Raw genomic sequence first — 144179 nt, forward strand, 5'->3', positions numbered from 1 at the left:
TAAATTGTTACCCCGTAGAATTGAGAACAATTAATATGGTTCTTGTTTTAAACTACTAGCATTTATAGTTGTTCGTTACATAGCGAAAGCCAACTGACTTGTGTAGATGATGAGGATTTGGCTCTTACACTCCTACTATCCTCCCAAAATGCTTAATTACAAATCTTTGTTAATCCAAAGTCAGTAATTGTACTGTTATTACATTTAAATATTGTTTACATCAGAGTCAAATAGTCTATCAGAACAATGCTTTCTTTTGAATATTCCCTAAGGATAATCATTGTGTCTTTAAAATTTACATAGTTTTTTCTATGTACCTTTGTTTTTTTTCCCCAAAATTCTCCTTTAGATCTTTCAACAACAAATGAATATTCTTTTATTAATGATCAAACAAATCATACTACAAAGCTATAGTAATCAAAACGCATGGTACTGGCATAAAAACAGACATATACACAAATGAAACCAAATAGACCAGAAATATATCCACACATTTATAGTCAATTGCTTTTTTGACAAATGGATCAAGAACATACAATGGGAAAACTTAATGTCCATCCACCTCCCGAGGAATAAAATTGGCCCCCTATCTCATACTACGTACAAACATCAGCCACAAATAGATTAAAAACATAAATGTAAAACCTGAAACTTTAGAAACTACTAGAACAAAGTGTAAGGAAAATGTTTGCTTCTTGACATTCATCTGAGCAATGATTTTTTTGATATGAGCTTAAAAGTACAGGCTACAAAATAAAAAATGGACAAATGAATTACATCAAACCAGAAACTTCTGCATAGCAGAAGGAACAAACAACAGAGTGAACAGAAAACCTACAGAATGGGAGAAAATATTTGCAAACCATGCATCTGATGGGGGTAAATATCCAAAATATATAAGGAACACAAATACCTCAACAACAAAAAAACCAAATAACCCAATAAAAAATGACCAAAGATATGAATCAAAATTTCTCAAAAGACATACAAATGACTAACACATATATGCAAAAAATCCTCAATCACCATTCAGAGAAATGCAAATTAAAATCTCAATAAAGGAATGATGGCTTTGAAGATGGCCAATTAGAAGCAGCTCAAGATTGCAGCTCCCAGTGAAAGCATGGAGGGTGAGTGGATGCCACAATAACAGATGGATTTTTATTGCCCACAGACCAGGAGATTCCCAGGCAGAGGAGCTCCACGGGTCGCCAGCATGGCTGTTTTGGCTGGTACCCTGGCGCTGCAGGTCTCTGCACAAAATACATGGGTCCGGGTACAGTTTTAGCTGGCGATTGGAGACCCTGGGAGACAGAGTCGCCCATTCAACTGATAAAAAAAGGGGAATGAAACAGGGAGCCAGGCCAGGAGATTCCTGGACAGAAAAGCACCACAAATCTCAGTGCGGCTGTTTCAGATGGCGTAGTGGGTTGCTGCAGGGGAAAACACACAGATCCTGGCACCTTTTCAACAGGTGACTGGAACACCTGGGAGATGGAGTCACCCTTTCAACTGAAAAAAAACAGGGGGTCTGAGGCAGGGAGCCAGGTGATCAGGGTAGGCTGGTCCCACCCCTACAAACAAACAGCAATCTGAAATGCTCTAGATTGAGAGTTTCACAGCAAGCACAGCTGAACTGAGGATGGTCCAGCTCTGTGGGGAAGGGGTGTCTGCCATTACCAAGGCAGTCCACCACTAAGGAGGTAGTCCACCATTGCTGAGGCAGCCTACCATTACAGAGAGAGTCCTCCATTACAGAGGTGGACTGCCATTGCTGAGGCAGTTCTAACTATACTCCTATAAACAGGACTGCAGGGAAGTTCACATGGCAGCTGGGTGGAGCCCACAGCAGCTCAGCAAAGCCTCTGCAGGCAGACTGTGACTAGGCTACCTCCTCGCTGGCCAGGGCAACCCTGAAGAAAGGCAGCAGCATGACAGAAACTTATAAACAAAGCCCTAACTCCCCAGGACAGAGCACCTGGGGAAAAAAAAGGGGGAGTTTATGAGTTCTGCTGCAGCAGACTTAAACATACCTGCCCAGTAGCTCTGAATGAACAATGGAGCTCAAAGCTCAGCACCTGAGCTCCTATAAAGGACAGACTGTCTCCTCAAGCACCTCCCTGACCCCCATATATCCAGAGTCACCTCATAAAGGAGAGCTCAGACTGACATTGGGCGGGTATCCCTCTGGGACAAAGATAGCAGAAGAAACTGGCAGCAACCCTTACTGTTCTGCAGCTGCTGCAGGTGTTCCCCAGGTAAGCAGGGCCTGGGGTGGACCTCAGCAGTCCTGCAGCAGAGGGGCCTGATTCTTAGAAGGAAAACTAAGAAAAGAAAGAAATAACTTCATCATCAACAAACTGGACGTCCACTCAGAGACCCAATCTGAAAGCCAACAACTACAAAGATGACAGGTGGATAAATCCACAAAGATGAGAAGAAACCAGCACAAAAAGGATGAAAACACCCAAAACCAGAATGCCTCTCCTCCTCCAAGGGATCACAACTCCTCACCAGCAAGAGAACAAGACTGGATGGAGAATGAGTGTGATGAAATGACAGAATCAGGCTTCAGAAGGTGGGTAATAAGAAACTTCTCTGAGCTAAAAGAACATGTTCTAACCCAATGCAAAGAAACTAGGAACCTTGAAAAAAGATTTGATGAAATGCTAATGAGAATAAACAATTTAGAGAGGAATATAAGTGAATTGATGGAGCTGAAAGACAGAACATGAAAACTTCATGAAGCATTCACAAGTTTCAACAGCCAAATTGACCAAGCAGAAGAAAAGACATCAGAGGTCAAAGATAAACTCAATGAAATAAAATGAGAAGGCAAGATTAGAGAAAAAACGGTAAAAAAAAAAATGAACAAAGTCTCTAAGAAATACGGGACTATGTGAAAAGATCTAATCTACATTTGATAGGTGTACTTGAATGTGATGGAGAGAATGAATCCAAGCTGGAAAATACTCTTCAGGATATTATCCAGGAAAACTTCCCCAACCTAGCAAGGCAGGCCAATACTCAAGTCCAGGAAATACAGAGAACACCACAAAGATATTCTTCAAGATGAGCAACCCCAAGGCACATAATCGTCAGATTCACCAGGATTGAAATGAAGGAGAAAATGTTAAGGGCAGTCAGAGAGAAAGGACAGGTTACCCACAAAGGGAAGCCCATCAGACCCTCAGTGGATCTCTCAGCAGAAACTCTGCAAGCCAGAAGAGAGTGGGGACCAATATTCAACAACATTAAAGAAAAGAACTTTCAACCCAGAACTTCATATCCAGCTAAACTAAGCTTCGTAAGTGAAGGAGAAATAAAATCCTTTATGAACAGGCAAGTACTCAGAGATTTCATCACCACCAGGCCTGCTTTACAAGAGCTCCTGAAAGAAGCACTAAACATAGAAAGGAACAACCAGCACCAGCCACTCCTAAAACATACCAAATGGTAAAGAGCATCAACACAATGAAGAAACTGCATCAATGAATGGGCAAAACAGCCAGCTAGCATCAAAATGGCAGGATCAAACTCAAACATAACAATATTAACCCTATATGTAAATGGGCTAAACACCCCAAGCAAAAGACACAGACTGGCAAATTGGATAAAAAGCCAAAACCCATTGGCATGTTGATCCAGGAAACCCATCTCACATGCAAGGATAAACAAAGGCTCAGAATAAAGGGATGGAGGAAGATTTACCAAGCAAATAGAGAGCAAAAAAAAAAAGCAGGAGTTGCAATTCTAGTCTCTGATAAAATAGACTTTAAAACCAACAAAGATCAAAAGAGACAAAGAAAGACATTACATAATGGTAAAAGGATCAATGCAATAAGAAGAGCTAATGATCCTAAATATATATGCACCCAATACAGGAGCACCCAGATACATAAAGCAAGTTCTCAATGACTTTCAAAGAGACTTAGATTCCCACACAATAATAGTGGGAGACTTTAACACCCCATTGTCAATATTAGACAGATCAATGAGACAGAAAACTAACAAGGATATCCAGGACTTGAACTCAGATCTGGACCAAGCAAACCTAATGGACATTTACAGAACTCTCCACCCCAAATCCACAGAATATACATTCTTCTCAGCACCACATCACACCTACTCTAAAACTGACCACATAATTGGAAGTAAATCACTCTTCAGCAAATGCAAAAGAACAGAAATCACAAGAAACAGTATCTCATTCCACAGTGCAATCAAGTTAGAACTCAGAAATTAGAAACTAACTCAGAATGGCACAGCTTCATGGAAACTGAACAACTGGCTCTTGAATGTTGACTGGATAAACAATGAAATGAAGGCAGAAATAAAGATGTTCTTCAAAACAATGTGAATGAAGACACAATGTACCAGAATCTCTGGGACACATTTAAAGCGGTGTCTAGAGGAAAATATATAGCAATAAATGTCCACATGAGAAGCAAGGAAGATCTAAAATTGACACCCTATCATCAAAATTGAAAGAGCTAGAAGAGCAAGATCAAAAAACCTCAAAACCCAGCAGGAGACAAGAAATAACTAAGATCAGAGCAGAACTGAAGGAGATAGAGACACAAAAAACCCTTCAAAAAATCAATAAATCCAGGAGCTGGTTTTTGAAAAGATCAACAAAATAGACAACTAGCCAGATTAATAAAAAAGAAAAGAGAGAATAATGAAACAAATACAATAAAAAATAAAGGGGACATCACCACGGATTCCACAGAAATACAAACCATCATAAGAGATTATTACAAACAACTCTATGCACATAAACTAGTAAACCTGGAAGAAATGGATAAATTCCTGAACACTTGCGTCCTCCCAAGCCAAAACCAGGAAGAAGTGGAAACTCTGAATAGACCAATAACAAGGGCTGAACTTGAGGCAGCAATTAATAGCCTACCACCCAAAAAAAGCCCAAGTCTGGATGGGTTCACAGCCGAATTCTACCAGATATACAAAGAGGAGCTGGTACCATTCCTTCTGAAACTATTCCAAACAATCCAAAAAGAGGGAATCCTTCTGAAATCATTTTATGAGACCAACATAATCATGATACCAAAACCCAGCAGAGACTCAACAAGAAGAGAAAACTTCAGGCCAATATCCATGATGAACATAGATGCAAAAATCTTCAATAAAAACTGGCAAACCGATTGCAACAGCACATGAAAAAGCTTATCCACCATGATCAAGTAGGCTTCATCCCAGGGATGCAAGGCTGGTTCAACATATGCAAGTCTATAAACATAATTCACCACATAAATAGAGCCAAAGACAAAAACCACATGATTATCTCAATTGATGCAGAGAAGGCCTTTGACAAAATTCAACAGCCTTTATGCTAAAAACCCTCAATAAACTAGGTATTGATGGAACGAATCTCAAAATAATAAAAGCTATTTATGACAAACCCACAGCCAATATAATACTGAATGGGCAAAAGCTGGAAGAATTCCCTTTGCAATGTGGCACTAGACAAGGATCCCCTCTCTCACCACTCCTATTCAATATAGTATTGGAAGTTCTAGCCAGAGCAATCAGGAAAGAAAAAGAAATAAAGGGTATTCAAATAGGAAAGGAGAAAGTCAAATTGTCTCTATTTGCAGACGACATGATTGTATATTTACAAGACCCCATTGTCTCAGCCCCAAATCTCCTGAAACTGATAAGCAACATCACCAAAGTCTCAGGATGCAAAATCAATGTGCAAAAATCACAAGCATTCCTATATAGCAATTACAGACTTAGAGCCAAATCAAGAATGAACTGCCATTCACAATTGCTACAAAGAGAATAAAATACCTAGGCATACAACTAACAAGGAACATAAAGGACCTCTTCAAGGAGAACTACAAACCACTGCCCAACAAAATAAGAGAGGACACAAACAGATGGAGAAACATTCCATGCTCATGGTTAGAAAGAGTCAATATTGTGAAAATGGCCATACTGCCCAAAGTAATTTACAGATTCAATGCTATCCCCATCAAGCTACCAAAGACCTTCTTCACAGAAATGGAAAAAACCACTTTAAACTTCATATGGAACCAAAAAAGAGTCTGCATAGCCAAATCAATTCTAAGCAAAAAGAACAAAGCTGAAAGCATCACACTACTGGACTTGAAACTCTACTACAAGGCTACAGTAATCAAAACAGCATGGTACTGGTACCAAAACAGAGATATAGACCAATGGAACAGAACAGAGGCCTCGGAGGCAATACCACACATCTACAACCATCTGATCTTTGACAAACCTGACAAAAACAAGGAATGGGGACAGGATTCCCTGTTTAATAAATGGTGTTGGGAAAACTGGCTAGTCATGTGCAGAAAGCAGAAACTGGACCCCTTCCTGACACCTTACGCTAAAATTAACTCCAGATGGATTAAAGACTTAAATATAAGACCCAACACCATAAAAACCCTAGAAGAAAATCTAGGCAAAACCATTCAGGACATAGGTATATGCAAAGACTTCATGACTAAAACACCAAAAGCATTGGCAACAAAAGCCAAAATAGACACATGGGACCTAATCAAACTCCACAGCTTCTGAACAGCAAAAGAAACAGTCATTAGAGTGAATTGGCAACCAACAGAATGGGAAAACATTTTTGCAATCTACCCATCTGACAAAGGGTTAATATCCAGAATCTACAAACTACTAAAACAGATTTACAAGAAAAAACCAAGCCCATTCAAAAGTGGGCAAAGGATATCAACAAACACTTTACAAAAAAAGACATACATGAGGCCAACAAACATATGAAAAATTCCTCATCATCACTGGTCATTAGAGAAATGCAAATCAAAACTACATTGAGATACTATCTATCTCACACCAATTAGAATGGTGATCATTAAAAAATCTGGAGACAACAGATGCTGGAGAGGATGTGGAGAAATAGGAACACTTTTACACTATTGGTGGGAGTGTAAATTAGTTCAACCATTGTGGAAGACAGTGTGGCGATTCCTCAAGGACCTAGAAATAGAATTCTATTTGACCCAGCAATCCTATTACTGGGTATATATCCAAAGGATTATAAATCATTCTACTATAAGGACACATGCACACGAATGTTCATTTCAGCACAGTTTAGAATAGCAAAGACCTGGAACCAACCCAAATGCCCACTGATGATAGACTGGACAGGGAAAATGTGGCACATATACACCATGGAATGCTATGCAGCCATAAAAATCGATGAGTTTGTGTCCTTTGTAGGGACATGGTTGAACCTGGAAACTATCATTCTCGGCAAACTGACACAAGAACAGAAAATCAAACACTGCGTGTTCTCATTCATAGGTGGGTGTTGAACAATGAGAACACATGGACACAGGGAGGGGAGCATCACACACTAGGGTCTGTTGAGGGGAAATAGGGGAGGGACATCGGTGGGTGGGGAGTTGGGGAGAGATAGCATGGGGAGAAATGCCAGATATAGGTGATGGGAAAGAAGGCAGCAAATCACAATGCCATGTGTTTACCTATGCAACAATCTTGCATGTTCTTCACATGTACCCCAAAACCTATAATGCAATAAAAAAACTCAATAAAATATCACCTCACATCTGTTGCAATGGCTATTATAAAAAGGGAAAAGTAGAGGGTAAGGAAAAAGGGAAGAGTTGGCAAGGATGTGGTAAAAAGTGAACCTTTTTACACTTTTTGTGGGAATGTAAATTAGTATGGCTACCATGGAAAACAGAATGGCAGTTCCTCAAAAAATTAAAAATAGAAAGACCATATGATCCAGCAATCTTACTTCTGAGTTTATAGCCAAAGACAATGAAATCAGTATGTCAAAAAGATAGCTGCACTCCCATGTTCATTGTGGCATTATTTACAATAGCCAAGATATGCAATCAACCTAAGTGTCCATTGATGAATAAATGGATTAAAAAAATGTGATATATATAATGGAATACTCTTCAGTCTTAAAAAGGAAGAAAATCCTGTCATTTGTGACAACATATGTATTAGTCCATTTTCATGCTGCTGATGAAGACATACCCAAGATTGAGAAGAAAAAGAAGTTTAATTGATCTTACAGTTCCACATGTCTAGGGAGGCCTCAGAATCATGGCGGGAGGCAAAAGGCACTTCTTACATAGTGGCAGCAAGAGAAAATGAGGAAGATGCAAAAGTGGAAACTGCTGAATAAAACCATCAGACCTCATAAAACTTACTACCATGAGAACAGTATAGGGAAAACCGTCCCTATAATTCTAATTATCTCCAACCAGGTCCCTCCCACAGTACATTAGGATTATAGGAGTACAATTCAAGATGAGATTTGTGTGGGGACACAGAGCCAAACCATATCAACATAGATGAACCTGGAGGACACTGTGCTGCATGAAAGAAGTCAGGCACAGAAAGACAAATACTGCACAATCTAACCTATATGTGGAATCTTAAGTTGAACGTATAGAAGCAGAGAGAATAGAATGGTGGTTGCCATGGGTTGAGAGGTTGGTCAAAGTGTACAAGTTTTGGTTGGGATAAGCAAGTTCTCAAGATCTATTTTACAGCACAGAGCCTATAGTCTACTTGAAAATTGCTAAGAAAGTGGATCTTAAATATTCTTACCACAAAAAATGACAAGTATGTGAGGAGATAGATATGTTAATTAGCTTGATTTAATAATTTCACATCCTATTATATATCAAAACATCATGTTTATACTGTAAGTAGATATAATTTTTATTTGTCAATTTTAATTTAATAAAGCCCGAAAGAGTAATTTTTAAAAATAAGATAACTTACTTTGGTTTTATTATTTTCTAGGAGTCTTTTTTTCTGGAGTACCCTGTCCTCTTCCTATTGTCTGGTCTGGTTGCTCTCCAGTCTGGCCACATAGCTGACCCTCGGCCACTCTTCAATATTGGATACTCCAGTTCTTGGGTTCTCGTATCTTTCTTTTCTTTGGTTATCTCAAACCAACTCCTCCAAGTACTTTCTGGCTAACCCTGTCCAAGTCACCTTACTTTTCTGATTCATGGCTTCTTTACCAGTAAAGTGACAACAATGACTGGTATGCTTTGTCTTATAAAACTTCTTTGTATAGGACAATGAAATCATGTTTGTATGTATGAAGTTCAATAAAAAATTATATTATCATATGAGGAAATTAGAAGCCTAGATCAGGATGAAAAGTTGTATTAGATTCACATGTGATATTTGTTTTCTGGAATGTTTCTGATGCCTGAGTCAGACTTGTAGGTGAAGAATGGTACAGTGGAGTGCTGGGAGAAATAAACTGATCTGGAGATCTCAGTCTTAGTTCTGGATCTATGACAAATATATAGCGATGTGACTTTGATGAGCCACTTAGCCCTTCCCTGCTTAGATTTGCTCATTTGTAAAATGGGGCTATGAAGTGGGAGGGCTCTATGTGTCCTTCAGTTTTAAAATTCTATGGTTCAGCTACCTCTAATTCAGAAGGAGGCAGTTTTTATTTTAGACTGGACATAGGATACAAATTTTTACCATGGTAGAGAGATGGTTAAATGAATCCGTGACAACAAAGTCAAACTTAACATTCAGTAATGGAATGCTCTGATTTAATTCTCCTCCCCTGAGTCCTCGGCATTGCTGGCCCCTCTGAACATGATGGCAGACTTGCATTGTCACTTCTTGCCTGGCTGCCTCTTAGAAGTGATGTCTAAACATGTTGGCCTCTAGACAGTAAGCTTCCCCAGGTGCCGGAGTTTGGGGCCACCTGCGGCGTGTCTGCCCACTTCATCCCTCCAGTGCACTCACTAAAGCAGGGAAGATTAACTTTCTGAAAATGAAAAGGACAGAGAGAAGACGAGCTGCTTATCAAATATGCACATTTCAGATGGAACTTCACACTCAGTAGAAAGATGTTAGATTGCTGTTAGCTCTCTGGAGCGCTCCTGACAATGTGTTATCAGGTCATGTTTGCATGACAGAGGCAGCCCAAGCAGGAAACATTAAGTCCTATGACTTCTAAGACGGAATCAATCAAGTGAGCAGTGCAGCTCCTGAAAACTAATTTCACCTTCATAAGGCCTGGTTATCTGTGCGGCAGACATGAGGTTTGTCAGCCCCATTTCAGTCTGACCAGGTTCAGCACTGCATCAAGAATTTTAATGAACTGACACTGTAATATGTATGAAAGATGACACTGAGATGAATTCATGAAAAGCCAAGTCCCCATGAAATATGAACAATTACTTGCAGGCTCCTTTGCCTAGTTAACTCATTTGAAATGTCCGTTTCAAAGGCCTTTGTCTTTCTCTGATTCATTTGCAAATTTGTGCACAGATTTTCATCATATTTAACCAGTTTAATAACCAAAGAAGCTATTCACAATTAAACAGTTCAATGAGCTCTGGTTTGATGGGGGCAGAGCCAAGGCCAGTCAGAGCTTAAATCTTCATTTGGTTGCAGATATACAGATTTTCTTGTGTGGACAAGAAAGGACTTGAAAAGACTGGGATATTTATGTTGACTTTGTCCTTGGCATTCAGCGTGGCCCTAAGCAAGCTGCTCATCTTTTTTTTTTGTCCTAATGACATCATTCTCTCTCTGGTAGCAATAATATTTATTTGTTTCTGTCTTCAGAATAGCATTACCACAGTTTAGCCTTCTTCCAACAAGTTTTTCAAGTTGTTAAAAGATTTACGTTGAAACCACAAAGAGCCCTTTCCAGATCTTGCCTTTTTAAAATATGTGGTACCCCGATTTATTCTTCATATCCTGTACCCTTTTTACGTACTCCATCTGTGGTAGGGAGATGCATTTCATATACTGATCTAGATAGCTCAGGATGTTTCATAGATTATTAACCACAATCCTTATCTTGCTCTTAGAGGTTATGGGCCTTGTATTACCATACTCATTTAGTGCCACATCACTTCAAGTTCCTTCTTGCTTAGAACACATTACTCCCCAGTTGACAAAGACACTGTCCAGGCTCAGGGGAAGGCAAAATCCTATTCTTCTGTATCTTTTTCTATTCTTTTATCTTATAAAAAATTAGGAAATATCTTATCTCATATGAAATAGCTTATAAAATGTTTCAAACATATAGAAAATATAAAGATAATTTAAAGAATATTCATGTACTTACTACCCATTTGACTTCAACAAATTTTAACATTTTGTTTGACTCAGACCTTTTATTTAAGAAAACTAAAATAGATCTTTTATTTTAACAAATAAAAATGTCCAGAAAACAACTAACAAGGAACGTATAGGACATCTTCAAGGAGAACTACAAACCACTGCTCAATGAAATCAGAGAGGACACAAACAGATGGAGAAACATTCCATGCTCATGGTTAGGAAGAATCAATATCATGAAAATGGCCATACTGCCCAAAGTAATTTACAGATTCAATGCTATTCCCATCAAGCTACCGATGACCTTCATCAAAGAACTGGAAAAAAACACCTTAAACTTCATATGGAACCAAAAGAGAACCCACATAGCCAAGTCAATTCTAAGCAAAAAATAACAAAGCTGGAGGCATCACACTACCTGACTTCAAACTATACTACAAGGCTACAGTAATCAAAACAGCATGGTACTGGTACCAAAACAGAGATATAGACCAATGAAACAGAACAGAGGCCTCAGAGGTAACACCACACATCTATAACCATCTGATCTTTGACAAACCTGACAAAAACCAGCAATGGGGAAAGGATTCCCTGTTTAATAAATGGTGTTGGGAAAACTGGCTAGCCATGTGCAGAAAGCAGAAACTGGACCCTTTCCGGACACCTTACACTAAAATTAACTCCAGATGGATTAAAGACTTAAACATAAGACCTAACACCATAAAAACCCTAGAAGAAAATCTAGGAAAAACCATTCAGTACATAGGCATAGGCAAGGACTTCATGACTAAAACACCAAAAGCATTGGCAACAAAAGCCAAAATAGACAAATGAGACCTAATAAAACTCCACAGCTTCTGCACAGCAAAAGAAACAGTCATTAGACTGAATTGGCAACCAACAGAATGGGAAAAAATTTTTGCAGTCTACCCATCTGACAAAGGGCTGATATCCAGAATCTACAAAGAACTAAAACAGATTTACAAGAAAAAAGCAAACAAGCCCATTGAAAAGTGGGTGAAGGATATGAATAGACACTTCAAAAAGAAGACATCTATGAGACCAACAAACATATGAAAATATGCTCATCATCACTGGTCATTAGAGAAATGCAAATCAAAACTATATTGTGATACCATCTCATGCCAGTTAGAATGGCAATCATTAAAAAATCTGGAGACAACAGATGCTGGAGAGGATGTGGAGAAATAGGAACACTTTTACACCGTTGGTGGGAGTGTAAATTAGTTCAACCATTGTGGAAGACAGTGTGGCGATTCCTCAAGGACCTAGAAATAGAAATTCTATTTGACCCAGCAATCCCATTACTGGGTATATATCCAAATGATTATAAATTGTTCTAATATAAGGACACATGCACAAAAATGTTCATTGCAGCACTGTTTACAATAGTAAAGACCTGGAACCAACCCAAATGCCCATCGATGATAGACTGGACAGGGAAAATGTGGCACATATACACCATGGAATGCTATGCAGCCATAAAAATCGATGAGTTTGTGTCCTTCGTAGGGACATGGATGAACCTGGAAACCATCATTCTTGGCAAACTGACACAAGAACAGAAAATCTAACACCACATGTTCTCATTCATAGGTGGGTGTTGAACAGTGAGAACACATGGACACAGGGAGGGAACATCACACACTGAGGTCTGTCGGGGGAAATAGGGGAGGGACAGTGGGGGGTGGGGAGTTGGGAGAGACAGCATGGGGAGAAATGCCAGGTATAGGTGATGGGGAGGAAGGCAGCAAATCACACTGCCACGTGTTTACCTATGCAACAATCTTGCATGTTCTTCACATGTACCCCAAAACCTAAAATGCAATTTAAAAAAATCGCACACATAAAAATAGTCCATGACACATACAGTAGAAGAGCTATGTTCACTCCCATCTCTTACTGATGACAAAGGCAGTTAGTATCCTAAACTTGGCAAATAAAATCCCCAAGCATGCTTTAGTACAAAGATTTTATTTGTACTGCTATACTTATGATAATCTATGTTGTTACATAAAGCTTTATTTCATTTATCTTTACTGTTGTGTCCATATGGAAAACATCCATATTATGAATATGTTCTAATTATTTAACCAAATTTTAAAAAGGGATTGAAGGGTTTTTATTTCAAATATTCCATTAGAGACAATGTTGCAGTGATTATTCTTCAACCCATGTGGAAGACTACCTGGGGGCATACACCTAGAAGTGGAAGAGCTGGGTTGAATGGTGTGTACACCTTCCAACTTGATTAGATTATTCTCTAATGTAATTAAATTCTTTTATACTACTTAAAGTAAATGAGAAGTCTGTTTTCCCTATGTTTACCAGTACTGAGTATTTTATCCAATCATTTAATATTTATTGAGTGGTTCCCATGAACCAAATACTGATCTATGTGCTGAAGATGGAACAAGGAAAAATCAAAGATTTTTGCCTTCATGGAGGGGTTTTTATCATATTTAAAAAATTTTGTCATTGTCATGCCATGAAATGGTAGCTCTTAGTTATTTCAGTTTGTATGCCTCAGATTAATTGTGAGGTTACGTATTTTTTCATGTTTTTGTCCATTCTGTGAATTACTTAATGGTATCTTTAATCGCTTCCAATATTGGTAGTAAGTTTCTTATTTATATGTAAATTTTTGTTATTCAATGTTCTAAGCCTTCATCAGTGATACCCTTGCAAATTTTTGCTTCTGGTCAATACATAAAGTTAAACTTTGTTTATGGTGCCATTATTGAAATGAAAAATTTGATATTCATTTACTTGATGTTGTCAGCAGATTCTTAAAGATTTGTGCTTTTTGTGTGTAACAAAATTTTTCAGAGCAAAAACTTTGGGGATATAAATTCTTTTGCATTTTTTGTTTTCTATTTGTATTAATCTCTGTGTTCTTCAATTTTTTCATTCTATATTTAGTTTTTTATTTATATTTTTAATTTACTGGGTTGAGCAATCAACTCATTAATTTTGTCTTTCCAAGTTTTCAAATAAATGTATTTAAGTTTTTTCCAAGTAAACTCTGCTTCAGTTTTATCTTATAAGCTTTGATGGTTGTAAATATTTAGAAATTTTTATTGTAATTTCCTTATTAACTTATGAGTCACTTAATCCATTTTTAATTTCTAAAACATATTGAGTATTTTCAACTATCTTGTTTACTCTTATTTAAATTGCCTGTGACTGATGATCATTTTCACCACAACAGTCAAAGAAAATTATCCACAAGTCCTTTGTCACCTTGTATGTGCTAATTTTTAATACTGTATGTGTATCTGAGAACAATATTTTATTGTAAAGGACAAGTTTTTTGTTCATGTTTCTGTTTACTAAATCTTAGTTTTTGTGTATTTTAAAATCTCTTTATTGTGTCTTTTGTCATAAATGAAATTGTACCTAAGTATAACATTTTAAGCTGTCATTTTTTTTTTCTGTGCACTTAGAAGCAATGGCTTCATTGATTTCAGACATCTATTACTGCTGTTGGTTTGTCAGTTCTTCATTAACAAAATGCATTTTTCCCTAGTAGCTTTTAAAGTATTTCTCTATTCTTCATGATTATGATACAAAATATCTAGGTGTAGAATTATATTTATTTTTTTTATTCTCAGACTATTAATATGAAAACTTTTTTGTTCAAATTGGTTGATCCTAAATTTTTATCTTTCAGTATGACTTCTTGGTCATTTACTTTATATTCCTTTGCTAGAGTTTCTATTAGTTGTATATTTGAGCCTCTTAATCTCTCCTTCATTTTGCTTGCTTTTACTTATATTAAAGTTTTCTTTAGCGTTTTCTTATTAGCTTTGTTATTTTTGTCTTTTCATTTGTTCCTCATGTTCCTCTATTATTTTAACATATTAGTCATAGTTACTTTAAGATCTATGCCTGCTAATCTTAACTACTTTTGGTCTTGATTTTCAGTAGTATGGATTTTCTGTTGGTCTGCGTGTATTTTTTTCCTCTTGGTTATTAATCATATGGTCATGTATTTTTGTATGTCTAGTAATATTTTTATTCTAGGCATTATGTATTAAAAAAAACAGAATCCATATAATGTTTTCTTTCAACAGAGAGGATTTGCCTGTCTTTTATTAGTGCAGGCTGCTCACCTCAATTCAACTAGATATTAAACTGGGTCTGGAATGTGTTGCAGACATATTCTTTGGTAAGACTCAGTCTATCTCTTCCTCTCCCTGTTTCTGGCGCATCACACTCTGGAGTGTGAGCCTCCTGAGACTTTGTCTCCTAGGCCCTTAAAGATGGGGAAGGATGGGGAAGGATAAGAAAAGTCAGATCTGCCCTCCAGAGGATTTCAGTTTAGTGCTTCAGCCTCCTGCCCTATAATGTTTTTGAGGGAGAAACCAGCCATATGTGAGAACCCTGAAGTCACTCATTTTGTCACCTTCATGAATGTCAATCTCACTGCTGGTTTTTCTGTTTCCCAGCAATACCCTTCTGAAGGTGTCAAACCTGAGTTGTGAGAATCTCCCATAATCTCTTTGAAGTGATTTTTTCCCCCTCCAGTTACTAATAATTTTTATCATTATCAAACAATTATTGACACGTTTTAAGAGCTTAGTAGATGTTGTGCTCCATGCTAAACTCTAATCATTTAATTCTCATTTAATCCACACAATTGTTGTGAGCATTAAGTATTATTTCCACTCTATATTTAAGGGAAAACAAATTAAGTAAACTTTTCCATGTCTCAGTGAGAAGGCATAGAACAAATATTTAAAATAAAGAACATCTGACAAGCTCTTAACCACTATTTGTATTGTTTTTATATATCCAGTGCTTATTGTTTTAAGAAGTACTATACATCCTTGACTCTTACTCTGTTTATATTGTTTTATTTCAAGTGTTTCTGGAAAGAGGTGCTTACTTGTGCTATTTACAATTGACTGCTGCCTCATGCCTCATGAGATGACTTCTATGCCGGTCAGTCTATTGAACTAGTCTCAAAAGATTACCCTTTGGCCTCTTTTTTGTCTTGTATTGTATTATATGTTTTAAGGATTTTTAATTGAAATATAATGCACTGAAGTGCACTAAACAAACAGGCACTCAACTCAGTGAATTATTACAAAGTAAACACTCTTGTAAATGCCACTATGTTCAAAAAACATAACATTTTCATCTCCTGAGAGGTCCCCTTCATGTTCTTCCCCAAACTCTGCCTCTCCCTTGCTCCCCAAAGTTTACTATTGTTATAACTCTCAATGCTATAAATTAGTTTAGGCTGCTCTGGAGCTTCATATTAAATGGAATCAGACTCTATGTAATTTTTATTTTCTGGCTTATTTTGCATAACACTTTGAGTCATCTATGTTGCCACATAGAGCTACAGTTTATTTTTTGCTGGTTAGTGTTCCATTGTAAGAATATACACAATTTTATTTTTAACAGCTTTATTTGGGCATTACTGATATACTATGAACTGCAGATGTTTTAAGTGTGCAATTTGTTAGGCTTTAATATATGTCTATGTTCATAAAAATATCACTACAACCAAGATAACATATTGACCGCCTTCCAAAATGTCCTAGTGTGTGTTTTTAATTCTTCCCTTACACGCTGCTCTGCCTCATTCTCAAAGAATTGCTTATTTCCTTTCTATTACTAAAGTTTGTATTTTCAAAAATTTTTGTAAATTATACAGTATGTGCATTTTTTACACCTAGCTTTCATCACAATTACTTTAAAATTCATTCAACAGAAATCTTTATTTCTTTTTATTTCTGAGTAATATTTTATGGATCTATCAGATTTGTGTATCCACTCACATCCTGATATATATTTGAATTATTTTCACTTGTTCACTTTTACAAATAAAGCTGCTATAAACATTTATGTGTAACTTTTTATAAGAACACAAAATTTATTTCTCTGGAGGAAATACCTTGGAAGAGAATAACTAGGGCATAGTGTGGGCATGTGTTTAATTACTTAAGAAACTGAAAACTGCTTTCTAACACTTGAATGGTCAATCTTTTAAATTTTAGATATTCTGACAGGTATACATATTATAATTTTATTCAGTTTTTATAGCTAATGGGTGGTTAATTTCCAGGAATGTTACTGTGAATGTCAAAACAACAATGCTCTTAGAAGTAATATGTGAGAATTTCTTTATGACTTTGGGATATGGAAAGATTTCTTAAATAGAACATATGAGACCCATTAAAAGGAAAAAAGATGGATATATTGAACTACATTAATATTAAAAAATTCTGTTCATAAAAAGAAATACTGTTCATCAAAATTGAAGTACATTAAAAGTAAGAAATATTGTTAATTAAAAAGACACCATTATATGAGAAATCTTTTGGGAGTGGTGGAATTATTCTGTGTCTTGACTGTGGTGGTTTAGAAAGATATACAATGGTCAAAATTTATCAAAATGTACCCTTTAACTAGATCAAGCTTTTGTATGTAAATTATCCCTGAATAACATTGATCAAAGGAAAAAATAAATCAGTAATGGCACCATTAAGATAATGAAAAGGTTTTTTAATTGCTTCATCTACTCATCTTTTCTTGGTCTTCATGCTTCTTGCAGTCTCTGTGGCATTGGACCCCATTCACCATCTTTTTCCTGAGGCTTTTTTGGTTTCTCTGATGCTACTCTGTGATCTTTATTACTTTTCTAATTTTTTTTCAAATGCTCATTAGTTTCCAAATATAACTGAACAATGTGTTTGCCACTGTACCAGGTACTGGGAGTAGAAGAATGAAGAAATAAGGACTTTGTTTAGTGATCTTATTCCTGACTCTGATATAATTGGTAAGGATTGCTTAAGATTTTATAAAGACTTTTTTATTTTGTTTTAAATGCTAACTCTCAGTAATCTTTTCACTCTCAAAAATATAGACTTTGAACTCAGTTGGACAAACGAAAAATCTTGCCTCTACAACTTACTAGATAAATGATTTTGCGTAAGTTAGCTTCGATAACTGAGATAATGAAGACCTAGTTATCTCTCTTTTTTTTTTTTTTGAGACGGAGTTTCGTTCTTGTTACCCAGGCTGGAGTGCAATGGCGCGATCTCGGCTCACCGCAACCTCCGCCTCCTTGGTTCAGGCAATTCTCCTGCCTCAGCCTCCCAAGTAGCTGGGATTACAGGCACGTGCCACTGTGCCCAGCTAATTTTTTGTATTTTTAGTAGAGACGGGGTTTCACCTTGTTGACCAGGATGGTCTCGATCTCTTTTTTTTTTTTTTTGAGATGGAGTTTCGCTCGTTACCCAGGCTGGAGTGCCATGGCGCGATCTCGGCTCACCGCAACCTCCGCCTCCTGGGTTCAGGCAATTCTCCTGCCTCAGCCTCCTGAGTAGCTGGGACTACAGGCACGTGCCACCATGCCCAGCTGATTTTTTGTATTTTTAGTAGAGACGGGGTTTCACCATGTTGACCAGGATGGTCTCGATCTCTTGACCTTGTGATCCACCCGCCTCGGCCTCCCAAAGTGCTGGGATTACAGGCGTCAGCCACCGCACCCAGTCCCGACTTAGTTATCTCAAATGCAAACTAGAGATCATAATAATGTTTCTATTTATATGGCAGCAATTCATGTGGAATGCTTAGTTCAGTGCTTTCTATATAGAATATACTAAAACAATTTTAGTTGCCCTCTCCTCCTTCTCTTCTCATTCCTTCTCCACTGCTCTTCTCCTGTTTATCTTTCATATCCTTTTACTTAGCCTCCTCCTCTTTTTTCCTTCTCCTTTTCTCACTCCCACTTTTCTCAATCCTATTATTTTCTTCCTCCTCCTCATATAAGATTAAATCAGATTATGTAAGGAGATATATACACACACATCTACATCTGTGTGAGAGAGTGAGTGTGTATGTGTGTGTGTGTATCATTTCTATAATGCAGGTCCCATGTCATAATTCTCACTTATCCAAATACTAACCCTACAATCTCAACTTAAATTCAACCACATCTATGAATCTAGCCAGATGTGATCTCTCATTTCCGAAATTGTTTGGCATCTTGTCTGTGGCTTATTCTGTACCAGCCAGCAGCATTACTTTGACAACACAGCTTTCACCATAAAATATAATCCATTTTAGGCAGGGCTATGTCTTAAATAGCACTTGACATAGGTCTTGATACTCCAAGTCCTTACAATATAATTAAATAAGTTAATAAACAATGTGTATGTATATATGATAATTATATTCATGGCAAATATCAGCCTATTACTTTGTTGACTACCTTAATAGATGAAAATCTTCTCAAGGACAAGATGCTTAATAATTATTTTTTCATTTTCAAATAGTAAACATATTATGAGCACAAAAATTGTGAGATCCAAGAAGGCATGAATCTTTGATTTGTTCACTGATGTATCCCTAGCACCTAGAGCAGTGCTTGACCTTGGCACATAAACAATGATCAATAAATGTTTGTTATCTGAAGAATAATGTAGGAAATTAATCTTATAGCTATATTTTTATATAAAAATGTCTCTATTACTTAACAATCAGGAAGTATCTTATCTGAGAAACAAAGATAGGAAGACACAAAATTCCTTGCAAGTGTAACACAACTACTGAAAGAATTTCAAAGAATGTTTTTGTCATGATATAGTGTTCTAGGAATCATCATAGTCATATTGTCCCAAAAACACATTGCTCTGACTAGATCTAGTTGAAAGTCAATAATTTTGGAGGTGGAAGATTACTGAGAGTTTTAAGCAAAATGAAAAATAATATTTTCAAAATTGTAAGCAATCCTTACCAATCATATCAGAGTCAGGGGCCACTGAATGAGATCACCAAGCAAGGCCCTTATTTGCTTTTGAAACTTAAAAATGAGTAAATGAAATTAAGAGAACAATTCCATTTATAATAAAAATAAAAGAATAATTAGAATAAATTTAACAAAAGAAGTGCACAGCTTGTATAGTATAATGAAAACTACAAGAAATCATTCAAAAAATTAAAGATCTAATAAATAGATTCTCATGTTCATGGATTTGAAGAATTATATTGTGAAGATGGTGATACTAATTAAATTGTATGACAGAATTAATGCAGCTTCTATCTAAATCTCAGCAACAGTTTTTGCAAAAATTGAAAAGTTGTTCCTAAAATTCATATGGAAATGCAAGGAACCCAGAATAGCCAAAACAATCTTAAAATAGAACAAAGTTGGAGAACTCACGTTTGCCTATTTCGAAACTTACTACAAAGCTAGTGTAATCAAGATTGTGTGATACAGGCATAAGGTTATACATATTCATCAATGGAATAGAACTGAAAGTCCAGAAATAAGCCCATACATTTATGCTGAACTGACTTTTGATAAGGATGCCAAAACAATTCAATGGTAAGAGAGTAATTTTTTTCAAGAAGTGGTGCTGGGTCAAGTGGATATCCACAGTTAAAAGATTAAAATTGGACTCCTACTTTGTATCACACACACACACACACACACACACACACACACACAAGATTAAAATGAATCATAGACCCAAATGTGGAAACTAAAATTATAAATTGTTACAAGAAAACAGGCAGTAATCTTTATGACCCTGGATTAGTCAATGATTTCTTACATATGACACCAAAAAAAAGGTGACAAAAGATAAAATAGATAAATTGGACATAATTAACATATCAACATATCAAAATTTAAAACTTTTGTATTTTCATAACTCAATGAAATAAGAGAGGACTCAAACAGATGGAAAAACATTCCATGCTCATGGTTAGGAAGAATCAATATCGTGAAAATGGCCATACTACCCTAAGTAATCTACAGATCCAACACTATCCCCATCAAGCTACTAATGACCTTCTTCACAGAACTGGAAAAAACTACTTTAAACTTCATATGGAATCACAAGAGAGCCTGCATAGCCAAGACAATGCTAAGCAAAAAGAACAAAGCCAGAGGCATCACACTGCCAAACTTCAAACTATACTACAAGGCTACAGTAATCAAAACAGCATGGTATTGGTACCAAAACAGAGACATAGACCAATGGAACAGAACAGAGGCCCCAGAAGCAACACCACACATCCACAACCATCTTATCTTTGACAAAACCAACAAAAACGAGCAATGAAGAAAGGACTCCATGTTTAATAAATGGTGTTGGGAAAACTGGCTAGCAGTGTGCAGAAAGTAGAAACTGGACCCCTACTTGTCACCTTACACTAAAATCAACTCCAGATGGATCAAAGATTTAAACATAAAACCTAACATCATAAAAACACTACAAGAAAACCTAGGCAAAACTATCCAGGACATAGGCATAGGCCAGGACTTCATGACTAAAACAGCAAAAGCAATGGCAATAAAAGCCAAGATAGACAAATGGGATATATTTAAACTCCAGAGCTTCTGTACAGCAAAAGAAACCATCATTAGAGTGAATTGGCAACCAACAGAATGGGAAAAATGTTTTGCAATCTACCCATCTGACAAAGGGCTAATATCCAGAATCTACAAAGAACTAAAACAGATATACAAGCAAAAAACAAACAACCCCATTAAAAAGTGGGTGAAGGATATGAACAGACACTTTTCAAAAGAAGACATATATGAGGCCAAGAAACATGAAAAAATGTTCATCATCACTGGTCATTAGAGAAATGCAAATCAAAACCACATTGAGATACCATCTCACACCAGTTAGAATGGTAGTCATTAAAAAAATCTGGAGACAACAGATGCTGGAGAGGATGTGGAGAAATAGGAACACTCTTACATAGTTGGTGGGAGTTTAAATTAGTTCAACCATTGTGGAAGACGATGTGACAATTTCTCAAGGACCTAGAAATAGAAATTCCATTTGACCCAGAAATCCCATTACTGGGTATATACCCAAAGAACTATAAATCGTTCTACTATAAAGACACATGCACACGTATGTTCATTGCAGCCCTGTGTACAATCACAAAAACCTGGAACCAACCCAAATGCCCATCGATGATAGACTGGATAAAGAGAATGTGATACATATACACCATGGAATGAATACTACACAGCCATAAAAAACAGTGAGTTCATGTCCTTTGTAGGGACATGGATGAATCTGGAAACCATCATTCTCAGCAAACTGACACAAGAACAGAAAGCCAAACACGGCATGTTCTCACTCATAGGTTGGTGTTGAACAATGAGAACACGTGGACTCAGGGAGAGGAGCATCATACACTGGGGGCAGTTGGGGGGTTAAGGGAGAGACAGTGGGGGGTGGGGAGGGAGGGGGTGGGGAGGGAGGGGAGGGTGGGGAGGGATAATAACATGGGAAGAAATGGCATATATAGTATGCACCTAAAGTAAAATAAATAAATTTAAAAAAATGAAAAGGTGATCCACAGAATGAAAACATAGATTCAGAATATTTAAAGAACTCTTACAAGTCAACAATAAAAAGACAACCCAATTTAAAAATGGACAAATAATTGGAGTAGACATCCAGTGAAGATATACAAATTAAAAAAAAGATATACAGATGACCAATAAGCACATAGAAAGATGCTCAACATCATTAGTCATTAGGGAAATGTAAATTAAAATTATGAGGTAATACTTCAAACCCTCTAGGATGTCTAAAATAAGGAAGGCAGAATAGTAACAATTGTTAATGAGTATGTGGAGAAATTGTAAACCTTATACATGGTTGGTAAGATTTCAAAATTGGGCAGCTACTTTGGAAAACAATTTGGCAGTTTCTCAAAATGTTAAACATAGAATTAATAGAATTACATATAATCCAACAATTCTATTTCCAGGAGAAGCAAAATCACAGGTGTGTATACAAACGTGCACATGCATGTTCCCAGCAGTATTATTCATCATAGCCAAAAGGCAGAAAATAATCTAAATGTCCATTAACTGATGTATAGTTAAACAAAAAGTGGTATATTCATACAATGGAACATTTTGGTCTTACAATGAAATGATGTACTGATTTATGCTATAATACAGATAAACCTTGGAAATAATATCTCAATAAGTCAGACACAAAAGGTCATGCATGGCATGATTTTATTTGTATAAAATATCCAACATGGTCAAATACATAGAGATAGAAAGAATATTAGAGGTTCCCAGGGTCTGGGAGAGCTGAGGGAGTGACTGATTTCTGATAAAGGAATTCATTATGGGATGATAAAATGATCTAAAATTACACAGTGTTAATGGTTGCACAACTTTGTGAATATGTATACTAAAACCTAATGATTTTTACACTTTAAAAGGGTACATTTTATGGTCTGATAATTATATCTCAAAAAAGCTACATTAAAAATCAGGTGCTGGGCTGGGCGTGGTGGCTCATGCCTGTAATCCCAGCACTTTGAGAGGCCAAAGCAGGCAGATCACAAGGTCAGGAGATTGAGACCATCCTGTCTAACACGGTGAAACCCCATCTCTACTGAAAACACAACAAAATAGCTGGGTGTGGTGGCACGTGCTTGTAGTTCCAGCTACTCGGGAGTCTGAGGCGGGAGAATTGCTTGAACCTGGGAGGCGGAGGTTGCAGTGAGCTGAGATCACACCACTCCAGGCTGGGCGACAGAGCAAGACTTCGTCTCAATCAATCAATCAATCAATCAATAAACAACAAAAAAACCAGGGGCTTTGATGGTAAAACAGAACAAAACAAAACATACGAGTGTTATTTAACAGGGATGAGATATTCAGCTCATATATTAAAACAAAAACAGATTATAGTGGAAAAGCAAGCTCCCCTGACCTCCAATTCTTCCATGAGGCATGACCTGATGGGAAGTGACAGGCAGTGCATAAACACTTAGGAGACAACTCCATTTGGGATTCTCAAGTTGTGTAATAAGGCTTATCTTTAAGGCAATTTAATTGTACTTTTAAATGACAGTCTATCCATGGGCTCAGCTTCACAAAGATTGCTGTAACATCTTTATCTGCGGTAACACTCTTTAAAGGAATACACAATGTTGCATGTCTTTGCACGTTTGCCAACATAGGCTTCCTCTTGGAGTCTCTGTGTGGGCGTCTGTTGGGATATCCCTTTAACAAAGCAGCATCAACTGTGTGAGTTGAAACCTTATCCCTTTTGTAATTTTCACAGATTTGATGTGGGATGATACAAAGCTGGATTTTGTTCCTCCCCACTTTGTCTGTGAATCAAAAATATGAACATTTACACCCCAGCCTAGTGGATGCTTAAAATAAAACCAGACCCTGGTCATGGGTGGCATGAAGTGCTTATTTAAGCTTTTCTTAATAAGAAGTGTCATGGTTTGGATAGAGAGGGGCTTCATTTATGGGAAAACCTAAGTTAACAGAGAGTGTGGATATCCTGAGGGAACCCTGGCTCTATTACCATTTTTTTATTGTTGTTGCCATAAAGTTTGTAAACAGTGGTATGTCCTTTTAATACTGAATCTTGTATCTAAAGCTTTGCCAGCAAAAAAGTAATACGGTGTCAAAATCTCAACAGCAAAGCTCCAAACTGTTCTGGGATGAAAAGTATGAGAGAAAAACTTATACAGAGTCAAACATGAGATCCTCTCTTTCCAATTGTATATTTTTCTCTCTCTGCATAGCAAATTAACACAAACTGAGAGGTATAAAACAACAAATTTTTTATCTTACTTTTTTTTGGAGGTCAAGTGTCCAGTGTCTGTGACTAGATTCTCTGCCCAATGTCTCATCAGATTAAATTAAGATGTCACTAGGTCAGAGGTTCCCATCTGGGCTTGGTCTTCTTCCAAACTCACTGATTGTTATCAGAATTCATTTCCTTGTGGTTTTAGGACCCTGGGTACCTATTTTCTTTCTAGCTATTAGCCAGGGACCTTTCTCAACAATGATAGGATTTTGGAGTTATTTCCCATAGTAGTGGCCCCTATGGATATTCACAGCATGGATATTGGTCTTCTTCTAGGCCAGTGGGAACATCTGTCTAACCTCTTCTGTGACCAGTTGTAGAAAAGTGTCATATTTTAAAGGGGTCAGGTGATTAGGTCATGCCCACCCAGATTGTCTCCCTATTTTAATATAATCTAATTATGGGAGTAAAATCCATCACAGTCCCACTCCTAAGGATTATGCAGGGGATGTCCACCAGCAAGGTGGGAAATCTACAGGCCCATTTTAAAATTCTGCCTTGTATACCTCTGCTTCTTATTTTGAAGAAATGAGTCTTCCTCTAAATCCTTAATGGCACACAAAGGCTTTAGAGTGCTATTTAACTGAATGATTGTGTTTTGTGTATAAATAAAGCCCTAAAAGGTTGGAGCTGGTAAAGGGTGGAAGACAGGCTAGGTGTGAAGAGAAGGGCATAACAGCCCTGATTTATTTAATCACAGGTAAACTTAGATTTAGTTCTGTTTGCATCTGCCTTTAAGAGATCAAAATCTCTCTGGCATTCTTTGTAGCACTTGATTTTCTTGTCTTTAAAAGGATGCATATATATTTTCATGACTGACAGTTGTTGAATTAGGTAAGTACAACTTTAGCAACTTCTCCATTGATGTAAGTTTATTTGCTTACCTCCTTTTGAACAGTCATTAAAAGTATGCACTAATAGGAATATTGGAAACTTGTGTTGGATTCAATTGACATTTTCCAAAGATAACATATCAGCCATGATTCATGAAATCTACATACAAATGTAAATACTGAATACCTGAGAAAACATACATAATTTTCCCCCTAGGTATCTTTTTTTTCCATTGAAGAGGAAGTATTGTGTATTTTAAAGATGTTAGTGAGTTTAGATGCTCTTTGGTGCTCTTTACTCTTATGATTAGAATTTAAATTAAGAACAGCTAGGGAACAGAAGAATTTTCCTGCTAGAAGTAAAAAAGAAGTGAGTTGAATGCTGTTCAGGAAAAAAATAGAAAGGATTGAGAAAAAGAACAGGAATAGGGTATTTTCCCTGGAGAATTTTAAAGCGATTTCAAGAAAAATAACAATTGTGAAAATAAATTATACTAATCTATTCATTAATTTCTTTAATTCAGAGCCCACTAAAACACGTCTCCAAGAAAGCTTGAGATGACCTGTTCTGCCCAATTAATCTTGAAGTATTGAAAATCAATTAGTTACAATAAACAGAACCATTCTCATTATTTTAAGCAGCTCGCAATTAGCTTCATAGAAAGATAAACTTACACAAAGCTTTAAGTAGAAAGACATGCTGCCATTAAAAATATATATAGTGTATTCCTTCTTTCTAATTCTAAATCTCTTTTGCACTACCAGAACCAGCTTCTGATAGTGAATTCAAACTTTTACCAAGTGGTCTGCTTTTTATAGAACTGATTTAAATATTGAAACGCTAGATTTTTCCTTCACAGTATGTGCAACAGAAACTGAAATTTTTCTGTGAATGTACACATAACATGGTACCAGTTTTTGTTTGCTATACTTTCAGCCTGCATGCAATATAGAAGGAAATATGTTTAATCCTTTTCTCATTCCTTCTAGCCACTGGGGGACTTGGCTTGCCAAGGTATCCCTGCCTGGCCGCAGCCAAAAAGGACTCCTTATTCCTCTCTCATTAAATACAGTAGATTTGCTTGATAGAATCTTTTTGCTTGCCTGTCTATCTGGCGTGCTAACTAACTGTTTTGCATCTGCAGTTTCCAAGGTATTCATTTGCTCACCAGAAAAAAAAAAAAAAGACTAGAAAAAAAGCATAATCTGCATATTTCCTACATTAGTACGTTGATTCATTATGTCATTTTCAAAAGAGGGACAATATTATGACTCAGGAGCACGGAGGGAAATAAATGGAACATTTTATTTCTTTGTTGGTTCAATAAGTGTACATGTGATGGTGACATGAACTAATTGCATAGTTACCATGAAATAATATGCTTTATTTTTCTGTAATAATGTAGTAACTACATATTAACTTCTTAGAAAACAATGGTAATTATACAGTAATGTGATCATGGTGCTGTTTTATTTTCCTAAAAACTATGCAATTAACCATACATAAAGTAAAAAATACACTACTTCTCAAGAAATATGTACACTTGCTTAAAGGGTTTCTTCCTTGGTTTTCTGACCCTAACTGCTTTCTCTCATTTCAAGACTAAATTTACACTACTAAAAGTCTAAATCTAAATCCTTTCCACAATCTCTCTTCTTCAAGCCTGAGAACCTGTTCATCCTTTAGAGTTCTATTATGAGGTTTAGAACTGAAGCATAAAACTGAAATACTGTGTAGGGCTTTATGTTAAGTAACCCAGAAGTCACTTAGAATGGCAAAAATAGCAAAGCCAAGAGATGGCTTTAGCAGACTGTCTTTGGGTAAACTGGCTATGCAGAAGCTCTAAGCCCTTCTGGCATGTTTCCCACTGAGTTAAGCTGGGCTGAGTAGCCTGAAAGAAGGGCACACATTTAGCTTCCAGGGTGAAGCAGCGTGGAAAGCACTGGTTGCACTTCCTCTGCTGGATGATCTGTGAAATACACACAGTCTTGGTGAGAGGAGAGCAGAGAAGAAAGGGCTCCTCCGTGTTTCAGTAGGCAGAGGGGGTTTCAGGACTTTCAGAAAATAACTTCTCTATAAAAAAGAAATATTTCAAAATGGAATTGCTCTAGGCACTGTTTAAGTGTGTGTATAGGTGCATGATGGGGGAAAAAAGAGATTCACATAGGAAAAGAGGCTTAGATGCAGGGCCAGGAAAACAAGGCAGATAGGAAGAAAGATGAAGACACAAAAGCATAATGACTGAGAGACAGCAAGAGAATGAGAGAATGGAGAGGATAGAGAGGAACAGAGACAGTGACAAAAAGAACAGAGAAGAAGGCGTAGACAGAGCCGGAGTAACAGAGAAAGACAGAAACACAGTGAGAGAGAGACAGAGACAAAGGGAGTAAGAAGTGGAATAAATGATATCAAGAGATAGAAGAAGCAGAGAGAGAGAAACCCAAAGAAAGAAAGAGAAATCATGGCATAGGGGGATACAGATAGAGAAAGAATTTGTGTGTTTGTGTGAGAATATATGATATACATATGTATATGCATGTATTTTAAGATGAATGTGAAAATGTTCTGAAAATGTTCTGCATAGGGCCTTCCTGGTTTTTGGTCAGACTTGTTCTAACTATTTTTGGAGTTGTATGAAGGCCAGAGGCAATGCTTCTGTTCATTATAAAATTGCATTGCATTTTCAACTTTTGGTTTGGCACCAAGAGATGAATCATAGAGCCTCGGAGGAGTACTGTCATTTTTCTCTGTGGTCTAATTTAAATTCTGTATCAAATACCATTGCAACAGTGACTTTTAACATTTTGCATGATTTATGCTGTTAATGAGCAAAGAACCAGAGCAGGTTGGGATGGTCTCTATAAAGGGAGTGAAGTAAAATAAAATCCTGCACACAAACCTTGCAGAAATATTGCAGCTCCAAACTGATCACCTTAAGCACTTGCTTCTACTTGATGCAAATGAAGTATCATTTTTCCTTGACCTGGGTGACTGGATGACCTGAGTGACTGGATAGAATTCTTGCCCACAGACAGAACTAATTGATTGGAGAAAAAAAATGCCCCAAAGGTAGAAGAAAGCCACAAAGTCACCTGATTGAATCCAAAAGATAAGCATTTTAGTCCAAAGAAACAAGGAAGACATAAAAACCTTGAAATCTGGAGTTACTGAAGTTGAATTCATTGCATTTTGGCCTGGAGGTCTAGGCTTCAAGTTCTAAATTTTCTAAAATGTGACCTGTATGGTTTGAAAATAATATTGCCATGTGTTGATAGAGCACTTTGTAATGAATTAAGAAAGGCATAAAGAACCCAGTCCCTTAAATTTACCAGCAACTTGCCGTATAATCCTGCATAACGCATTTTGGCCTGAGCTATGCCACTCATGACTCTAATCTTCTGTGCATCACCCCATTCCACTTTTCTCTTTTATTTTAAACCTGAAATGTTAATAAAGCAAAATTGATAGTTGATTCAAGAAGAATTTGAAAGGGAATCAGGAGGTGGTTTAAAACCATCCACTCAACCAATATAAATAAAGACTTCTGCACCTCCCTACTTCACGGGCAATGTGCTGTGCTGGTAACTGTGTGCTCACAGCGTTCACCATAGGTTGAAGCTTTATCCATTTTACAGGCTGACTTTTGCCCATTCCAAATTTATATGTTGATGTTCTAATCCCCAGTACTGTACCTCAGAAAATGACTGCATCTGTAGATAGGGCCTTTGAAGCGGTAAATTAAAATGAGGTCAATAGGGTGGGTCCTAATGTAAAATGACTGATGTGTATAAAAAGAGGAAATTACGATGCAGACAGGTACAGAAGAAAGACCATGTGAAGAAACAAGGAGAAGATGGCCACCTACAAGCCAGGGCAAGCAGTTTCAGAATAAGTCAACCCTGCTGATACCTTGATCTCAGACTTCTAGCATCCAGAACTGTGAGAAAATAAATTTCTGGTGTTTAAGCCACCCAGTTTGTAGTACTTTGTTATGGCAGCCCTAGCAAACAAATACGCTATTATTCTCTGTGCCAAGAATCAGGTTCAGAGTGTGAGAACTTCTTAACTAATGAAAGCTGCACTTTATCAATGATGAAATTCTTTTATGATATTTGAGTATAAATTAACTAATCATCTTAAAAATGATACTTAGAGCAATGGTTTACTCTAAAAATATACTTGATAGCCTCCTCAGTAGCCCCATGTTTTATTTACCAATGCATGTGGAAGGTGAAAAAGCCCTTCTTTCTATACTGCACTGTCTCTGTGGGGTAATGTTCAGAAGCCCAGATATTCTTTCTCTTGGCAATAACACCACATCTCTTTCTTCTATCCACATCTTCCCTAGGTGTGCAGAGAGACTATTACTCCTGTCCTCTGTCTCTCCTTCAGTGTCCTTTCTTCACCCCTTTCTCTGAATGACTCACTTCTTTGTAACATCCTTTGGAAGCCACATCTTCTCTCCTGTGATGTTGCTTACTTCCTGCTTTGCTCTCTGTTCTCCCTTTAAAACTTTTGTTAACCATATCTTCTATTTTGAAGTCGAAAGTAGCCTAGCTAATATATGGTCCCAGAACTGTTTGTTACTAGGTTTGTTGCCAGTTCATGGGGAGATAAGAACCTTTCACCAGTCATGTAAGTTAACTTTATTACCAAATTCACTGTTTAGTTTGTCTATTCAGCTATTATTATTATGATTATTTGAACAGTAGCAGTAGCAGATGTAGCCAGCCCTTCTCAAAGAAGGAAAAAGCATGTTGATTTAGTCAGGCTCAAGCTACGTACCTCGTCAAGGTCCAGCACATTGAGTAGAGCTGGTCGATGTCTTCTACTTGCCCCCTTTATTCCACAAAGCTATCTTACCTTTGGAGTGCCAACAATCTTGTTTCTCCAGCTCTATTTTCTTCTTCAGGTTCCTAAATGTAGATGTTTTCCTTTTTTTTCTTATTTTTTTTTAAATTTAACCTTGTCCCTCCTCTACTCCCTTAAGTCTTTTTCCAACTTAGAGTATTGTCCTGCATATTGATAGCTGCCCATGAAAGATACTCTGGTTCTCCCATAATTTATACTGGAAGAAATTTGAGCCTTTTGCTAGATGTAGTTCTTTTCTGTTCATAGAACATATAGTAGATCATCAAGATTTTCTTGCCTTTCAGCAATTCACTTACACATTTTATTCACTGGGCATTGCCTGAACTTGCTCATTGCCTTCACTAGAATGGCAAGTATATTGTACTATGTTACATTATGCCTTTTTATGTTTTCTCTTTTTCAAAAAGGGGAGAAAATGAAAGAGTGCTCAGGTATCAGTATCTCCAATGGAAAAAATTAGAATTCTTTCTGTTTTGTCCTGAACTCCTCGTTATGAGTTCTTTCTAGAATTCATTGTCCAACATCTATCTATGGATTAGGAAGTAGCATTTATGAGTTAGCAGGTGGGTATTTGAGGAAGAACATTCTTGAGCTCACTCCCTACCCACACCTTCATCTACAGGTCAGGTGGCTACTTGTTTCTCCCTGGGAGTGATCTTTTCAGGGAAATGTTCTGTCAAAGGTCTTCTCTTGTTTCTCCTTCCCCCCACCATGACCCATGGTGCAGTAACTCTAGAACATCAGGAGGTCATGCACTTTTTTTCCTTCCTTGCTCTCTTGCTCTTTATTTTTTTTGCAGATTTCCATCATCTTGCTTTAGTTTTTCCGATTTGTCCTGGCAATTCTGCTGCTGCTTCAGAAGGCTTCAACTTTCCCCAAGTTCATCATTATCTGCTACTACTCAGTGACATTTAGTCCAATGCTTCTCTTCTGCTTTTCAGCAGCTGCTCCTGTAATGCAATCTCCATTTCCCCATTGTTTTTGTTTTTCTGTGTAAATTCTTCACCCTAAACATGCCACTCCAGTTTATCTCACTAGGATTCCATGTAGCTCATTGTTTCCTGTTTGCTAGGAGGAAGTATTTTCATAGTTCATATATATTCTAAAAAATAGCATGGTCACTGCAAAAATATAGATTTAAGAATCCAGGGCTCAGATTCTCCTTATGTCTGTTTTTTCTATTGGGTTTAATATAGGTAATCACAAAGTCTTCCAATAAGTGGGACTAGTTGACTAGGTGGAGACTGCAGGAAGGAAGATACTCTTGGCAGTGGATAGGATAGGATTTATGCAATGAAATGTCTAAACTTATTTCTCAGCCAGAGATAACTTGAATGTTTTACCATACATTTAACTTCTTATTGTTTATTCTATTTGAGTTAAAGTAAAATTATGGCTTGTCAATTTTATAATACACCAGTGTTGTTTGGCAATGGCTCTTATTCTGAAGTCTAGAGCAGTAGACCACAGCAACTGAGAATTTGACTGTTGAAGTTAAACCAAATTACATTCTAAACTCTGCTTTACCGCTTACAGGTATGTGGACAAGGGCAAGTTATTCATCTTGTCTGGGACTTAGCTTTCCACTATATCAAGTAGGGATAAGCATACCTTCTTGCAGTGCTATCAGGAATCCAACGATACAAATAAATCTAAAAGTTTTTGTACCTCTTATTAAAAAAAAAATGACTGGGAGGAGGATCCAAGATGGCTGATTAGGAGCAGCTCAGGATTGCAGCTCCCAGCAAAGCACAGAGGGTGAGTGGATGCCACATTTCCAGATGGATTTTTATTGCCCACAGACCAGGAGATTCCCAAGCAGAGGAGCCCCACAGGTCACCAGCGCAGCTGTTTTGGCCAGTGTGGCAGGTCTCCGCACAAAATACACGGGTCCAGGTGCCATTTTAGCTAGCAATTGTAGCTCCTTGGATACAGAGTTGCCCAATCAACTGATAAAAAGGGGACTGAAACAAGGAGCCAGGCCAGGAAATTCCCAGGCAAAAAAGCACCACGAATCTCCAGCACAGAGTTTGAGCTGGCGCAGGGGGTCGCTGCTTGGGAAATCACACAGACCCGGGTACCTTTGCAACAGGCATCTGGAACACCTGGGAGATAGAGTCACCTATTCAACTGAAAAAAAGGGGACTAAAACAGGGAGCCAGGCCAGGAGATTCCTGGGTGAAAAATTTTCATGAGCCTCCAGCAGCTGTTTCAGCTGATGCAGCAGGTCTACACACAAGAAATCACACAAATCCGGGCTCCATTTCAACTGGTGACTGGGATGCCTGGGAGACTGAGTCACCTGTTCAACTGAAAAAAAAAAAAGGGGGTCTGAGGCAGGGAGCCAGGTGATCAGGCTCGGCCAGTCCCACCCTCACAAAGACCAGCAATCTGAAATGCTCTGGATGGAGAGTTTCACAGCAAGCACAGCTGAACCCAGGATGGTCCAGCTCTGTGGGAGAGGGGTGTCCACCATTACCGAGGCAGTCCACCACTACCAAGGTAGTCTGCCATTGCTGAGGCAGCCTGCCATTACCAAGGCAGTCCGCCATTACAGAGACACCATTACAGAAGTGGACCACCATTGCCTAGGCAATTCTAACTATACTCCTAAAAACAGGACTGCAGGGAAGTTCACACGGCAGCTGGGTGGAGCCCACAGCAGCTCAGCAAAGCCATTGCAGGCAGATTGTGACTAGGCTGCTTCCTTGCTGGGCAGGGCAGCCCTAAAAAAAGGCAGCAGCACAACAGAAACTTATAAATAAAGCCCTAACTTCCTGGGACAGAGCACCTGGGGAAAAAAAAGGCGTTTATGAGTTCTGCTGCAGCAGAGTTAAACATACCTGCCCAGCAGCTCTGAATGGAACAACAGAGCTCACAGCTCAGCACTTGAGCTCCTATGAAGGACAGACTTCTCCTCAAGCAGCTCCCTTACCCTGCTATATCCAAAGAGTCACCTCATAAAGGAGAGCTCAGAATGACATCTGACGAGTATCCTTCTGGGACAAAGATAGAAGAAGAAGAAACTAGCAGCAACCCTTACTGTTCTGCAGCCACAGCAGGTGGTCCCCAGGCAAGCAGGGCCTGTAGTGGACCTCAGCAGTCCTACAGCAGAGGGGCCAGACTGTTAGAAGGAAAACTAAGAAACAGAAATAACTTCATCATCAACAAACAGGATGTCCACTCAGAGACCCCATCTGAAAGTCAACAACTACAAAGATGATAGGTAGATAAATCCACAAAGATGGGAAGAAACCAGCACAAAAATGTTGAAAACACTTAAAACCAGAACGCCTCTCCTCCAAGGGATCACAACTCCTCACCAGTAAAGGAACAAGGCTGGATGGAGAATGAGTCTGATGAATTGACAGAAACAGACTTCAGAAGGTGGGTAATAAGAAACTTCTCTGAGCTAAAAGAACATTTCTAACCCAATGCAAAGAAACTAAGAACATTGAAAAAAGGTTTGATGAAATGCTAACGAGAATAAACAGCTTATAAATGAATTGATGGAGCTGAAAAACACAACACGAGAACTTTGAGAAGCATACACAAGTTTCAACAGCCAAATTGACCAAGCAAAAGAAAGGATACAAGAGGTCGAAGATCAACTCAATGAAATAAAATGAGAAGGCAAGATTAGAGAAAAAACGGTAAAAAAAAAAATGAACAAAGTCTCTAAGAAATATGGGTCTATGTGAGAAGATCTCATCTACGTTTGATAGGTGTACCTGAATGTGATGGAGAGAATGAACCCAAGGTGGAAAATACTCTTCAGGATATTATCCAGGAAAACTTCCCCAACCTAGCAAGGCAGGCCAATACTCAAGTCCAGGAAATACAGAGAACACCACCAAGATATTCCTCAAGAAGAGCAACCCCAAGGCACATAATTGTGAGATTCACCAGGGTGGAAATGAAGGAGAAAATGCTAAGGGCAGCCAGAGAGAAAGGTCGGGTGACCCACAAAGGGAAGCCCATCAGACTTACAGCGGATGGACTGTAAGTCCATCTTCTGGCTTCTAGAAACCCTACAAGCCAGAAGAGAGTGGAGAACAATATTCAACATCATTAAAAGAACTTTCAACCCAGAATTTTATATCCAGCCAAACTAAGCTTCATAAGCAAAGGAGAAATAAAATCCTTTATGAAGGAGCAATTACTCAGAGGTTTCATCATCACCAGACCTAGTTTACAAGAGCTCCTGAAAGAAGCACTAAACATAGGAACAACCAGCACCAGCCACTCCAAAAACATACCAAATCGTAAAGAGCATCAACACAATAAAGAAACTGCATCAACTAATGGGCAAAACAGCCAGCTAGCATCAAAATGGCAGGATCAAATTCACACATAACAATATTAACCCTAAATGTAAATGGGCTAAATGCCCCAATCAAAAGACACAGACTGGCAAATTGGATAAAAAGCCAAAACCAGTTGGTGTGCTGTATCCAGGAAACCCATCTCACATGCAAGGATACACAAAGGCTCAAAATAAAGGGATGGAGGAAGATTTACCAAGGAAATGGAGAGCAAAAAAAAAAAAAACAAAAAAAAAAAAAACAGGAGTTGCAATCCTAGTCTCTGATGAAATAGACTTTAAACCAACAAAGATCAAAAGAGACAAAGAAGGACATTACATAATGGTAAAAGGATCAATGCAACAAGAAGAGCTAACTATCCTAAATATATATGCACCCAATACAGGAGCACGCAGATACATAAAGCAAGTTCTTATTGACTTACAAAGAGACTTAGACTCCCGAACAATAATAGTGGGAGACTTTAAAACTCCACTGTCAATATTAGACATATCAATGAGACAGAAAATTAACAAGGATATCCAGGACTTGAACTCAGATCTGGACCAAGCAAACCTAATAGACATTTACACAATTCTCCACCCCAAATCCACAGAATATACATTCTTCTCAGCATATCACACCTACTCTAAAATTGACCACATAATTGGAAGCAAATCACTCCTCAGCAAATGCAAAAGAACAGAAATCATAACAAACAGTCTCTCAGACCACAGTGCAATCAAGTTAGAACTCAGAATCTAGAAACTAACTCAGAACTGCACAGCATCATGGAAACTGAACAACTGGCTCTTGAATGTTGACTGGATAAAGAATGAAATGAAGGCAGAAATAAAGATGTTCTTTGAAACTAACGAGAACAAAGACACAACATACCAGAATCTCTGGGACACATTTAAAGCAGTCTCTAGAGGAAAATATATAGCAATAAGTGCCCACATGAGAAGAAAGGAGAGATCTAAAATCGACACCCTATTATGAAAATTGAAAGAGCTAGAAGAGCAAGATCAAAAAAACTCAAAACCTAGCAGAATGCAAGAAATAACTAAGATCAGAGCAGAACTGCAGGAGATAGAAACACAAAAAACCCTTTAAAAAATCAATAAATCCAGGAGCTGATTTTTTGAAAAGATCATCAAAATAGAAGACTGCTAGCCAGATTAATAAAAAAGAAAAGAGAGAATAGTCAAATAAATGCAATAAAAAATGATAAAGGGGATATCACCACAGAATCCACAGAAATAGAAACCATCATCAGAGATTATTACAAAAAACTCTATGCATATAAACTAGTAAACCTGGAAGAAATGGATAAATTCCTGGACACTTGCATCCTCCCAAGCCTAAACCAGGAAGAAGTCGAAACCCTGAATAAACCAATAACAAGGGCTGAAGTTAAGGCAGCAATTAATAGCCTACCACCCAAAAAAAGCCCAGGTTCAGATGGATTCACAGCCGAATTCTACCAGATATACAAAGAGGAGCTGGTACCATTCCTTCTGATTCCAAACAATCCAAAAAGAGGGATTCCTTCCCAAATCATTTTATGAGACCAACATCATCCTGATACCAAAACCCTCAAAGACTCAACAAGAAAAGAAAACTTCAGGCCAATATCCATGATGAACATAGATGCAAAAATCTTCAATAAAATACTGGCAAACCGATTGCAACAGCCCATCAAAAAGCTTATCCACTATGATTAAGTAGGACTCATCCTGGGGATGCCAGGCTGGTTCAACATACGCAAGTCTACAAATGTAATTCACCACATAAACAGAACCAAAGGCAAAAACCACATGATTATCTCAATTGATGCAGAGAAGACTTTGACAAAATTCAACAGCCCTTTATGCTAAAAACTCTCAGTAAACTAGGTATTGATGGAATGTATCTCAAAATAATAAAAGCTATTTATGACAAACCCACAGCCAATACCATGCTGAATGGGCAAAAACTGGAAGCATTTCCTTTGCAATGTGGCACTAGACAAGGATGCCCTCTCTTACCACTCCTATTCAATACAGGATTGGAAGTTCTAGCTAGAGCAATCAGGCAAGAAAAAGAAATAAAGGGTATTCAATTAGGAATGGAGGAAGTCAAACTGTCTCTATTTACATATGACATGATTGTATATTTAGAAGAGCCCATCATCTCAGCCCAAAATCTCCTGAAACTGATAAGCAACTTCACCAAAGTCACAGGATACAAAATCGATGTCGAAAAATCACAAGCATTCCTATACACCAATAACAGACTTAAAGAGAGCCAAATCAGGAACAAACTGCCATTCACAATTGCTGCAAAGAAAATAAAATACCTAGGAATACAACTAACAACATAAAGGACCTCTTCAAGGAGAACTACAAACCACTGCTCAATGAAATCAGAGAGGACACAAACAGATGGAGAAACATTCCATGCTCATGGTTAGAAAGAGTCAATATTGTGAAAATGGCCATACTGCCCAAAGTAATTTACAGATTCAACGCTATCCCCATCAAGCTACCAAAGACCTTCTTCGCAGAAATGGAAAAAACCACTTTAAACTTCATATGGAACCAAAAAAGAGCCCGCATAGCCAAGTCAATTCTAAGCAAAAAGAACAAAGCTGAAAGCATCACACTACCAGACTTCAAAATATACTACAAGGCTACAGTAATCAAAACAGCATGTTACTGGTACCACAACAGAGATATAGATCAATGGAACAGAACAGAGGCCTTGGAGGCAACTCCGCACACCTACAACCATCCAATCTTTGACAAACCTGACAAAAACAAGCAATGGGGAAAGGATTCCCTGTTTAGTAAATGGTGCTGGGAAAACTGGCTAGCCATGTGCAGAAAGCAGAAACTGGACCCCTTCCGGACACCTTACACTAAAATTAACTCCAGATGGATTAAAGATTTAAACATAAGACCTAACACCATGAAAACCCTAGAAGAAAATCTAGGCAAAACCATTCAGGACATAGGCATAGGCAAGGACTTCATGACCAAAACACAAAAAGCACTGGCAACAAAAGCCAAAATAGACAAATGGGACCTAATCAAACTCCATAGCTTCTGCACAGCAAAAGAAACAGTCATTAGAGTGAATTGGCAACCAACAAAATGGGAAAAAATTTTTGCAGCCTACCCATCTGACAAAAGGCTGATATCCAGAATTTACAACGAACTAAAACAGATTTACAAGAAAAAAACAAACAAGCCCATTCAAAAGTGGGCAAAGGATATGAACAGATACTTTACAAAAGAAGACATATATGAGGCCAACAAACATATGAAAAAATGCTCATTATCACTGGTTATTAGAGAAATGCAAATTAAAACTACATTGAGATACCATCTCACGCCAGTTAGAATGGTGATCATTGAAAAATCTGTAGACAACAGATGCTGGAGGGGATGTTGAGAAATAGGAACACTTTTACACTGTTGGTGGGAGTGTAAATTAGTTCAACCATTGTGGAAGATCATGTGGTGATTCCTCAAGGATCTAGAAATAGAAATTCCATTTGACCCAGCAATCCCATTACTGGGTATATATCCAAAGGATTATAAATCATTCTACTATAAGGACACATGCACACGAATGTTCATTGCAGCACTGTTTACAATAGCAAAGACCTGGAACCAACCCAAATGCCCATCATTGATAGACTGGACAGGGAAAATATGGCACATATATACCATGGAATACTATGCAGCCATACAAAACGATGAGTTCGTGTCCTTTGTAGGGTCATGGTTGAACCTGGAAACCATCATTCTCGGCAAACTGACCCAAGAACACAAAATCAAACACCGCATATTCTCACTCATAGGTGGGTGTTGAACAATGAGAACACATGGACACAGGGAGGGGAGCACTATACACTGGGGTCTGTCGGGGGGAAATAGGGAAGAGACTTCAAGGGGTGGGGAGTTGGGGAGAGATAGCATGGGGAGAAATGCCAGATACAGGTAATGGGGAGGAAGGAAGCAAAGCACACTGCCATGTATGTACCTATGCAACAATCTTGCATGTTCTACACATGTTCCTCAAAACCTAAAATGCAATTAAAAAAATGACTTAAGTAATATACTTGGTATGGTTCAAAGGAAACCTACATTATATGGTAGATGCAGAAATCACTTTAGGGAACCTTGGGAGACATACAGACTTAGCCAGGTTTTCTCTAGAGCAGCTTTTACTGAGATTCAGTGAAAGGGCCTGTTTGACTTCCTATAAAGAGAAACATGTTATATATACTAAGATGCTGGGAGCAATGCAAACAATCAGTAATTTAAAATAGAAGCCCTAAATTAAAGTTACAGTGGCAGGCACTCCTACTTGCAGATGCTTATTTATGCTTGAGCAGCTTGTCACAAGAACAATTTCATGTAACTTCCTCAAGATAAGTGGCCTGGAGTTTTTAATTTAATGAGTCTTCTCAGAAGGGCTGAAGAGGCCAGGCCAGATGGTGTGAGCGCTCTCTAAAGTGTTAACACAATGTCCAGCATATAGAAAATATCCTCCCGCAATTGTAGCTATGATTATTTTTGGATAGTGTAAGGGCTTCAAGGGGTACATGAATACATTGTGAAATTATATGCCAATTATTCCTCATATGTATTTTTCTAAGGGCTGGAACACATGTTTAATCAGATTCTTACATGGTTCTTAATCAGTAACCATAGAGAGATGTTTTAGATTCTGTCCCAAACGTGAAATAAACCCAGAGTTTCTGTTTACCTTTGAAGGTGTCTTGAGGCTAGTGTTAAACTCATGGATCTTCATTTCAGTTTCAGAGTAAAGAAAGGCCAGGTGCATGTAGAAATGAGCTTAGAAATCTGGAAACTGGCCTGAAACTGAAGGATGTTTACAGGTAAAAATGTGATATACCTGCTAGCTTTGGGCCAAGTTAATATACTCCTCTGGTGGATCCAGGCACCAAAAAATCCATTTAGTTGTTCTGTGGATTAACTAAGTCCAGGTTCCTTCCTTCCTTGCTGATCCTTGAAACTATCCCTTTCTAGATGCTGGTAATTGCCAGTGGTTAAATGGTGAGCCTTATAGTCATTTTTGGTGCCCTGCAATACCAAAAACCTTTTCTTTGAGACAGTATCTAATGATTCCAAAAGGTGAAACCTTCCTTATCTTTGAAAACTCAAATTATATTTCTTTCTATCAATGGCCACTCCCACACTACCAGATGGCCCCGTTTCCTCAGACAAATGTATCCAGCACTTCCTACTATCATGCTGACTGTATCTGAACAGTGATTTTTATTTTTACAGAGGTTCAGCATGTTTTTTTTTTCCTTAAAAGTCAGTTAACTTCAGAATTACATTTTCTACTCTACTGAGCACAGACCTCACTAAAGCAGCCAACTGGTTGGGCTTTTGAACAGTGCTGCAATCCAGAAGTTTTGTTTTTCATTCTTTTTGTTTTCATTTTTCTGTAGTAATTTTGTGACATGATACATTTGCTGGCACCTTGGCTAACCACGTTCATGCATTCCTTTACACCTTCTAAAACTGTAAATGTAATCCAACGCACGGCTGTCGGAGGGAGTTCAGGAAGTGGGATACTGCAAATCAGAGGTGTGGTGGGAGAGACAAGTGTGCAGAGCAGATAACTGTACTTGATTAGCTAGATTTAAATAGTGTCAGACGAATTTGCCAGGTGAAAATAAAAATTGTCAGTTCAGTTTAATTTCATGGTGAATCAAACAAGGAAATTAGATTCTGCTACTCTGTCAGTTTGACATCCACCGCAAGTGACAATTAGAGATGATGAGAGAACTTATATTTACTCTGAAACTCTTGATTTTCTGATAGGCATGTAACTTTTATTTACCCTTGCATTGCAAGAGAATATGCATAACAGTGGCATTTGAAGAGGTTGCCAGGACATTCAGGATATAGGCTGAAAAGCTGCAGAAGGGGCAAACGGAGAGGCCAGGGTTCACTTTCACAGCCTGGTGTAATAAGATTGAAAGGTATGCTGGAGAGAGAAAGCCCCACCGTTAGGGCTTTAGAGCTGAAATGCAAATAATAACACAGTGGTCACACATCTTGCTTCAGCAGACAAGATTACATTAGAGCAAGTCAAGGCTGGAAGGCCAGGAATCAAAGTGATTTTGACTTGAGCTGTGGCAGCCAGGCCATTCCAGTTGATTTTAATTTTCTTCATAAAACCAAGACCAAAGCATTGAACAACTTGGAGGACTCACGTTTAAACACAAATGCATTTCCAGGTATTCTCCCCCACTACTCCTAATACAAGCAAATGGAATTTCAATTCCAAATCAGGGTTCAAAAAGCACCAAAAATTCAGTAGAACTGAAGCATGAAATGACCACATGGGAAGTTGCTTCCTTGATTTGCAGCAAAAGTTCTTGGCAAGAGATGGGTCTCAATAGCACGAGGAAATCATTTCCCCTGCTGACTTTGCTTCCAAAGAAAGAGTTTCAGGGTTGACTGACTACCTTTGGATAGCAGAGACAGCATTAAGAGCAATAAACAGAATGAGAGACAAAAGGTGGTTTGATTCTAAGAGAAGGTTGAGACTAAGATATTCTCATCTTTGATTTAATAGATATATGGTTATCCTTAAAGGATCCTATATCTTTGGACTATAATAGTGAAACAGGGTCTGAATAAGTCAACTCACATCTTGTTCCAAACTTTCTTATGGACCTAGACATTCTTAGATCTCATTCCCTGAAAAGCATCTTCTCTCTCTCTGTGTCTGTCTGTCTCTGTCTCTCTCTCCCCCGCCCCTTGGCTAAGGAGGGAAACAATTCTGACTCCGAATATATTTATTTTCTAATAAAAACAATGTATCAGTGTTTAGTACTAGTTTCTTATTTCCCACATTAACTTCAGATATTTTTGTTATAATATAACCAGCACATATCAAGATGATGGTAGGATAGTCCATGCATATGTGAGTATGAATGGATACATTTGTATTCTAATATTTTGGAACCCGGAGACTTGCCTAGGAGGTTTACTAACTGAAAATCTAAATTCTGACTCAGGAAATCTTGGTAGCTACATTGAGCATATCTTTATGGTTACTGGTAATGTTGAGTTTATTTCTGTAATATAGCATGATCAAAGTAAACATAGGCTAAAAAGAGAAAAATAATTTGAAGGTGATGATTTCCACTGCTAATCAAACAGAACCATATGAGATTATATCTTAATTATTTGGAAATGTAATAATTCTTAAAGATCTAAGAGTGAAGAAAGGAAAATGAATTATTTCTTATCTATTTTTCATTTTTCTTGGTACAAATTTAAAACCAGAAATGGGAGCAATGTGCATTGCTTCAGCTCCATAAAATTCTCAATGATTCAATTAGTGCTTATTCCAGAATTCTAGTATAAGTTGAGTACCTTCCTTGTAGGGTACTCATTACATGTAAATTCCAAAAGTATCTGTTTAAAAACTTCTTCAACACTTTAAAAATGAGGTACAATAATGATAAACAACTTGAACTAGAAATGAATTGGCAGCATACAGCTTAACAGCCTTATACGAATCCTCACATCTTTACATCTTGTCTTTTATTGGGAGGCTAATTGATGTTTGAGTATATCATCTGAATCACACATGCAAGATAAATATTTATAAGTAAAAAAACTGTATAATTGAGAAATCCAGGAAGGGACTCCCTCACTTGATTTTAATAGTCACTGTACTCTTTAACCACTAACTGCTACTACCTAGTTATATAACATAAGGTTTATCTTTTATTTTTTGTTATCTCCACTTCTTTTCTTCTCTTTTCCTTTCCTTTCATTTTATTTATTTTTTGCCAAAGTTTCTTTAGGGTTGTTAAAGCTTTAGTAGGCCATAACCTGCAGTTGTAGTTCATAGATGGCAAATATTTGAAACTAAAATTAATCTATATTCTTTAGTTAATATTTTTGAGGGGTTCTTGAAGAAAAAATGCAGGCATATGTGTATATGTGCAATGTTTTTAATAGTTATTTGTCATGTAATGCCAGAGAGCATTTATCTTTGATACTACCCTGTTTCCACCTTGAAATCCTTTGTGAGGCTCTATACTGGCAAAATATGATGTAAATAGGATCTCTCTGTGGTTTATGAAAGTTTTCAAATTATGAATTTAACTTTATAAGAAATACATTTCACTGCTAGCATATTAATTGCCAATTGGAACATTCCCTAGCTCGACCATAACACAATGCCATGGTTCATTACCTGCAGATTCTTGACTCACCAGCCAGTGGTTACATGCAGATATTCCAAATGACTTCATAAACACAGGAGCACATACTGTTAAGCAGTGATTAATTCCTACAAGATCATGTGACTCCTTGTAATTCTTTAATGGTGCCAAAATGATCTATAGCTTGAGCTTCCCTTTGGCTAGATCAGCAAATGCCCAAGGGAAGCATCGGGAACATCTCTCCTTGCAGGCATTTGTGGGGATTTTATTCACCTTGGGAAAGGACCTACAGCTTGCACTGAAAAGATACTTTAAGAAACTTGCACGTGCAGTTGCTCAGGGGGAATAAAAGGACATTTCTTTCCTCTTAAGGATATATTATTCTTTTTTATGGTGCTCATATGATCATTATAACCAACAAAAGGAAGTGGGATGGCTGCCCTTTCTCTGTTTTTCTGGCACGATTGCTAGGAGAGATGGTAAGCCTTTTTCATGTGTTTTTGAGATTCTTTATTCATTATACAAAAAGGTTCTTCTAAGGATACACATCAGTAGCCAGTTCCATCAACAGCAGAGCATGAATAGAATGCATTTAGAAACCAGTGAGGTTACAACAGCAATCAACGTTTTTCAGTGATGTGCTCCAATTTTAAATGAGAATTCTGGTGACTCTGTGATGTCAGACAGAGTATTTTGATTAAAACATTTCTTTATTGAATTTTTTATGGGGCCATTACTGGAATCCCTGGGTACATATATTTTTTCAGGACAATGCAATCCAGCAGAGAGGTGGGACTGGGCCTGGAGTTATAAAATTGGAAACATTAAACCCAATGGCTAGGGAGTGCACAATGTCCTAAACATCAGTGAACCAAATGCTCCCTTGGGTCTAAGCTCCTCTCAGAACTAAATTAGGTGCTTAGGGAAGAATATGAATAACTGTGGAACACTGGAGACATAGTTAGTGCTGGCAGGAGGGTTCTTATTCCTGTACTCCATTTAACATTTTAAGCTATCAAATGTAGACTTGTTTATGTAGAAACAGTGGGCTCTGAAAAGCCCTAGATTAGATACCTGCATCCCAGGTTCTAATCCTGATTTGAACACTTATTCCCTGAAGGATTTTGATAAATTAACAAAAATATCTGAGGTTCAGACGCCTCACTGTAGATGAAGAAATGGTAACACCTGCTGGGGCTGGGCTTCCCCACATGGCCAATCAAATGAGGAGAAATAACGTATCTGGAAAACCCTCTATGAAGCCCACAAGCAAGCAACAAATGGAAATCACTCTTATTTATTTCAAAAGTGGCCTTCAAAATCTTCTTTAAAAAGAAAAATCTAAATTTGAGTTTCTAAAAATATCTCCTTCTAAGCTTTTTTTTTTTTTTTTTCCCTGTATGGTCTGGCCACCCTCTGCTGCTAAGTAAGGTGCTTGTTGGGCCTAGAGTCATGGCTCAGTGGTGAGAGATGAGAGTGTTCTCTGTGCTATTTTTCCAGATTCTAAATTGGGGAAGTTGCTCACAATGAATATAGCTGTAAATGAAGAGTTGCATGCAGTCCACATTTTATTGGAGAGAAAATCATAACTTTCATCTTCTTTTCAGTTTACTGAGATGATTTACATGGTCTTAAAAATGTGGGATGTCAGTAAAGCCAAATAACTCGTGATTTTTGAAGGAATCTCAGCTGTCTTGCTGGAGTAGCTTCTATTTCTGTGTGATTTGTGCATGCATCTGCATGTGTGTGTGTGCAAGTGTGTGCTTTATGGTTTAGATGGAAATCGGTAATTCTGGAACAAGACTACATAAATGATCCAAAATAATGAGAAATCCAAATGATAAAATAGGTGTTTTGCCCTAGTTAGTCACCATGCAGGGGAATATACTTAGCTGATATTAACTCTTCAACATTCAAGGGCGGGATTCTTGCAAATAATGAATAGCTAGATGCCATCTCAGATCATAAAATATTGCTGTAAAATCACCACAATTTCAAAAGTGGGTTAAAGATGATTGAGATTGATGTTGATGTGTTTTGTAGTACTTTATTAAGGTATGGCAGCTAAGTGTAGATCTTTTACATATAGAGAATCACACACATACAAACTGGTAAACATATTTTTTTCCTGAAGTGACTTCTGATTGGAGGAAGTCATAGTTGACCTGATAAACAATCCCATTGGTACCCAGACTCTTTACACCTTAAAGGATTACAAGGTCATCTTGAGTTGATTTTAAAGATAAAAACTTACGATCATGTATTACATCCTTATTTTACTGAATAAGCAAGTATTTTAGATGTTTATTCTAATTCAAAAGCTATATCATAAAACAAGTTGAAAAGTTTGATTTTATTATATAAATTTAGCTAGAATGATTCATTCATTCTCAGGAAGAATCTTGTTCTGAATTTAATTTCAAAGGCCAATAAATTTTAATTAACATTTACCGTAATCCTAGCTAGGTGCCACAAATGAAAGTTGAATGAGATGTAGTTTCACTCTGAGGTTAGAGTGTGAGAAGGAGACTTTTAACTCTACAATTACCAATTTTAGATATCAGTACTTGGAAAGAAGGTAGCTACTGCATTTACATTGAGATCATCCCATATACTCTCGAGGGCAGAACGAGGTGTTTCTTGGTGAAGTATACTTCAATAGTTACAAGACTGGTTATTGAGACAGAAAAGAATAAAGAAAGAATGGGTGACGATAAAGAAAAGTTGGGGCTAGCCAAACAGGGTATTGATAGTACTTAACTTGAAAATATTTAGGGTACACTGCATACTTGATGAATCTAGTTTCTTTAAGCACAGGAAGCTATAATGTTAAGATGATTGTTACTTTTTGCATGTCATTTTTTAACTGTTTAAAAAAATGGAGACTGCTGCTCAAGGAACTTGTCTCCTTTCTGGGGCTCCCATTTATCTCCGTCTTCCATCTTTCATCTCTTTTCTCTAGTGGTAGGCTTCCTTTGCATGCTGGTTTACACTCATCATTTCAGCTTGCACATAGCTTGTCATGGGCACATCTGGCCTGCCTCTGGCCCCTCTTCATCATAACCTTCTTGTTTCAACTCTCATTGTTGGTGAGACACAGCCCTTCTTTGGACATATTCCAGAGACATTGTCTGATTCATCCAGGATAGGAACTGGCCAACTCTCATCCTGCAGTACATTATACAACTGTAGCCCCTCAGCAACAGGTGTATGGGGGCTGCTTTCCTTGGGAGTGTGGCCAGGGCATGCACCATAACAAGATGCTTGTTACTTTCAAAAAATGTTTAATTTTTTATTTTTACTTCCACTCTTGACCTTTCAAATCAGGCAGATAATTTTTTTCACTCAAGATTTGTACTGATATACTTAAATAATATCTTTTCTCAAGTTGAAGACATTTAGTGATAGAATTGATTTGAGACACAGTCTATACTGTATTTAGTTGTTTGGGCTATTTGAAAATAAAATGCATAACATGTCCTTTATTTGTTTTTCTATGTGATTAAGGTAAGGATCTAAAAGTTCTTGAATACTGGCCAGTTACTTACTACATTAGGTGCTGCAGAGGTAGACGCATGCCTTAAGAGGCCGGGTGCGGTGGCTCACACCTGTAATCCCAGCACTTTGGGAGGCTGGGGCCAGTGGATCATCTGAGGTCAGGAGTTCAAGACCAACCTGGCAAACATGGTGCAACCCCATCTTTAAAAAAAAAATAGCTGAGTGTGGTGGTGCATGCCTGTAATCCCAGGGAAGTGGAGGCAGGAGAATCACTGAACCCAGGAGGCAGAGGTTGCAGTGAGCTAAGATTACGCCATTGCACTCCAGCCTGGGTGACGAGAGCAAAATTCCGTCTCAAAAAAAAAAAAAAAAAGAAAGAAAAGTAAAGAAAAAGAAAAGCGCCCAGAGGGCAGAGCAAGAGGTGCAATAGAATCCTACACTGTTCATACTCCCATAGGAACACCAAATTTTAACAACTTTCTGCACACAGAAAAGCACTGTCACAAGAACCAAAAAATTAGATGAGCAATGTGCCTGGTTTTAACCTTATATTGCTGAAACAGGCATTGAGGAGGGCAGGAGACAGTCTTGAGTTGCCAACACCATGCCTCCATCATCCCTGGAAGTGGCCATGTGGCATGTGTGCACTTAGGAGAGGGAGAGTACAGCAACTCTACATTGAACTCAGTGCTGCCCAACAAAGCAGAGAGCAAAGCTGTCCTGAGCTCAGTCAGCACCCACATATGAAGGGAGCATTTGGACCAGACCTAGCCAGAGGAAAACTGCCCATCCTGCAGTGAGAACTGGAGTTTCTTGGCAAGACTTGCTACCATGAGTCAAAGTGCTCTAGGGTCTTAGATAAACTTGAAAGGCATTGTAGGCACAAATATTGCAATTCCTAGACAACTGCTAGTGCTGGGCTGGGCTCAGAACCAGAGGAGTAGGGTGGCAAGTGACCTAGGGAGACACCAGCTGGGGCAGCTAAAGAGTGCTTGTGCCATCCTGGCCAGGTGCAGTGGCTCACACCTCTAATCCCGGCACTCTGGGGGGCTGAGGCAGGTGGATCACCTGAGGTCAGGGGTTCAAGACCAGCCCGACCAACATGGAGAAACCCTGTCTCTACTAAAAATACAAAATTAGCCAGATGTGGTGGTGCATACCTGTAATCCCAGCTACTCGAGAGGCTGAGGCAGGAGAATCTCTTGAACCCAGGAGGCAGAGGTTGCGATGAGCAGAGATCGTGCTATTGCACTCCAGCCTGGGGAACAAGAGTGAAACTCCACCTCAAAAAAAAAAAAAAATTGCTTGTGCTATCCCTCTGCTTAAGGAGAGGAGAGTGAAGACTAAAGGGGAGTTTGTTTTGCATCTCGGATACCAGCTCAGCCATAGTAGGATAGGGTACCTGTCAGAGTTGCAAAGCCCCCATTCCAGGCCCTAGCTCTCCAGAAATTTCTAGACACACCCTGGGCCAAAAGGGAACCTGGTGCTTTGAAGGGAAGAACCAAGTCCTGGAAGGATTATCACCTGCTAACTAAAGAACCCTTAGGCTCCAAATAACCAGCAGTGATATCCCGATAGTACACTGTGGGCCTTGGGCTCTGCCAGCACATTCCCAGCTGCTGCGGCTATGCTGAAAGTCTCCTTCTGTTTGAGAAAAGCAGAGAGAAAAGTAAAGAGAGCTTTGTCTTGTATCTTAGGTACCAATTCAGCCACAGTGGGGTTGAGTGCCAAGTGGACTCTTGGGGTCCCTGTGTCAAGACCTGGGCTCTTGGACTTGAACAGCATTTTTGGACCTTCTCTGGACCAGATAAAAGCCCACTGTCCTGAAGGATGAGTCCCAGGCCTGGCAGCATTCACCATAAACTGAATGAAGCCTTGGGCTTTCAGTGAACATCAGCAGTGGCCTGGCAGAACCCTCCACGGGCCAGTAATGGTGATGCCCACAGGGAGAGGCTCATCTGCCTGTGGAAAGGGGAGGGAAAAGTGAAAGAACTTTGTATTATGGTTTGAATGCCAGCTTAGCCACAGGTGAATAGAATATTAGGTAAATTTCTAAGATTTTTGACTCCAATCTCTAGTTCCCAGACAATATCTCTGGACTTGCCTGGAGCCTGGGGGAACTCACTGCCCTGAAGGGAAATATACAAACCTGGCTGGCTTTACTGCCTGCTTATTGTAGAGCTGTAGGGTTTTGAGTGAACATAGGTGGTAGCCAGGTAGTGGTTACAGCAGGCCTTGGGTGAGACCCAGTACTGTGCTGGCTTCAGTTATGACCCAGCACAGTCCCACTGATAGTGGCCATAGTGGTGCTCACATAACTCCACCAGAAGTTCCAGATGGTTCAACACAGAGAGAGAAAGAATCTGTTTGCTTGGGAGAAAGTAAGGGAAAAGAACAAGAGTCTCTGCCTGGTAATTCAGAGAATTATTTCAGATCTTAACCAGGACTACTAAAGTGATACATCTGTGAGTCTGCAAAAACCACAGTATTGTTAGACTGGGGACCCAAGTCTCTTTGAATAACTAAAATGTCTTCTCAGGAAGGATGGACACAAGCCCAGACTACAATAAATACCTAACTCTTTAATGCCCAGACACCAAACAACATCTATAAGCATCAAGACCATCCAGGCAAACATGACCTCATCAAATGAACTAAATAAGGCACCAGGGACCAAACACAGAGAAACAGATATGTGACCTTTCAGACAGAAAATTCAGAATAGCTGCATTGAAGAAACTCAAAGAAATTTAAGATAACACAAAGAAGGGATTCAGAATTCTATCAGATAAATTTAACTAAGAGATTGAAATAAAAAATGTGAGACTTGAAAAATGCCATTGGCATTTGAAGAATGCTTAAGTCTCTTAATAGCAGAATTGATTAAGCAGAATAAAGAATTAGTTAGTTTGAACACAAGCTATTAGAATATATAGTCAGAGGAGACAAAAGAAAAAAGAATAAAAAAACCCTGAACCCAGGAGGCGGAGGTTGTGGTGAGCCGAGATGGCGCCATTACACTCCAGCCTGGGTAACAAGAGTGAAACTCCGTCTCAAAAAAAAAAAAGCACATCTACAGGATCTAGAAAATAGCATTAAAAGGGCAAATCTAACTCTTATTGGCCTTAAAGAGAGAATAGAGAGAGATAGGAGTAGAAAGTTTATTCAAAGGGATGATATCATAGAACTTCTCAAATCTAGAGAAAGATATCAATATCTAAGTACAAGAAGGTTATACACCAAGCAAATTTAACCCAAAGAAGACTACCTCAAGGGAGTCTTAAATTTAATTAAACTTTAATTAAACTCTTAAGGTGAAGGACAAAGAAAGGATTTTAAAAGCAGCAAGAGAAAAGAAACAATAACATACAATGGAGCTCCAATATATCTGACAGCAGACTTTTCAATGAAAACTTTACAGGCCAGAAAGTGGAATGACAAATTTAACATGCTGAAGGAAAAACAACAACAACAAAAAACTTTTACCCTTTTTATACTATAGTTAACAAAAATATCCTTCAAGCACAAGAGAAAAAAAGACTTTTCCAAACAAACAAAAGATGAGACATTTCACAAATACCAGACATGTCCTACAAGAAATGCTAAATGGAGTTCCTCAATCTGAAAGAAAATGATGTTAGTAAATAAGAAGAAATCATCTGAAAGTACAAAACTCACTGGCAATAGTAAGCATACAGAAAAACTCAGACTATTGTAACACTGTAATTATAGTTTGTAAACTACTCTTAAGTAGAAAGACTAAATGATGCACCAATAAAAAATAATAACTACAACAACTTTTTAATACTTGGTATAATAAGGCATAAAGAGAAAGAACAAAAAGTTAAAAAGCAAGGGGATGAAGTTAAAGTTTGGAATTGTTATTAGTTTTATTTTGTATGTTTTTTGTTTATGTAATCAGTGTTAAGCTGTCATCAGTTTAGAAAAATGGACTATAAGTTGCATTTGCAAACCTCATCATAACCTCAAATAAAAATATACAAGGAATACACAAAAAATAAAAAACAAGAAATTAAATGACACCACCAAAGAAAATCACCTTCACTAAAAGGCAGTAAGGAAGGAAGAAAAGAAGGCAGAGAAGACCACAAAACAAATAACAAAATACAGGAGTAAGTCCCTACTTATCAAGAATAACATTGAAAGTAAATCGATTAAACTATCTAAAAAAAATGCATAGAATGGCTAAATGGATGACAAAATAAGACCTAAGATCTGTTGCCTACAAGAAACACACTTTACCTATAAAGACAAAATAGATTAAAAATAAAGGGATGAAAATAGATAGTCTATGCCAATGGAAACCAAAAAAAAGCAGATGTAGCTATACTTTAGACAAAAAAGACTTCATGACAAAAACTGTAAGAAGTGACAAGTGTTCATTACATAATTTTATCATTATATAATGACATTATATCATTGATATAATGTCATTATATAATGATAAAATATAATGACATTATAATCATTATATAATAACAAAATTATATAATGATATAGGGGTCAATAATGATAAAGGGGTCAATTCAGCAAGAAGATAAATGACTGTAAATGTATGTGCCCCCAACATTGGAGAACCCAGATATATAAAGCAAATATTATTAGAAATACAGAGAGAGATAGAGCTCAACACAATAAAGCTGGACACTTTAAGACCCATGTTCAGCATTAGGCAGATTTCCCAGACAGGACATCAACAAAGAAACATGAGACTTAATTTGCACTATAGAACAAATGGACCTAACATATATTTACAGAACATTTTAACAATGGCTACAGAATGTATTCTTCTCCTCAGCACATGGATTATTCTCAAGGATAGACCACATGTTAGCTCACAGAACATGTCTTAAAACAGTCAAAATATGTTAATAATATCAAGCCTCTTTTCTGATCACAGCAGAATAAAAATAGAAATCAATAACAAGGAATTTTGGAAACTATACAAACATATTGAAATTAAACAATATGCTCCTGAATGACAAGTGGGTCAATGAAGAAATTAAGACAGACATTGAAAAATTTCTTGAAGCAGATGATAATGGAAACACAAAATACCAAAACCTATGGGATACAGCAAAGTACTAAGACAGAAATTTATAACTATAAGCACCTACATCAAAAAAGGAGAAAAACTTCAAATAAATAACCTAACAATGAATGATAAAGAACTGAAAAAGAGCAAACCAAACCTGAAATTATCAGAATAATAGAAATAATAAAAATCACAGCAGAAATAAATGATAATGAAACCAAAAGTTAGTTTTCTGAAGAAATAAACAAAATTGGCAAACCTTTAGCCAGACTAATGATGAAAAAAAAGCGAAGACTCAAATAAATAAAATCAGAGGTGAAAAAGGAGACATTACAACTGATACCACAGAAATTCAACGGATTGTAAGTGGCTGCTATGAGCAACTATATGCTGATAAATTGGAAAATCTAGAGAAAATGAATACATTCCTAGACACATGCAAGCTACCAAGATTGAATTTGAAGAAATTCCAAGCCTGAACAGGCCAATTACAAGTAATGAGATTAAAGCTGTAATAAAAAGTCTCTCAGTAATGAAAAGCCTGGGATTCAGTGGTTTCAATGCTAAATTATACTGAACATTTAAAGAAGACTTAATACCAATCCTACTCAAACTATTCCAAAAAACAGATGAGGAGGGAATAATTCCACACTCATTCTACAAGGCTGTTATGACCTTGATACCAAAACCAAAGACATATCAAAGAAAGAAAACTACAGGTCAATCTCAGAGGACTACTGATGCAAAATCCTTAACAGAATACTATCAAACTGAATTCAATAATACATTAAAAATATGATTGATCCCAAGTGAGATTATTTATGTCAAGTGTGATTTATCCCAGGGATAGCAGGATAGTTCAACCTAAGCAAATTAATCAATGTAATACCTCATATCAACAAAATGAAGAACAAAATCTATATGATCATTTCAATTGGAGCTGAAAATCCATTTGATAAAATTCAACATTACTTCATGATAAAAACCCTCAGAAAACTGGGTATAGAAGGAACATACCTCAACATAATAAAAGTCATATATGAGAGACCCACAGCTACTACCATAGTAAATGTAAAAATACTGAAAACCACTCCTTTAAGATCTGGAACATGACAAGAATGCCCACTTTCAACACTGTTATTCAACATAGTACTGGAAGTCCTACCTAAAGCCATTAGTCAAGAGAAAGAGACAAAGAACATCCAAATTAGAAAGGAGGAAGTCAAATTATCCTTGTTTGCCGATGATATGATCTTATACTTGGAAAATTCTGAAGATTTCTCTAAAAACTAGATAGCTGATAAATTCAGTAACGTTGCAGGATATAAAGTCAGCATACCAAAATCAGTAACATTTTTATATGCTAATAGTAAACAAACTGAAAAAGTGATCTCATTTGAAATAGCCACAAATAAAATTAAATACCTAGGAATTAACCAAAGAAGTAAAAGATATTCTACAATGAAAACTAAAATACACTGGTGAAAGAAATTGAAGAGGAAACAAAAAATGAAAATATATTTCATGTTTATAAATTACAAGTATTGTTAAAATATCCATGCTACCCAAAGCAATCTACAGATTCAATGCAATCCCTTTTCAAAATATCAATGACATTCTTCTCTGAAATAGAAAAAAAATCATAAAATAAATATGGAACCACAAAAGACTCAGAATAGCCAAAGCTATCCCAAACAAAAAGGGAAACACTGAAGGAATCAAATGACCTGACTTCAAATTATACCACAAAGCTATGGTAACCAAAGCAACACAGAAATGGCATAAAAACAAACATACAATATGTATTAGTTTGTTCTCACACTGGTAATAAAGACATATTCAAGACTGTGTAATTTATAGAGAAAAGAGGTTTAATTGACTCACAGTTCAGCATGGCTGGTGAGGAATCCGGAAATTTAAATCATGGTGTAAGGGGAAGCAAACGTCCTTCTTCACATGGTGGCAGCAAGAAGTGCTGAGTGAAAAGAGGAAAAACCCTTTATAAAACCATCAGATTTCATGAGAACTCACTATCACAAGAACAACATGAGGGTAACTGCCCCCATGATTAAATTACCTCCCACCAGTTTCCTCCCATGACACATGGGGATTATGAGAACTAGAATTCAGTATGAGATTTGGGTGGGGACCCAGTCAAACCATTCCATTCTGCCCCTGGCCCCTCCAAATATCATGTCCTCACTTTCAAAACCAATCATACCCTTCCCAGCAGTTCCCTAAAGTCTTCACTCACTTCAGCATTAACCCCAAAGTCTAAGTTCATAGCCTTATCTGAGACAAGGCAAGTCCCTTCCGCCTATGAGCCTGTAAATTAAAAGCAAGTTAGTTACTTCCTAGATATAATGGACATACAGGCATTGGGTAAATACACTCATTCCAAATAGGAGAAATTAGCCAAAAGAAAGAGGCCACAGGCCCCATGTAAATCAGAAATCCAATAGGCAAGTCATTAAACCTTAAAGTTCCAAAATGATCCCATGTCTCCCATTGACTCCATGTCTCACAAAAGGGCATGGTGATGTAAGAGGTGAGCTCCCATGGCCTTGGGTGGCTTTGCCCCTGTGGCTTTGCAGGGTACAGCCCCTTTCCCAGCATATGATGCAAGCTGTCAGTGGTCTATCATTCTGAGGTCTGGAGGATGGTGACCTTTTTCTCACAGCTCTCCTAGGCAGTGCTCCAGTTAGGACTCTGTGTGGGGACTCCAACCCCATACTTCCCTCTGCACTGCCATAGCAGAGATTTTCCATGAGGGGTCCTCCCCTGCAGCAGACTTCTGCCTGGACATCCAGACATTTTCATACATCTTTTGAAAATCTAGGTGGAAATACCCAAGTCTCAATGCTTGTCTTCTGTGCACCCACAGGACCAATACCACATGAAAGGTGCCAAGGCTTGGGGCTTCCACCCTCTGAAGCAGCAGCCTCAGCTGCATGTTTGCCCCTTATAGCCATGGCTGGAATGCAGCACACCAAGTCCTGAGGCTGCACAGAGCAGCAGGGTAGCTCTGGGGCCAGCTCATTAAACCATTTTTCCCTCTTAGGCCTCTGGGCCTGTGATATGAAGGGCTGCCATGAAGGTCTCTGACATGTTCTGGAAACATTTTCTCCATTGTCTCGGTGATTATTTCACTTCTTGTTACTTATGCAAATTTCTGCTGCCAGATTGAGTTTCTCCCCACAAAATCGGTTTTTCTTTTCTACTGCATTGTCAGGCTGAAAATTTTTAAAACTTATGCTTTGCGTCCTCTTGAACACTTTGCCACTTAGAAATTTTTTCTGCTATGTACCCTAAATTATCTCTCTCAAGTTCAAAATTTTACAGATCCTAGGGCAGGGGCAAAATGCCACCAGTCTCTTTGCATAGCAAAAGTGACCTTTATTCCAGTTTTCAACAATTTCTTCATCTCCATCTGAGACCACCTCAGCTTGGATTTCATATCACTATCAGCATTTTGGTCAAAGTCATTCAACAAATATCTAGGAAGTTACAAACTTTCCCACATCATCCTCTCTTCTGGGCCCTCCAAGTCTCTAGGAAGTTCCAAACTTTCCCACATTTTCCTGTCTTCTGAGCCTTCCAAACAGTTCCAACCTCTGCCTGTTACCCAGTTCCAAAGTTCCTTCCATGTTTTCCAGTATCTTTACAGTAGCGCTCCACTCTCTGCTGTACCAATTTAATTGTATTTGTCCATTCTCATGCTGCTAATAAACATATACCCAAGACTGGGTAACTTAAAAGGGAAAAAGGTTTAATTGACTCACACTTTAGCATGATTGGTGAGGACTCAGGAAACTTATAATCATGGCAGAAGGAGAAACAACTACATCCTTTTTCACAAGGCAGCAGCAAGGAGAAGTATGAGTAAGAGGGGGAAAAGCCCCTTATATAACCATCAGATCCCATGAGAACTGAGTATCACAAGAACAGCATGAGGATAACTACTCCCATGATTCAGTTACCTTCCACTGGGTCCCTCCCATGACACATGAGGATTATGGGAGCTACAATTCAAGGTGAGATTTGGGTGAGGACACATCAAATCATATCATAAACCAATAGAACAGAATTGAGAACCCAGAAACAAAACCACACACCTACAATGAATTCATTTTTGACAAAGGTGCCAAGAACAACTGGGGAAAAGACAGTCTTGTCATTAAATGTTGCTGAGAAAACTGGATATGTATATGCAGAAGAATGAAACTAAACCTCTATCTCTTGCCATATACAAAAAACAGATCAAAATAGTTAAAGAATTAAATCTAAGACCTCAAATTATGAAACTACTATTAGAAAGCATTGAGAAAACACTCTAGGACACTGGTCTGCAAAAAATTTCTTGAATAATACCCCATAAGCATAGGACAACCCAATCAAACATGGACAAATGGGATCATGTCAAATTAAAAACCTTCTTCATAGCAAAGGAAACAATTAACGAAATGAAGAGACAACCCACAGAATGGGAGAAAATATTTGCAAACTACTCATTTGACAAGGGATTGATAATTAGAATATAAAAAAAGCTCAAACAGCTCTATAGGGAGAAAACTAATGATCTGATTCAAAAATGGAAAAATATTTTGAATAGACATCCTCAAAAGAAGACATACAAATGGCAGACGAGCATATGAAAAGGTGTTCAACATCATTTATCATCAGAGAGATACAAAACAAAGTTACAATCAGATATTATCTCATCCCAGTTATAATGGCTTATATCCAAAAGACAAGCAATATCTAATGCTGGTGAGGATGTGAAAAAGGAAACCCTGTACACTACTGGGGGGAATGTAAATTAATCCAACCACTATGGATACTAGTTAGGAAATTGCTCAAAAAACTAAAAATAGAGTTACCATACAATCCAGCAATGCCACTGCTGAGTATATAGCAAAGAGAAAGGTAATTAGCATATCGAAGAGATGTCTGCACTCCCATGTTTGTTATAGCACTGTTCCCAATAGCCCAGATTTGGAAGCAACTCAAGTTTCCATCAACAGATTTATGGACAAGGAGAATGTGTAACTTATAAACAATGAAATATTATTCATCCATAAAATAATAATGAGATTCTGTCATTTGCAACAGCATGGATGGAACTGGAGGTCATTATGTTAAGTGAAAGAAGCTAGGAACAGAAAAACAAATATCACATGTTCTCACTTATTTGTGGGATCCAAAAGTCAATGCAATTGAACTCATGGAGACAGAGAGTAGAAGAATGGTTACCAGAGGCTAGGAAGGTTAGTAGGTTGGTAGATGGGAGGTAGGAATTGTTAATGGGTACAAAAAAATAGAAGAACAAATAAGACCTAGTATTTGATAGCCCAACAGAGTGGCTATAGTCAATAATAATTTACTGTACATTTAAAAATAACTAAAAGAGTATAATTGGATTGTTTGTAACACAAAAGATAAATGCTTGAAGGGACAGATACACCATTTTCCATGATGTAAATATTATGCATTGCATACCTATATCGAAATAGCATAAATACATATACCAAGTACCCACAAAGTTAAAAAGTAGGGGGATCCAATCCAAGATGGCCAATTAGAAATAATTCCAGCGCACAACATCCAGTGAGAGAGACGCAGAAATCCAGAGATCTCCTAGCTCCAACCAAGGTACCACGTGCATTTCAGTGGGTCTGGTCCAATGGTGAGCAAAGCCCACTCAGGGCAGACCAAGGCGGGGAGGGGTGCTGCTTCACCCAGAAAGTACAACTGACCAGTGAGTCTGAGGCTCCACCTCTGGTGCTCCAGTCCAGATACAGCGCTTCCCCCAAAGCCTCAGCAATATACAGAACAGGGGATCTTTGCCAGTCAAGCACCAGGAATTACAAGTGCTGAACTGAATAAGAGCCTGCAGATTGAGCTATCACCCCCTCCCCCTGCCCAGAGAGAGAGGGAGCTGTAAGTGGGAGCAGCTGGGTGGGCCCCTACCCCATGACCCCAGAGAGAGGAAGCTGAAAGAGGCAGACTGCCTGGTGCAGCTGGGCAGGACCCTAACTTCTCCCACAAACCCCAGAGGGCTGAAGCTCTGACTCTTGTGGGTTACGTAGTCAGTGCCACAGTCTGAGATGAACCTTGAGTGATCCAGCCCAGTGGAGGAAGGGCACAACCCACCACTAGAGGGGTGGGACTGGGCTACATGTTTTAACAAAAAACACAGGAAGCCTATGTAGCAACAGGAAGGCATTCTTGACAACCCAGCAGCACCTACAGGTCAGCAGAAGAGGCAGGACTAATCTCCCAGTATAAACAAAAAGACACAGGAAGCTTCCCTAGTAACCTGAAGGAGTCCCTAGAAACCCAGTAGCGCCTCCACAGGCAGAAAAACGACCTCCTCAAACAACTCTCTGACACCACAGCCAGGTAAATTCACAAAGATGGGAAAAAACTAGCACAAAAAAGATGAAACCATCAAAGACCAGAACACCTCTTCTCCTTCAAGGGATCACAACTCCTCAACAACACAGGATCACAACTTGACCATAGAGTGTGATGAATTGACAGAAACCGGCTTCAGAAGGTGGATAATGACAAGCTTTTCTGAGCTAAAGGAACATGTTCTAACTCAATGCAGAGAAACGAAAAACCTTGAAAAAAGGTTAGACGAAATGCTAACTAGAATAACCAGCTTAGAGAAGAACATAAACGATTTGATGGAGTTAAAAAACACAGCACGAGAACTATGTGAAGCAAACACAAGTTTTAATAGCTGAATTGATCAAGCAGAAGAAAGGATATCAGAGATTGAAGATCAACTCAATGAAATAAAAAGAGAAGGCAAGACAAGAGAAAAAAGAGTGAAAAGAAATGAACAAAGCCTCCAAGAAATATGGGATTATGTGCAAAAACCTAATCTACGCTTGATCGGTGTACCTAAATATGATGGGGAGAATGAATCCAAGCTGGAAAACATGCTCCAGGATATTATCCAGGAGAACTTTCCAAGCCTAGCAAGGCAGTTCAAATTTCAAATTCAAGAATTACAGAGAACTCCACAAAGATATTCCTCAAGAGGAGCAGCCCCAAGGCACATAATTTTCAGATTCACCAGGGTTGAAACAAAGGACAAAATGCTAAGGGCAGCCAGAGAGAAAGGTCAGGTCACCTACAGAGGGACTCACAGTGGATCTCTTGGCAGAAACCCTACAAGCCATAAGAGAGTAGGGGCCAATATTCAACATCCCTAAAGAAAAGAACTTTCAACTCAGAATCTCATATCCAGCCAAACTAATCTGCTTAAGTGAAGGAGAAATAAAATCCTTTGTGGAGAAACAATTATTGAGAGATTTTGTCACCGCTAGACCTGCCCTACAAGAGCTCCTGAATGAAACACTAAGCACAGAAATGAACAAGTACCAGTCACTGCAAAAAAAACCAGTTGGCAAAGACTGAAAATCCAATGAAGAAATGAGTCAACTAATGAGAAAGAAAACCAGCCAGTAACAAAATGGCAGGATCAAGTTCACACATAACAATATTAACATTGAATGTAAATGGTCTAAACGCCCCTAGCAAAAGACACAGACTGGAATACTGGATAAAAAGTCAGAACCCATCGGTGTGCTGTATTCAAGAAACCCATCTCACATACAAAGAGACACATACACTCAAAATAAAGGGATGGAAGAAGATTTACCAAGCAAATGGAGAACAAAAAAAAAGCAGGGGTTGCAATCCTAGTCCCTAATAAAATGGACTTCAAACCAACAAACATCAAAAGAGACAAAGAAGGACACTACGTAATGGTAAAAGGATCAATCCAACAGGAAGAGCTAACTATCCTAAATATATACACCCCCAACACAGGAGCACCCAGAGACATAAAGCAAGTTCTTAATGACCTAAAATGAGATTTAGACTCCCACACAATAATAGTGGGGGACTTCAACACTCCACTGTCAATATTAGACAGATCAACGATGTAGAAAATTAACAAGGATATCCAGGACTTGAATGCAGAGCTGGACCAAGTGGACCTAATAGACATATACAGAATGCTCCGCCCCAAATCCACAGAATACACATTTTTCTCAGCACCAGATTGCACTTACTCTAAAATTGACCACATCATTGGAAGCAAATCACTCCTCGGAAAGTGCGAAAGAACAGAAATCATAACAAACAGTCTATTAGACCACGGCGCAATCAGACTAGAACTCAGGATCAAGAAACACACTGAAACCTGCACAACCACTTGGAAACTGAAAAACTTGCTTATGAGTGTTGACTGGATAAACAATGAAATGAAGGCAGAAATAAAGATGTTCTTTGAAACCAACCAGAATGAAGACACAACTTACCAGAATCTCTGGGACACCTTTAAAGCAGTGTCAAGAGGTAAATTTATAGCAATAAATGCTCACCGGAGAAGAAAGGAAAGATCTAAAATTGACACCCTATAATCAAAATTCAAATAGTTAAAGGAACAAGATAAAAAAAAAAAACTCAAAAGCTAGCAGAAGACAAGAAATAACTAAGATCAGAGCAGAACTGAAGGAGATAGAGACACAAAAAAACCCTTCAAAAAATCAAGAAATCCAGGAGCTGATTTCTTGAAAAGATCAACAAAATAGACCACTAGCCAGATTAATAAAAAAGAAAAGGGAGAAGAATCAAATAGATGCAATAAAAAACGATAAAGGGGATATCACCACTGATCCCACAGATACACAAACTACCATCAGAGATTACTACAAACAGCTCGAATCACATAAACCAGTAAACCAGGAAGAAATGGATAAATTCCTAGACACTTGTACTCTACCAAGACTAAACCAGGAGGAAGTTGAAAGTCTGAATAGACCAATAACAAGGGCTGAAGTAGAGGCAGCAATCAATAGCCTACCAACCAAAAAAGTCCAGGTCCAGACGGATTCACAGCCAAATTCTACCAGACGTACAAAGATGACGTGGTTCCATTCCTTCTGAAACTGTATCAAACAATACAAAAGGAGGGAATCTGCCCTAAATCATTTTATGAGACCAATATCATCCTGATACCAAAACCAGGCAGAGACTCAACTAAAAAGGAAAACTTCAGGCCAATATCCATGATGAACATCGACGCAAAAATCTTCAATAAAATACTGGCAAACAGATTGCAACAGCACATCAAGAAGCTTATCCATCACGAACAAGTAGGCTTCATCCCGGGGATGCAAGGCTGGTTCAATATATGCAAATCCATAAATGTAATCCACCACATAAACGGAACTAAAGACAAAAACCACATGATTATCTCAATAGATGCAGAGAAGGCCTACAAAATTCAACAGCCCTTCATGCTAAAAACTCTCAATAAACTAGGTATTGACAGAATGTATCACAAAATGATAAAAGCTATATATGACAAACCTACAGCCAATATCATACTGAACGGGCAAAAGCTGGAAGAATTCCCTTTGAAATCAGGCACTAGACAAGGATGCCCTCTCTCCCCACTCGTATTCAACATAGTATTGGAAGTTCTAGCCAGAGCGATCAGGCAAGAAAAAGGAATAAAGGATATTCAAATAGGAAAGGAGGAAGTCAAACTGTCTGTATTTGCAGATGACATGACTGTATATCTAGAAGATCCCATTATCTCAGCCCAAAATCTTCTCAAACTGATAAGCAAATATAGCAAAGTCTCAGGATACAATATCAATGTGCAGAAGTCACAAGCATTCCTATATACCAATAACAGACAAACAGAGAGCCAAATCAAGAGCAAACTCCCATTCACAATTACTACAAAGAGAATAAAATACCTAGGAATACAACTAACAAAGGATGTAAAGGACCTCTTCAAGGAGAACTACAAACCACTGCTCAACAAAATAAGAGAGGACAAAAACAGATGGAGAAGCATTCTATGCTCATGGTTAGGAAGAATCGGTATCATGAAAATGGCCATACTACCTAAAGTAATCTATACATTCAACACTATCCCCATCAAGCTACCAATGACCTTCTTCGCACAACTGGAGAAAAACACTTTAAACTTCATATGGAATCACAAAAGACCCCACATAGCCAAGGCAATCCTAAGCAAAAAGAACAAAGCTGGAGGCATCACACAGCCGGACTTCAAACTATACTACAAGACTACAGTAATCAAAACAGAGACACAGACCAATGGTACAGAACAGAGACCCCAGAAGAAACACCACACATCTACAACCATCTGATCTTTGACAAACCCAACAAAAACAAACAATGGGGAAAGGATTCTATGTTTAATAAATGGTGTTGGGAAAACTGGCTAGCAATGTGCAGAAAGCAGAAACTGGACCCCTACCTGTCACCTTACACTAAAATTAACTCCAGATGGATCAAAGATTTAAACATAAAGCCTAACACCATAAAAACACTAGAAGAAAACATAGGCAAAACCATCCAGGACATAGGCATAGGCAAGGACTTCATGACTAAAACACCAAAAACAATGGCAATAAAAGCCAGGATAGACAAATGGGATCTAATTAAACTCCAGATCTTCTGTACAGCAAAAGAAACCATTGTTAGAATGAATCAACAACCAACAGAATGGGAAAATTTTTTTGCAATCTACCCATCTGACAAAGGGCTAATATCCAGCATCTACAAAAAACTAAAACAGATTTACAAGAAAAAAACAAACAACCCCATTCAAAATTGGGTGAAGGATATGAACAGACACTTTTCAAAAGAGGACATATATGAGGCCAACAAACATATGAAAAAATGCTCATCATCACTGGTCATTAGAGAAATGAAAATCTAAACCACACTGAGATATCATCTCACACTAGTTAGAACAGCGATCATTAAAAAATCTGGAGATAGATGCTGGAGAGGATGTGGAGAAATAGGAACACTCTTACACAGTTGGTGGGAGTGTAAATTAGTTCAACCATTGTGGAAGACAGTGTGGCGATTTCTCAAGGATCTAGAAATAGATATTCTATTTCACCCAGCAATCCCACTACTGGCTATATACCCAAAGAACTATAAATCATTCTACTATAAAGACACATGCACATGTATGTTCATTGCAGCTCTGTATACAATAGCAAAGACCTGGAACCAACCCAAATGCCCATCAATGATAGACTGGACAAAGAAAATGTGGTACATATACACCATGGAATACTATGCAGCCATAAAAAACAACGAGTTAGTGTCCTTTGTAGGGACTTGGATGAATCTGGAAACCATCATTCTCAGCAAACTGACATAAGAACAGAAAGCCAAACACCTCATGTTCTCACTCATAGGTGAGTGTTGAACAACGAGAACACGTGGACTCAGGGAGAGGAGCATCACACACTGGGGACAGTTGGTGGGAGGTAGGGGAGAGATAGCGTGGGGTGGGGACAGAGGGGAGGGTGGAGAGGGATAACATGGGGAGAAATGCCAGATTTGGTATGCCCCTAAAGTAAAATAAATAAATTTTAAAAATAAAATAAAATAAAAAATAAAATTTTTCTCCACCCCCCAAAAAAATAGTAAAAAGTAAAAAAAGAAACAAAAGCCCCATTTGTTTTACTTGCTTTGTCTCAAATTCTTGAACGTACTCTGACTCAAGTGAGCTTAGAAGACTCCCTGGCCTTTATAGTACAAAGCCTGTAATAGTCAAACAGCAAAAGAACTAATGTAACTAACTCATCTTATTTAAGGGGACTTTACACATTCCTGCATGTAGGTTAGGATAACTGTAGAGCACTGAGATAAATATGCAAAAACAGTGATCATGACATTTTTAAAATTAACTCTGGGATTAAGGAAGTATATAAGCAACTATCTTTTGTTAAAGATTTATAAGAGCACTGTGACCTGAGCAAGGATAAACAAGTTCCCAACCTTGTTGGATGCTTCCTATCCCCCAGGTATCTGTGGTCATTCGTTCCCTCTTGATAACAACCCCATCTTCTTCCTCGTATTTCCCTCCCATGAAAACCCTCTGGTCAACCTGATAAAATGTAACATGGTACTTTAGGATGCTAGTTCACCATCTTCTCAGTTTGTTGGGTCTTCAGATAAACTTGATTTTCCTCCCACCAACCCTCATCTGTCATGTCTGGCTTTCAAGTGGCAAGCAGCTAAACATGGACTTGCTTACAGGTCTAGAGATACAGTTGGCCCTGTTCTTTCCTGTTCTCTGCACTTTAACTTTCTAGCTTTCTGGCCTTCTATAAGCACAGTTGCCTAGCCTCATGATGGAGTGTTTTTCATATTATTTGGCTGCATAAGATGATAGATAGATAGATGATTGATTGATTGTTAGAGATAAATGGTATGGATAGAAAGAATATACTAAAACATATCTTATCAAATGATTTGAGAGAAAGTTGTTTACCCAGTTCAATTCCACAAACCCTTTTGTTTGCTCTCTAAAACCTCCTATCTTGATTATGTTGGCTTAACTCTGGGGTTTCAAATTCTCCACTGGGCACTTAATCTGAAAGAGAGTTAACCTTCTTAGAGATGTCACTGTAGAGATGGGTTTTATGACAGAGACTGTTCTCAGGAAGACTTTGCATTTAGAGCTTCCATTTGTGACCCCCATGACCCACAGCCCAATGTCATTTAACTACAAATGAATGACTAAGTTTTTGGGAAAATATTTTTTAAATATATCTTAAAAATCTGGCCAGGCACAGTGCCTCATGCCAGTAATTCCAGCATTTTGGGAGGCCAAGGTGGGCAGATCACCCAACATCAGGAGTTCAAGACCTGCCTAGCCAACATGGTGAAAGCCCATCTGTACTAAAAATACAAACATTAGCCAGGCATGATGGCACATGCCTGTAATCCCAGCTACTCAGGAGGCTAAGACAGGAGAATCACTTGATCCCGGTAGGGAGAGGTTGCAGTGAATTGAGATCATGCCATTGCCCTCCAGCCTAGGCAACCCAGCGAGACTCTGTCTGAAAATAAACCAAAAACATCTAACATTACACTATTAACCTGTAAGATTGGGAGTGAGGAAGAGGGAGAGAATGTGTTGCTGCCAAGTTCAGCATTTCATTGTCTCTGGTTTGGAATGACACAGTTCAAACAGCATTCTGTTATACAACATCTGACAAACTATGATGCAAGGAGTCATTGGGGCTAGCTGTATGGCATCAAACTACTTTCATTAGACTATTTTGCTTTGAAAAATATTTTTGTTGCATTACTGGTACTTTGTCTTTCTTACACAGCAGGATTCCTTTCAGTACTGAGTGTTTTGAAATAACACAAAGATTGATAAAAATTTGTTTTTTTTTTCTCCCATGGAAAATAATAGCACAGAAACCCCCTTTTTACTAATTTTATCTGTCATACAACTTTAAAAGTTATGCAGAATTGTTTCCTTCAAAATATCAACGCATGAATGCTATGATTCATGGCATTCTTTGAATTTTGGAATGTTGAGCTAATATACAAAAGGGAAGAATATGCTGAGTTAGCTGCCCTGGCTCATTAGGTAATTATTGTATGCACAATTAACATGGTGTTAAGGGAAAGGCAAATACATTTTTTTCTGAATGTTCTCTTTATATGGACATACATTAGCAAAGATATAGCTCCATTTCTTAGGAATAGATGAAAAATTTCTTAAACATTAAGAAAGAAATAGCATAGAAGCTCTTAATCTTCCTTTTGACATAGATTTTTGAAAATATCCTGGTGTAACTCTCTCCCCAGTTGAGTAAAATTTTGAAGTTAATGCCTCAAGGTGTATATAATTCCCCTTCCTCACATCAGTGTTAGAAAAAGATTTAGTTTGACTTTAAGGGGCTGTAGAATTAAATTGTACATGTTTTTAAGATTTTAATCTGTAAAGTATAACTGATTTCATAAGGATCAAGGTAACTGCAAGAGAGCCTGAGCTTTAAAATCTTACTTTTCATTTTTTAATAGAATAGTCTTCAGGTTTGAGACAACTCTACTACCTCTAGTCTTCGGCATAAGAAGTGAGTATTGGTGTGATAATCATTCATTTCCATTCTGTCTTGGAATTGGGTCTTTGAGACTAAAACCACATAGTTCCAATTGTAGGGATCATGATTTTTCCATTTAACTACATCCAGAAATTACATGAGCGCAAAGGATAGCCTTTATTCACATTCTGGAGCTCCTCGACTATGTCCTCACCTATTTCTATGTCTTTATCTACCTCTGTATCTATCATAGCCAAAAGAGATCTTAAAGATAAAAATATTGCCCTTTCTAAAAGGATCAACATTCATACCTTTCCCTTTATTTTAAAAATCAACACAGTTCCATCCCATTTGATCCTTATAAATTCTGATTTAGGTGATGATTATTCCATTAAGTGTAATCATACCCCAAATAATAGGGATCTAATATTCCTTGTCATCTTCACCTTGTCTCTGAAAAGCATCATATAGATCAGTTTTGTTTTTAGAAAAACATAAAAAGGACAAAATGCACATTTTCCTAGAATTCATAATACTCAATCCATAAATTAAAATAATTTACTTTTTGCTTTTGCCCATCTTTAAGAAATCTATGTTAATCATTACCCAAGATTACATATGGGCTTTTGGCATTTTGCAAATTAGGTTGATTAGATGGTAGCATTATCCTTACAGATTATTACAGAAAATCCCCTTGGCCTATACAGATTTTACTTGTGTTCAGTTTTCATCATACACTTCTCTATGAGTAGTGTTTTAAAGATTATGTATCTCTTGGCAGAGAAATTTATGATCTAAAAAAATGTGCTTTGGGTAGTGTTCAGATTTGCATTTTAATTCTCACTTGCAAGAAGCCAAATTAAAAATAAAATAAAAAATAAGTTAATTCTAAATCTTTGTCCTTTGGGTCCATAATAATTTTTCTGTGGCATTTCTTCTGAGAAAAAGAAATGTTTAATTTTCTCTTCCTGGTTGCACTATTTGAGGCATTTCCTTCACTTTTTCATCACTCAAGTTATCTATTACTATATAACAAATCACTCCCAAATGTATTGGCAAAAATAGCATTATTTTTGTGCTGTGGGTTGACTGGGGTGATTCTTGTTCATGGTCTCTCATGAGGCTGCAGTCATCCAGACATCCAAGATGGCCACTCACATGGCTGACAGTTAGTGCTGGCTTCAGCTGGAGCTTAGCTGAACTGTTTGTCAGAGAACCTACACATGCTTCTCCATGTGAGTTAGGCTATGGCTTCCAACAGCAAGCATTCCAAGAGTGAGTGTCATGAAAACCCTAGGTGAGTGCTGCAAGGTTTCTTATGATGTAACCTCAGAAGTCCTGAGAACATCACTTCCACTGCATTTTACTGGTCAATAACCCCACAAAGGCTTGCACAGATTTGATGGGAAGGAAATAGCCTCTGCTGCTAACTGGGAGGCATATCAGTCAGTAGCAACAGAACCAATAGGATATGTGTATGTGCATGTGTATACAGTGTGTGTAGACAGATATACTCATAAAGAAATTTAAGGAATTGGCTCACACAATTGTGGGGCTGACAAATCCAAAATCTTTAGGGCAGACTGGCAAGCTGTTACCTCAGGCAAAAAAGCTAACATTGCAGTTTGAGTCCTTACTTCATAGGGCAGGCAGATAGGCTGAAAATTCAGGCAAGACCTCTATGTTGTCATGGTCCTGAGGCAAAATATCTTCTTCTTTGAGAAACATCAGTTTCACTCTTAGCCTTCAACTGATTGCATAAGATCCACTCACAATGTTGGGAGCAATCTTCTTTACTTAAAGTCAACTGACCGATGATGTTAATCACAACTACAAAATACCTTCACAGCAACATCTAGATCAGTCTTTGAACAAACAACTGGGCTCCATAGCCTAGCCAAATTGACACATAGAATTTGAACATCATAGCAGGCATATCAATTTTTTAGATCATCTTTAATTTGCTGTAGTTCTCATAAAATGCTTTAACAAGAGTAAGCTATTTGCTTCAAAGACAATAGCAACTTCAGACTGTGAGAAACAACATTGACTCCTAGGGGGACCAATTGATCAAATGATTTTTTTCAGTTATGGTAAGAAGACTCTACCTCTGGCTCTGTCTCTCTCCTAGTCTAAGATTCATCTCTTGAAGTTCAAAACTGATATTTTATATGCAATTACATGAAGAGATTATAGTATAACTAAATATCTATATCACTCTGATTTTCTTTTCCTTTTTGGAATCCTACTACTTTACCTTTTGTGCTTACATTTCTGTTTCTTTTACTTTCTCTTGGCACTACTTTGTTAATATTAATATATACTCAAGTACCCTTGCCCGCCAAAAAAAACAATAACTATTAGCTGGAGGATGCCTTATATTATTTTAAATTTCTATTTGGTGAATGACTTATTTATGTGCATTTTCCTCAACCTAATGCACATATCTAGAATTTTTCCTTATAAATTCAAGTGAGATTTGACCTGTGTTCCATTTTCCATTGACCTGGCTAGTTTATTTAATTTTTCCACTATGACCATCTCCCTCTCTATACCTGGGTTTCTAATGGATTAGTTTATTGATAATAAAATCCTCTAGGGTCTTTTTTTTTTTAACAAAATGTAGGTTCCTGGACCTTTCCTTGATGACTAAAACAGAAAGTCTGGATGTTAGGTATAATCCACATTATTTTAACAAGTACCCTTGGAGTGACCATTTCCCTAATCAGAGTTCATCTGTGACATATACTGCTTCAGGAGGAAACTTAACCTCTACTTTTCAGTACTACTGTCTATTCCAATTAGATTATATGTGATTATTGGATAGCTTAATTTTCCATGTTAGATCCCCTTTTCTTCAGCCTTTATAGAAATTGTCTGTCTTCCAGGCCTTTTCTAACAGTAAGACACTCATAATTTCTGTCTATTGCCAGTCCACATATTTTAGATTTTTATGGCACTATCAGCTTCTGGTATCAATAACTGCTTTAATTTGGTACACAGAAGTATATCCTGGTATAAGGAAATTATTATAGATATAAGATCTTATATCCTTTCTGGCAATAGTGTTCCAAAGGAAGGCGGAGGTTAGAAGATTAGAGAAATGTCCCTAGCTATTTCTAGTATAAGGGAATGCATAAGAATGTGCTGGAAATTCTAGAAGCCAGTCATATCACACTACTAGAGTAGGACCATAAAGAGGACTTGTATAGGCATCAATGGAAGTTGGTACTTTGTGACTGCTGCCTTTCTGGGTTAGTGCACATCTAAATGGTGGTGACAGGCCTGGGGCCTCTGTTGGTTATTATGGCCGACAGTTGGTAAGGAAAGCTGGTTGCTGAGTAGGAGAGGAAGGCAAATTGGAACACATCAGAGATCCTTGGCACCTGTCTCTTCTTCCCATCAACCAATGTTGATATTCAGAGTATAATGGCTGGTGTCTCACCTCTATCTCTCAAATCTCATGCAACTTCACTTTCAGCCAACTCTAAGCTGAAGTGAAATGATAAGGGAATTCTCGGAAACATTGCTCCATGTAAACAAATTGACAGTAGGACAGTTCAGTATTTTTCAGCCTTTGTCACCTTGACATCTACCCACAGCAAAATCATGCTTCTGACTAATATGCATCTGCCTCCTTTATAACTAAAAATATGCTTTCCCCTCAATAGAGGATTTACAAAGCCCCAATATATTTATTTTATTTATGATTAATGTTCATTTCTTGCCCAATGTTGAGCTTATAGAAATATTCTCATTCTAAACTTTTATTCTAGAAATAATAACAATCATAAAGATCTTGAAATATAGAAATACATTATCTATAATCTCACTATTGAAACCAAAGAGCCTGGTAAATTTAATATAATTCTTTCAAATAATTTTCCATTGTGATATATACACACACACACACATATATATATACACACACACATATATATATAAAATTGATGTATATAGGGATATATTATTGATATACATATATATAATGAATCAGCAATAGGCACACAATGTTTAATTTGTTATTCAATTTAATACTAAATTACAACTATGTTTTCAGGTTCTTGCATAGCCTTCCTAATAAAGGCTGCATAATATTCTATCTAGTGGCTGTGACATCAATTAATTTGTTCTCATTCTACTGATGCATATCTAGATTGCTTCTCAGTTTTCATGGGTACAAATAGGCCCACGTAATAAAATATAATGCATTCCTAGATAGGTCTATGAAAATACAATGTGTGAAATTTGTGCAATATGCTTACTAGTTATAAGGGAAAATCCATTCTCCAAAGCTAAAAAATTTATAAACTCTATGACTGTACTTCTTTTAAGACAATATGTTTCCAACAGCTATTCACAGAAGGTTTTTGTTCTTTTATTTGCAGTGGGACACTGCCAACCAGTTTAATTCTAGTAAGTTACTAACTGAAGCTAAAAATTTCCTGATTTCTTTCTTTTTTGCATTTTAATTACATCTGTGGAACCAGTATTTTTACTTGTATCAGTATTTTTTCTTTTCTGCTAATTTTAACATTATTGACAAAATAACCATGATATTCAATAATATATCAAAATAATTGACAAATATTGTGAAGAGAAAAACTCTGATGTCAACGCTGCCAAATCTGAATGTTTCCAAGAGCAAAGCAATAGCTTAAAATATTCATTTTCAGCTGATGTACTGAAGTATTGTGTAATTAGTTTAGAAGTCACAGAAGTTGAAAGTCAAAAAAGTGAGCTGTTTTCCTAGAAGGGGCCAATGACTTCATAATGATAACCTTTCCTATATTTTGGAACTTTTAAGAATAAATACATGTTTTAAAAGTAGGAACATCTTATGACTCTTGGAAATGGAAATACAATGAGGAGGCATATAAATTAGAGTGTGGTTAGATAGAAAAATGTTTTCTGTAAAATGTGATAACTGAGCTGAGTTCTGGGGGAAAAATAGTTAACTATGTCAAGGTCATGGAGATAGGGAATAAATGACTTTCCAGCATGTTTGGGAAACAGAAAATGCATGAAATGTTTGAAGAATTGTTAGTAGTTTGGTATAGCTGAAGTGAAAGTCACGTATGGCCAAAGAAGAATGGTGGGTGGAAGGATGAGTCAGCAGAGAGGCAGAGGATAGAAGCAGAAATCAGAAATATGAACTAAACTAATGGTTGATCTTGAATTTGAAAGCACTGGCAAGTTCCTCATGAAGGCATGAAATCAATATGACCAGATTTGTTTTCAAAAATATTTTTTGGCAGCTATGATCAGTAGAAATTGGAGAAGCTACAGAGAGACCAATTAGGAAAATATTGTTGTGATTCAAGAAAGATAAAATAAAGTGATGAAGGGAGGCAGTGACAGCAGTGGTAGAGAAGAGAAAATGGTAGAGATTATTTTAGAAGTCAAATCCACCAGAACCGTGGCTTGTGCATTTGGATGTGGGGATTAGACAATGAGGAGAAATAGTCTAAAATGACTTTCAGACTTCCATCTTGAGCAACTGAGTTCCTGATAATATCATTCTCTGGGGGAGAGAGAGAGTACAGGATAAGCAGTTTCATTGTTATACATATTCATTAACAATGAGTTAGACACACCTGAAATTATATCTAAGGAGATATAATTCATTAGATAGTTGGATGTATAAATATATAGATGAGGTTGAAAACACAAATTTAAGCAGTTTTGGTAATAAAGAAATTGAAATGGAAAAGAATATTTGGGATCCAAGATGGCCGATTAGAAGCAGCTTTGGATTGCACCTCCCAGTGAGAGTGCGGAGGGTGAGTGGACACCACATTCTAGACAGATTTTTATTGCCCACAGATCAGGAGATTCCTGGGCAGAGGAGTCCCAAGGGTCGCCAGCGTGGCTGTTTTGGCTGGTGCGGCAGGTCTCCACACAAAATACTCACATGGGTCTGGACACTGTTCTAGCTGGCGACTGGAGCACCTGGGAGACAGAGTCACCCATTCAACTGATAAAAATGCGACTGAAACAGGGAGCCAGGCCAGGAGATTCCTGGGCAAAAAAGCACCATGAGCCCCTACTGTGGCTGTTTCAGCTGGCGCAGTGGATCTCTGCACAAAATCTCACACAACTCTGGGTGCCTTTTCAACTGGTGACTGGAATGCCTGGGAGACAGAGTCACCCACTCAACTGAAAAAAAGGGGACTGAAACAGGGAGCCAGGCCAGGAAAGTCCCCAGCAAAAAAGCGCCATGAGTCTCCAGCGGCTGTTTCAGCTGGTGCAGAGGGTCCCTGCACAAGAAACCACACAAATCTGGGCACTGTTTCAACTGGTGACTGGAACCCCTGGGATACAGAGTTGCCCATTCAACTGAAGAAAAAGGAGTCCGAGGCAGGGAGCCAGGTGATCAGGCTCTGCTGGTCCTACTCCCACAAAAAACAGCAATCTGAAACACGCTGGACTGAGAGTTTCATAGCAAGCACAGCTGAACCCGGGACAGTTCAACTTTGTTGGGGAGGGGTATCTGCTATTACTGAGGCAGTCCACCACTACTGAGGCAGTCTGCCATTGCTGAAGCAGCCCACCATTGCCAAGGTGGCCCGCCACTGCCAAGGCAGTCTGCCATTACAGAGGTGGGCCACCATTGCCGAGGCAGTTCTAACTATACCCCTCTAAACAGGACTGCAGGAAAGTTTACACGGCAGCTGGGTAGAGCCCACAGCAGCTCAGCAAAGCCTCTGCTGGCAGACTGTGGCTAGGCTGCCTCCTCACTGGGCAAGACAGCCCTGAAAAAAGGCAGCAGCATAACAGAAACTTATAAATAAAGTCCTACCTTCCCAGGACAGAGCACCTGGGAAAAAAAGTGGTTATGTATTCTGCAGCAGCAGACTTAAACGTACCTTCCCAGCAACTCTGAATGGAACAACAGAGCTCACAGCTCATAACTTGAGCTCCTATAAAAGACAGACTGTCTCCTCAAGCAGCTCCCTGAGCCCTGTATATCCAAAGAGTCACCTCATAAAGAAGAGTGCAGACTGACATCTGGCAGATATCCTTCTGGGACAAAGATAGAAGAAGAAGAAACTAGCAGCAACCCTTACTATTCTGTAGCCACTGCAGGTGATCCTCAGGCAAGCAGGGCCTGGAGTGGACCTCAGCAGTCCTACAGCAGAGGGGCCTGACTCTTGGAAGGAAAATCAAGAAGCAGAAAGAAATAACTTCATCATCAACAAACTGGACATCCACTCAGAGACCCCATCTGAAAGTCAACAACTACAAAGATGACAGGTAAATAAATCCACAAAGATGGGAAGAAACCAGCACAAAAAGGATGAAAAATACCCAAAACCAGAATGCCTCTCCTCCTCTAAGGGATCACAACTCCTCACCAGCAAGGGAACAAGGCTGGATGGAGAATGAGTCTGATGAATTGACAGAAACCGTTTTCAGAAGGTGGGTAATAAGAAACTTCCCTGAGCTAAAAGAACATGTTCTAACCCAATGCAAAGAAACTAAGAACCTTGAAAAAAGGCTTGACAAAATGCTAACGAGTATAAAGAGCTTATAAGTGAATTGATGGAGCTGAAAAACAACACGAGAACTTTACAAAACATACATAAGTTTCAACAGCCGAATTGACCAAGCAGAAGAAAGGATATCAGAGATTGAAGATCGACTCAATGAAATAAAACAAGAATGCAAGATTAGAGAAAAATGATTAAAAAGGAATGAGAAATGTCTCCAAGAAATATGGGACTATGTGAAAAAACCTAATCTACATTTGATAGGTGTACCTGAATGTGACACAGAGAATGAATCTAAACTGGAAAACACAGGAAAGCTTCCCCAACCTAGGAAGGCAGGCCAATATTCAAGTCCAGGAAATACAGAGAACTCTGCAAAGATATTCTTCAAGAAGAGCAACTCCAAGGCACATAATCGTCAGATTCGCCAGGGTGGAAATGAAGGAGAAAATGCTAAGGGCAGCCAGGGAGAAAGGCTGAGTTACCACAAAGCAAAGCCCATCAGACTCACAGTGGATCTCTCAGCAGAAACCCTAGAAACCAGAAGAGAGTTGGGGCCTATATTAAACATCCTTAAAGAAAAGAACTTTCAACCCAGAATTTCATATCCAGCCAAACTAAGCTTCATAAGTGAAGGAGAAATAAAATCCTTTATGAATAAGCAATTACTCAGAGGTTTCATCACCACCAGGCCTGCTTTACAAGAGCTCCTGAAAAAAGCAATAAACATAGAAAGGAACAACCAGTACCAGCCACTCCAAAAAGATAACTAACGGTAAAGAGCACTGACACAATGAAGAAACTGCATCAACTAGTGGGCAAAACAACCAGCTAGCATCAAAATGATAGGATAAAATTCACACATAACAATATTAACCCTAAGTGTAAATGGGCTAACCCAATCTAAAGACAAAGACTGGCAAATTGGATAAAAAGTCAAAACCCATTGGTGTGCTGTATCCAGGAAACCCATCTCACATGCAAGGATACACAATGGCTCAAAATAAAGGGATGGAGGAAGATTTACCAAGCAAATGGGTAGCAAAAAAAAGCAGGAGTTGCAATCCTAGTCTCTGATAAAATAGACTTTAAACCAACAAAGATCAAAAGAGACAATGAAGGACATTACATAATGGTAAAAGGAGCAATGCACCAAGAAGAGCTAATGAGAGAGAGATCCAAGATAGCTGATCACTAGCAGCTCAGGATTGTAGCTCCCAGAGAAAGTGCACAGAACAAGAGGATGCCAAACTTTCAGACGAATTTTTGTTACCCACGGACCGGAAGCCCCAGCGGAGGAGCCCCACAGGTCGCCAGGGCGACTCTTGTGACCGGCGTTGCAGTTTTGTGGGTGCCCCGGCACGGTGGTACTTGGTGCAGAGTAAACAGGACTAGGTCCCCTTTTGATCGATGTTTGGAGCTCTGGGAAGGCAGAGTCGCCCATTTACCTGATTGAAGAAGGGACTCAAGAGGAAAGCCAGACCAGAGATTCCCGGGCAGAAAAGCACCACAAATCTTAATGCCGCTGTTTTGGCTGGCGCAGTGGGTTGCTCAGATTTTGGCGCTGGGAATCAACAAGTTGGATGCCCACTCAGAGATCTAATTTGAAAGTAGGCAATTACAAAGACGACAGGTGGATGAACTTACAATGATGGGAAGAAACCAGCATAAAAAGGTTGAGAATACCCAAGATCAGAATGCCTCTCCTTCTACAGGTGATCACAGTTCCTCATCAACAAGATAACAAGGCCTGATGGAGAACGAGTCCATTCCAATAACAGATTTAGGCTTCAGAAAGGGGATAATAAGGAACTTTAGTTAGCTAAAAGAACATGTTCTAGCCCAGTGTAAAGAAACTAAGAACTTTGAAAAAAGGTTTGACGAAATGCTAACGAGAATTGACAACATAGAGAGGAATATAAGTGAATTAATGGAACTGAAGAACACAATATGAGAACTTTGCGAAGTATGCAAAGGTTTTAACAGTTGAATTGATCAAGCAGAAGAAAGGATATCAGAGGTTGAAGACCAACTTAATGAAATGAAATGAGAAGACAAGATTAGAGAAGAAAGAGTAAAAAGGAATGAGCAAAGTCTCCTAGAAATATGGGACTATGTGAAAAGACCTAATTTACAATTGATAGGTATACCTGAATGTCATGAAGAGAATGAATCAAAGTTGGAAAATATTCTTCAGGATATATTATTCAGGAAAACTTTCCTAATCTAGTAAGGGAGGACAATACTCAACTCCAGCTAATCCAGAGAACACCACAAAGATATTCCTCAAGTAGAGCAACTCCAAGACACATAATCGCTACATTCACTAGGGTTGAAATAAAGGAGAAAATTCTAAGGGCAGCTAGAGAGAAAGGTCATGTTACCCATAAAGGGAAGCCTATCAGACTCACAGCAGACCTCTCACCAGAAACCCTACAAACTAGAAGAGAATGGGGGTCAATATTCAATATCCTCAAAGAAAAGAATTTTCAACCCAGAATCTCATATCCCACCAAACTAAGCTTCATAAGCAAAGGAAAAAGAAAATTTTTCATGAACAAGCAAGCACTCAGAGATTTCATCACCACCAGGCCTGCTTTACAAGAGCTTCTGAAAGAAACACTATACAAAGAAAGGAACAACCAGTATCAGTCATCCCAAAAACTTACCAAAAGGTAAAGAGTATCTCTATAATGAAGAATCTATGTCAACTAATGGGCAAAATAGCCAGCTAGCATTAAATGACAATATTGAACTCATGAATATTAATATTAATTCTAAATTTAAATGGATTAAATGCCCCAATCAAAGACACAGACAGGTAAATTGAATAAAAAGTCAAAACCCATCGGTACGCTGTATCCAGATCTATTTCACAAGCAATGATATACAAAGACTCAAAACAAAGGGATGAAGATTCACCAATTAAATGGAGAGAAAAAACAAAACAAAACAAAAAAAAAACAGGAGTTGTAACTTTCGTCTCTCACAAAATAGACTTCTTTAATAGTAACAAAGACTAAAAGAAACAAAGAAGGACATTACATAATGGTAAAAGGATCAATGCAACAACAGGAGTTAATGATTAGAAATATATATGCACCCAATACAGGAGCACCCAGATACATAAGACAAGTTCTTAATGACTTATAAAGAGACCTGGACTCCCGCACAATAGCGGGAGATTTTTGACACCACATTGTTAATATTTGATGGATCAACGACAAAGAAAATTCATAAGGACATCTATGATTTGAACTTAGACCTGGAATAAGTAAACTTAGTGAATATTTATAGAATTCTCCACCCCAGGTCCACAGAACATACATTTTTCTCAGTATCATATTACACCTATTTTGAAAGTGACTACATAATTGGAAGTAAATCACTCTTCAGCATTTGCATAGCATTTCACAGACTTAAATGAAATATTGGTTGGCTGTTTGTTTGTTATTTTCTTCCCTTATTCCTTCCTGTCTCCGTTGTTAAGCACAATTATTGGCATAAAAGAGGTTTTTAAAACCTATTTTTAGATTGCATTCCAGCCAGAGCAATAGAGCAAGAATCCTGTTCTCTCTCCCCCTTTTTCTTTCTCTTTCTTTCTTTCTCTCATAAAAAAAAAAAGAAGAACTAATGATCCTAAATATATACACACTCAATACAGGAGCACCCAGATACATAAAGCAAGTTCTTAATGACTTACAAAGAGACTTAGACTCCCACACAATAATAGTGGGAGACTTTAACACTCTACTATCAATATAAGAGAACGCAATGAGACAGAAAATTAACAAGGATATCCAAGACTTGAACTCAGACCTGGACCAAGCAAACCTAATAGACAGTTACAGAACTCTCCACCCCAAATCCACAGAATATACATTTTTCTCAGCACCACATCAACCTACTCTAAAATTGACCACACAATCGGAAGCAGATCCCTCCTCAGCAAATGCAAAAGAATGGAAATCATAACAAAGTCTCTCAGATGACAGTGCAATCAAGTTAGAATGCAGAATTCAGAAACTAACTCACAACCACACAGCTTCATGGAAACTGAACAACTGGCTCTTGAATGTTGATTGGATAAACAATGAAATGAAGGCAGAGATAAAGATGTTCTTTGAAACAGAGAATGAAGACAGAGCACACCAGAATCTCTGGGAAACATTTAAAGCAATGCTAGAGGAAAATATATAGCAATAAATGCCCACATGAGAAGCAAGGAAAGATCTAAAATCAACACCCTATCATCAAAATTGAAAGAGCTAGAGGAGCAAGATAAAAAAAACTCAAAACCTAGCAGAATACAAGAAATAACTAAGATCAGAGCAGAACTGAAGGAGATAGAGACACAAAAAAACCCTTCAAAAAATCAATAAATCCAGGAGCTGATTTTTTGAAAAGATCATCAAAATAGAAGATCGCTAGCCAGATTAATAAAAAAGAAAAGAAGAATAGTCAAATAGATGCAATAAAAAATGATAAAGAGGATATCACCACACATTCCACAGAAATACAAACCATCATCAGAGATTATTACAAACAACTCTATGCACATAAACTAGTAAACCTGGAAGAAATGGATAAATCCCTTGACACTTGCATCCTCCCAAGCCTAAACTAGGAAGAAGTCAAAACCCTGAATAGACCAATAACAAGGGCTGAACTTGAGGCAGCAATTAATAGCCTACCACCCAAAAAAAGCCCAGGTCCAGATGGGTTCACAGCCGAATTCTACCAGACATACAAAGAGGAGCTGGTACCATTCCTTCTGAAACTATTCCAAACAATCCAAAAAGAGGGAATCCTTCCCAAATCATTTTATGAGACCAACATCATCCTGATACCAAAACCCGGCAGAGACTCAACAAGAAAAGAAAACTTCAGGCCGATATCCGTGAAGAACAAAGATACAAAAATCTTCAATAAAATACTGGCAAACTGATTGCAACATCACATCAAAAAGCTTATCCACCATGATCAAGTAGGCTTCATCCCAGGGATGCAAGGCTGTTTCAACATACCCAAGTCTACAAATGTAATTCACCACATAAACAAAATTAAAAACAAAAACTACATGATTATCTCAATAGATGCAGAGAATGCCTTTGACAAAATTCAATAGTCCTTTATGCTAAAAACTCTCAATAAACTAGGTGTTGATGGAATGTATCTCAAAATAATAAAAGCTATTTACAACAAACCCACAGCCAATAACATACTGAATGTGCAAAAACTGGAAGCATTTCCTTTGCAATGTAGCACTAGAAAAGTATGCCCTCTCTCACCACTCCTATTCAATATAGTATTGGAAGTTCTAGCCAGAGTAATCAGGCAAGAAAAAGAAATAAAGCATATTCAATTAGGAAATGAGGAAGTCAAATTGTCTCTATTTGCAGATGACATGATTGTATATTTAGAAGACCCCATCGTCTCAGCCCAAAATCTCCTGAAACTGATAAGCAACTTCAGCAAAGTCTCAGGATACAAAATCAATGTGCAAAAATCACAAGCATTTCTATACATAAATCACAGACTTATAGAGAGCTAAATCAAGAATGAACTGCCATTCACAATTGCTACAAAGAGAATAAAATACCTAGGAATACAACTAACAAAGAACGTAAAGGACCTCTTCAAGGAGTACTACAAACCACTGCTCAACGAAATAAGAGAGGACACAAACAGATGGAGAAACATTCCATGCTCATGGTTAGGAAGAATCAGTATCATGAAAATGGCCATACTGCCCAAAGTAATTTACAAATTGAACGCTATCCCCATCAAGCTACCAATTACCTTCTTCACAGAACTGGAAAAAAACACCGTAAACTTCATTTGGAACCAAAAGAGAGTCCACATAGCCAAGTGGCAAATTCTAAGCAAAAAGAACAAAGTGGGAGGCATCACACTACCTGACTTCAAATTACACTACAAAGCTACAGTTATCAAAACAGAGATATAGACCAATGGAACAGAACAGAGGCCTCAGAGGCAATGCTGCACATCTGTAACCATCTGGTCTTTGACAAACCTGACAAAAACAAGCAATGGGAAAGGATTCCCTGTTTAATAAATGGTGTTGGGAAAATTGGCTAGCCATGTGTAGAAAGCAGAAACTGGACCCCTTCCTGACACCTTACACTAAAATTAACTCCAGATGGATTAAAGACTTACACATAAGGCCTAACACCATAAAAACCCTAGAAGAAAATCTAGGCAAAACCACTCAAGACATAGGCATAGGCAAGGACTTCATGACTAAAACACCAAAAGCATTGGCAACAAAAGCCAAAATAGACAACTGGGACCTAATAAAACTCCACAGCTTCTGCACAGCAAAAGAAACAGTCATTAGAGTGAATTGGCAACCAAGAGAATGGGAAAAAGTTTTTGCAATCTACCCATCTGACAAAGGGCTAATATTCAGAATCTACAAAGAACTAAAACAGATTTACAAGAGAAAAACAAACAAGCCCATTCAAAAGTGGGTGATGGATATGAACAGACACTTTACAAAAGAAGACATACATGAGGCCAACAAACATGAAAAATTGCTCATCATCACTGGTCATTAGAGAAATGCAAATCAAAACCACATTGAGATACCATCTCATGCCAATTAGAATGGCAATCATTTAAAAATCTGGAGACAACAGATGCTGGAGAGGATGTGGAGAAATAGGAACACTTTTACACCGTTGGTGGGAGTGTAAATTAGTTCAACCATTGTGGAAGACAGTGTGGCGATTGCTCAACGACCTAGAAATAGAAATTCCATTTGACCCAGCAATCCCATTACTGGGTATATATCCAAAGGATTATAAATCGTTCTAATATAAGGACACATGCACAAGAATGTTCATTGCAGCACTGTTTACAATAGCAAAGACCTGGAACCAACCCAAATGTCCATCAATGATAGACTGGACAGGGAAAATATGGCACATATACACCATGGAATACTATGCAGCCATAAAATACGATGAGTTCATGTCCTTTGTAGGGACATGGATGAACCTGGAAACCATCATTCTCGGCAAACTGACACAAGAACAGAAAATCAAACACCACATGTTCTCACTCATAAGCAGGTGTTGAACAATGAGAACACATGGACACAGGGAGGGGAGCATCACACACTGGGGTTTGTTGGGGGGAAATAGGGGAGGGACAGTGTGTAGTGGGGAGTTGGGAAGGATAACATGGGGAGAAATGCCAGATATAGGTGATGGGGAGGAAGGCAGCAAACCACACTTCCGTGTGTTTTCCTATGCAACAATCTTGCATGTTCTTCACATGTACCCCAAAGCCTAAAATGCAATAAAATATATATTTTAACAAAAGAATATTTGGATGACATGACTCAGGGACAAAATGTAGAGGAAGAAGAGCAGAAGGGAGCCTAGATATCACGTAACCACAGAAGAAATAGAAGGTATCGAAGAAGGCATAGAAAAAGCATAGACAGTTGTAAAAGCCTTTAGCATTTGATATATGCTATGTAGGAAGGCCTTCTAGTTTATGAGTCAGATGAAGTATGCTTTTGTGCTGTTTCTAGGCATGTGGCCATGGACACATCACTTAAATTTTAGTTCTCCTATGCAAGGTGGGACTATGGCTCTTGCTACCTAGTTTATAGGTGTTTAGGATATAAAATAATGTATGTTAAAGCATCTTGGGAACATACCAAGTCACCATTTAAATGTAAAATTTGTATTATTTTCTAGATACTGACTTATCTTACCACATTGGTCTTTCTTTCTTTCTACTAAATGGGATGTTAAGTGGGCTTGTAATTTCAACCTTCGGGTATGATATAATCTCTTCCATTGAAACAAATATTACAACCCCCCACCCCCAAAAAATAAACATTACAAAAATGTTTACAGGACTACTAAATAAATAGTCTAAGTCAAGAACTTTTAAGATGCAAAACAGAGGACACAGTAAATTTTTCAAGACTTACTATGATATATACATAAGATCAAGGTGACATTGGATTAATTCTAAAAAAAAAGTCTTTGGAAATTTGGTTATGTGCTTGGCATTACTGTAAAAGCAATTGGAGGGAAACGGGGTTTCTAATTCAAAATCAATGGTTGAGGGTAAGTATAGTCTTAAAAGTATGGTTCATGGCAAGGATTCCTGAAGGCAAATTTATACAGTTGGTGGAATTCATGTTACTACCTGCTTCCTTTTTTTTTTTTTTTTTTTTTTAACAGCCTTTCCTTCTGTTTCAGTCCTGTTTGCCTTTTCTCTATTTTATCTCCATTCTAAAAATTTTTTTCTGAGCCTAGGGCATATAATCTAATGTATTCATTCATTTTCAAATATTAAAATATGAATATATTAATCCTTAAAGGCAATATTTCTCAAAAAGTGGATTGTGAGCTACCCAGACTCACTGACTCAGGTGAATTTGAAACCCAGTTCTACTGGAGAAGCACTGCTCTTTATTAAGCGGAAATGCAAGAATAATTTTCTATTATCTTTTATTATAAAAAATGAATGAAACATTAATATAATAAAATAGTGCTTGGAATAAAAAAAAATCTCAATTGTTTTCTCACTGACTAAATGTGTGATATTCTTAGCTTAGTCTCTTAATACCTTAAAATCTCCATTTGCCCATCTTAAAATGGATAAACAATAATAATAATAAAACCTGCTCAATCTCACAGAGTGGTTTTGAGCATCAGGAGAGACAGCTTGTTGGCTAAAGTAGTTACAACTCTGAAATAAGATACCTTTATGTCATTATCTTTATTTTAGATAATGGTGGAATGTCTTGGGGGAGAAGGCCATTTTAGTACCTTCAGAATTAAACTATATATTTTTATTAATTATAAAAACCTAACCTCTAGATAGCTAGAACATATAAATGCAAATAACAACATATTAATTACACATATGTGAACTATAGAATTGAGTTATTATGAATATATTTCAGGAAAAGCTTACAATTATTTCACAATTTCTAGATTGGTACTCAATAAATACTTACTGAATGGACGAATGCATCTGGAATAGATTTATATTGCACAGAACTATTCCTTTTTATTATATTTTCTAAAACTTCCTCATAAGAACAGAAAATATAAAAACTTTAATGCCTTATTGATGTAGCATCATGCAGGAGTATTAATATCAGCATGACAGCATATCAATAATAATATGACTAATGTAGAGAAATTCTGCCTTGGGGTTCATGCAAGAATCCACTTGGGTTTTATTCTTATGATTTAAAGGGTCATTACCTATCAATTCAATTACAATTTTGTCTCAATGAAATAAGCATACATCTGTCAATAACACTGTTTATTAACTCTTTCAAACAAACTCATAATATGCTTAAGAAAATTAGATCTATAGCCATTGCACTCCTAAGGGAACAGTTATTTTTCACTCTTGTGGTTGACATTTTACATAAATCCTTTCTAAAATAACACAAAGAGTTACTAAATATGATTTTGCATTAAGGAGTGAGTTTTCTGTTTGGTTTATACTGCTAGTGAATGCTGTCTAGTTGCTGAATTTAGAGTTAAAATTAACTGCTATTGATTGAATATTAGTAAATAGTGTAGATTCCCTTTGTTCCTAATTGTCTCCTCTTTCCTCCTTCTTGCCTTTTCTTTCTTTCTCTCACCCATTCATCTATTCTTCACTCCTATCATCAACAGTACACATTGATTATCTTCTGTGTGCTACCGAATAGAGGCAGTAATAGAAGATACGTCAAATCTGTGGTACTCAGCGGAGGATGATTTTGCTCCCAAGAGGCATTTGACACTGTCTGGAGATATTTTCACTTGTCATCCTGTGGGAGTGTTACTGGCATCTACTGGGTAGAACCAAGGATGCTGCTAAATAAAGGGGACAATAAAAAGGACAGCCCTCTATAACAAAAAATTACCTGTTCCAAAATGTCAGGAAAGCTGAAGTGGAGATACTCTGCCTTATGTAATTTCTGATTTTACCATGTACTCAGTGTTGATGTCACCTCAACAGTTCGCTACCAGGTGCTTTTCTCCTGATTCTTCACAACTTCTAATATGGAATTCCCATTAATAATTATACGCCCTAGTAACCTGAAAAGTCACTAGAAACCCAGTAGCGCCTCCACAGGCAGACAAGCAACCTCATCAAGCAGCTCTCTGACACCACAGCCAGGTAAATCCACAAAGATGGGAAAAAACCAGTGCATAAAAGATGAAACCATCAAAGACCAGAACACCTCTTCTCCTTCAAGGGATCACAACTCCTCAACAATACGGGATCACGACTTGACCAAAGAGTGTGACGAATTGACAGAAACAGTCTTCAGAAGGTGGATAATGACAAGCTTTTCTGAGCTAAAGGAACATGTTCTAACTCAATGCAGAGAAACAAAAAACCAATGCAGAGAAACAAAAAACCTTGAAAAAAGGTTAGACGAAATGCTAACTAGAATAACCAGCTTAGAGAAGAACATAAACGATTTGATGGAGTTAAAAAACACAGCACGAGAACTACATGAAGCAAACACAAGTTTTAATAGCTGAATCGATCAAGCAGAAGAAAGGATATCAGAGATTGAAGATCAACTCAATGAAATAAAAAGAGAAGGCAAGACAAGAGAAAAAAGAGTGAAAAGAAATGAACAAAGCCTCCAAGAAATATGGGATTATGTGCAAAAACCTAATCTATGCTTGATCGGTGTACCTGAATATGATGGGGAGAATGAATCCAAGCTGGAAAACATGCTCCAGGATGTTATCCAGGAGAACTTCCCAAGCCTAGCAAGGCAGTCCAAATTTCAAATTCAAGAATTACAGAGAATTCCACACAGATATTCCTCAAGAAGAGGAATCCCAAAGCACATAATTGTCAGATTCACCAGGGTTAAAATGAAGGACAAAACGCTAAGGGCAGCCAGAGAGAAAGGTCAGGTCACCTACAGAGGGACTCACAGTGGATCTCTTGGCAGAAACCCTACAAGCCATAAGAGAGTAGGGGCCAATATTCAACATCCCTAAAGAAAAGAACTTTCAACTCAGAATCTCATATCCAGCCAAACTAATCTGCTTAAGTGAAGGAGAAATAAAATCCTTTGTGGAGAAACAATTATTGAGAGATTTTGTCACCGCTAGACCTGCCCTACAAGAGCTCCTGAATGAAACACTAAGCACAGAAATGAACAAGTACCAGTCACTGCAAAAAAAACCAGTTGGCAAAGACCAAAAATGCAACAAAGAAAATGAGTCAAATAATGGGAAGGAAAACCAGCCAGTAACAAAACGGCAGGATCAAGTTCACACATAACAATATTAACATTGAATGTAAATGGCCTAAACGCCCCTAGCAAAAGACACAGACTGGAATACTGGATAAAAGTCAGAACCCATTGGTGTGCTGTATTCAGGAAACACATCTCACATACAAAGACACACATACACTCAAAATAAAGGGATGGAAGAAGATTTATCAAACAAATGGAGAACAAAAAAAAGCAGGGGTTGCAATCCTAGTCTCTGACAAAATGGACTTCAAACCAACAAAGATCAAAAGAGACAAAGAAGGATACTACATAATGGTAAAAGGATCAATCCAACAGGAAGACCTAACTATCCTAAATATGTATGCACCCAACACAGGAGCACCCAAATACATAAAGCAAGTTCTTAATGACCTAAAACGGGATTTAGACTCCCACACAATAATAATGGGAGACTTCAACACTGTACTGTCAATATTAGACAGATCAATGAGACAGAAAATTAACAAGGATATCTGGGACTTGAATGCAGAACTGGACCAAGTGGACCTAATAGACATAAACAGAATGCTCCACCCCAAATCCACAGAATATACGTTTTTCTCAGCACCATATTGCACTTACTCTAAAATTGACCACATCATTGGAAGCAAATCACTCCTCAGAAAATGCAAAAGAACAGAAATCATAACAAACAGTCTATCAGACCACAGCGCAATGAGACTAGAACTCAGGATCAAGAAACACACTCAATCCTGCACAACCACTTGGAAACTGTACAACTTGCTTCTGAGTGTTGACTGGATAAACAATGAAATGAAGGCAGAAATAAAGATGTTCTTTGAAACCAACCAGAATGAAGACACAACTTACCAGAATCTCTGGGACACCCTTAAAGCAGTGTCAAGAGGTAAATTTATAGAAATAAATGCCCACCAGAGAAAAGAAGAAAGATCTAAAATCAACACCCTATTGTCAAAATTGAAAGAGCTAGAGGAACAAGATCAAAAATCTCAAAAGCTAGCAGAAGACAAGAAATAACTAAGATCAGAGCAGAACTGAAGGAGATACAGACACAAAAACCCCTTAAAAAAATCAATAAATCCAGAAGCTAGTTTTTTGAAAAGATCAACAAAATAGAAACACCGTTAGCCAGATTAATAAAGAAGAAAAGGGAGAAGAATCAAATAGATGCAATAAAAAATGATAAAGGGGATATCAACACTGATCTTACAGAAATACAAACTACCATCAGAGATTACTACAAACAGCTCGACTCACATAAACCAGTAAACCAGGAAGAAATGGATAAATTCCTAGACACTTATACTCTACCAAGACTAAACCAGGAGGAAGTTGAAACCCTGAATAGACCAATAACAAGGGCTGAAGCAGAGGCAGCAATCAATAGCCTATCAACCTAAAAAAGTCCAGGTCCAGACGGATTCACAGCCAAATTCTACCAGAAGTACAAAGGGAAGCTGCTTCCATTCCTTCTGAAACTGTATCAAACAATACAAAAGGAGGAAATCCTCCCTAACTCATTTTACGAGACCAACATCATCCTGATACCAAAACCAGGCAGAGACTCAACTAAAAAAGAAAACTTCAGGCCAATATCCATGATGAACATCGACACAAAAATCTTCAATAAAATACTGGCAAACAGATTGCAACAGTGCATCAAGAAGATTATCCATCACAACCAAGTAGGCTTCACCCCAGGGATGCAAGGCTGGTTCAACATATGCAAATCCATAAATGTAATCCATCACATAAACAGAACCAAAGACAAAAACCACATGATTATCTTAATAGATGCACAGAATGTCTTCCATAAAATTCAAGAGCTAAAAACTCTCAGTAAACTAGGTATTGACGGAATGTATCATAAAATAATAAAAGCTATATATGACAAACCTACAGCCAATATCATACTGAATAAGCAAAAACTGGAAGCATTCCCTTTGAAATCAGGCATTAGACAAGGATGCCCTCTCTCCCCACTCCTATTCAACATAGTATTGAAAGTTCTACCCAGAGCAATCAAGCAAGAAAAAGAAATAAAGGGTATTCAATTAGAAAAGGAGGAAGTCAAACTGTCTGTATTTGCAGATGACATGATTGTATATCTAGAAGACCCCATCATCTCAGGCCAAAATCTTCTCAAACTGATAACAACTTCAGCAAAGTCTCAGGATACAAAATCAATGTGCAGACATCACAAGCATTCCTATATACCAATAAGAGACTAACAGAGAGCCAAATCAAGAGTGAACTCCCAGTCACAATTGCTACAGAGAGAATAAAATACCTAGGAATACAACTAACAAGGATGTAAAGGACCTCTTCAAAGAGAACTACAAACCACTGCTCAAGGAAATCAGAGAGGACACAAACAGATGGAGAAATATCCCATGCTCATGGTTAGGAAGAATCAATATCATGGAAATGGCCATACTGCCCAAAGTAATCTATAGATTTAGTGCTATACCCATCAAGCTACCAATGACCTTTTTCACACAACTGGAAAAAACCACTTTAAACTTCATATGGCATCACAAAAGACCCCTCATAGCCAGGACAATCCTAAGCCAAAAAAAAAAAAAAAAGAAAAAGAAAGCCGGAGGAATCACACTGCCAACTTCAAACTATACTACAAGGCTACAGTAATCAAAACAGCATGGTACTGGTACCAAAACAGAGACATAGACCAATGGAACAGAACAGAGACCCCAGAAGAAACACCACACATCTACAACCATCTCATCTATGATAAACCAGGCAAATACAAGCAATGGGGAAAGGACTCCATGTTTAATAAATGGTGTTGGGAAAACTGGCTAGCAATGTGCAGAAAGCAGAAACTGGACCCCTACCTGTCACCTTACAGTAAAATTAACACCAGATGGATCAAAGATTTAAACATAAAACCTAACACCATAAAAATACTAGAAGAAAACCTAGGCAAAACCATCCAGGACATTGGCATAGGCAATGACTTCATGACTAAAACACCAAAAGCAATGGCAATAAAAGCCAGGATAGACAAATGGGATCTAATTAAACTCCAGAGCTTCTGTACAGCAAAAGAAACCATCATTAGAGTGAATCAGCAACCAACAGAACGGGAAAAAATCTTTTCAATCTACCCATCTGACAAAGGGCTAATATCCAGAATCTACAAAGAACTAAAACAGCTTTACAAGAAAAAAACAACCCCATTCAAAAGTGGGCAAAGGATATGAACAGACACTTTTCAAAAGAAGACATATATGAGGCTAACAAACATATGAAAAAATGCTCATCATATTTGGATATTAGAGAAATACAAATCAAAACCACACTGAGATATCATCTCACACCAGTTAGAATGGCGATCATTGAAAAATCTGGAGACAACACATGCTGGAGAGGATGTGGAGAAATGGGAACACTCTTACACAGTTGGTGGGAGTGTAAATTAGTTCAACCATGTGGAAGACAGTGTGGTGATTTCTCAAGGATCTAGAAACAGAAATTCCATTTGACCGAGCAATCCCATTACTGGGCATATACCCAAAGAACTGTAAATCGTTCTACTATAAAGACACATGCACATGTATGTTCATTGCAGCCCTGTGTACAACAGCAAAGACCTGGAACCAACCCAAATGCCCATCAATGATAGACTGAACAGGGAATATGTTGTACATATACACCATGGAATACTATGCAGCCATAAAAAACAATGAGTTCAGTCCTTTGTAGGGACTTGGATGAATCTGGAAACCATCATTCTCAGCAAACTGACACAAGAACAGAAAGCCAAACACCATATGTTTTCACTCATAGGTGGGTGTTGAACAACAAGAACACGTGGACTCAGGGAGAGGAGCATCAAACAGTGGGGGCAGTTGGTGGGGGTAAGGGAGAGACAGCAGTGGGTGGGGAGGGAGGGGAGGGTGGGGAGGGATAACATAGGGAGAAATGCCAGATATAGTATGCGCCTAAAGTAAAATAAATAAATTTAAAAAAATTATACGTAATATTCTTCTACATGGAGAAGATAGTGGAGTCTTTGCATGACTGTTTGGAGGTTTCTGTTTCTTTCAAGGTAATCTTAATCATTTTGTGCTTTAGTTTTTTTTCTGTGTATGATTATTGTAATTTATTAACCACACTACTACAAAAACACTTTCTGTTAAAAATTAATATGAATAGTATGTTTTCTATTTTCTCCAGTCGGTGTGATCTTAGAGAACAAAAGGTCTGGTTTGTAATATGTAATATTGTTTGAGAGGCATTGCAGGCAGTATCTGAGAACACAAACTTGGAGTTCCATACTCCCTGGATTCAATTACAGGCTCTGATGCTTACTAGGTATGTAACCTAAGCAAGTGTCTTAGCTTCTCTTTAAAATGCACATTTTACATAGAATGATGTAGATACTGAATGAATTACTATGATATTTTATTAATATGATGTTATTGATTTAAAGGTACAGCATTATTTTATGTACCACTAGGAAAAAATAAAATGCCACCAATAAAATTACTATAAGCAATCGTGTCAGGCATATTCCAATGTCAAAGGTAGTTAAAATGTGAAAAAAAATACATCTTGGAACCAAGAAAATACAGTATGTGTAAAGCATTTAGAACTGTGGCAGACACTGAATATACACAAAATATCCATTAGCACTTGAATTGATATATGCACAATAAATCACCACTAGGAAAACAAGCAGTACTGTTCAGAAGGAAGTCCAGAATTGCCACACTGCCAGTATTACTCTTGAGGAAGAGAATGTTTTTTTCTTTTCTCTTTACTAACGATACTTATATTCACATGTTTTAAAGTGCCATTAATCATTTGAACATGAACGTTGATTATGCTACTCTGTAACGAACCCATTGAAAAAATAAGTGCAACCAACTACCTGGAAACATTTTGTGGGATAAAGAATTTTGGTTTGAAATATCCTTTACTCACTTGTCTACCAGATATGATTCCACGATCTGTGTCATATTAGCCTGATATTTTTTCCTGAATGCATTGTGTATAAGAGTAAATCATTCTTGTGGGCTTTCACACCATTCTCATGAATGTCTGTTTATGTTCCTCTCTTGCTATTGTAGCTTAGTCTTTCTAGGTAAGCCTTCTCCATTTTAATACAAACACCTAGAGGAAAGGGACCAGGTGATAATGATTTCTACATACCTAATATCTGGCACAATTTCAGGTACAAACTAAGTCTACATTTCACTCTGTACCACTTTTGAGTCTATTTTGTGCCGTAAGATATAGAAAACATAAATATGCCAGGACTAGAAACTAAGTCAATTTGTGAATAGTATCTACTCTGTAAAAGATATATGTGAGGTCAGAGTTCAGCATGTCATATTGGAACATAGAATGCATCCCAGTTCTGAAAGTGAAAGAATTTCTCACAGCACTTCTCTTAGTCCTATACCTTGGGTCTGAGTGAGCCTGAGCATTTGGCTTCTTCTTTTGCTCCAGTGTGGAGAGTTTATTCTCTCTCTTTCCCTCCTACATCGCATTTTGACATGAGACTAAAGAAACCAAAAGACAAAGGCAATTTTAAAGGCTTAAAAGTTTTGCTAGAGATGATGATGAGCTATGTAAGCCAACCAGAGGTGCATCTTGAGTCATGTCTGTAAAAATTAAGATTATGTCCTGAGATCTAAGACAGGTGAAGACATCAGCACAGTTGGAGGATAATGGATAGGACTCTCTTTCCCCATGATCAAACCCAAAAGGAAGAATAATACATTGTAAGGACAGAAAGCTCAACCAAGAGGTTTGAAAACAAAATCAAACCAACCCGTTCTAGGATTTTGGAATGCAAGAATACAGTCCTAGAATAGCTTAAGCCATTATATATAAACTTTGTTCTCCCTTTACCTGTGAGAGGTGTAATTAACGTGTACAGCTGTGAATGTCTTATCAGATAAGCTGTTTGAATGAAGCTCTATTCCCACTTTGGGTAACACATCAAGGACAACAGCAAATGGCAGGCTGCTAGTGTGGTTTATTGAAGCCAATAAACCAACGAACAAAATCTAGGAATAGAGCACACAGATACAGATTTTCATGCTTATTCCAGGAGATTTTGGAAACTCAGTCTTTTGAAAAGAAATAGTAGTTAAAAAAAAGCCATAGTAGAGAAAAAATACTACTGCTCTAGTATTGATTTTTGGTAAAAGGCTCTGGAATTTTACATTCTAATTAGTCTCCCTCTCTGAAAGATTATTTACTTAAATACCTTCTGATCCTAGTTCTTATTTAGGCAGATGGTTGAAACATTATGGTAATATATTAATAACAGATGCACACCTTCCCCTGAACTTCACAGTAGGGAGGCTGCTGTCTCAAGAAATTATTAATGGAATTTAAAGTCTTTCACTTCCAGGTCATAGGTTTGAAAAATGCACCTTTGTTGTATCTGAAAAATCATTACTGTCTAATATGTATCATGCATCATGGACTTAGTCCAGATATCACATTGTGTATTAATTAGTATCAATTGTATATAGACAAGAAATGATTTCTTTTTAAAAGGCATCACAATAAATTACCATTCTGGAGGGTGTTTTAGGTTACCCTTAGAGAGAAGCACTGTGATTTTGACTAAGGTTGACCACATTTCATAGAATGCTATAGCTTCTTTCACAAACATTTATTTTGTGACAGGGGAAAATAGATGCTTTGGAAAGTAATTGGTTTTCTAAAAGGTTATTTTACATTTTAAGTATGTCTTTCAAATGTTATTTAATGATTAATAATATCTTGATTGGAAAAAAATGTAGTAATTTGAAATACAGAAGAACTTGAGGCATAAATTATATTCTTATAATCTAAAAGGTTACTTCCTAGAAAATATTCATAGGAAATCTTAGAGATTTGGGAGAAATACAGTGTAAAATCATTTCTTTAAGTCTTTTTCTTAAAATTATCTAAAGTTGCCTGAGAGTGGACAAGAAAGCTTACATTGGACGACACTGGGGGCATCTTCCTCTGCAGAATGAAGTTAACTTACTCCCAGATTTCCCTATATATGTATTTTTTTTTCAAATTAATGTAGGATTAAAATGACTATTTTGTGACAAGTTCTACAAGCTTTACTGTATGAATTTGTATCATGACCACCACAATCAGATTATAGATCATTTCGTCATTCCCCAAACCTTGTCTGTACTACTCCTCTATAGAAATATCCTTTCCCACCCCATCTTCTGGCAACTGCTAATCTGTTTGCTGACAGTACAGTTATGTCTTTTTACAAATGTCTTATAAATGGGACCATACGGTATTTAACCTTTGAGAATGGCTTTGCTTTACTTAGCTTAACAACTTGGACATCTGTCCAAGTATTATCAGTAGTTTGTTCCTTTTGCTTGCTGAGTAGTATTTCATTGTCTCTAACACTGTTTATTAGCTCATTGAAGAACATTTGGGTTTCTAGTTTGGGCACATGTGAATAATGGCTGCTATAACCATTCATGTATAGGCTCTGTGTGAACATAAGTTTTACTCTCTCTAGGGTAAATACCTAGGGGTGGAATTGCTGGGTCATATAGTAAGTGTATGTTTAACTTTGTAAGAGAGACTTTGCCCTTTTGCATGGCCATCATCACATTATATGTGAGTTCCAGTTGTTCTGCTTCCTCACCAGCCCTTAGGAATGTTAGTACTTTTTATTTTAGCCCTTCAAGTAGTGGCTCAGTAATATCACTTCGTTGTTTTAATTTGCATTTCCCTAATGACAAATGATGTTGGACATCTGTACATGTGTGGTTTGCCATCTATCTGGTCTCTTTGTGTATCTTTTATGGTGAAGTACCTGTGCAAATCTTTTGCCCATTTTTTTTTTTAGCTGGGTTGTTTTCTTACCATTGAGTTTTGAAGTTTAAGATTCAAGTGATTTGCAATTGATTTATTCTAGTCTTTAGCTTCTCTTTACATTCCCTTAATAGTAGCTTTTGCAGAACAAAGGTTTTAAATTTAGCTGAAGGTTAACATCTGTTTTTAAAAATTAATCATGCAGTTGGTGTTATATGTAAGAACTATTAGCTTAATGTCGATTAAAAAAGATATTTTCCTATGCTTTCATCTAAACATTTAACATTTTACATTTAGGTCTATGATCCATCATGATTTAATCTTTGTGGAAGGTATGAGGTTTATGTTGATATCCATTTTATTGCATATGAATGTCCCAACACCACTTGTTGTAAAGACTATACTTCCTCCATTGAATTGCCTTGAACTTTGGTCAAAAACTAATTGGTATATTTGTATAGGTCTATTTCTGAACTTTCTAATTTGTCCTATTGATCTAGGAGCCTACCTCTTTGCTAAAACCACAATGTTTTGATCACCAAAACTTTATAATGAGTTTAAAATTATAAAATGTGAGTCCTCCAACTTCCTTTTTTACCAGAATTGTTTTGGCTAGTCTAGTTTCTTTGCCGTTGCATGTACATTTTAGAATTAGCTTGTCTATAACTATAAAAAATAATCTAGCTGCATGAACTAGCTAATAAAGATAGCCCCTTTCTCTCCTTTTATTAGGTAGCATAATTAACTGATAAAACAGTCTAGAAAGACCAAGGAGAAAATAGAATTGCCTAAATTTAAGAGTTTGGAAAAGGAGGAACACTTATTTCTAAGAAGGCTGAGCCACAGACAAAGCCTGGGTTGCTGAAGCTTGCTCATACCGCTCGATCATTCACATGGATGATTTCAGATCCTTTCCTCTTGATTTTTTGTTTGAAATAACAAGCAAAGCAACTTAATGGGCACTCAACAGTGTTCAAGTCTTAGTTCAAGAGTGCTAAGTAATTAGCGTCATGTACATGAGGAAAACACTAAGATCCTATGATTTTTCTACTGTGCCATTAGAGGTTGGACATTATTAGTAAAATAATGGTACAATAAGAGCTATTCTAGTATTTTCCTTTTTATTTGCTAGGTCCAGTAAATAGGCCTATTTCCTTTTGTACTGCCTGGTTCTAACATATGTATGACATGGCAAGAGAGACTTGATGTAGGCTGGAATTTTTAGCTCAGTGTTAATTTGGGGACTGATTGGCAAGATGGGAATATCAGCAGATTAGGAATAATAAAGTATTTTTGTGAGAATAAAAGTGGAACATAGTAACCACTCTGTGTGCGGTGTACCAGCCATCTCTTACGTCCCGTTTCTGATTTTCTCAGCTTCATTTTTCTGTGGATCCAGCTCTGCTATGGGCTCCGACTAACTTCACACAGATGTGATCTAACAGGGTCTCGCCTCATGCCATCTATCTCGCCTCTGCTTCAGGGTTTTCCTGTTCACCAAGAGCCATGGAACACTGGAAGCTTCTGAAAGTTAACAGGAATTAATCTTCTGTGTACCAAACATTTTGAAGGGTAGGAGTCAGTTGCAAATTATTTTTCTTTCCTCTTTGTGCACTCAAAGAATGGTCCTGAGATGCAGCTAATATGGTTTCTCAGAGGAATGTCCCAGGAAATCAAGCAATCGGTTGCATTTATTTTCAGCCACCTGATGACACATTTTCATGTTAGCTTCCACTTCATCCATTCTTCCTCCACTCCTTTTGTCTACTGCTTTTCCTCTCAGGTTCTGCAGTCCCTAATTGCACATTAGCACTTAGAGCTATATCTAATGTTTTATTTTCTGGGGAACCTTGGCCAAGATGCAAAATAACATCATTACTTAATTAAGAGGCCCATGTGAAGTATAATAAAAGATGAGGTAAGCCTTTCCAGTTGAATAGGAATATTAAATAATTATGTTTACTTTAATGCAACGAGTTTTTTCCTCCCCTTTCTAATTTGATTTTGACTTTCCCCTTTCCACTGCTGTACACTTAGGGGACTCTGGTCTTCTGTCTTTTAACAGGTATGTGTTCAGGGAATCTGTACTCAATAAATAGTTGTTAATTACTGTTGGGTTGTTTCAATAAAAACTAAAGCAATATATAATATGGAGGTAAAACTGATTTTTATGTCTCATCAGAATTACATAACACATTGCAACAGAGTTTATAACATCTTTGGGTCTTTAAAATAGTCGTGTGAGGTAAGCAGGTTTATTTAACTTACGTAGGTTGGTAATTGGGGTTCAGGGAGAAAAAGTAACTTGCTTTAGATCACAGAAGAGATAACTGTTAGAACCAGAGTCATGAGTCTACTAAAATTTTGTTATTTCCCCTTGGTCTCTTTTATATCAAGAGTTTGAAATCACTGGGTCTTGTAAATTAGTAAATTTACACTGAATACATTTATGAACAGTACCTCTAAACACAGTCTGGTGTTTCAACTGAAAGAATTTTCTAGTTTATACAATGTAATAAACATCTGTATGTAACAATGTTAACTTGAAATGAATGAATCAATTCTATAAAAGAAGCAAGCTTTATTTCACCTAAGCTTTCATCTTGACATATCCTATGCCCTTTTATAAGCACTTACTATTCCGTCTCATGTATCAAAAAAATACGGTTTTCAAAGCTCTTTTTTTCCCTCATTCAATCCTTATACTTTCTCATTAATGCTTTCATTCGAACAACTGTGAGACTGGCTATTTTTGCTAATAAGAGATATTTCTGTTCTGTTTGATGAACAGAGTCTTGTACCGCAATAAGAAAATTTAGGTTTGCAACTCAAATTTATTGTGATATAATGATATATATAGGCATAAGCAACACATTAAATGCACATACATTATTATAATATATAGCAAGTATAATACATATTAGATAACTACATGTAGTCTTTGTTTATATTTTTATGAATTTTTTTTATCTGGGCTAATCTTTGTATTACAAAAATTAAATACTATTAATTTAAAATATTTTAAAAGATTTTTGACAAGCTAAGTTAAATGAAGATACAGTATTTCTTTACTATATAGTATGCATCATATTTTTTCTCTTTTTGATAGCCAGCATCTGCTTTTAGCCATGGGATTTCTCAAATGATAGTTGAAGTAATAATTAGTTACTGCTTAGGTATCAACAAATCCTACTTTAATACTTTTTGTATGTACAATAAAGGAGAAACCGAAATATTTTTTTTCTGTGTGTCAACATTCACACTCCTCGTAGTTCATTAAATCAAGATGATATAAATCCCTGCAGACTGAAGTACAAATTTTAGAGCTGTATTGATTTAACCTTCCCTTTGTAAATATTTCATAGTTCTATAATGTGCAAATGCAGTCACTCACAGAACAAAGGATTGCACTTTTCTGTTAGTATGCAGAGGGGGTAGCTGACAGCTTTTATTATACCATTTAGAAAATAATACATATGAAAATGTGTAAGGATATTTTGTCATTATTATGGATGTCAAGAAGAATTGATGAAACAGTTTTTAAAACAAGATTTTTGTAAAGAATAATGTGTCATTTTCCAAATATAAATCAATTTACCTTTTGTAATTTAAATTTTCTTACTATGTTTTAAAATTATTTACTGGCTCTTCTCAAATAAAAGACTTCATTTGTTGGCCTTTTATCTCCCCCTCATTGACACTATGGAGAAACTTAGGACTTAAATATGTAATATTTGAGTTACTTTCATAACAGCACACTGTGAAATCATGGTGGTACAAAAATTAGTATTTCTTTGAAGGATCCATCAAGGAAAAAGTAACCTTTCTCAACTAAGGGATGGAACTATGACTGTAAAAATGACAAATATGTTATACTACTGTTTAATGTTTTCTTTTTTTAAGGTTTATATAAAAATAAAGCCATAGTCAACATAGTGAGTACTGATGTGTCAAGATGTAACGAAATTAGTTTTCTGCTGCCATAGAGATGGCATCAAAAAGAAGATGATTATTTTTTTCTTTTAGTACTTAGTTTGCTAGGAAGGAGGCAGAGAAAAATGGATTTATGGGTGAATGGTAAGAGCCTGGTATTATGAGATATCACTGTGAACTGCTTTCATTAAACTAAAAGTTTAGTAATTACCACACACACACAAACACACACTTTAAGAAAAGAATATTGTAGGCTTTTATAAACTAGCAACTTAGTGCACTGAAACAGGAATTCAATCTACGCCAAAGAAGATTACATTCAGAATTCTAGGAATACAGTGATGAGGTTTACTTATAAAGACAGCGTTTCTGCAAACAGGAACCAGGGATTTTCACTAGTAGGAAAAGTCTGATTGGCAGATTTTTCAGTACCTAATCTATGCTGAGTTTCATCATATAATATTTTCATGAAAACATAATACAGATATGCAAAAGGAAGCCTAATTATATTCCATTTCTTGTACTTTAACTTTTTAAGACTGCATGGCTGATTTTTATTCTGTATCAGGGTTGCATGTGTGAAAATGCTCACATACATGTGAGTGTGTAATATTGTACCCTGTGGTCCCACTTAAAGTGAGTTTTATTTTCTTGGAGACAGTTTAGGCTTCATTGATCTCAATATTTCTGATAATTCCTTCATAGTGCTTTCCATAGATGTCCACATTTTTCATCACATATTCAAAAAGCATAGTAAAAATACAGCTACTTATAAATGTTTCTGCATGCCTGTCCCTTTAATCATTTAATATGAACAAAAGAAATCTCACTATTTAGGAAACATAGCCATTTTGTTAGCCCAAAGGCTACTTTTTATTAGCTATTTTCAACAGTTTCCTACATAAATATTTCCAGGTCTATCTATTCTCCCAATTTATTGTAATAATTGAAATAGAGTTACTTATTTCATTCACATTTAAAATGTACGAGATATTATCTCCTCAATGTAAGTTTGGGTGTAGAAAGACTTGTGTCCTGAGGACAATATCCCTTACTTTGCTGCATATCCCACCCAAGTTTTTAAAAGTGTTCAGGCATAATGTTCACTTCTTAGAAGAGAAAAAAAACTACCTGGGCACTTGGAAAACATGTATCTATGAAGAGAAGGAGACAAAGTAAACAGAAAAATGCATACTGTAGCTGTTTATTTTATTTATTCAACATTCAAATGAATGTCAACAAATATTAATGAAACACTTTCTATGTACCAGGCAGTTTCTAGCCATTTGGGAACTGTGAAGAGTAAAACAAAACAGATAAAAATATCTGTCCTCCCTCAGGAGCTGGCATTCTACTGGGGGGAATAAAGAATAAACATATTAATCATTAAGTAATTTATATGGTATGGATAAGTCCTATGGAAAACAAAAAGAAAAATTATCACATCAGGATAAGGGGAAACGGGCATGATGGTGGGCTCTGGCACTTTCCACTTTTACATGGGATGATCAGGACAGACTTTCTTGCAAAGATGAGCTTTGAAATCTGAAGGAGGCAAGAGAACTAACCAAGCAGATATTTGAGGTGGGACAATTCAGGCAGAAGAAACAGGTAGGACAAACTGGGAGAGCAAACACAAAAAAGGCCAGTGTGATTTTGAAGCTGCTGAGGGAAGTGAGCGGGGTGGGGATACCTTATAAAAGGCCATTGAGTGATCTGATTTATAGTTTAAAGGAATCTTCTGGCTGCTGTTTGAGAACAGACCTTCAAGGGGGAAGGGCAGAGGCAGCACATGAGGAAGCAGCATCAGGTAGGCAAGTGGAAAATGATGGTGACTTTGATTTGGGTAGCAGCAGTGCAGGTGCTGGAAGTGAACGGATTCTGAATATTTGGATCATCTCCAAAGTTCTTGACACTGGGATGTGAAAGAAACTGAGGAGTTGAAGATGATGTCACAGCTTTGGTGTAAACGATGGTGAAGATGAAGTTGATGCCAATAAAGCCGTAGAAGACTGCAGGTGGAGCAGGTTTGGGTGGGGAAGGACTAGGAATTCAATTTCGGACAATCAAGTGGAGAAATAAGAAAATCAGCTGCAGCCGAGTCTAGACTTCCCAGAAAGAGGTATGGGCTAGGGATTTCAGGTTTTAATTCATCAGTACATGGAAGAGAGAAGTGTAATAAACCCGACACAGAAAGAAAAATATTGTATGATCTCACTTATATGTGGAGTCTAGGGGGAGAAAAGGTCAAACCTACAGAGATAGAGAATATAATTACTATAGACGGGAGGGGAGGCGAATGGCATGATGTAGACCAAAAGACACAGAAGTAGCAGAAAAATGGGAGAAAAAAGTCTAAAGAGCTAAACAGAGCAGCATAGTTGTAGTTTATAGTTTATAAAATTGTAATGTATTAGGGATTTTTGTCAAATAAACAGATTTTAGCTGCTCCTGTTAGAAGAAGTAACTGTGAGATGATTAATATATTAATTTGCTTCACTGTAGTAATTATTTTACTATAATTACTATAATGGATTATTTATTATCCATATGTATCCCATATTATCATCTTATAAACCTCAAATGTATACAATAAAATTTATTTTTAAAAAATAAAACCAATTAGTTTGGATGAGATAACAAATAGTGAGTGTTGGCAGAGGAAAGAAGGGCAAATAAAATGGTGAACCACTGTTACATTAGCAGGTTGGGGAAAATAAACGTTTCTTCTTTCAAAAAGATGTAGAAGATGAAGAAGATGAAAAGCCAAGACAGTGTTTTGTCCTGAGAGGCAAATAAAACATATCAAGAAAGAATTGATCAACTGGGGTACATTCTGCTGATAGGTCAAGAGAGAAGAGGAATGACCATTAATATTTCAAAAACTTTGAAGGGTTCCAATAAAATCTTTTAAGCAAATTCTTTTTCTTTGCAAGAAAAATACCAAAAACTTTTGAGGAGTAGCAGCACTATCATCATGAAAAACACATCTTTGGAATCACATAGATCTGGGCTTGTGTCCCAGCTCTGATCCTCATTAGTTTGTGACTTTAGGACAGTCACTTAGCCTTCATAAACCTCAATTTCCTCGTCTGTACAAAGCAGATAATAATACCTCCTTCATAAGGTGATAGGGAGGATTAAATATTTAAGTGTTGGCCTTCTTTCTGACATGAGGAGTGCTGGCAAATGATAGTGGTTAACAACTGTTGCAATTATAATTATTATTAGCCCTAATAGTCAAGGCTGCCTCACATGTGGTCCTATCCCACCTACCCAAATGTTCACTATGGTTTAGTGGGATCTTTTGGGTCCAAAGATCCTGCTAATCATCCCCAGAATATTCATTCTCTCTCTCTCTCTCTCTGTCTTTCTCTCTCTCTCTCTCTCTCTGTCTCTCTCTCTCTCTCTCTCTCTCTCTCTCTCTCTGTGTGTGTGTGTGTGTGTGTGTGTGTGTGTGTGTGTGTGTATCCCATTCCATTGTTAGTCTATGTGTTACCCTCAGGTTAGAATACCTTCCATCCATCTCTATCAGAATATGACTCATTCTTCAAACCACTGCTCAGTCCCTGTTCTCTTCTGGGAAGTTTCGTTTATCATCTTAGCCAGATGCAGCCTTAATCTCCTCTGAACTAATCTAACACTAATAACTGCACTATCAATCTACCTTTGATACACCCTGCATCAAGAAGACTAATCTGTTTACCTGCTTTGTTTCTCTGAACTACAGAGTGAGTTCTAAGAGGTTAGAGATTTCTGTGCCTCTTCAAAGGCACCATTATGGTAATTCATACAGACTTTCAATGTTGGTTGACAGATCTGCTGCTGCTTCCCTAGGGCTGCTTTCACATGAGGACTCCTGTCTTCTTTTGAGAGCCAGGCATTAGATCCTTTCTATTACTACTCAAAGAACCTTTGGACATTTAGAAGTCTTCTAAAGAAGATGTTCTTATGGTAAAAAAAAAAAATGCTGTGAGTATTAAGTACTTACAGAGGCCTCGGAGGCAACACTACACATCTACAACAATCTGATCTTTGACAAACCTCACAGAAACAAGCAATGGGGAAAGGATTCCCTGTTTAATAAATGGTGTTGGGAAAACTGGATAGCCATGTGCAGAAAGCAGAAATTGGACCCCTTCCGGACACCTTACACTAAAATTAACTACAGATGGATTAAAGACTTAAACATAACACCTAACACCATAAAAACCCTAGAAGAAAACCTAGGCAAAACCATTCAGGACATAGGCATAGGCAAGGACTTCATGACCAAATCACCAAAAGCATTGGCAACAAAAGCCAAAATAGACAAATGGAACCTAATCAAACTCCATAGCTTCTGCACAGCAAAGGAAACAGTCATTAGAGTGAATCGGCAACCAACAGAATGGGAAAAAATTTTTGCAATCTACCCATCTGACAAAGGGCTAATATCCAGAATCTACAAAGAACTAAAACAGATTTACAAGAAAAAAACAAACAAGCCCATTCAAAAGTGGGTGAAGGATATGAACAGATACTTTACGAAAGAAGACATACATGAGGCCAACAAACATGATAAAATGCTCATCATCACTGGTCATTAGAGAAATGCAAATCAAAACTACATTGAGATACAATCTCACACCAGTTAGAATGGCTATCATGAAAAAATTTGGAGACAACAGATGCTGGAGAGAATGTGGAGAAATAGGAACACTTTTACACTGCTGGTGGGAGTGTAAATTAGTTCAACCATTGTAGATGACAGTGTGGTGATTCCTCAAGGACCTAGAAATAGAAATTCCATTTGACCCAGCAATCCCATTACTGGGTGTATATCCAAAGGAATATAAATCATTTTACTATAAGGACACATGCACACAAATGTTCACTGCAGCACTGTTTACAATAGCAAAGACCTGGAACCAACCCAAATGCCCATCGCTGATAGACTGGACAGGGAAAATGTGGCACATATATACCATGGAATGCTATGCAGCCATAAAAATCGATGAGTTCATGTCCTTTGTAGGGATATGGATGAACCTGGAAACCAGCATTCTCAGCAAACTGACACAAGAACAGAAAATCAAATACCGCATGTTCTTACTCATAGGTGGGTGTTGAACAATGAGAACACATGGACACAGGGAGAGCAGCATCACACACTGGGGTCTGTCGGGGGGAAACAGGGAAGGGAGAGCAGGGGATGGGGAGTTGGGGAGAGATAGCATGGGGAGAAATGCCAGATATAGGTAATGGGGAGGAAGGCAGGAAATCACACTGCCGTGTGTGTACCTATGCAACAGTCTTGCATGTTCTTCACATGTACCCCAAAACCTATAATGCAGTTTAAAAAAAAAAGAAGTAACTGTACTTCACTGGATTAATAGGGACAATAAAAAGGTGATCTTTAGGACTAAATGACAAAGTATATGTTAAAATGCCTAAGATACCCAACAAAGAGAAACACAATTATTTTCTAGTTATTATTAATTAAAGCATATTTTTGTATACAATTTTCTGTTTCTGCAATATGAGTATTTCAGACCCAGATTTAAGTAAAATTTAGTAGGGTCCTTGTCTGTGCTAGGTGTTTTTTTTTTTTTTTTAGATGTTGCCATATTTAATTCCTAAAAAATCTTACAAAGTTTGAAAAGTTTTTCCTTTTTAAATAATTAAGCAATATGATTTTCAGAATGGCTAAGCAACTTGCCTAATGTCACACATTTGATATCACCAGATTCCAAGTTTCATGTTCTTTCATTTGCATTTAATAATAATTCTAATATCAATACTTCATATGCACTGAATTTGAATAGGGCATTATACTCATTTAATCATGTATCACATCATTTTTTTCACCTCAATACACCTATCAGGTTGCTGCCAATGACTCCATGGAGAATAAAGGAAGTCAGGTCATTGCCCCAGAAGACACAGGAAGAAGTTGTAGAGCAAGGATTTAAGGCCAAATAGTTTTACTTCTGCAGACAGTGGTCATCCTACTCCTTTACAACAGCCATCATTTCAGGGCCTTATTCTTACCAAGTGAGAGTCGATGTGAGTAGGAGGAACATACACATTTTGTTCCAAGTGACAAAATGTAGATTTTGTAGATTCTGTAGAGTCGTCTTAAAATGTCACAGACTGGGAACCACTAACCTAAGATCTCCTTTTGAGTTTTAATTGAATTGCTCCTGAAATGCCTTCAGCATATTTAACTCCATGTTCTTTCTCTTCTTTTCTTTGGTAACTCTCATGCATTCTTCAAGCCTTAGAATAGCTGAAGCCTCTTCTGAGAAGCATTTCTTTCTATTTCCAGTCTCAATAGGTGCTGGATTTCGGATGTGTGCCCTGGGCAAATCTCTATCACCCATCAATCACAAAGTTTTCCTATTGTTTCCCTCCACTAAAGTAGGTCTTTAAATTTCTAACTGTCATAGAATCTAGAACATGGAAGGTGCTTAAATAAGTATGTCCACTGAGCAATACATAAAAATTACTTCCTATCAGCATATTTTACTATGTTTCTGCAGTCGGTGATTCATTCTCAAGCAAAAACATTTCTTTTCTCTAGCATTGGATTGTGCTTCTCCTCTGCTTCCTCCTCTCAAGTGGTTTCTCTATCTCATCTGTGTTGGAAGCAAGAACTTTGTTTTGATTAAGGAGCTTTTATCACATCATTTTGAATTTCCCATGTCACTTTTTTATCCTTAAGCTACCAGCATCTCCACTCATTCCGGCTTTGGCGAGTGACATTTTCTCCAAAAATAATGAGTTTTTTCCCCTTTTGCTTTTATCTGAATTCCTACTTGCCTTTGTCTTTGGGTGATGTGTGTGTGTGTGTGTGTGTGTGTGTGTGTGCATTATATATAGATATATTATATATATGTAAAAATTAGTGTTTTATATATTTTATATATATAAAATATATAATACAAACACAGAAATATAAAACACTAATTTCTTGATTAGCTAAAACCATGTCTTAACTCTCATTAGTGGAATATCACATAAATAGAAAAGCAAGCAAATGCTATGAACATCCAATTTTCCTCTGACTCTGAGGATGAGGGAATAAGGGTGTGGTCAGCATAACTTCTGCAACTATGTATCCCTTTATTATGGTCTCCATTGTTGTGACTCATGGCTTGACTGTTTCAAATGGCCAAAAAGCTAACTCTGCTCTGGAAAATAGGGAGTCAATTTTACTGGTACAGTCTCAATAATCTTACAAAGTTTTGCCTCCCTAATTAAAAGCTACAGAAATTGGGGTTGAAATTGACTACTGGAAGTGGCCACCAGGATGAGCACCTAGCAGGGTCTTGGGACATGGTGCATTTCTTTAGAGACGACCAGTACATTATTATTACTAAGAGCACATAAAGGCAGCATAGAATATCTACAAGTGACCAGATTTGTTCTCTATTGGACAGAGTATTAAGACTTATTTCTGCAATTTCTTATATGCTATTATCTTAGAGAAGATGTTTAACTTCTCTGAAGTCCAGTTTACTTAAGAAGTAAAGAATGAAAGTTCAAGATTTAGACTCCCACACAAAAATAGTGGGAGACTTCAACGCTCCACTGTCAATATTAGATCAATGAGACAGAAAATTAACAAGGATATCCAGGACTTGAATGCAGAGCTAGACCAAGTGGACCTAATAGACATATACAGAACACTTCACCCTAAATCCACAGAATATACATTTTTCTCAGCACCACATTGCACTTACTCTAAAATTGACCACATCATTGGAAGCAAATCACTCCTCAGAAAATGCAAAAGAACAGAAATCACAACAGTCTATCAGACCACAGCACAATCAGACTAGAACTCAGGATCAAGAAACACACGCAATCTCGCACAACCACTTGGAAACTGAACAACTTGCTTCTGAGTGTTGACTGGACAAACAATGAAATGAAGGCAGAAATAAAGATGTTCTTCGAAACCAACCAGAATGAAGACACATCTTACCAGAATCTCTGGGACACCTTTAGAGCAGTGTCAAGAGGTAAATTTATAGCAATGAATGCTCACCAGAGAAGAGAGAAAAGAGCTAAAATGGACACCCTATCATCAAAATTGAAAGAACTAGAGGAGCAAGATAAAAAAAACTCAAAAGCTAGCACAAGACAAGAAATAACTAAGATCAGGGAAGAACTGAAGGAGATAGAGACACAAAATCCATTCAAAAAATCAATAAATCCAGGACTTGGTTTTTTGAAAAGATCAACAAAATAGACAGACCACTAGCCAGAATAATAAAAAAGAAAAGGGAGAAGAATCAAATAGATGCAATAAAAAATGATAAAGGGGATATCACCACTGATCACACAGAAATACAAACTACCATCAGAGATTACCACAAACAGCTCGACTCACATAAACCAGTAAACCGGGAAGAAGTGGATAAATTCCTAGACACTTGGACTCTACCAAGACCAAACCAGGAGGAAGCTGAAACCCTGAATAGACCAATACAAGGGCTGAAGCACAGGAAGCAATCAATAGCCTACCAACCTAAAAAAGTCCAGGTCCAGACGGATTCACAGCCAAATTCTACCAGAAGTACAAAGGGAAGCTGCTTCCATTCCTTCTGAAACAGTATCAAACAATATAAAGGGAGGGAATCCTCCGTAACTCATTTTATGAGACCGACATCATCCTGATACCAAAACCAGGCAGAGACTCAACTAAAAAAGAAAACTTCAGGCCAATATCCATGATGAACATCAACGCAAAAATCTTCTATAAAATACTGGCAAACAGATTGCAACAGCACATCAAGAAGCTTATCCATCACGAACAAGTAGGCTTCATCCTAGGAATGCAAGGCTGGTTCAACATACACAAATCCATAAATGTAATCCATCACATAAACAGAACCAAAGACAAAAACCATACGATTATTTCAATAGATGCAGAGAAGGCCTTCGATAAAATTCAACAGCCCTTCATGCTAAAAACTCTCAATAAACTAGGTATTGATGGAATGTATCACAAAATGATAAAAGCTATATATAACAAACCTACAGCCAATGCCAATATCATACTGAGCGGGCAAAAGCTGGAAGAATTCCCTTTGAAATCAGGCACTAGACAAGGATGCCCTCTCTCCCCACTCCTATTCAACATAGTATTGGAAGTTCTAGCCAGAGCAATCAGGCAAGAAAAAGAAATAAAGGGTATTCAATTAGGAAAGGAGGAAGTCAAACTGTCTCTATTTGCAGATGACATGATTGTATATCTAGAAGACCCCATCGTCTCAGCTCCAAATCTTCTCAAACTGATAAGTAACTTCAGCAAAGTCTCAGGATACAAAATCAATGTGCAGACATCACAAGCATTCCTATACACCAATAACAGAGAAATAGAGAGCCAAATCAAGAGGGAACTCCCATTCACAATTGCTACAAAGAGAATAAAATACCTAGGAATACAACTAACAAAGGATGTAAAGGACCTCTTCAAGGAGAACTGCAAACCACTGCTCAAGGAAATGAGAGGACACAAACAGATGGAGAAATATCCCATGCTCATGGTTAGGAAGAATCAACATCGTGAAAATGGCCATACTGCCCAAAGTAATCCATAGATTAAATGCTATCCCCATCAAGTTACTGATGACCTTCTTCACAGAACTGGAAAAAACCAATTTAAACTTCATATGGAATCACAAAAGACCCCGCATAGCCAAGACAATCATAAGCAAAAAGAACAAAGCCAGAGGCATTACACTGCCGGACTTCAAACTATACTACAAGGCTACAGTAATCAAAACAGCATGGTACTGGTACCAAAACAGACATAGACCAACGGAACAGAATAGAGGCCCCAGAAGAAACACCACACATCTACAACCATCTGATCTATGATAAACTCGGCAAATACAAGCAATGGGGAAAAGACTCCATGTTTAATAAATGGTGTTGGGAAAACTGGCTAGCAATGTGCAGAAAGCAGAAACTGGACCCCTACCTGTCACCTTACACTAAAATTAACTCCAGATGGATCAAAGATTTAAACATAAAACCTAACACCATAAAAACACTAGAAGAAAACGTAGGCAAAACCATCCAGGACACAGGCATAGACAAGGACTTCATGACTAAAACAGCAAAAGCAATGGCAACAAAAGCCAGGATAGACAAATGGGATATATTTAAACTCCAGAGCTTCTGTACAGCAAAAGAAACCATAATTAGAGTAAATCAGCAACCAACGGAATGGGAAAAAAATTTTGCAATCTACCCATCTGACAAAGGGCTAATATCCAGAATCTACAAAAAAGTAAAACAGATATACAAGAAAAAAACAAACAACCCCATTCAAAAGTGGGTAAAGGATATAAACAGACACTTTTCAAAAGAGGACATATATGAGGCCAACAAACATATGAAAAAATGCTCATCATCACTGGTCATTAAGAGAAATGAAAATCTAAACCACACTGAGATATCATCTCACGCCAGTTAGAATAGCAATCATTAAAAAATCTAGAGACAACAGATGCTGGAGAGGATATGGAGAAATAGGAACACTCTTACACAGTTGGTGGGAGTGTAAATTAGTTCAACTATTGTGGAAGACAGTGTGGTGATTTCTCAAGGATCTAGAAATTCCATTTCACCCAGCAATCCCACTACTGGCTATATACCCAAAGAACTATACATATTTCTACTATAAAGACACATGCACACGTATGTTCATTGCAGCCCTGTATACAATAGCAAAGACCTGGAACCAACCCAAATGCCCATCAATGATAGACTGGACAAGGAAAATGTGGCACATATACACCATGGAATACTATGCAGCCATAAAAAACAATGAGTTCATCTGCTTTGTAGGGACTTGGATGAATCTGGAAACCATCATTCTCAGCAAACTGACACAAGAACAGAAAGCCAAACACTGTATGTTCTCACTCATAGGTGGGTGTTGAAGAACAGGAACACGTGGACTCAGGGAGAGGAGCATCACACACTGGGGACAGTTGAGGGGGTAGGGGAGAGACGTCGGGGGGTGGGGAGGGAGGGGAAGGTTGGGAGGGATAACATGGGGAGAAATGCCAGATACAGTATGCACCTAAAGTAAAATAAATAAATTTTTAAAAATACACCAATTGGTTTTTATATTGTAATAAAATCACTATTTCAAAAAAAAAAAAAAAAAGAATCAAAGTTCATTAAATTTTACAGCCTATGTATGGTGTGATAGTATCTGCATGTAGTAGGTACTCAATAAATAAATGAATGGTACATTACATGCTGTGGGAATGTTCATGAATAATATTTACCTAAATAATCTTGTGGAAAATTGTCCCTATGTCCTCTGCATGCACTGGAAACTTGGTTCCTTTTGTATCTGTCTTCCTTTTAGATTGTGTGCTGTCCATGGCAAGGGGCAGTTTTACATTCATATTTTTATCAGGGGTCTAAGTAGAGTCCATTGAACATAGACAAACTTTCTTTAATATTTTTTAAATTGAGCTTTAGAGGTACAGTGTCTTCTTCAAGTTCCCTCAGCAAGAAAGTTGTCAACTTGATATGGGATGAGAGTAAGTCATCAAGTCAATGAGCTTTTCACTCTGATTTTCCAGTGGTGTGTGTTTTAGCAGCAATATTACGTCCACTGATGGTTCAAAACTATAAATAAATTGGTCAGTTTTCTGACATAATTTTAAATAAAAATTTTCATCCTTTTAGCTCTATGAGTCTTTCTAAATTGAAGTATTAATATTGGGGTAAGAATTAAGAAAGAAGGCATAAAGGATATAGAATCTGCCTTTTTAAAGGCACTATAAAGCACCTTCATAGAGGCAGTTCCTTCTTCAAAGTGAATCATACAGCTGGAGTGGCATTTAAGCTTAAAGTCCTGGCAGTTCACATTTTTGGCTCTAAGGCATAATTACGGAGTTGGACACTGTGCATTGGCTACAGTAGGGATAATGCTTGCAAGCCTTTCATTTATGTGGTTTGAAGTCAGAATGAAGTTCTCCAGATTTATTTTTGATGCTTCTTATCTCTAGACAGATCCTTTCCATTAATTGGTAAATGCTTTTCCTCAGTGGATATCAGTTGAGAAACATAAATGTTAAATGAATCACTCTCATTCCAGAGAACATCTCCCACATTTTAGAATGAAACATACTAATTGAGAATCAACAACCTTTTTATTTTGTTCCTAACAATTAAAGCCAGACTCAAAGTAACTTGACGTTCTTGAAAACCACCACATTACTTGACTGCGTCTATTTCTTGAACTGCTGAATTTAATATAAAGATATTAAAATCTAGAGACTATATGATCAAGATGAAAAAACTTGAGGCATAAAATAGGGTAAAATCCTGAATTAGAGAAGAAGTTCTTAATTGCTTGAAAGATACGATTTACAAACTACTACGAGCTGTCAAAGATGACTGTATTTAACATGGGGTTTGTGTGCAGCTCAGGAGAGATCCATGGAGATTCTGAAATTATGGTTTAGTCCCATTATGGCTAATAGATTTTTCTAGATTTTTCAATTGTGGATCAACTCACAATGATTGGAGGAAGCTTCCAGGAGTATTTTCTTTAAAAAAGACCTAGAATTGCTTCTGTCCTAGCGGGAAAGAGTGCTATGGGTAAGCAGCAATGTGTATACAATGGGTGCAGGAAGTGAAAGTGACAATATGCATACTACCAGCTTGCAGTTGTGGACCTGAACAAAGCCTCTGTTGGGTCTGGAAACAACATAAATCAATTTTATTACTGCCAAAATTATCTAAATGTATTCTGGATGTTTCCTTAGTAATCCTCATAATTATGCTTCCCTAATTTATCTTAACTCTCCTGTTTCTCAGATTGAATTCGGGACAGACATCTGCAATATGCCAACTAAATGCAGAACAGATTATAGATACTTCAAGTTCTTGAGTTATCTTTTCTTGGACTTCCGATAGGAGCAAACTTGTGTGGCCTTTTGTATCTCTCTCCTTAAAGGACCTCTTTGGCAGCAGGTGAAGCATAGACCAATGTGTTGTGCTTTTGTTATAATGGTTGCCTGATAATAGCAGAAGGCTGCTGTTTGTACTGTGTGGGCATCTCCAAATAAAATATCAAATACGTGTATTACAAGGTCATATATTAGAGTCTCTGTTTTAGGAGCTCACTGGCTTTGAGCTACTATCCAGAAATAATAATTCTTTTCTTTAGCATAATTTCCCTCAGATCATGTTTAACTATTAAATCTGCAAGGTCCAAAATGGACTGCTCTACTGTGGGCACTCTGTGAAAGAGTCTTCTGTCTACTAATTGTACATAGATGCTTCAGGGGATCTTTCCAGAATCTGCTCCCAAACTTAATGACTGACACGAGGCAAAGCTTTTTACTTAGGAAGTTGACTCCCATAAGGTGGTTTTGTTGTAGACTCCTGTTTTGCATGAACAGACTCCTGTGATAAAACATGCATGCACATGGTCAAAGAGCAATTGACATCTGCATTTCTAATTTCCCTTGGTAAACTACAGTGAATCCCAAAACATGTCCCAAATCTGTCCTCTCTTTTCTCTTCTTTTTCCTTCCTGTTTCTTCCTTGCTTTTCCCACCCATCCTTCCCTTTCTCCTTTATTCCCTACTTATCTCCTCATTTTCTCCATTCCTGAGTAAATAAGTTAGTGAAGAACAAAAAGTAGACATCATTTGTCACCTATAATCTTACTTTCCAGTTGAGGAAATGGTGACAGAATAATGAATTTATAAAATATTGGCAATAAATGTGTACTGTTTCAAAACAATGTGCACGAAGCCATTAATTGATCTTAAGCATGTGCCCTTCATTCAGTTTTCATGAAGGCATCTATGACCCACTTTTATTGCCTGGCTTTTGCATTTACAGCTAATGCCATAAAAAAATACAAATGCTAGAAAATGAATATCCTCTCCCCTCACACATTTTTATAACAGTTTTTTTCTCTTTTTAGTTCTTTTGATTCATCAAGTTAATCTCAAAATTGTTGTAGTGATCATTTCCAAAAAAATAGATCTGTTCATGTTTGACAGACACAATGGCCACAGTAGATGCACTGCAAACTGGCTCAGAGAAAAGGAATTGTTTTAAACACATCTTCCTCCTCACTCCTTCCTGCCACATGCATGTCAGGCTTCTGGTAATTTGAAAATGAACTCAGCTAGTGTATTAGAAGGGTTTCTTCCTCACCCTCTCTTTCTAAGATTAAAGTGTTTGGTTTTAACAAGAACTTCAGAATTAATCTTTGTGTATTCCTTATCTTTTCTTGCTCCACTGAGCTTTTTAAACATAAATGCCCTGAAGCAGCACACCACTTGTCTTAAAACCCTGGAGTCTCAGAGCATGACACAGGTTTCTCTTTACCACAAACTATTAGAAACAACTCACAGTCTCTGTTTCTTTCTTGTACTCTGCAGGGACAAACCATCCCTCAACCCCGATCCCTGCCCTGACTAAATCCTTACATCTGTTCCATCAACACAATCATGGATATTGTGTTTAGGTTGTAATACCTAATGGTTAACCAGAAAAAAACCATGACGTATTTTAATATCTTAAGGGCAAAACAAACTAAAAAAAACTTCCCACAACAGCAGACCCCAGAAGCGGATCTATTGGCTTTTTGTACCAGGAATGCGAAAGCCCAGGAAAGGTGCTCAGAGTAAAAGTTTCATTCTTATTCTTTACTGTGCAGTAGGAGGCCATGGTGCTATTTGGTATACAATCTTGTTTTACAAAATTCTAGGAAATGAATGAAATCTGTAAAAAGAGAAACTTTAGACAATTTAGATACAGCAGAGTGTATTTGAACAAAGAATGATTCATGAATCCTGCAGCAGTCAGAACCAGAAGAGAATCAGAGAATTCTACTGTGCAAGTGGGTCCTGAGTACTTATATACAGAAGAGAGAAGACAGAAACAGCTCCATTGGTTACAGCTGGGCTTTTGCCTTATTTGCACATATCTGATCCATTGACAGCCTGTAATTGACTGAAGCTCAGCTGCTTCTGATTGGCTCAGACTTATCTGTTACACAAAAATGTATTTCTAAGTTAGGTTTCAGTTAAGTAAAGACTCAAAGTTCAGAGAGGGCCTTAGGCCAAATTTAATTTAATATTTTCACACCGCCATCCCTTCCCCAATATATTTTACAAATCAGACAGTAAAAAATAATAGGAGCATTTTGGAGTGGGACCATTTTTGAAGAGTAATTGTTAAATGATGAAATATGTTTTAACAACTCACCTACAAAATCAGAGGCTCTCAGCAAGTCTCAGGCCTCCTGGGTCTCTCTGGGCTCCACAAGACCTCTAAGGAGAGAAAAGGCACGAATAAAAAACCCTGGAGAGACCTTTCGTATGCTCCCTTGCTCTCCTACAGTTCTTCATCCCCAGTACCCCTTTGGGGTTCACATAGACCGGCTGCCCTTTTTTGTTTTGCCCTGAGTGCATCAGCGTCTCCAGTAATCAGAAAAAAACAGTTTCTTTCATCATCTTTTAAAGCTGGGCATATGGCTTTTGTTAATATGAACAGGAGGAAAGAGTGAGGAGAGAGAAAGAAAGAGAGGAATTTAGACTTTACATTGACAGTTCTGTGACATCTGGTCTAGCTGTCCCCTGGTTTGGAGACATGGTCACTTACCTGTATGTCCAGCCCTACCCGAGAATCTGAAAGCAGTCGACGCCCTGGGAAGTGAGCGTACTGTGAGCCTTGGATTAGTGAATTAGTGACTCAGCTCTGAGTCAGGTTAGATGCTAATTGTGCTGTGATTGTGAACACCTGGGAATCCTCGTGCCAGACCAGCTGACTTGTTTCCTTCTGAGTCCTTCAGTAACCAGTACCTTATCTTGTTCCTTGATTACTCTGTAATGGTATCCCTGACTTGAACCAAAGTCGTGTAGTGATTCAAATTCTTGTAGTGCCTGCATGATCTCGTAGTTTTTAGAATTGGACTTAATTCTGAACCCTGGTTTTCTCAATCTTGAATCTTTTTTTTCTTTGAGACAGAGTCTTGTTCTGTTGCTCGGCTGGACTGCAACTTCCACCTCATGGATTCAAGCGATTCTCTTGCCTCAGCTTCCTGAGTAGCTGGGACTACAGGTGTGAGCCACAACGCCCAGCTAATTTTTGTATTTTTAGTAGAGACAGGTTCACCATGTTGGCCAGGATAGTCTCGATCTTTTGACCTCATGATCCATTCACCTTGACCTCCCAAAGTGTTGGAATTACAGGCGTGAGCCACTGCGCCCGGCCTCAATCTTGAATCTTTAATAACTCCACCCAGAGCACCCTAACAGGAGTCATTTGGCTGCAAGACTTTAGCCAGTTTTGCAGTGGTTCCTCTTTCTTTGATCTCTTGATTTTTTTTAATTTGTCTGCTTGAAAAAAATTCCAAGCTATTGTCATTTGCAAATATTACTTAGGGCCTGATGCTCCTCTTCTAATATCAATATGGGATTAACATTAGGAGATGTTCCTGAATGCTCCTCTGCCAGAAAAAGTTCTTTGCTCTGGTTTCATATTTATAGAATCTGACATCTAGAGCCTGCGTACACTCCTAATCTCAATTTTCCCAATTCCCCAGCAGGCAGGGTTGTAAAAATGCCAGCCAACATTCCACATGCTAATTCCCAGAACCTATGATTATAATGAGATATTAAGATCTCTTCCATGATTATGTTATATTATGTGGCACAGTTGACCTTGAGTTAGGGAGATTATTCACCCAGGTAGGTCTTCCAATCTCATAAACCCCTTTAAAAGTAGAGAATTTTCTCCAGCTGGTCAGAGAAGTCAGAGAGATTTGATGCTGTCTTGCTAATTTGAAAGATGGAAGGGGCCACATGCCAACAAATGCAGTCAAGTATGTTACCTCACAGCCAATAGCCAGCTAGAAAAGGGAGACCCAATCTGACCTCCTCGAGGAACTGAATTTGCCAAGTACTTAAATAAATGTAAAAGCAAATATTTTTTCCAGAGCCTCCAGATAAGGACCATCCAATAACACCTTGATTATGGCCTTATGAGACTCTGAGTGTAGAATCCAGTTGAACTCCCTGGGACTTCTGACTTACAAAAGTGTGAGCTAATAAATGGGTGTTGCTTTAAGCTGTAAATTTGTGGTAATTTGTTAACGCAGTAAAAAGAATATTCCCCATCGTCCTTCCTACCACTGAAGCCTTGGTGGAAATAAATTGAAGTTGAAGTAAAAGTATTTTAAATCTGAGTGAAATATTTTATGTACTTGGCACATTTTTCTTCCTTTAGTCACTTGAGTTTGATTGAAGAAAGTTTTGGAATTAACATACGCAAGCTGTGAGAGTCTATCCTCTTGTTAACGAAGGTCCATCATTGTCTTATGAAACATTCCAAGGCAAATTCAATAACTGTTAAGATAGATTAATAGAAGCTTTTATATGCTTAGTAGAAATGGAACCCTAGTCTCATAAACACAATGTACTTCTCTTTGTATTTAATAGGAATTGGCAGAAATGAGAGAGAATTAGGCTTACTGTCAGCCTTAGTGAGACTGAAGGATTAAAAAGAAAACATCACAGCCATTTACTTATCAACATTCGAGACTATTAATACATTTGGAGGAATTTAGTTTTACAATAATACACTTTGCTACATCATTTAATGTTCGATTCACTTGAATTTATCTTTAGGGAAATAGTAAAGCATTTAGCATAAATTCTAACTTTACTATATAATAAAATGTGAATGTTTTATGGACGCACACCCAGTAAAAATAGGCTTTATTTGAGGGACTCATTTAAGTTCGGCAGTAGTGGGAAGGGATGGATAATGATCACATAAAGTCTTGGTAAGAGCACATCAATTTAAATTCTGTTTTAATCTGGGAATGGACTTTGGTGTTTACTTTGTAAATGTGAATAATTAGCATTGTTTATGGGTTTTCATAATTAAAAAAAAGCTTTGATACAAGGCCCTGAAAAGTAAAACTTGCCTGACTAATAGATGTTTAGAGAATATATTCTGACTAATTGAATTTTCTGGCTGTTTTTATTTTGCTCATGATAATGAAAATCTTGTTCGAGTATTCTGTTCTGCTTTGCTGCCTTAACAAGTGTACTATGCTGAAAATGAGCATATTCTGACTGTCTCATAGGATCAAGGTTATTATTAACTTAATGATTTATGTCAGTAACTTAAAACCATTTACGTATTAAAATATTTGTTTTTAGAGTACATTTATATGTATTTATCTAGGACTTTTTATATATCAAGAGATGTTTTCTCATAAAGTGAAATTAAAAACAATAAAGAGCTGTGTAAAGGTTTTTGAATTTGGTTCAGGCAACTAAGGGGTATGTATGGGTGAATGCATATATAATTATTGTGTATGCAATCCATAAAATTGTAGAAAAACAGAAACACAGAGACAAATATAAAAATCACAAATAATCTCATTTCTAGTTAACCTCTTGGGATATATTCTTCGAGTTTTTTTCTATTTATGCAATAGAATTAGTTAAATATAATTATATTAATAGAATATATTACCCATGCTAAATATTAAATAATTCATTATATTCAATTATAATTATAATAAATATATAATTCAATATAATATAATAGTAAATGATAAGTATAGGACACTTATGCCAATACACAAATTTAAAGAAATATTCAAAATTTGGGTCACATATAGAAGAGATGAAATCAGTAATTAAGAAAGAAAAAGGTGATGGAAAGAGTAGAATATTAGAAATTCAAATGTAAATATAGGCTAACCTTTTTCTGGTGGAAGAGAGAAGTGACACAGAGTAATGGGTAATTTAAAAGGTGTTTATATTAGTCTTGGAATGTCGTCAGAAAGGCAAAAATACACACATACTCAGACACATGTATATCCCCTTGGACCTAGGTGGGTGGTACTAAGGAAACACTAGGTTAGTGAGAGTAAACCACAAAGAATTCCACCATTGATGAGTAATTGAGGGTGACTCTCTTCTCGACAATGCGCAATCTGTTCCAGTCCCTGACATTCAAAGAAACCAGTGTTTCTGCACAAGGAGGGGAATTTTCGGGTGTACTGAAGGATGTCTTTTCTTCCCCTATAAGTTCAGTCACACATTTTAGAACTGGAAGGAACTTTAGAAACATTTTCATACTAATTCATTTAATGAAGGAGGATATCAAAATCCGGGGAGGTAAAGTGACATGCTGAGAGTCATTAAGCCTTTCCAATAATGGTCAAGAACTCTTGTTCCTTAATTTCCAGCCAAATCTCCTCTCAAGTATTCAATGAAATCAATGAATAAACATTTACTGACTTTCTATGTTCAGGAAGATATTTAAATACAGTGATAAAGAAATTCATTGCAATATGTATCTTTCAGGAATTTACATGCATGAATCAACAAGAAAGCAACATCATATATTAATAATCATGTGAATTAGACTAAGCAATAACAGATATAATAAGGAGAAAGACTGCATTGGGTTGGAACCATTAGAAAATACTTTTTAAAGGAAGTAGTATAGATTTTGGAAATAATTTTCAGGGTTTGGAAGAGAACTGCCTTTGGAAATATTTATCACAATAATTTTAAATTTTCAAAACACTACATTTGTTGCTGTTTAAAACTTAATGCTAATTTTGAATTTTATTTAACTGTTAGAGAATGCAGTCTGTATAATTTATGCTGTAAAGTTTTAATTAAGATTTTTTTTGCTTTTATTGGTTTAAATTTGTGCAAATATTTGATGGATGCTTCAAAAAGTCTACCTTGTGATACTTATTCAAATGTCTTTGCTCTTATTCTTTTCTATTGTTTACCATATTTTCTTGTACTTTTCTACAGAAACTATGGTTCTATTAATATTTTCTTGTATTTCTACTAATTTTTGCCTCATCTATTTTAATATTGTTAGTAAGCACAAATGTTGATAACTTTTATATCTTTATGCTGGTCTGCACCTATTTTATTAATATAAAATGACCTTGTTTATTTTACTTAATTACTTTTTCCCTCATATTCCTCTTTATCTGAAATGAATATGCTTATCTCCACTCGTTCCTTTAATTTACCTGCTGACCTTTGCTAAATCTTTTTCTATTTACCTTTTCAAAATAGCTCATAGTTATTTTACATTTTTTGGTAACAGCTTTATCGAGAGATAAATTGTATATCATACAATTCACGCATTTTAAGTATAGAATTTAATAGTGTTTAGTATTGGCAAAGAGTTGTAAAATCATCACCACAATTTTAGAACAATTTTATCACCCCAAAGCAAAATTCTGCACCCTTTAGTCATTACCCCCCAATCACCCTATCCCTATCCCTAGGTGAAGCTAACCTACTTTCTGTTTATACAGATTTTCCTATTATGGACATTTTATGTAAATGGAATTATACAATTTCGTGTTTGGTTTCTTCCATCTAACATAATTTTTCAAGGCTTATTCATGTTGTAACATGTATTAGTCACCCATCCCTTTTTATTATAAGCATATACCACCTCTTGCTTATCTATTCATCAACTGATGGACATTTGGGTCATTTTACTTTTTGGCTGTGATGAATACTGAGGTTGTGATGATTTGTGCTCAAGTTTTTGTGTGGATATGTGCTTTCATTTCTCCTGAGTATATACTTAGGAATGGGATTGCTGAGGCAAATGCTAAACCCATCTTCAACTTTTGTATGAAATTGCCAGACTGTTTTCCAAAGTGGTTGCATGTTTTACTTTCCCAGTAGTAATGTATGTGGGTTCCAATTTCTACACACCCTTGCTGACACTATACTATCTGCCTTATTATGATTATATTGTCACCCTAGTAGATGTGAAGTATTATCTCACTGTGGTGTTTGTTTGCATTTCCCTGATGATTAAGAATGTTGAGCATCTTTTCATATGCTTATTGGCTATTTGTATATCTTCCTTAGAGAAATGCCTATGGGACTTGTTTTTAATACAGTACGAGAGTCATTGCTTTTTAAGACAGAGTGCCAACCTATTTTCATTCACCAACTAAACCAGTATCTGTTTTCTATCATTTTATATTTTCTTGTTTTTGATATTTTACTATACAAACTTGATTTGTTTTTACTTTTTCAAATGATTTGGCAGTTACTAATATTGTTTTTAGTTATTCTGATGGTTTTATTTAAAATTTTTAAAAAGGTTTTCTTATATGTTCCTGGTTATTAAAATAAGATGAAAATTCAGAAATATCTCCTGAGTTCCACTCAGGTAAAATTAAGCATTTTTGAAACTTTTACTTTCACTTTTCACTCTAGACCCAGATTTTATGTATAGGAGTTTCGCTATGAGGACCAGATTACTGCTATTAGATAATCATATAATCATGTTGCAAATATCCTGTTTGTGGAATTACTTTGCATTCAATTCACATTTAGTAAGATTCAGTTCTATTCTACATTTAACTGGATTCAATACAAATTTGACATTTTTAATTGTTTATTATTACATATCACTTTTGTTCACCACTTAGTTAACTGTAGTTTGTATAAAATATAATGTTTTTGCAAGAAAGATGAAAGTTGGCATATCTAGACACTGACATTCTGGAAAAAATGCTTTCACATGTAAATAACAAATTAGATAGCAATAAATGTTTAGATTTATAACTTTTCCTTTTAAGAAACATGATTATTAACATGTTGTTAAGTAATATTTGAGACTGTAAAATAAGTTTGATGATAAACTCTTATAATTTTTTTATTGTTATGTATGTTTTCTCCCAGTATGTTTGAGAATATTTTTATTATTCTTGTATTTGATATTTTTCCAAAGAATGTTATATACAGATTTCCTTTTAAGACTTCTTTTGGTGAAACTTTTTGTTTTCCTTTATTCTTCACTTTATAAAAGTATTTTTAATTATACTCTTCTTTGCTTTCTGCAAAATTGCTCTCTTTTTCCTAAGTATTAAGTTTTAAATTGACTCTCTCTTCTCTCTTAATTCAGCCCACTTCAATTTTATTGAATTACATTCAACCAGTATCTATTGAGCATCATTATATACTGTGCTTTGCTGAGCATCGATGACAGATACAGGCCTTACCTTGTAGAGTTGAAAGTCTAGAAGACAAAAGCAAATGGTAAAAGATAAATTATTTTGGGACATGTTCAATGGAAGGGGAAGGAAACAGGCATGAGGTGAGTAATCTTATTTTATCAGTGAGGCCAGGGAAGGTGTTCCAGAGAAAGTAAAAGTAAAGTGAAATTTAAGGATGACTAAAATTCCATGAGGGTCACGGTGATAATGGTAGTTGGGGAGTGGTAGGGGAAAAAAGGATTGCTCAGGCCACTTGGAAAGCGCAAAACAAAACAAAATACAGATGTGCCATAGAGCAGGGGTCACCAAACTATAAGACATCATCTGATTTTGTAAAATAAAGTTTTATTAGATGACAGTCATGCCCATTGTTTACATAATGTCTACAGCTGTTTTTCATGCTACAATGGTAAAGTTGAGTAGTTGAAGAAAGACTTTATTATGTGCAAAACATAGATTATTATGTAGCTCTATACAAAGAAGTTTGTCAACCTCTAACTGTCTGTCTGTTATATGTCTGTCTGTCTGTCTATCTATCTATCTATCTATCTATCTATCTATCTATCTATCTATCTATCTATCTATCACAGTTGGACCACGCCACAGGATTCAGAGCAACCTACGCATATATTTTGTGGGAGGGCAAATTCATGTTCTACTATATTTGAGTCATGTAAGGAAAACATAGGTAAAATATCTAATTTCCTCCCAATATTTTCCACTGATTTGTAGTTTATGAAAATCCTCAGATCCTGGCAATTATTAGCCTCATCGTCATCAGCTTTTGTTTTCTTCTGCATATTGGTCTGCATTAGTCAGGTTTCTCCAGAGGGACAGAACCAATAGTGTATATATATATACATGAGTTTATTAGGGAGAATTGGCTCATGTGATTACAAGAAAAAATTCCTACAATAGGCTATCTGCAAGATGGGGAAAAACAAGCTGGTAGTAACTCAGTCCAAGTACAAAAGCCTCAAAATCAGGGAAGCTAATGGTGCAGACTTCAGTCTGTCTCCAAAGACCTCAGAGCCCCCAGGAAGCTGTTGGTGCAAATACCTGAGTCCAGAGGCTGGAGAACCTGGAGTCTGATTGTCTAAAGACAGGAGGAGCGGAAGCAAGCATCTGGCACAGGAAGAAGAGATAAAGCCAGAAGACTCAGTGAGCAAACTTATCCCATCTTCTTCTACCTGCTCTGTTCTAGCCATTCTGTCAGTCCATTGGATGGTGGCCACCACATTGTGGGTGGGTCTTACCTCTCCTAGTCCACCAGCTCAAAAGTCAATCTCCTCTAGCAACACCCACACAAACACACCTAAAACCAATGTGTCACAAGCCATCTAGGCATCCCTCAACTCAGTCAAGCTGATGCCTAATGTTAACCATCACATGGTCTTTTAGAGAGAAATTATGAGAGACCACAACAGGAAAATCTACACAGACATAATTATAAAAATGAATTATATGTGCCACTTGAGATGTTACAATACAGTAATCTATCTTTGTTGGGTTGGGAATTGGTGACCTAGCCTAATCTTTAACCTCTAGGTTATTCTAATCTAGTTACTGATGCCATTATTCTTTCAATTATCTAGTCTTAAAATACTCAGTAAATCTTGACACTCTCCTCTATTCTTATCTATCATGTCCCTTCCTTTCTGATTAACAAAATAATCCAAGCCTGTATACATTGGCATTGATGTGCTTCTTGGTCTCTTTCTCTCCAGTTGCCCTTTGCAAATACCTATTTGTGTGCTTGGCCAGGTTAAGATATGCAACACTATTTACCACTAGTGCCCCTATTTTTACTCCATTTTCTGAAAACTCCCGTAATGCTCCATTGCGTGTATCAGGGTTTAACAAATTTTGGGTCAAATCTGACACCCTGCCTGCTTTTGTATGGTCTGTCAGCTAATAATGGTTCTTACATTTTTAATGGTTTCAAAAAAATCATGTCATCTTCTGATATATAAAAATTACATGAAATTTATATTTTAGCCTTCATTCAGTGTTATTGGGACACAGACACACTGATTTCTTAATATAATATCTATGTCTTCTTTCACCTACCATGGCAGAGCTGAATAGTTGCAATGGAGATGGTATGGCCTGCAAAACCTAATATATTTGCTATCTGGCCCTTTACAGAAAAAAATTGTGGACCTCTGGCATATAGGAATGCCAACTTCTTCTTATCACCTATTTTATGTAATCTGACCTCTACTAATTTTCCAGCCCCAACTATCCCTACACCAATCTTCACCCAATTTGACTTCTTTGTAAATGTGAGCATTTCTGCTTTAACTTTGCTATAGTGTGGACCCTGTCCATAACTTCAGGCTCTTTGTTTCTGCTTAAGGACTGCTTTTTGTTCATGATTGATTTAGCCTCACTTATAGTCTTCCTTTATTTGTTCCACCTTCAGTGTGTAACACATAATAGTTGCTTCTTTCTTTAAATTATGTGTGTGTGTGTGTGTGTGTGTGTGTGTGTATATATAATTGTACTTTAGGTTCTGGGGTACATGTGTAGATCATGCAGGATTGTTGCATAGGTACATACATGGCAATGTGGTTTGCTGTCTCCATCCCCTGTCACCTGTATCTGGCATTTCTCCCCATGTTATCCCTCCTCAACCTCCCCACCCCTCACTGTCCCTCCCCTATTCCCCCCAACAGACCCCAGTGTGTGATACTCCCCTCACCGTGTCCACGTGTTCTCATCATTCGACACCCGCCTATGAGTGAGAACATGAGGTGTTTGATTTTCTGTTCTTGTGTCAGTTTGCTGAGAATGATGGTTTCCAAATTCATCCATGTCCCTACAAAGGACACAAACTCATCGTTTTTTATGGTTGCATAGTATTCCAGGTGTATATGTGCCACATTTTCCTTGTCCAGTCTATCATTGATGGGCATTTGGGTTGGTTCCAGGTCTTTGCTATTGTAAACAGTGCCACAATGAACACACATGTGCATGTGTCTTTATAGTAGAACGATTTATAATCCTTCGGATATATACCCACTAGTGGGATTGCTGGGTCAAATGGAATTTCTATTTCTAGGTCCTAATTGCTTCTTTAGTTACGTTAATCAGTCCTTATATTTCAATGATATGTTTGAAAATTATGCCGTAGTTTGCTTGGGTGTTTCATAGTCAGGCTTCCACCATGGTAATTCAGGGATCAAGTAGCTTTCCAGCTTGTGATGCTGCTAGCTTCTACATCTTCTCTGGACTTTGCTGAAACCCTTTCATCATTTTCGGCAGCATCAAATTACAGGGCAGCAAGCTAACTGCAAAGGAAACTGGAAGATGTGGTCTTTCTTAGCATCCAGGAAAAGAAATGAAATTGGTGAACATCTAGCTGGGTTCCACTACATTACCAAATAGATGTTAACTATTTTTTGACTGTTTGAGGCAATAAGTTGTACTCCTATTTATATCTGCAGTGATGTGGTACAGTGCATTGTAGGAGCTAAGTAAATATATCTTGATGATGCTTATGCCAACTTCATGTCATTTTAAGTCTGTAAAGTCACCTTCTTTTTAAGTTATTGGCTCATTTGAGATGCCAGGCTAATTTCAGCCACTGTTACGTACACTGAAGCACTATCTTATTTTAGTGACTTGAAAGGAACCATTATACTATGTAATACCTAACAACAGAAGATGCCTTAGAAGGGTTTTTACCACAGGACTTCTATCTTTATTTTAGGGTCACATCATTGTCAGAGTGAATAGATTGGTACTGGTTTAGCCAGGTGTCTCCTAGATCCTAATATGTGTTTAAGATTCTATTAGAAAGTCTTTGTTATACAATGAAGCTGATGATAATAGAAAATTCTACATATGGTTTGGATGTAAACTTTCCATTGCAATGACAAAATTGGCTAAGTCTCAACAATAGTAACGAATATCTCTCTTACTCAAATGAACCCTGTGTGGCATTTTCTGTGCACAAAGAAGCAGTTGCTTTCTCATTGCACTCAAGATTGACTCATCATTATTGTTTAGTTCCTAATGAACCCTGATAAAATATTCAGTGATGCCTGATATTTTTATCTTTTCTTAAAGGAGTTCTGAAATGATGCTCTTGAGTGTATAACTAAAGGTATCCTGTAATAAAAGTACATAAAAATGGGTCAACAAAATGAAAGTGTTAATAAAAATGGTCTCTATGATGACTTCTAAAGGATGCTTGCTGCTGACCTGGCTTTTATGTCTTCTTTAAATATTAATTGTTGATTTGTTGGTTTGAAAGCTTAGCTTTAAGTACTGATGGAGCTATAGCTACAGATTTCTGTCTTTTTATTCATTTGAAAGAGAAAACTGGATTCTACTACTCCCATGAGGAGTGCAGGGGTTTGCGTGTGAGTTTCACCTATATGTAATATGTTGTTACTACATTTGCTGAGTCTCCATGTTTCGTTTTAATACATAGTTGTGCTAGAGATGTTGGTGAGGAAATTTGCCCAGGAAATATAGCAGAGCAATAAAAAGAAAAAAATAAAGAGCAAAGGCAGCACTTTCCATTCTGAATGTGTCTCTTTCTAATCCTATCTCAACTCTTCACACATCCCAAGGAGGTAGTTCAATATAATGGAAATTATAAACTTTGGTGTGTAACCATTTTTTCACCCTGCAATTTAAAACCAACATGACTTTCAGGGGGATTCTTTGTCTATAAAACGTGGGATATCATCTATTTCATAAGAATGTTTTGAGACTTAATTTTGATAATGAGTACCAAACAGATACCATCCATGAAAGCATGCATTTTGCATATTCGTAAAACCTCTGAGTTTATCTTATCTTAGTTTTCCTAACCTTTTATATTTCTGACTCTGCTCTATTCACTTATGTATGCATTTACTTCTATGTTGCTAAAGGACACGTGCCTTTGAAAGCTGCCTTCAAAACTGTTACAAAAAGTTGGAGTATGCCATTTGTTTGTTACTTCTTGGCACTGAACTTGTACTACTTTGTTCTACTTTGTGCTACTGGGGCAGGACTCAGCAAACAACATTTTTTCTTTTCTTCTGGCTCAATATTAGGCTCTCCTACTGTTGAGCACAGAGGGAGATTGTGAGGCCGGAGGGAGAAGAGGGGACTTGCTGCTTTCTGGTTTTGGGTTTCACATGGTGATGAGTAGCTGTTTGTGATGAAATCCACTGGTTTCGTTGCATAGGTGGGCAAGGAGTTTTTGAATCTCACACTTAAAATCTCTTATGTTTCTTCTTATTCACTTTTCTCTCATCCCTTGGGGAGGGAGCCACTTCCAGCAGTTCCTATTTCTGTTACACCTTAGAATTCTCTTCTACCTCATCAGTTGTTAACCTCATTCTACTCTGGTTAACCATCATAGTTAACAGTTCTTCATTCATTGCTCAAATTACTGGTGGGCTTTTCTGTCCTGACTAGACCTTGATGGCTACATGGAGAATAAAAAAGTCTGGAAATATTGACTAACTTCAAAATGACTTTCTCATTTAATATATTTGAGCCAGGTATTTCACTGGGAGTATGAAAATGAATAAGATAAAACCCCTCCACTCAAGGAACTCATAGCACAGTCCATTTATTTTGTACCATAGAATCATATTATGGAAGGAATGTTTGAGATGGATTTGTTTAGTTTTCCCACTTATTTACAACTTGCTTCTAAAGCAACTATAGGTAAGTCGTCTTCAGTCAGGGCTTCAGCACTTTCATGAGAAACCACTGCATTTTTACCTTCACAGATTATTATCCTGTTCGTCCTCATATTGGAAGAAAATGTATTACCCTTTAATTTCCATTATTGAAATGAGTTCTACCTTCTGATATACTTGATTAATTCAGTAAATGTTTACTGGGCACCTTCTATGCACCAAACATTGTTCTGGATCCTAGTAATGCAAATATAAATAAAAGCAGAGATTCCCTCCCCTCATTGAGCATACATTCTAATGTAAAGGCAAAGAAGAAATGAGTCAACAAACAAAGAAGATAATGCTGAAAGAGAAGGAAATAAAAAAGGTGGTATCTAAAAAGTGCCTGGGGAGATGGAATACTCCTTTAGGGAACGTGGTCATCAAAGTCCTCTCTGGGAACATCATCAGAAATGGTCCAGCATTTCAGATCTGACAAAAATGGGCACAAAAGCAAGTAGTATAAGATGTGGCCTGAGTGGTTACAGGTCCACATGTGATTAGGAATAGTATACACCAGAAATACAATGAGGATTTCAAGTAGGGAGTGCGATTATTTGCTTTGCAAAAAAAAAAAAAAAAAGTTTGTCCCATGAATATTTGTATCTAGTTATTTACCCTGTATCTCTTCCCTGTCCCCTCACCCAGTGTTATCTCTCTCCATGTTAAAAATTCTTAGCTCTTTCAATAATTGTAGCTTTCTCATTTTCTCATAACACACTTTCCAGGCCCCTATTATTTGAACCACCCTCAAGACTTTTACTATTTATTTCCCCAGATCCCAGAATTAAACTCTTCATTTTCATTATAAATATGACTTACCAGTGTATATAAAGGGAGCCTGTCAACTTATTAGAGCACTGAGTAAGTATTAGCTGATTAGAAAAAATGTTGATTAGAAGTGAGCTTAGTTATGTTCTTGACTTTTGATGAGCTGGGGCTTAGTTAATATGAAATATGGTGAAGTCAGATGGTTTTAATCTTACATTTCGCTTTTGTGGAATTGAATTCTTGCATCTGAATACAAACATTTTAAAGGTTGTCTGGTTGGTATTATCAAAGAGTTTTTATCACAGATATCTTTTGCTTTGAAAGCATCTAGGTAGGTATGAATTGCCTTTCAGAAATTGCCATGATTAGAAATCAGATGTGAGAGATTTTGAAGTATTTGAGTGAACTTTAGAAATTAACACTAGAATTCCAACACTGTCCAAGTGACCTATGAAATTTCAGTCTTTGAGAGTTCCTCAAAATTCTTTCCTGCATTTCCATACCAGATACTCTAGAAAGAAAGTTTTGTTACAGAAAGAGAAGAAAGTATCTTGATTCTGTGCTAAAATACATAAACAATCCTTTTGCTAACTTGGATTTATGACAACATACATGTAGATCCTGGAAATAAGGAATAGATTTGAAGTCAATAGAGAAACCTGTGAGAAATATTTTTAAAAGACTTATATTTGCATTAGAAGAAATCTGAGAAATAAGATAAATGATTTTACTTGTAAAACATCTCTCAAACATTAACATACACAGGAGCTATTCTTTCTGTACTTCTTATTCTGTAAGCAAACTTAAACCTTACTGTAATAGGGTTTTCTTTGTGTGTAGATGAATGAAATTCTAACTTATTGAGAATTTTGTCCACAAATTTGGATGAATATAATTTGATGTTTCACAGAAAATCTCTTCTATGGAGTCAGCTATGTTAGACTAAACTCAGCCAAATCTAAACTCAGCTAAGTCTAACATGGCTTATTTGATCATTTGAGCAAAATTTTGAAATTAATGTCATCAAGGAAAATGTGTCATGTTTATATTTCTATGGATTCCTCACAGTAATACAAAAATATTGGCTGAATTTAACTCCCTTTTTTACCAAATAATCATATAGTTCATCTCAAGTGAAAACTAGGGAAGAAAGTAGATCTCTACTTGTGCCTTTTCTTTTGCCTTTGCTTGCAGGCACAAGTGTACATGCACGTGAACACATACCCTCTCACACACAGAGAGAGCGAGCATGTGTGCAAGAGAGATTAAGCATTTTCTACAAACCAATACCATGAAACAAAATAGTGCCTCTTCTTTCTTTATTCCAAGACCTTTAAATGCAGGTAGGGTTATGGGTCTTTGGCTGTTTGCCTACCTTTTAGTGCAAATTACCTTCAAGATGAAGGCCCTTAATCACAATGGATTTAGCCTGCCCTGCTATATAATGCTGACAACTCATGTCTTATTAATGAGTATTTCAAACATCCATTCCTGTGTATCTTGTCGTATATGACAGGAAAACATACCAATAAATCTTTTCTCCCCAGTTCATCACAGGTTTTGACAACAGGAGTGTGAGCAATGACAAAAAGGCATAGAGATTAAAATGATGGCTCTGCTGCTCCACAACTTGTGTCAGAATCTCCTTTCTTGAAATCACAGGTACCTGATCATCTTACTATTGCTAAAGACTGTTTAAAACAGGCTTAAATTGCCAATGTAGTCAACAGCAATTAATTTTACTAAGCCCAACATGAGAAGAACTGATCAAAATCCTTGTTTCAAAAGGTCTGACTACAAAAGCAAATGGTTTAGGGACTGTTCTGTATCAAGAATCTTTCATAATAATGATAGAATATTGTCTCTATTAGCCTGCGAAATGCCATCAAAAACATGAAAATAGTTCCAGTCTATTATTTTTAGCAAAATTATGAGCAAAATTTAGCAAAACGTTGTTGATTCTTAGCAAGATAAATACCTATAACACCTATGGTTATGGTTCTTTGGGCTTTCACAAATGCATGATGTCAGGTAAGCACCCATTACAGTATTATACAGAGTAGTTGTACTGCTCTAGAAATTTCCAATTATTTCCTAACTTATGCCACAGCCCCAGTTTAAGCCCCCAACAATGCCTGATTTTTTTTACTGCTTCTACAGCTTTCACTTTCCTATAATGTCATATAGTTGGAATCATACGGTATGCTGCCTTTTCAGACTGGCTTCTGTCTCTTGGCAATATGCATTTAAGGACACTTTGTCTCTTTTCATGGCTTGGTAGCTCATTTCTTCTTAGCACTGAATAATGTTCCATTGTATGGATGTTTGAATGCTTATCTATTAATTTGCCCATTGAAGTATATGTTTGTTGCTTCCAGTTTTTGGAGATGGGCATGCTTCTGCTTTGAATTTAATTTGGTAAATACCTAGAACTTCAATTGCTGTATTATATGATATGGTTATGTTTAGGTTTGTAAGACTTTCTTCTAGAGTGGCTGTACCATTTTGCATTTCCACTGGAATAAATAAGAGTTCCAATTGTTAAATCTGCTGGCAAGCAGGAGATATTGTCAGTATTTCGAATTCTAGCTATTCTAATAGGTGTGTGGTGGTATCTCATTGCTGCTTTAATATTTTATTCCCTAGTGACATATAATGTTGAGCATTTTTTTGTGTGTGCTTATTTGCTGTATCTTCCTTGGTTAGATATCTGTTCAGATCTTCTGTCCATTTTTAATTGAATTTCTTATTTTCTTAGAGTTGAGTTTTAAGAATTCTTACATATTTTGGTTACAAATTCTTTATCAGACATGTGTTTTGCAAATATTTTCTCCCAGTCTGTGACTCATCTTTTCATTTTAAATAGTGTTAATGTGAAGCTTTATATTAATCCATCCAGGAGCTTGCCTGTTTCTCATGTTGCTATAGATGAATGTGATAGGATTTAGGTTTCCTCAGTTTCTTCTTTCTTTCATTTCCTTTTTTGTGCTTCTAAGAATTTTTAAATTGAGCCTATGTCTTTAAGGTCTCTTGATTTTAATCTACCATCCTTATACTGAAGCCCTATTGATGTGGTAGTGGTAAGATCTTGGAGAGGAAAACATTCCATAATCTTATGATTATGTCAGTTTTTACTGGGCTTTAGTCCCTGGGCTGTAACTTTCCAATAGGTTTCTTAGTCTTTTTAATTTTTTTCACCTCTAGTATTGAAGGCTAGCATTGGCTCTGGTATTTAATAGCTTTTGACAGAGGACAAGCCTTTCTTTTGGAGAACCTCTGAATATATTTCAAAATGCTTATTTTTGCATTCCTCCTGCCTAAGAGAGGAGGGTATTTTTTTCTCATATTTTCACTTTGAGGGCCTAGTAGGGTTCCTGGAGGTAAAACTCACAAAAGCATGGAGATTCCACCCAGGACGGAAGTGCTCAGAATTTTTTTTAAAGTATAAAAGCATTTGATCAATTAGGAAACATATTCACAACACCTATGATATATGAATTAATAGTATAGATATATAAAGAGCACAACAAAACAATCAAATTAGGACAAAAGACATGAATAAGAAATGTACCTGAAAGACATACCTAGAAATGTATTTTAAAATTTCATTTTATTGTGGTAAGAGCACTTAACATTAGATCTATTCCTTAAGAGAGGTCTAATTGTACAATATAGTCTTGATAACTATAGGTATGATGTTTTGCAGCAGATTTCTAGAACTTATTTATCTTACATAACTAAACCCATGTCCATTGATTAGCAGCTCATCATTTCCTCCTCCTCCCAGAGGCAGTAACTGACAGGAACACTGATATAGACTGAATGTGTCTCTTTATTCAGTCTTTATGAAGGGGATTAGTGTTCTTATAAAAGATGCTCTAGAAGTCTCCCTCGAAACTTTTGCTGTAAGAGGACTCAGCAAGAAGGTGCCTGTCTATGAACCAGAAAGTGGGCCCAGAAACTAAGTATGCCAGCACCTTGACATTGGACTCTCTAGCCTCTGGAACTGTGAAGAATAAATTTCTGTTGTTTATAAGCCCAGTTTATGGCAGTTTGTAACAGCAGCCTGAACAGAAGACAAACACTTGGTTAGTAACTTTGATGAATTGCTAAAGGCTGAGTGTAATCTAGGTTGAAAACTACAAATTCCAAAGGAAAATATCCCCAGAATTTTTAACTCTCAAGCTATTCTATGCTCACCCTTCAACAATTTATCAAAATTACTCTTAATTTTTCCTATCAGTTACTGCCTTCAGGAACTTCTGCTCCTAGGAAGTTGATTTTGACTGTGATTCTCTGTTTTCTCCTGTCTCTGAAGATTTTGGGGTTATGGTATGCCCTGTGATAAAAGTTCTCTGATGGTTGAGAAAGGTCATTCGTTTTCAGTTTGTTCAGATTTGTTGTTGTTGTGAGAGTGGTAGTGATGATTTCCAAGCTGTTCATGTGTTGGAGCTGAAAGCAGAAGCCTAATTTTTTTAGTTTGATTTTTTTTTTTTTTTTAGGTAATAGCTATACTGAAATGTAATTAACAATCACATGTCAAAATTTGCCTATTTGTAGTGTACAACTGAATAATTTTTAGTATATTCACAATTCTCTGCAAGTATTATGACAATCAATTTTAGCACATTTTTATTACCTCATAAAAATGCCCATGCCTATTATCTATCACTTTCCCACTACTATCTTCTAACCTAGATAACTGCTAATCAAATTCTTGTCTTTGTAGATTTGTCTACTCTAGACCTTTCATATAAATGGAATTATAGCATATACAGTCTTTTGTGACACTTTTCTCTTACTTAGCATAATGTTTCAAGATTCAGCCATGTTGTACTTCTTTTTTATTGATAATAAAAAGTAACATGAAAAAAGTGGAATAATATTCTATTGTATGGATATAACACATTTTGTTTATCAATTTGTCAGTGGATGGTCATTGGGATTATCTCCACCTTTTGACTATTATAAATAATGCTTTTCTAAATATTTGTATAGAAGTTTTTGTGTGGACATGTTTTCATTTCTCTTGGGTGTTTACCTAGGTATGAAATTCCCGAGTCATATGGTAATTCTACTTTCAACGTTTTGAAGAACTACTAGAGTGTTATCCTAAGTGGCTGTCCCATGTTACATTCCTACATTAGAGTGTGAGAGTTTCAATTTTTTTCCACATCTTCACCAACACTGGTTATTTTGTGATTTTTTAAATGATGGTCATCCTAACGTATGAAGTGGTATCTCACTGTGGTTTTTATTTTTGTTTCTCTCATTGCTAATGATGTTGAGCACCTTTTTATGTCTATATTGGCCATTTACATACCTTCTCTGGAGAAATATCTATTTATGTCCTTTGCTTATTTTAAATTTGGTTATCTATATTTTTATTTTTGAGTTGTAATAGTTTCTAAATGTTTTAGATAGAAGTGCCTCATCAGGCTGGGTGTGATGTCTCACAGCTGTAATCCCAGCAGTTTGAGAGGCCAAAGCAGGTGGATCATTTGAGGTCAGGAGTTCGAGACCAGCCTGGCCAACATGGCTAAACCTTGTCTCTACCAAAAACACAAAAATCAATAGGGCATGGTGGCGTGCACCTGTAATCCCAGCTGCTTGAGAGACAGGCAGGAGAATTGCTTGAACCTATGAGGTGGAAGTTGCAGTTAGCTGAGACTGCACCACTGCACTCCAGCCTGGGTGATAGAGCAAGACTCTATCTCAAAAATAAAGTGCTTCATAAGATTTGCAAATATTTTCACCCATTTTGTGAGTTGTCTTTTTATTTTTTTTAGTGTCCTTTAAAATTCCACTTATAGTAACATCAAGAATAATAAAGTATTTAGAAACGAATTTAGCAAAAGAAGTACAAAACTTATACTCTGAAAACTATGAAACTGTGTTAAAATATTAAAGAATCAAAATAAATGAAAAAGAGTCTCATATTCACAGATTGAACTTTGTATTGTTAACTTGGCAATACTTCCCCAGTTGACTTACAGATTCAACACAATCCCTATCCGAATCCCAGCTGAGTTTTTGTAGAAACTGAAAATCTGATTCTATATTCATCTAGAATTCCAAGAAACACATAATAGCTGAACAGACTTGAAAAAGAACAAAGTTGGAGGACTTTCTGATAATAATAGCAAATAATAATAAATAAATAATAATACTTCATTATTTCAAAATTTACTGCAATTAAACAGCAATTGAGAAAGTATTGTATGGCATGAAGATACATAGATCAGCGGAAAAGAATCTAGAATCTAAAATAAACATGTGTCTGTGGTCAATTAGTTATTGGCAAACATGCCAAGACTATTTGATGGGGGAAATAATAGTTTTTTTCAACAAATGGTGCTTGGATAACTGAACAGCCATGTGGAAAAAAAAATAAAATTGGACTCACACTTCACATTATATACAAAAATTAACTCAAAATTAACTCAAAGATCCAAATGTAAGAGCTATAACTACAGAACTCTTAAAAGAAAATAGTGGTAAATCTTAATGACCTTGGATTTATCAATGAATTCTTTGAATGACACCAAAAGCACACAACAACAACAAAAATAGATAAACTAGATCACTAAAAGTTCCAGGCTTCTTAAAAACAGAATGTGATAAAGTTACTTTTTGACTCAATATTTTTCAACAGATTCTTATTGCCTAAGAGCATACTCTTAAGCATTTTACATATACTTTTGCATTAAAAAGGCCATCCTAAATAACTCAATATATTTTAATTTAAAATAACATCTATCTATCTATCTATTTACATCTTTGTTTACATATTGATATCTATCTAGCTGTTTTATGGGCATATTTAAAATTGTTATTTACTTTTATACCAGTGGCTATTCATGGGCAGGCAAATGGCTGTTCTGATACAGCATTGGGCTTCTTAGGAACAGATGCTGCTAATGGAAATGTTTCATTACAGAAAAAAAAGAGCTTTTGAAATTTTTAATGAGTTGCAATGTTTTCTTTCTTCAATACTGGGGGTAGGAGACCCAAGTGCTTTAATCACTATAAGGCTCTAATGATATTGTAGTTTTAAGTGGTTGAACTTCCAATTTTAGCTAAACTACTTCTAGTTTCAGCTCCAACATGTAAAGTGCTTTGAAATTGTCACTCCCAACTTTACAACAAGGAAAATGAGTTTTCTTGGATCTATCAGAGAATAGAAGTCTCAGGGTGGACCACCACTATGAAATCCGTAGAAGCAGGCAAGATGAATAGTCATAGCCAAGATTTGTTTATCCAGAGCAGAAGCCACTGGAGCCATGAACTGGTAGGAACACTGAAATGGCAGTTTAGACAAATCGCTAGAGGCTGAGCATGGACTAGCATGAGAGTGAGAACATCCGGGGAGCCATGGTCTTAGAAGATTCCTCACACTTCTGCAGGTTTTACCTCGAGGAACCACACCTGGTGTTCACCATGAAGAGTCAAAAAAGATTTCCTCTGCAACAGAGGGAAAAAGTAATCCTTGTGAAATACAACAAAAGTGTTCTCCATAATAAAGTTCCACTTTATTGACCATGTCTTTTACTTTTTGTATTATGATGCTGTGACATCTCTGGGCCTTGCTGACCCTGGAGGGACTGCTCTCCCAGGGTTATCTGGTTCGTAAAGACAGTTAATAACTCATCTGGGAGTGTACTTTTCAACATAAGCCAACCAACCCAGAGCCTACACCCCAACTACCTCCTTTATCAGTCTTATACTCTTTATCTATCTGCCCTAATCACCCTAAAGCCAGATGTGAAACAACTAGGGACAGCCTCTATGCCCCAGAGCCCACTGAAATTATTCAAGGTAGCCAACCCTAAACCTGCTTATCTTATCCCACCCATTTCTTCTCTCAGAAACCATAATAAGGGTTGTTCCCATCGTTGCTCCCACTACTTCAGCCCATGATGGACCCCAGCATCTCCCCTTATTGCCCATGATGGGGTGGCATGTCTTCTTCTCTTAGGAACTGTGAGAATTCGATGACAACTCTCTCCTGATATGTTGGCCTAACTATACCTCCAATATTTTATTAGCATAATATATTTTAGAACATCTACACTGTGTGGGAAAAAACTACCTGAGCCTTATCCTGCCTACTTGGGACAGAAATCATGCAATGCCAGCCTTCCTGTTTCACGTGAAGGGTGGGAGAATAGCAGGCATAAGCCAAGAAACATTTGTAAAAGTCACAGCCCAGGAACACAGGTCAACTAAAAGATTGAGATTCAGTCAGACTATGATAGAGCATTTCTCCTCTCCAGCAACTTACCAGTACATCAACAGGGCTTCTGTGTAATAAGTGTATTATAGCTAAAAGAGCTTCAGCCTGTAGATTCTATTTAAGGAGGAGTTTATACGGAAGTGCAAAGAAAATAGGAGACTAAATTAAAACTAGAGGAATTTGAAAACTCTCTTACCTTCAGCAACAACAGAAATTAAACATCACTCAACTCCTAGTTATACTAACATAAAACCCCACTCTAAAGGCTGATTTATCTTAGTTTCTATTTCCTGACATATCATGTCTGACTTTCAACAATAAATTATAATGTATGCTAAAAGGCAAGAGAAAATACAATCTGAAGATACAAAGCAAGCACTAGAACAAGAATTATGTATTTTGGAATTATCAGACAGAGGATTTAAAAATAAATATAATTAATATATTAAGAGACCTTATGGAAAAATGAGGTAACATAACAGGTCATCTGAGTAATGTAGGAATACATATAGGAACTCAAGGAAAAATCAATAAGAAAGGCAAAAATCAAAAACAATTAAAAAAATTTTTAAATGACTTTCTTGGGCCCCTCGGTAGTCTCAACACAGCTGAAGAAAGAATCAGTGAGCTTAAAGATAAATCAATACAACTTCCAAAACTGAACAAAGAGAAAAAAGGATGAAAACAGAGGAAAAAAGCAATCCAGAACGGAACATCCAAGAGCCATGGTACAATTTCAGAAAGTATACATACATACATACAATGTAAATGTCAGAAGGAGAAGAAAGAGAGATATATGGAGAAGAAATATTTGAAATTAATAGTGGCTGAGAACATTTGAAAACTAATAAAGGCACCACACCACAGATCCAGGAATCTCAGAGAACACCAAGGATAATTTATAGGGGGATTAAAAAGCACATATTTAAACTGTAGAAAACAAAAGACCAAAAGAAATCTTGGGCCAGGCATGGTGGCTCATGTCTATAATCCCAGCACTTTGGGAGGCCATGGTAGATAAATCGCTTGAGCCCAGAAGTTTGAGAACAAACTGGGCAGCTGGGTGTGGTGGCTCATGCCTATAATCCCAGAACTTTGGGAGCCTGAGGAGGGTGGATCACCAGGTCAGGAGTTAGAGACCAGCCTGGACAGCATGGTGAAACACCATCTCTAGTAAAAAGACAAAAATTAGCTGGGCTTGATGGTGCACACCTGTAATCCCAGCATGAGAATTGCTTGAACTCGGGAGGCGGAGGTTGTGGTGAGCCAAGACTGTACCACTGCACTCCAGCCTAGGCAACAGAGTGAGAGTACATCTCAAAAAAAAAAAAAATCAGAAAAGACAGAAAAAGAAGGAGGAGTAAAAATAACAAAGAACAAGTGCAATAAATAGAAAAGAATTAAAAACTGGTGGATACTAACTAATGCAGCTATATTGATAATTACTCTAAATGTGAAGGGTCTAGACACACCAATTAAAAGACAAAGATTGCCAAAGTGGATAGAGAAAAAGCAAAATCAGTTAATGTTGTCTACAAGAAAACTGCCTAAATACAAAAATTCAGCTTAGAAGTAAAGTAACGAAAAAAGATATGTCATGTTAACACAAATCAAAAGACAGCTGGAGTACTATTAATTTCAGACAAAACAGAGTTCAGAAAAAGGAAAATTATTAGAGGCAAAGGGGGACATTACAAAATAATAAAAGTCTCAGTTCTCTAAGAAGACATAATGCTTAACATCTAGCAACAGAAACCCAAAATATCTGAGGCAAAAAGACTGATAAAATTGCAAAGAGAAATATAGTAATCTACTATATCATTGCTGATTTCCATATTCTTCATTCAGTAACTGAATATATAAAAAAGGCAGAAAAACAGTTAAGGATGGAATTGACCTAAATAAAACTATCACTCAACTTAATCTAATTGGCATTTGTATAATAATCCATCTAACAACACTAATACACATTCTTCTCAAGTTCAAATGGAACATTCATCAAGATAGACTGCATCCTGGGCCATATTTAGTGGAGCTACAAAAGGGTAGTAATACTGGATCATATGCTCCAAATTCTGCTTTCATTTAATTTTTGAACTAGATTAGGTCCTCAACAGTTTCAAGATACAACATAGTCCTCACTCAGCTTTAGATTTGTTAATGCAAAAGTTCTGACCAAAGTTCTAGAGCTAGAAGCCTAGACTTAGAGGACCATTTTATTAATAAACAAATGAAACAGAATGGGGTTCTTATTTTGGATCTTCCATTAACATGGGTCAAAGAAGAGAAAAATAGAAAAAAAGAAGTGCTAGCCAGAACAAATAGGCAAGAAAAAAAAATTAAAAGGTAATCAATTAGGAAAGGATGCAGTCAAATTGTCTCTATTTGTAGATGATATGATTGTATATTTAGAAGACACTATCATCTCAGCCCAAAATCTCCTTAAACTGATAAGCAACTTCAGCAAAGTCTCAGGATACAAAATCAATGTGCAGAAATCACAAGCATTTCTATACACCAATGACAGACTAACAGAGAGCCAAATCATGACTGAACTCCCATTCACAATTGCTACAAAAAGAATAAAATACCTAGGAATATGACTAACAAAGTATTTAAAGGACCTGTTCAAGGAGAACTACAAACCACTGCTCAAAGAAATAAGAGAGGACAGAAACAGATGGAGAAACATTCCATTCTCATGGTTAGGAAGAATCAATATGGTGAAAATGGCCATACTGCCCAAAGTAACTTATAGATTCAATGCTATCCCCATCAAGCTACCAATGACCTTCTTCACAGAACTGGAAAAAACCACCTTAAACTTCATATGGAAGCAAAAGAGAGCCTGCATAGCCAAGACAATCCTAAGCAAAAAGAACAAAGCTGGAGGCATCACGCTACCTGATTTCAAACTATAGTACAAGGCTACAGTAATCAAAACAGCATGGTACTGGTACCAAAATAGAGATATAGACCAATGGAACAGCACAGAGAACTTGGAGGCAATGCCACACATCCACAACCATCTGATCTTTGACAAACCTAACAAAAACAAGCAATGGGGAATGGATCCCCTGTTTAATAAATGGTGTTGGGAAAACTGGGTAGCAGTGTGCAGAAAGTAGAAACTGGACCCCTTCCTGACACCTTACACTAAAATTAACTCCAGATGGATTAAAGACTTAAACATAAGACCTAACACCATAAAAATCCTAGAAGAAAACCTAGGCAAAACCATTCAGGACATAGGCACAGGCAAGGACTTCATGACTAAAACACCAAAAGCATTGGCAACAAAAGCCAAAATAGACAAATGGGACCTAATTAAACTCCAAGGTTCTGTACAGCAAAAGAAACAATCATTAGAGTGAACTGGCAACCAACAGAATGGGGCAAAATTTTTGCAATCTACCCATCTGACAAAGGGCTAATATCCAGAATCTACAAAGAACTAAAACAGATTTACAAGAAAAAAACAAAGAAACCCATTCAAAAGTGGGTGAAGGATAGGAACAGACACTTTTCAAAAGGAGACATTTCTGAGGCCAACAAACATATGAAAAAATGCTCATCATCACTGGTCATTAGAGAAATGCAAATCAAAACCACATTGACAAATCATCTCATGCCAGTTAGAAAGGTGATCATTAAAAAATCTGGAGACAACAGATGCTGGAGAGGATATGGAGAAACAGGAAGATTTTACACTGTTGGTGGGAGTGTAAACTAGTTCAACCATTGTGGAAGACAGTGTGGCAATTCCTTAAGGACATAGAAATAGAAATTCCATTTTACCCAGCCATCCCATTACTGGGTATATATCCAAAGGATTATAAATTGTTCTATTACAAAGACATGCACACGTATGTTCATTGTGGCTCTGTTTACAATAGCAAAGACCTGGAACCAATCCAAATGCCCATGGATGATAGACTGGACTAGGAAAATGTGGCACATATACACCATGGAATACTATGCAGCCATAAAAAATGATGAGTTCGTGTCCTTCGTAGGGACATGGATGAATCTAGAAACCATCATTCTCAGTAAACTGACACAATAACAGAAAATCAGACACCACATGTTCTTACTCATAGGCGGGTGTTGAACACTGAGAACACATGGACACAGGGAGGGGAGCATCACACACGGGTCTGTTGATGGGGAATAGGGGAGGGACAGCAGAGGGTAGAGAGGTTGGGGAGGGATAACATGGGGAGAAATGACAGATATAAGTGATGGGCAGGATGGAGGCTGCAAACAACATTGCCATGTATGTACCTATGCAACAGACTTTCATGTTTTGCACACGTACCCCAGAACCTAAAATGCCATAAAACATATATTTTTTAAAAAAGGGAAAAATATTGCTAGGAAAGCAACTTAAAATAGCACATCCCTGAAACAGTTCTCTACAAATCAAGTTTACTCAGGAATATAAATATTTTAAACTCCTCAAATAAAATGGTTTGACAAATATATTTCAGTCTTACTATCAAAATAGCAGTAAAATGCAAAAAAAAAAAAAAAAAAAAAAAAAACCACAATAAGTGGAATAAGAGACTGAATAAACCAGTGGAAGAAGGAGATTTCCTGTCTTCTTATATATTCAAAGAGATATACATTCGGTAAAAAAGAGATATATTTGAATCTAATGCTCTCAAAGTAGGCATTATCAAAGGGGGAAATGTTTTAGCCAATATCAGATCAGAAAACACAATGGAACATAAAGAACTCTAATTAAAGAAGGGAGCCAAGATCTTAGAGAGACTAAAATTACTCACTCACTAGAAGTCACCACTCAGGAAAATATTGAGACCACCTCCTCTAAAAAGTTTTATACTTAAACTTTAGCAAGAACTACTGAGAATTACCTTTTGAAGGTAGAGAAAACTTGGTTAATTTGTTTTGGGCATATTTGTGATCTGGAAACTCAGATAAAATTCCTAATGGGTTCTAGGTCAATTTGAAAATGATTTATCAGTTTTAGATGGAGACACAAGTTATTGCCTTTGTCCTGAGAGCTTGTGTCTAAAAAAATGTAGAATGAAAAAAAAAAAAAAAAAGGTACCAAAAAGATGAGGCACGTCAATGTAAAGCTAGTCCTCTGGTAGATGTTGTTCGGAAGGAAGGTATGCCCTAGGCTACAAACTACAAAGCTGAAGATGGACAAAGATTTGTTGAGCATTCCTGTAACTTGCTACTTCTATCTCAGGATGAAACCAAGAAGGGCCTGTTTAAACAACTGATAATGTGGCTGAAAAGCAGAAGAAATGAACAAAAAAAGAGGGTGTCAGCCTTACATGAGGTAGAGAAGAAAAGAGATCAGAAAAGTGAACATGTTACAAACTCTGACATGTGTTCAGTGAAAGAGAAGAAAGGGTCATGCTATGGGAAACAGTGTGCATGGCTAAGGTTCTGAGCGTCACAAAGCTCCTCAGGCAAAAATTTCGAGAGCAGCTTCTCATAAATGTTTGCCAAGGGTAGTATGGGTTAAATGAAGGAATGTAGATGAAACATGATTAAGGTTCTATCGTTGACAGAACTCAGACCTCATTCATCCTAAGGATGCACAGAAGTATAAGAAACAATGCAGAAATGGGAATTTAAAAGTTGTTAAGATTCTGAGTGAGAAGAAAATGCAACCAAAATAAGATCTGATTGGATGCCATTCATTCAAGCATCTAAACTTTGCAATAAAAAAAAGAATATCCCCAACCCAACTCTTGCAGACAGAGATATTTTCAACCTTTTGCACCAAAATATCTCTAATTGAGATTTTTTTTTTTTTTTTTTTTTTTTTTTTTTTTTTTGCGACGGAGTTTCGCTCGTTCCCCAGGCTGGAGTGCAATGGCGCGATCTCGGCTCACCGCAACCTCCGCCTTCTGGGTTCAGGCAATTCTCCTGCCTCAGCCTCCTGAGTAGCTGGGATTACAGGCACGCGCCACCATGCCCAGCTAATTTTTTGTGTTAGTAGAGACGGGGTTTCACCATGTTGACCAGGATGGTCTCGATCTCTTGACTTTGTGATCCACCCGCCTCGGCTTCCCAAAGTGCTGGGATTACAGGCTTGAGCCACCGCGCCCGGCCGAGATTTTTTTTTTAAATTCACAAGTGAAAGACTTTGGTCTAGACTTGACTTTTTGCAAAACAGAAATCTTGACTTTTTTCATCTATCTTCCTTTTCTCAGGTAACACTGAGTCCTTAATACAGTCTTCGGCAACACTTAGATGCTGAGTTCTGGGATCATAATTTTAACCACTATAACTGCTTTAAGTGGTAGAGAGAGCCTCATTGCATTCAAATTTCACAAGCATCAGGGCAGTAGTGTGAAAATCTCATATATCCTATTAGCTTTCAAGGTTTTAAACCTGAAGCTCATAAGAAATTTGCATTAAAGTAATGCAGCTTTTGAGGCTCTGAAAAAACAGCAGAGACTAAAAAGCATCTGAAGGATTCCAAGTGTTGAGAACCCTTCTGACTAAGCTTGAACAAAATATGACATTTGGGAGGGTATTAATTTCTCTGGACTTTGAGCTTTTAACTCACATGGGTTAAGAAGATTTGATTGCGGGTTATAAGTTACTTGAGTATAGGACTTTAACTGCATTTGTTAAAGTCCTTTAACTGCTTTGTTAAATCCTTCTTGGATTTTGGTAGTAAAAGGGCATTCATACTATTATCAATGGCAAAAACTGCACTTACTTTTGCACCAACCTAATAAAATTTGGAATATCTCTAGATTGTTGGATTTTCTATATGTTGATTTTTAATCTTTATATAGTACTTTGAATGGGCTTTCCTACACAATATGGCCAAACATAAATTGGTCTTTGGTTACAGCAGTGTCTTAGAACAAATGTAATTGTATACCATTTTGATTCATGTTAGGGCTTTCTTTCAGAACAAAGATTTGTTATTTCAGAACAAATCTGAAATAACCAGTAGTGGACCCAAGAGAATCTAAAATGGAAAAGCTGTTGGTATTAACATCATAAAGGTGGAAACAGGCTAGGCTGTATTCGCAGACTGTTGCTTTTGCTGACTGGTAAATCTGATGGAAGAAAGTAAGCACGTATGCCTCAGCCCTCTCTCCTTTGTACTCACCTTCTTATAAAGAAAGAATATCTGAGTTATTTCACAATGTAAGCTTTACATGTCAAGGCCAGTTATTCAAATCCATTTAATTATGAGGTGCTTATTAGCAAGGAATATCCACCCAGCCCAAAACCATACCCTGCAAAATAAAACTTGTCACAATGTTAATATTTTGGTTTCTGTATGAATACTGTGATTCACAGTTGGTTCCAAACCCAAGGAAGAGGGTTGCTCTTTATTGGCCCCTAAACTCCAATAACATGAAACCTAATTTATCTTTTTCTGATGATTTCAGGTAAATGATTTTGTTGTGTTGATCAGTTAGTAATATTTTTGGCCACAAGTAACAGAAAACCTATCTCAATGGTTTAAATAAATAGAGGTTTATTTTTCTTGTGTAAATTATAATATAGAGATGTGTGACAGTTGGCAATGATTCAACAGATCAAAGGTAAGAAAGATGATGTTTCAGGGATCTATGTTTACCTTCACTGCAAGATCACAAGATGTTATCACAGCTGCAAACATCATAGTCACATTTAAGGCATTAAAAAAAAGGTTGGGGGGGAAGAGGAGAGAGATGACAGCTATTTCTCTTTTATCAGGAATGCAAAAATCTTTTCAGAAATTTTCCAGCATATTTGATCAGGTTGTGTCATGTGGTCACTTCTCACTGCCAGGAATGCTGGAAAAATGAGTAAGGTAACAAATGTGATAGGGGCTGGTAATGCCTATCATAATAGTCAACAAATAGTGTCAGCCACATATGGGTAGTGATGCTTTCAGGGGCTCTTGAATGGATAAAGTATTTTCCTACATTTGGGTAAAGATTTATTGTGGATGTTAATTTTCTCTCTCATTTTTTGTTCTTTATTTTGTATATTACCATCTGTTTTTAATCTACTGCCTTACTTTTAAGAGGTATATTGCTTGATGATAACTCTTTTATGGAAAAAAAAAAGTTCATGAGCTCTGTGATACCTTTTTCTCATACTGAGGGTACTTTTTTTCTTTTATTTTCATTTTATGTGTCTGTCCAGAGTCATTAATGTTACTGGATATCTGACTTACAGTGGCATTATTTTTGAAGTTAAAAAAAATCCCATTTTTATTTTTTCCTAGCTGTTTGGTCATATTTTGGGTTTTACAAGAGGAAAATTTTATCATATTCAAGACATATTATTTATTTAAATTACGATGATACTTAGTGAAGGTTATTCAAAATGAGAGATGGTTTTCTGTTTTATTTTGTGTTGTCCTTATTGTGCCATTGTCACCACTTTATTTTGCTCATCCCTTGAAGCTTAGTAAAATAGTACAAGGTGCTACCCCTACAAATTTAATTCAAATGTTTAGCTACTTTTGATCCAGATTGAGATGGGCTTTACAATAGATTTATGTCCTGCTTTTCATGAGAACTTAAAAGCATGTCTGTTAAGATTGTTCCCCCTTCCAACTTTGAAATATTTTGTTAATAGAATGGTATTACATTATGATGTAATGTCTGTTGACTTTGAAGAGCTTTTTTGAAATGTCATGCTCTGGATTAGCATTGGAAAAAAACTTGTTAAATCTGAGTGGATTTGTTTACTACTTTAACTATTATAAATGTAAGTCCACTTGTTGTAAGCTTCCTGCTTCATTTGGCTAAATAAAAAGTACGACATCATGTGTGGTATTTAATAAAAATTGCATGCACAAAGACTTTAGGTCAGTCTTTCCAGAAAAAGAAATGTTAAGAGAATTTAGCCTTTCAAATAAAAGCTGGTATATCTAGTATAAATAAAAAGTGTTGCTTTTCATATATGCATTGTTCACTTAACCATTCATCTTCCATAAGAAAAATCTATATGTTTCTTACATATAGATCACAAGATGGAAAAGGAGCATACCAACAGTAAGCAGTCCTCAGCAAAAATGCTGTACACCACTTTTGCACAAGCTCTCTGCCAGAATAATTAGTGCAGAATCTGCCTCTCATTATGGATACAAGACAGGCCTTTTGCTCTGTGTGTGCACCAACTGCATCCCACAACCAGAATAGATAAGCACACAGAGCAGGGCTGGCAGTGACACTGAGGCACTTGCTCTCTCTACTTGCTGTTTGGAACCAAGGCTGCCAGACCACTGCTAACATTGATTGGCGTTCACACTTCATTTGAGTGGGTTTGCATTTGGAAGCAGTCTTCATTTTCACCTTTCTTGCCATTTCCTGAGGAAAATGAGCAATTCAGTGAGGCTGGTGTGCTTTTCAATTCTAGGATTGTTCACTGACCCTCCTTTCTTTATAAAAGAAAGGTCTGCATATTTGAAACTTGTTAGATAAAAGGGTGCTATATTCAACTCCTACATTTTTCAAATAGCTTTTTCTTCTTTTATTACTTATTTGTTTCCTTACTTAGGAGCTATGTGAATGGTTGCTAACTGATAGCATTAGATACATAAACTCATCATTTATCTACAGAATGAGGACAAAATTAAACTGGAGAAAATGACTGTACATTAGTTTTTGGTAAATTTGAACCAGACTTAAAAGAGGTCCCTGGGAAAAGTTATTGACATACATATGAGTACATGATTCTTTCCACTGAGATGGAGCAATCTGTTTTCTTTCTCACAAGGACTTGGCATCGGTCGGTAGATTTTAGAAATGTCACTCTGTACTGAATTCACTTCAAAGCCAGGAAGCATCTTTCAATCATTAACCTGAGTGTGCTGCTGATATTCATTTGATTTTTTAAAAAGCTAAAATTTACTTTAATAATGTCAGATTACATCAGAATTCTGAACCCTTCTTTCTACACTAATCTCAGGCAATATAAACAACACACACACACATTTTGTTTTTCATGGAAAGAATGTGGTTAATATGAAGCTGCAAAGAAAATTGACCTGAATTCTCCAGATTAATTATCTGTCCGGCACAAACCACCTTGACAATTAGCCAGTTCTATACTTTATTTATGTTGTGTTTTTCTCCAAAATTTTGTGTGATCAAAAGACTATGAGAAAATTTAATAGATTATTTCAATTATGAGATGAATTCATGTCTTATGATTAGAGCAAAAACAGCTTCTTTTGAAATAAAACTCAGATCTCAAGCCCTTTGTGTGTCTTCGTTCTTCTACCTGGCAATACTTTGCTGCTTTTTCCCCACTCTTTTCTCTTTTATTCCCAAGTGGATCCAGCATACCTTCAACACTTGGCTCAAATGTCTCAGTGATTACTTCTTTGACTCTTTTTCTATTCATTCATTTAAAAGGTGAAGGCCAGGCGCGGTGGCTCACGCCTGTAATCCCAGCACTTTGGGAGGCCAAGGAGGCCAGATCACAAAGTCAAGAGACCGAGATCATCCTAGCCTGCATAGTGCAACCTTGTCTCTACTAAAAATACAGAAATTAGCTGGGCATGGTGGCACGTGCCTGTATTCCCAGCTACTCAGGAGGCTGAGACAGAAGAATTGCTTGAACCTGGCAGACGGAGGTTGCAGTGAGCCTACATCATACCACTGCACTCCAGCCTGGTGGCAGAGCAACACTTTGTCTCAAATAAAATAAAATGAAATGAAATAAAATAAAAGGTGAAAATACTACAAACACACATGTATTTGGTATGTAAATGCTCTTTGTTATAAGGTATAGTCTTTAGCCTAAGAAGCAAGTTCACTTGATATGTGGCTAGTCTAAATTGAGTTGTGCTCTCAGTATAATATATATACCAAATTTTGAAAGCAGCTGTCAGTATAACAGACACTCCAAATTCTGAAGACTCAAAATGTAAACACAAAATATATGACTTATTAATAGTGTTTCATATTATAAAGACATAATAAAATAATAATGTTTCAAGATGCAAGGTAAAATAAAATAAGTTATTAAAATAAACTTCACCTGGTTTTTTTCTGTTTTTAACATGGCTATTAGAAAATTTAAAATTACAAATGTGGCTGGCATCAGATTTCTATTTGACAACATACCCTAGACTATGAACATCCTTAGAATAAGGGTTATATTTTAGTAATTTCTGTATTTAAATACCAATTACATAGAGAATGAACAGGCGTAATAAATGTGTCTAACTGAATGTATATTTTAATACCCATCATTAATGTTCTAGAGCTAAGAACAAGATGCTAATCTGCAGTGTTAAAAGTTACTTTAGGATTGAAACATCTGATGCTCTAATTTTTTTGTATTTATATTCAAGATAATGATATTTTGGGAACAACTCTAATGTTTTCCTTGAACAGATGATTTGATTTAGTTCCCTCTACATTCTGTTTGTTCATGCCCACAATCCTTTCTCCATTATTTGG

This window comes from Aotus nancymaae, unplaced genomic scaffold (genome assembly GCF_030222135.1).
Source record: "Aotus nancymaae isolate 86718 unplaced genomic scaffold, 86718_ANA_hifiasm-v0.15.2.pri h1tg000041l, whole genome shotgun sequence".
Classification (NCBI taxonomy): Eukaryota; Metazoa; Chordata; class Mammalia; order Primates; family Aotidae; genus Aotus; species Aotus nancymaae.